The following is a 142,694-nucleotide window of genomic DNA, read 5'->3' as shown; positions in this document are numbered from 1 at the left end:
AACTGTAACAGTTAGAAATTGTTAAAAGTTCAGTTACTTTTAAAATAATTCTTCATTTTAACAGTAAATATATACATGAACTGTACGGTGAACGGTCAGGAGTTTATCTAGTTGACGTCAGTGACTTCAGTAGGGCCAGTTATCCACAATAGGGGCACTTATTAGAATAGGGGTGCTTATAAGAATGGGGACGCGAATAAGAATGGGGGCGCTTATTGGAATAGGGGCGCTTAATTACAAAAACACATTCGAAGGGGGGCGCTTATTGGAAGGAGGGCGCTAAATCGAATCATTACGGTACACAATGTGGTTAAGTCTGACTTGTAATTTGGTTAAAACGGTGTAGACAGGGGTAACCATAAGTTTTAAAAGTACTGCACATCCCATTTGTATCTTTCACTTGATGTAATTATTTTGTTGCAGAATTGTTCAATTTTGTATTTTTTTCACCTGTTTATAACCATCAGGTTGCTCCACACCAGAGCTTGGCATGGCAAAAGGCGCTATTCCTGACAGTGACATCACAGCGTCGTCGGCATTGAATGCTGATTCATCAGCTTTTCATGCAAGACTAGGAAACACTAAAGCATGGATTCCCAGTTCAAATGATAAAAATCCATGGATTCAAGTGAATCTAAAGTATACAAGAAATATCACTGCCGTTGCTACACAAGGCTTTCAGGGTTCTTTTATTAGATGGTATTATCTGAGCTATGGTGACGATGGAAGAAACTGGAAGAATTATACTGTTCAAGGAACTATAAAGGTACTTTTAAAAAGTAGCACTGTAACCAGGGAAAGAAAGAAAGTAAAAGTTACATTCTGTACATGGCTTGCTGTACAGTAAAAACCCGCGTATAAGAACCTAGAGGTTTTTTCAAGTTAGCCTAAACAGGTTCTTATATAAATGGTACTTACTGTAGTGTAAAATTAGGCTCACTAGGTTCTTAACTTTTGTTCAAGAAATAAAGTAGAATTTTTAAATGATCTGCTCTTTAATGTCCAATAACAGTATTCTTGGAGGCTTCGGTAAGCAAAATACTACTATTTTAATCTGATTCTGTTAAAATTAAAACTATACTGTAACCTTCACTATAATTCCCAATAAATCGTGTAACTTTGCTGTAACTATAATGTGTACAGACTGTGTTAAAAATATATTTTTGAGAAGATTTTTTAATTCTATATTTTTGAGAAGATTATTTTTTCTTTTTGAACATAAGAACCTGTTTTAGAATTTTAGCCTAAAATGGTTCTTATGTGAAGGGTGCTTAAAAATGAAATTTTAGCCTAACAGGTTCTTAAATGTTAGGTTCTTATACACGGGTTTTTACTGTATCTACAATGCAATACTATCAGTAAATTTAACCTAAACAGGTTCTTACATATTAAATGATTCATTTCTTAAAGCAAATTTAGACTACCAAGGTTCTTAAAATAGGTTCTTATATTTTCATATGAATTTCATTTATTTAATAAATGTGTTATAAATATCATATATTTAAATATAATCAGATAATGATCTTAATTCAGCAGTTTCTACCTAACTCCACTGATAGGAACCTAACTTAAAATTTTAGCCTTTAGTTAATAAGTTCTCAGTTATGTGGAGGGCGGGACTTAAAATGAAAATTTTAGCCTAACAGTTTCTTAAAACCCTGGTTCTTATACACAAGGTTTAACTGTATTCTGTTAAGTAAGACCTAGTGTACATACGTGTATCTGAGACAGAGTACAATTTATTTACCATTTACCTTATTGTTACCTATTTTCGCGGGAACTTAATTTCGCAAAAATGGAATGGGCATAATTTGCTGGACTTATTTATTTTTTTATGATTTGGCCAAAAAAAAAAATGTTCAAAACATAAAAATACTAAGTAAACAATAAAAAACATTAAAAATGAATTTTCACAGGTATTTTACGTAGTTTAAGCGATGTTTTGAGAGTCGTGTAAAATAAGTCCTGCAAAAACAAGAAACAATAACTTTTAAAAAGGTATTTCAGAGAGGTTACACACAAAACGAAAACAAACAAAAAAATTATTAGATCTAGCAGATGACTACCAGACATTTGCTCCCAGATCTTACAGACTAGCACTAGGAATTGCTTCAAATTTGGTAGCCATAATCAGCACCAAGACTACGTTCATTAGACCATAATTATAATATACTATGCAGTGTACATGTAATATGTACATTGACCAGCATCTTCAGAAAGGTTTTGCTCTGACATGCATGTCATATCTAACCTTTCTAACTGTGAACTGTGTGTATTGAAATCTGAAATGTATGTATTGAACTGTACAATGCCTTTAAAATAGATCTATTAATAATTATAATTAAAATTTGTTAATTTTTCTGTAGAAGTTCGAAGCCAATGTTGATGATACCGGTTCCAAGACAGTTGTGTTCAACCCTTCAGTCAAAGCGCAGTACATAAGGTTGCACACTACAAACTGCTCTAACCAGTGTGCGCTCCAATTTGAACTTTATGGCTGTAATTTAACTACAGGTAGGACAAGGGATGCATGTACATGAATGATGAAGTATTATTTTTCGGTTCATTTGCAGCTGATGACATATTTTTGGATGGCAGCTAATGAAGATTGTAGATCAGTATTTACTATTACAGTATATACCACAAATTTGCAATAATAGTTAAATTTAAGAGATTTTTTTCATACAACAGCGATCGTAATAGTGTGACACCCAACAAAATTTTTTTACAAGTGTGTGCTCTTGTAATATTATTATTTGTTTGACGAACATGCCTCCCTGCAAAGTTGAATATGATGAAATAGATTATAGAATTACACTGTACTTGTTACATCGTATTTTTCGCAGTGAAAACATAAAATATTACAAGGAGGCACTTGTAAAAGTGTTTGTTGTGTTGTCTAGGTCTTTTAGACTTTAATAATGGTATTTTAAAATAATAATTATATATTTCACTCAAAATACATTTTTTAATGATTTTTTTGTTAGGCTTGCCTGGTCAACCATCTATACCCACTGCAGATTCAATTTCAACGCATGAAATTACCATATCATGGACTGCACCCAGTAAAGTTGGTGACGGAATCACAGGATACAATGTTCAGTGGCAAGTTGTTGGAAAATTAACAAAAGATCAAAAAGTGGTAACAGGGAGCACATCAGCAAGACTTGTTGTAACACCATACACTGAGTACGATATCCAAGTGAGGGCCTACAATGGGAAAGGAGATGGCCCTTGGTCTGCGCCACTGAAAGTGAGGTCTAAAGAATCTGGTAAGTGATGATCACACTAATGACTGAGAAGGAGACAATCTACATACATGTACATGTATGTGTACATCTTAAAATTATGTAGCTGGTCCAGGAGAAGTCTTGGCTCAAGGTCACTGTTGTTGTAGATGCTATGTGACTACATGTACAGTATTGTGAAAAAGTAATGCAAACGAATTTCGACGAAATTCGCGCTTTTCGTGGCTTTTCGAGGAAATTTCGCTTGAAACGAAATCTCTTCGACAATTCACGACATTTCACCGAATTTTCGCGACGTCTATTGTTTCGATTTGCGTGAACTTTCGCGCAGTTTTCCGCTGTGTGCGGTAATTTGTCGCGAACTTTCGTGCGATAATTCGTGAACTTTCGCGCGAAGTTTCGAGTCTTTTCGAGCAAAGTTCGAAATGATGTAAATGTGAATCTTCCCTCTCAATCGTTCTCTTGTGCCGGCCTGAAACACAGAAAAAGCGTGTTTACAGATATAAATTCTTAATTACATCGTAAAATTGTTCTTTAAACTTACCTCGTTAGTGCACGAAGAAAACGTAAATTGGACTTCTTCCCAAATGACAAAAACATTGAAGTTTCATGACGAAAAGTTCACATTCGCGAGAAAAACTACCGAGAACGATATGAATGTCGTGTAAAAACACACAATGTTTCCCACTGTAGTGCTTGTCCCCGCGCGAAATTGTGTTTATTGCTACCATAGCAACGCCTCGCGTATTAGAAACAGAAACAGATTCCTCATTCATTCGCCTTCAAGCGCACGAATAGTGAACTTGTAATCATGCCGAAAGTATCAGATTATACGAGAACTCGAATCGAGGTCCTTGAGAAGCAAGGTCTCCCGTCAGTTGCAATTTTAAGATCTTTAAATTTGGCATGCATTTGCGAGCAAAACAAAGATATCTTTCGTGTATGTTACATGACCATCCGACCAAACGATCCCGTAGCGGAGTCTGCACGTAGAAAAGCGAACTATTGTTGAGAGTCTAGCGAAATTTATTGTCTCACCTAGCGAAATTTCGCGAATTATCGGTGAGGCAGCGAAAGTTCTAAAAAAAAACGTTCTTTGTTCCAGCGAAAGTTCGCGCGAAATGTCGCGGAGTTCGCAACAAATTTTTTTCGCGAACTTTCGCACGAAAGTTCGGGAGAACAAAGAACGAAATTCGTGCATTTCGTTTGCATTACTTTTTCACAATACTGTATGGGAGCTGGTGTGGTGGTCTAATGACTGGACTTGGAATTAATAGAACCGTTTGGGTTCTATCCATGGCTGGGGTCATTGTGTTGGGGTCTCTCCACCCAGGTGTACATACAATGTATTAAGTGGGTACCCGTGAATTAAATGCTGGGTCTGGGTAACCCTGGGATCGACTAGCATCCCATCCAGGCGGAGTAGAAATGTTCCTACATGTAGTTGCTTCATGCTTCCAAGATAACCTCCTGCCTGATGGGCTACTAGGCTCAAACACAGACTAAGCCTTTACCCATGTTATGTGACTGTACTAAAATTGTGAGTGCTATGAGTTCACCACAGAGTGTAATACACCTGTCCATGTAAACATTGGCACTAAAGTATAAACCAACACCTCTCTCCTCACTTTGCTCTCTCAGGGCCAAATCAAAACAATCAAACAAACAAAAACTTAGCTTGCTCTTTGAACAAGTACATGTAGCCATCAAAATTTTTCTTGTCCATGGTACTTGTATAATTGCCTTAGTTTACTTTCAATAGGCAGATGACTGTGTCTGGACCCTTTCTTGTTAGACAAGTGTGAATGAAAAGTTACATTCTACTTGCCCACCAGGAAAAGCTGCTCGTCATTGATGGCTGGGCAGGACTTTTTCCGAGCCCAGCTGTTCCAACATGTAGTCTTTTATAAAAAAACAGTAATAAAGAAGTTCATGGACATTGCTATGAATTTCAGAGGCTCAAGAAACTGGCAAGGTTGCAAAGGAGGGTGAACCATTCTTTTTGTAAGATGGAGCAAAGGGGTGGAATGGGTGCTAAAAAAGGCAAAATAATGGGGAAATTTCTGGAGATGGGTTATTAACCTTACATTTTCTAGTTATAAAAATTAATGTTTTATAATTTGTAAAATAACAGCTGTTCATGTTTGTTTTTTTTTCATAGTTCCTTCTGCTGCTCCTGGAAACTTCAAATTGGATTCCAGCTCCTCTCTTTCATTGGATGTATCGTGGGATGCCATTCCTGCCGAGCAACAGCAAGGAGTTCTTTTGGGTTACCATGTTTACTACAAGATACAAGGAAATGCGACAGAGCTTAAAAAAAGTGTTGAGCCAAAGCAGTTGACGTACAAACTAACAGGACTTGAATATAAAAATTATGTTGTCAGAGTTGCCGGATTCACTGCTGTTGGGGATGGTAAATCCACTGCACCGGAGACAAAAATTCCCAACGAGGGAGGTTAGGGGACTGATTTGTGTTGATTAGAATAAATTTATTTAAATTTAATTAATTACTTTTGTTTCTTTTTCTGTAATTGTTGTTGTTGTTTTAATACCATCATGATGGTATACATGCAGTGTACATGTACATGTACATGTGTACATGTATGTTGATGAAAAAGACTGACTTTAAAATTATGAAATAATTAGGCCTGTAAATAATGTATTCTGCTTTATACTTACTAGACTTTAAATTTATCTACATGTAGGTAAATTTATTATTAATTGAAATAACATTGTAAGAATGTAATAAATGCAAAGCCATGAGATGTCTATAATGTTAGTTTCTAGTGAATAACATGTATTAATAGTTATTAACACTACTCACACCATGTACTGTAATGCATGTGACCAACCCTCCAAGTGGACTTTTCTCTGCAGTGGCCATTTGGTAACTACCTATTTATGTTTAGTTGTTAGTGGAAAATTTTAGTTACCAAAATATATATTAATCTGTAAATCCAGGTGGAAAAAAAGTATGAATGAAACCAAATTTCACCCAGAATTTTCTTAAAAACATATCAAAAGAAACAAAATTTGATAGGATCAGTCACAAAACCCAGAAATGTTGCGGTACTGGTCCCAAGTAGGGTTCTAACTGCAGAACAACTGATTTTTCAAAGTGAATAACTGGAGCAGTCTTCTTGTCGTCGCTGGCCTGGCCACTTGCTCTACAATTTAGTCACCAGTTCCAAAATTCCAGTCGCCATGGCGACTAAAATGGTCGCAACTTGGAGGGTTGGTAACGGATGGAGGCATACACTGTATGTAGTAACGTGGAATCCCAAAAAGTGGTCCACCTAGCATTTTAATCATCTAAATCATGTACACTTACTGTTAATACAATATTTGCTGCAGCTCCAACCCCTCCCAGAAACTTGAAGCTTACTGTGGAGACATCCAAGGCAATTAGGGCCTCTTGGCAAGTGCCTCTAAAGTTCAATGGCATTTTCAGACGTTATGTGGTAATGTATGGCGAATCAAGAGACAAACTGGATCAACGGTTTTATCCAACAAGTACATCTTATTTACTGCATCCCCTGGAAGAATATACAGAATATTTTGTCCAAGTCTATGCAGAAACAGCTGTTTCAGGAGCTGCCTCTAATATTGAACAGGCCACGACTTTAGAGGATGGTAAGCTGTTATTAATTTTTGTTGTATTTTTTTGTTATTTTGATCAGTTTATTGAATTGTTTCAGACCACCAGCCCAGGTTACTGTTAAAGCTGATTTCCAGTCCGTACGGCGCAGACTCGGGATTTGTTTTTGTTTTTGTTTTGAAATCGTTAAAACGTTACACTTCGGTAGTAGCATACATGAAGTGTTTTAGTCCGCCATTAATTTCCGATGAGCTAAAATGTTGGTTTGAAAAAGCTTTGAGATTCTCCTACTCCTTATTATTGTTTTGTCAAGGATATCTGGTGCTAATAATGAAGAAAAAGGTAAGTTTGTCACAGAATTTTCTAAGCTTTCTTAGTAAACATTCCTTCGTGTGAGACTCACATAAACATTGCAAGCGGAGATTGCGCAGTACGGACTGGAGTTCATCTTTAAGGTTACTTTATTTAGGGAATGGAGGGGGTGGTGGTGGGGGGGGGGGAGGATTATAAATAATTATCTTTTCATGTAGTACACGTATTTCGTTTCCTTGTGTGCACATCTTCGCTGACTTATCAAATTGAACCTATATTTAATGCTTGTCTTTTTTTGTGATTGACTAAAACAAAGCTCCCAGCTCTTCTCCTGCCATAAATAAACAAGAAACAAAAGCAGAAGACGCTCACACGATACTAGTCAAGTGGCATGAAATAAACAAGAAGGATCAAAACGGTATCATCCTGGGATACTATGTGTATTACAACGAGAAAGACGACCTTGACACTAAAAGCCAACAGGCAACTGCAACAAACACCATCATCCGTGGATTAAAACCATATAAAGATTACTGCATCAAAGTGAAAGGCTACACAAGTGTTGGAGCATCGCCCGAAGAAAAATGTTTCTTTGTTACAACCTTAGAGTCAGGTATGTCATTACAAAAAAGGACTATTCTAGAGTTCTCACTCGACTTTGTTTAAAACTAGACCTGGTACAGTTTTCATTTTTCTTTTTTTTTGTGAGTAAAACTGATTGTCATATTAAACGTTTTTGCACCAAAAAGAGGCAAAGGGTAACTTGGAGAAGCCAATTGTTTTGTTCTTGAAAGGAAAATCTTACATGATAATAATTTACTAAAAATACATTGCACTTTTTGCAATTGAAAGAGAAGTGGTGTCTCGCTCTTGCTTTCAACTATTTTGGTTTGTAATGGAAAGTAAACAAAATCTTAATGTGTTATTTACTGTTAATGCTGTTTTCTACATGTATACTTGTACGTTAGACAATGTGACTGTTGATATGTATAAGCAGTTTTAATCACGGTAATGTTTGCTTGTTCCTGTTTTCTTCAACTTTGGAAGTTGTCCAATGTAAGAACGCAGAAAACACGAAATCTCAAACATTCTCTTTATTTAAAGTGTAATACATTTTTCAACAATTCAATGTTTTAGTTTAGCTCCTTTAAGCTCTTGCAATCTGCTGGCAACATGCATGCTCAGTTTGTTTACAGTAATATCAAGCTCATTGCCTTTGGTGTTGTTTTAGGCCCAAGTCATCCACGGAATGTCGAAGTTCGAGCCACTTCTTCAGTTTCAATTCATGTGAAGTGGAAAGAACCAGAACGTCCAAATGGAAATATAAAAGAATATATCATTTCCTTTGGAACAAGCAAGGACTACCAGCCAAACGAGAGAACAGTGACAGCAGGGACCAGGGAACGTGTTTTAGATGGTTTGAACAAGTTCACCACTTACTTCATCAAAGTCAGGGGCAAAACTTCAGAGATAGGAAATGCTTCCCAAATTTTAAATGCAACAACGTATGAGGACAGTAAGTACCGTATAGCAGCTAAACACAGCGTATTATCCGATTAGCTGCCTCACTAACAATCTCCCTCACTGCAGTATGTTCGATAGCAACAAGACTTATTGTGTAGTAGAAGAGTACACTGTTTAGAAAATCTTGATTTTATTTCCGTGGCCTAAGACCATGCGATGGTGTTCTTGTAACAAGTAAACTTTATCACATTTATGCAATACCCTTATACAACCCACCATTTTTAAACCATATACATAATTCCCCTCCAAATAAACCGGCCAAATAATCCTTTTAAACATACCTGTTCAGTTTTTTTACAGTATCTTTTCACTCCGAAGTTGACTCTTCCTAAGAACTAGCATTATTAGTAAGCGGGATTTTATTAGCGTCGTGTTTTAAGTCTAATCCGAGCATACATTTTTATATAATTCAACGTTACTACTAACTTTTGTTATACTGGTAGTCCATATTTGACGCGCACAGTGTTCCTTCTACTTATTTTACAACAGGTCCCGGACCTCCCGTGCAATTCACTGGACAAGTCATATCGGATATGGATATACATCTGTCCTGGAAAGATCCTCTTAATTCGAACGGGATTGTAAGGTTTTACTACATCAGGATTTATGACACCAAAACAGGCCAACAAGTGCAAAATATTGTGAACAAGACTGCAATCAAATCGGATCGTCCACAGTGGCAACTGATTTCCAACCTGAAGCCTTTTACAAATTACACCTTTACAGTACAGGCTGTCACAATCAAACCTGGAGAGATGGCTAACGTCACTGCAAGGACTGATGAAGGAGGTAAAAAGCTTTCTTTACCATTTTATCAAGTGTAACATTATGTCCTTAAGTTGTCACGGTTGCCACAATTTGTATGTTGACCCACTCAATCAAGTTGTAGAATCATAGAATGTTCGTGTTTAAGAGCGAGATTAGCTCGCATTGTAGCTAAAAAGAACTTTTAAAAGTGTTCTAAAAATATAGTGGGCCAAGAAAGAGCGTATATTTTTTTTCGACCATAATTTGTTTCTGTGATATATACTAGTTATGCAACGCTTTCGAGTGGTATACTATGGAATATCCCACGAGTCACTTGTATTTTCTCGGTATACACACAAGCCTTTAGGCGAGTATGTATACGAAGAAAATACAAGTGACAAGTGGGATATTCCATAGTATACCACGAGAAAGTGTTGTGTAACTATTTTATACCATGCCATAGAAAATACGCTTACTAAATTTCATCGAGAATAAGATCGCAGCCACGATGGGAAGGTTGGTTGAATACCATCGAATATACAACGGCTTTCCTATATTCTGATTGGCTGTATTTTCTATGGCATGGTATAAATAAAATTTTGAAGACGTTCGCCTCGTTTTCCAATACTTATGGAGGTAGCGCGTGGTTTCCGTTACTGGCAGGTGAGGCATGCTGTTCTTTGTATGACGAAGCAAAAAGATAACCGCAAAGCATTTTAAGTCCAAATGAATTTGCGATCTTTATGATTTTGAGATCTAATAAGGGCGGTGTTATCCTATAGGAACTCTGTCAAATTAAACTTAGTTTTCACCAAAACCTTCATTACATTAACGTTCCTTTCGTACAAATCTATTTCGCTTGTTATATTTCAAATGGCAAGTTCGTCAGCCTATGAATCATTCTGTATGTTTGTAGTCCCCAGTCAGCCAAGAGATGTCACGGCTACGCTTGTAAATGACGCCATAGTTGTAACTTGGAAAGAACCTGAAGATCGCAATGGAATACTATCGAGTTACAAGGTGAGTTCAAGCGCAAAAAGCTTTACTCTTTAACCACTATTTATCAACGCAACAATTTTCCATAATTCGTTGGGGTCCCTTTGTTAATGTGTCGAGCCGTCATGTTTTATCTTTGGCGGTCTTTATCTTCGTTTATCTTCGAGCTGCACTTAAGGCCCTTCATTTCTAGACCTCTGAGTCTGTATGCTATTAAATTTTGAATTTCTACTACAACAGGTGTACTGTGAGGGCAGACGAGACTTCAACAGTTCATTCAAAGTTGAAACTCAGGTGGTAGAAGGTGTAAGCTCTCGCCGCACTGTTATTAAAAAGGGAGTTTTGAAGCCCGGTACAAAATACAGTGTGTATGTCAAGGCAACTACAGTCAGGGGAGATGGCGCTCGGAGTAGTCCTGTTGTAGTACAAACACCATCACAAGGTATGTGCGAAAAGCTGTTCAACTATGTAATGTACAGTCAACTCTCTCTTAACGGACACGTCTAGACAGGCATCTGGTGTTGGTCAAAAAAAAAAAAAAAGGGGGGGGGGGGGGGGGGAGAAAAAGAAAATAAAAATAATTTAATATTTCTATTACTGCCACCTTGCTGTTCTACTTTCAGCTCATTTTACTGTAACACCTCTCTAAAACGGACATCCATTCAATAATAACTGTTTCTTGTTTACATTTTGATTTCAGCGCCACCTCCACCCCTCCCTCCCCGGGTTGTTAAAGATGACGTCACGCCAACAACAATTACTATTTCCCTGACACCATCTTCAGATAGCAATGGAAAAATCATGTAAGTCTGCAGGAAAAGGGTCTAATTTAATTAATTATTCTTTTAAAAAGGACGCAGGCTCCCAAAGTATGGGGGTTTAATTTCCCCCCCCCTGTTAAAAAAAAAAAAAAAAAAAAAAAATTTTTTTTTTTAAAAAAAAAAAAAAAAAAAAAAAAAAAAAAAAAAAGAAAAAAAACACAAACTAACAATAAAAAAAAAAAAAAAAAACGCGAGACGACTGAAAATCATCTTTAAGTACTTTATACTAGCAAAAGGACTCTCCATTTTCAAGGCTTTGTTGTCTTGAAAGTGTCTGTGTAGGCATTGGCATATTTGTTTGCATTGGCATAATTGTTTGGAATATTAGTTTAACAAACTTGTTCGGTTCCGTAATCAGTTCTGTACGTTATTAGCGTATCTTGTGTATAAAGAAAACTTCAGCACTGTCATCATCAATCTGTTGGCTCGATCCGAGGAGTCTGACTGTTTTAAAAGCGCGCAACTGTTGACTGGGAAATGGAAATCTCTGTAAACTGTATATCAAAACTGCACGTTGATTTCTTCCCTTCACAAGTGTAGCAAGTGAAACGTACATCTAGTCCACTGCTGCAAGTCAAATTTCTGCAGCAAAGCACTAAAGTTTTTAGTTGAGAAATGACTCATTCCACAAAGGTTTCTTCGTTGCATTCTAGTTTGAAAAAAAAAAAAAAAACGGAATTCCTAACATAAAGGGTCTTCAACAACTGACATGCCAACCTCAGTTCAGGAAAGAATTGTTTTGTTATCGTTCATGTTGTTAACGTCGTTATCGTTTCCATATTTCCAGTTTCCATCAAGTTATAGTAGAACTGGTCGGAAAAGTAAGCAAACGGGAGGTAGTGTCTCTTCCAGATGACATCTTTGGCTACAAGGAAGCTCAAGCAAATGGCGACCGTTTCTACATCGCAGCTCAATTCGACAGAGGTAAACTTCCCGATGAGTTCATTCTAGGAAATGGAAAGACTTATGGCGGTTATGAGAATGCCCCGTTGGAGCCAGAGACGGAATACAAGGCGTACTTAAGAGGAGTAACGGAACATAATGGGGTAAGCTTGCATAATACCATGGTTATAACCAGAATTACTGTATGTCAATGCACGATAAACAAGAAGGTATATTGTAAGCTCGAAAGTGAAATGAGAACGATAGTAAATAGTAAAGATGGTAAATTTTGAGCTCGGTGATAAATGATAAAGATGTACTTTTTAACAATGGCACGAGCATGGGACAAAGACAAATTCTGAGTCCCCGGCGAGAATCGAACCCATGGCCTCTCAGATACCGGTTGGGCGCTCTATTTACTACACACTTGATGAATTCGACATTGCTGATCCTAATAGTTTGCAGGACGCGTGTCACTTATCAACCGAGTAAAATGGCCCAGCTCACCACGCGTCTCTCGTAGCTCAGTTGGTTAGAGCGCCCAACCGGTATCTGGGAAGCGGGTTCGATTCCCATCGGGGACTCAGGATTTTTTTTTTGTCCCATATGCTCGTGTCATTGTTGAAAAATACATGTTGATTAATGAGAAAGATGTATTACGTATGCATTGTTCGTCATGTTACGAGCGTGGGACAAAAAAAAATCCCAGGCTGCCCAGACGTGACAATGATCCGTGACAATAATTATTGCATTATGTTTTGAAAGAGAATGTATGAGAATGTTTCAAAAATCGCTCTAAATTCAACTTGCATTTAAGGATTCGAATAAAAGTAGCTTACCTTACCCTGCACTTTTGATGTCTCTGAGGTGGCTGAGTCGTTCTAAACCATTTAGACGATTTAAACTTTCCCAGGATTGCTTTCCAGTAAAAAGAAACGGAAGACTTGCGTCCTGGTCGTTCAACCGTTCGCTCTCGAAGCTCCATAAATTCCACATAAAATGCTCAAAGCTCGCCAAAATTGCCTCACAGCAGCTGTCGATAATTCTTCTTTCTATTTGCTTCTCCTTGGATTCCAAGGTTTATCTTATCCGCCCGAAAAACGCTCCTTTTAGCTTTCCATTTCTGCTTTGTCTTGATCCGTTACGAGTGTTCTTGTCCACGGAATTAAAAATCACTGGCTTAGTGACCGCTCGATCGTGACAAAGTAGCTCTCGACCGTAGGGAGGCACAGGTCAATTTGCTCTATGCAAAGTGAACCGTGGCAGGGTCTCTAGTACGGTTTTATATTAACTTGTGTGACAGAATATCAAGCCCTTCGTTGAAGTCGCAATATTTTATTATACATTGTATAAACTGCAGTTGTTTATTGGGCGGATAAAATTACGATATATTTTTTTTACCTGTGCTTGATATCACCAATCACGTGCTGACAAGTTTGTCCTGTTTCAATAGTGAATGAGCCAATTTTTTTCGATATTAAGTCGAAACATCTTCGGATCTTCGCGGCAATCTTTGGAAATTTCCGGAAAAGCTCTGAAATGTTCAGAAACATTCGTATGACTTTCGGAGAACATTTGTCTCCAAAAATCTTTGGAAATCTTCGGAAAGCTTCGGAAAATCGTCAAAAACCTCGTTGTTAGTGGGTTTATGAAATAAACAGAATAATACATGGTTGCTTGGAGATATGAAATTTATCTTCTCGTGTTCAAATCGATATCTCACTCGAAGATAAATGTCATATCTCTGCGCAACCATGTATTATTCTCTATTCAACTTGTAATTTTCACTGATATATTTAGTTTTGATGTTCTTTTTTTTTTTTCATTTACACAGAAATGGCTTTTAGGGGAGCCAGCCGCCATCAGCTTGCCGCCTACCGGTAAAATATACAGATATTTTTTCCCCGTACATTCTTATCTGTACATTTTTTCTCCCATGCATGGGTAAATATACCTTATATTAACGCGTGTTAAAATTTGATTGTTGTCTGTGAATGCTTTGTGATCTTGTTCGTCAAGTACGCCAGTAAAAACCATCGGGACAATGTTTCTTCCAAAGCAGTTAAGCTCCCATGCAGCTCACTGGGCAGCCTTAACTACTGAACAACTCTGAATTTAGGAAAGAGGGTTGAATGTTGTCTGCATGCTTTGTGATCTTGTTCGTCAAGTACGTCAGCAAAAACCATTGGACCAATATTCTTTCAAAGCAGAAGCTTACATGTAGCTTATTGAGCAGCGTTTACTACTGGACAACTCTAAATCTGGGAAACAGGGTTGAAATAACCGATTTGGGGTGTCTTGTAACCTTAAATGGATCATGCATCTGCCTGCCACTATTGCAAGCATTGCGCTCGTTCGTTGCCAGTTAGGTATGTGATACCAAAGATACATGTACATAAACGTTCGTTTGCAAAAGTGTTGTATTTACTATTTTATTTTCACCTTTCAGGAGAGGAGCCAACTCCAAAAAATCAGGACAACATTGTCGGTGTAGTGGCTGGCATTTTGGGAGCACTGATTCTTATTGTGATCATCATCATAGCTGTTCTTCTTTATAAAAGGTAATTGACATTAATATATTTGATAATAATAATTACATCGATAATTATGTCCAATTTTTAGTGGGCAAGGACTGATTATTTAAAAAAGGGGAAATCCAATGGATGAGAAAGATATCGTGCAATCTGTATTTATTTTACCGTTCATAACAGAAAGAAAAACAAAAACGCAAAAAAAGGCCATCTTTAATTTGATTGCATATCGGAAAAATTTCGTGTTGTTGCTGTTGCCGTTTTTTTTTTTTAATTAATAATGCAGAACATAACTTACAAAACAGTACTTACATTAATTACCGTACATTACCTAATAGTGATGCCGTTGTTGCCAACACTGAATTTCACACCCTTTTTTAGCAACTGTGCATGATCTCCTAAGAAACCTGTAAAAAAGATCTTAATCAGTTACAGTTGTTCTCTCCGGTGGCAAAACGAGCTTTTTGTTTTCTCGTTTTCCATTACAGGTCCAACAGACCACCGAATGCAAATCTCGATGTGGAGAATCAGAAAAGGAAGAGACGAGAATTTGAGCTAAAACGGTCCAGTAAGTAACAAGCGTAGTCATTTGTGTTTAAGCAAATCATTTACGAACAGTCCATGGTTCAAATTGACAACTTCTTGTCCTTGTTTCAGGCGTTAGAAAGAAGCTGCTTGCTGCTCCAGGTGAAGTCACCAATGATGCTGACCATCCTCCCATACCAGTGGAACAGTTTGGGAAACATGTAACGAAAATGCACAAGTCTGATGACCGTGGATTCATGATTGAATACAATGTAATTATAGTATTTCGTCTTAACGCTCCTCTATGACGCTTCTCCTCGGACTTGCTCCTGCTCCTGCTCCTGTTCCCCCTGCCACCTCCCCTTCGCATCCCCCCCCTCCAAAAAAAAAAAAACCCCCAAAAAAAAATATAATTTTTGCTCCTCCTTCTCGTTCTTCTTGTTTTTCTTCTTTATTCGTTGATGTTCTCAAACAGTTTGTTCTCTTTTTCTCAGAAACTGGACAGTGGTCAAGAGTATGCCAGTGACGCCGCACTGTTGCAAGAAAACAAAGCAAAGAACAGATATGGCAACATTATTGCATGTAAGAAAATCTCCAACATGTCTAACCCTATTCCAATATGACTGCCCAGAGGGGGTGGGGAAAGGGGGCGAGGGCGGCGATTAGTTTGCGTTGATGCGATCTATACTCAAAGGGGTAGGCTGTTTTTTGTTGTCTTTTTTTTTTTTTTATAGTGGGAAATCTTGTTATAAGTCATCGGTTGATCTTCCCAGTGTAAATTAATTTAGCGTCATATTACACCTTATCACTCCCAGCAGTGCCCAGTTTTAATTTCACTAAATAAATTAACTGACTTAAGAGATTGACTCTTGGAATTTGGGTAAACGGTTTAGGAGAAGCAAAAATTAAGAACACAATTGCAGTGGTCATGACGTGGTCTAGTAGTTACTGTACTTCAACTGTCGGCCTTGTTTGTAACCGTTATTTTTTTATTGTTATTATTTTGTACAGATGACCATTCACGGGTCGTACTGTCCCCGATCGATGGTATGGACGGCTCAGACTACATTAACGCCACAAGGGTTGATGTGAGTCATAGCTGTGTCATTGAAATGCTAATTCTTGTATTTATGTTACATAATAAGTACACTGTAATCATGGACTTACAATGTAAGGGAAACGAAAACTGCTTTAGGAAATCTGGAGGTTAGAGAATTCAGTGGTAAAATTACATAGAAGCACTATCCAAGGGAAAGGAAAATTGGTTCGACAACTCGGAAGTTTTGAAAAACCGAGGGTTCCTGGAAATTGGGATTCTCTAACTGTAATCAAACTGCATTTTAAATGCAGATTGATTAAAAGTATTTGTGATCCGTAAAGTAATAATAGATGACGGTATTTGTTTTCTAGTTTAATTTTGATTGTCTTTGCTATTTCTAGGGATACAACAAACCCAACGCTTACATCGCAAGTCAAGGTATGTTTCAATGCACTGTTTGGTAATAAATGCACAAGAATTAGTTGAAATGATGTTGTTCAAGAATTTCTGGTCACTCACTCACTCATGCCCATTACGCCTAGTGGCTGTGGGCGCCGTGCTCCCTCCCTCTGGCGGTCACTTCCATTACTTGTGCCCTCCCGGTCTTCCCCTCTCCTTTATTTCCTTCTCCCGTCCGTCCCTGTGATCTTTGGGCGCCTCTCTTTTGTTTCCCTTCTGGTGCTTACAGCAAAATCCGTGTCTCACTCCCCCTCCCCTCCCCCCCCCCCACCCCCCCCCCCCCATCTTCTCCTCCCCTCTCCCCACCCCTTCTGTGCGCCAAACCATCGTTTGGACTAATGTTTGGACTAATTGGACTTTGTTAAACAATTTCCTTTTTTGACCGATAGGACCAGTTCCTCCGACCTTTGACGATTTTTGGAGGATGGTTTGGGAACAGCAGTCGGCTTCGATTGTTATGTTGACAAATCTACAGGAGAGACATAAGGTATAGAGTGCATTAATTTAATAAACAAAGATAAAAAAAATATATATATGGAGGTACAACGGATATTAAATATCCAAGTGAATCAGTCTTCCCTGATCAAGAATCATGCCATCAAAATCCTGTTCAAACTAGTCTGAGATATATATTTTTATAACTGTGTTGAAATCATCCATAAAGAGAACACCGCTTGAATCGTGTTTATTAGCTACGAGAACGTTTTAAAAATCTTAGCTTTTTCCCTTCCATAGCACTGAAACTGGTTGCCTCTCATCTTCGAAATATGTCTTGTTGCTTATAATTATGAATGTTTGCCGAAAGCGATCTTCTCAAAATAGCAGCTGACATCCTATTAGGGTCTGTCAGGTGTCTTTACTACTGGTTACATAGTGTGGATGATAGACTGTCCACAAGTCCCCTTTTTTGCAGTGCAGACTTAGAAATCGATCGGTGAGTTCGACTGGCCGCCATCTTGGTCCCTGATCAGAGCGAAAACTGGGGAGAGTACAAAAAGCCCCCGATCGATCTCTACGATTTCACGGAAAAATAGGGGACTGAGAACATGGTTTAAGAGGGGATGGCACCACCATGTAGTCCTCCCGATGAGAGATCTCCACAAAAGAGATTTCACTGCAATTCAAAGAAAAATCATGGTTTAGCGGAAGCTTACTTGATAGTAAGAGAGCATTTTGTTCATGTTTACTTACATTTATCTTCGTTGACAATGTTATATTCTTAGCTGAAATGCCACAAGTACTGGCCTGATGAGACGCATGACTATGGAGACATATCTGTGATGCTTGTGAAGTCAGAGCACTATTCGGATTACAAAATAAGAACATTTAATGTTAAGCGGGTTAGTAGCATTTTTAATTATTTCCACAGTAAATTTTCACTACACTGATTCTTTCTCTAAGTAGAGAAAGTTTATGTCGTGCTTTTGTGGTTTTGTTCCATTGAAGAATTAAGGCAACAAGAAAATCATTAATCTTGACCAACAAATTTTATTTTTTTATTAGGAAAGTGAAAAGGAGGAGAGAGAAGTGAAACAGTTTCATTTCACCGTGTGGCCTGATCATGGCGTTCCTGAATATCCCACTGCCTTACTGGCCTTCAGAAGACGAATCAGAGCTTATAACCCGGCTGATGCTGGACCGCTTGTTGTGCACTGCAGGTCTGATATTGATTTTTTTTATTTTGGGTACACCACATCGTAATGGCGTTGTTGCTTACGATATGTTTGTTTCTTTATTTGTTTGCTTCGTTTGTTTTTCTTTGTCTGAAGTGGGCGATGCTAGAAACTCATGGTGATCGCATTCCTTTGCAGGCTAAAAAAATAACAATAAAATTAAAACGTTTTACTCATCTAACCTACACTGCACCAGTCCGAATATTGATTGTCAAGCACATAATAAAAAGTGGGATGGAGCCTTTCTCGTTAACTTCACTCATGTCAAGTGCTTCATGCAGGTGTTTGCCTCCTACATAGGGCAGAATTTGCGGACAACCGTTAATTATTCACAATAATTGCGAAGCGGCAAATTTGAATGCGAGAGCGCTCACAATTAGAGAAGAAAGAACTAAAATTGGTCAAGTAGCGTTGATAAAACTTGCTTTACTTCTTTATAGAAGTCGAAATCTTACAACCTACGCACGGCTTTTTGAAGAAGAATGATATACCTACAATTTAAGCCCTAAAATGAAGAGCATTTTAAAAGCAAGTGGAAGGAATATTGCTTTGAACTTGAAAATACAGCAAAATTGGAAATACAGTAACTCGAGCCTTATTCTGTTAACTTTCCATTTTCAGTGCTGGGGTTGGTAGAACTGGTACATTCATGGTCATTGATAGCATGCTGGACAGGATAAAGGCGGAGAGTACAATCGATATTTATAACTTTGTGGCTTACCTGAGAACTCGACGAACGGCCATGGTTCAAACAGAGGTGCGTAGTGAAGTAATATATCAAACACGAAAGGCAGTGTTTCATCGGGATATCCAAACACCGAGAAGAGAGTTGAAAATACGGGCGTTAAGATGACTAACGATAATGAAAAATGGAAGTGGACTACAATCTTATAAGTATAGCTACACCTCCTGGTTTGGCAAAGTACGTGCACAAACCAGGAGGCAATATGTAGCTCGATTATTAGCTTCCTACAAAGGAATGAGTTAAAAATCTTTTAAAAGTATGCCAGAACTTTAAGTTGATCTGCCTGGCTTATACGTTTGGTTTCTTTCTATTAGGAGCAATACACCTTCTGTCACGATGCCATATTAGAATCTGTACAGTGTGGCAATACACAGATATACGCTCATGACTTGAGAATCACGCTATCTCGTATGAGTGACGTCGCGAAAGACGCTAAAGTGACGCGCTTTGAGTCTGAGTTCAAGGTAAGCACTTCATGTTTGAAGGTGTCGATGTGTCCAGATAAAATCTGCGTATGGAAGCCTGCACTTCATGATCATTTGCTCATGCTCCGTACAAACCCCTCACAATCTAGAGGTTACAGTTGGTGACCAAAGTACAAAAATTCAAACCAGAAAGCAACATTCTGGTACATCGAGATGACTAGTGTCAGGTTATTTAAAACACTTGTTTTCTCTCATGTTTCAGACACTTAACAAAGTCAGTCCAGTACTTCACAAAGGACACTGTGTCGTCGCCTCCTATCCAGAGAACAAAGAGAAAAACAGATCGCAAGAAATTCTAGCACGTATGTAATTGCCAGTTGTGCATATAAGTGTAAAAATAAAGGTACTTTTTTATTGACAGTTGCTATATTAGAGCACTGCAACAGTTAACAAGCGTCTATGGCTGCGGATGGCAAGGATGGAAATGGATTACAATTTGAAAGATTGAGGCTAAACTTCCGCGTCTTCAAAATCTACATTTGTAGCCGTAGTTTGATTTCTATCCGCAAATTATGGTCATATCTTCCTTGAGATGCTCAATGTCTTTCACGGGTTAAGTTGCCTACCACTTATTTAATTTCAGAACAGTCTAGATGTAAAATCTGCAAAATATCGTCACTTAGCTTTAAGCTTGTAACTAAATGTGAAAAATGTCATTATCACCTGTACGTTCAATTGCTAACTGTGCGTTTCATTTCGCAGCTGACTGTTACCGAGTAATTCTTACTGCAATTGACGACAACGAGTCCACGTCCTACATAAATGCCGTTCACATTTCGGTGAGTTATGGTTTGGAAGATCTGCCCAGATAAATGAACTAACAGCTAAGTCGTGCTGTTCTTTGCTAAAACTGCAACATGTTAGCCAGTGGAAATAGATGTGGATTTTCGAGCGCCTTGTCCTAGCATTGTGGACTGCACTGTTACATGAATTGTCCTAGAATTGATTTCTGTCGTCCTGGGAGAAGTGCCTCAAGTTGTGAGAGTTAAAAAAAGTTATCAGTTTGCGATAAGAGTGCTCGTAAGCTACGCCATTCACTATCTCAAATTTACCTTTTTCTCTCTCTTTTTTTTTTTTTTTTTCATTTCAGGGTTACAAACAGCAACATGCCTTTATTGTAACGCAACACCCGCTGACACCCACCGTGACAGACTTTTGGCGCATGCTTTGTGAGCAAGAGTGTTCCTGTGTTGTGTTGTTTGATTCAAACGAGGAAGAAGGGGTAAAACAGATTATGTCACTTTGAAGAGCTACATATATATTACGCTAGGGAAACACTTGTGCTACGAATTCTTTCTGAATTTCTACCGCATTGGTCTCTAAGATGTCTGGGATTGTCATTTGGGGAGACATCAAGATGGTCTCTGTTTTAAGCAAAGTGACTGTTGTTTTTTTTATTATTATTTATATATTTGTTTTGACCTTTTATGCTGTTGTTGTTCTTGTTGTTGCTGCTGCTGCTGTTGCTGCTGTTGTTGTTGTTTTAAGACATTACGGATGCGAAGACGGAAAATTCACCAAAAAAAAAAGCATTTTGCGGTGGCCATTTGTGCGCGGGACATCAAAGTTCTCGTTTCGAAAAGTACCTATTTTAACCTAACTTACGCTTCATATATGAGCAGGGGGGGGGGGGGGGGGGGGGTTTTCAATTGAGTGTCGTAAAACCAACCTCTTCAACCAAAGTAATTACTCCGGCCCCCCCCCAATCACAAAGGACACAGGCAATCCAGTGAACCAATCAAAACTCGAAGCCAAATACATGTAGCTGTCACGAAGCGCGGGAAAACGTGCGCGAGGGAGTCACGATTGGTTTTGGTTTTAGTTCTGATTGGCTGAGAAAGTGGCGCGAGATATTTAAACCAATCACTATGCGTAGTAATGCAAAACCAAAGCAAATGCGAATCACTTTCGACACTCAAGTGAAAATCGCTCTATGATGATCTAGGGCTAACCCCCCCCCCCCCCCCCCCCCAAAACACCCCCCCCCCCCCCCCCCCCTACCCATAAAAAATAACCTCCCTAAAGTATTTTTATGACGTGCAGGATTTCCCACTCTTCTGGCCTGGATGTGACACGGAGACCTACGACGACATGATAACAGTCCAGCGGTTAACTGTCAATAGCAGCAGTGTGGATAACTTGAAGGCGAATTACGACCAATCAGAGATCACGGAGAAGACCTTTAGAGCCACTGATCTACGGGTGAGTAAAGCGTGCATACCAGTATGGAAAATACTGTTCGTATCGGGTCGTATTGATGTTCCAGTTGACTATCTAATGGTGTTGCAGTGGCGTGCTGTTGTTATTTAGCTTCTTGCTGACTACATTTTGCTCACAAAACTCAGTTCTCTGTCCTAAGTGCTGCCCAAGTGTTCAAGCAGAAAAAAGCTTTCGTTTTAAGTTGTCTGTTGCTGTTCATTGTTTGAAATTTACTGAACTAGCTTTCACGTTTTACCTTTGAACGAGTCTCAAGCGCTCAGAAGCGGTATTTGGCTAGCTGCATGAAGGTAATGTCAGTAAACCCAATACCAACCCTAATAGCCTGTTAAACCATTCTTTTTCTTTTACTTACATTCTTTTCTTATCTTTACTTTCTTTTGTAACAATTCTAGACGCCTGAGAAGAGCCTGCGGGTTAAGATGTTCCAGTACAGCGGCTGGATGAATGAGAATGATGCCCCCAAGGGATCTGGTCTTATTACTTTAATCGCCAAAGTAGAGAAATGGCAACAACATTCCGGGAATGGGCCTATCACTGTTATTTGCAGGTAAGTAGTAGCGCATGTCTGCTTTTGTCTTTTTCAAAACTCCATCGCCGTACCCGGGGTCTTCGTTCCCCTTGACTAGCGGTCGAGAAACGAGCGACCGTGGAAAGTTCCGATTTGAAGTCCGAAAATATTGGACTTCCGGTTGAACTGCGCATGCTTAGCTTTCAAAAGCATGACCAACGAACTTTTTGGTGTTTTCTTCCGGCTATTTTTATTGTTTTCAAAACCAATCAAAGTCGATCCTGTTACGGAACTTTCGAGAGGCGCTCGTTTCGTAAAGCGTGCGCAGTGAGGAACGAAGACTTGCGCAGGCTCTCTATTCGGGGGCAACGTGAATATTGAACTCTTCTAGCGCCGATGACGCGATCCCGCGAGTGCCGAAGGCGCGAGTCGGCAATGAAGTGAGTCGCGGGAGCGAAGGGGGGCGGGAAGCTCGCTTCGCTCGTCGCTCCTCTTCGGCACTCGCGGGATCCCGCCTTCCGCGCTCGAAGAGTTCAATTCACGTTGCCCCCAAATAGAGAGCCTGCTCGCTGGCTAGTCAAAACTCTACCAGCACTTAGCTTGCGCAAAGCTCATTAAGTACATCCGCTTGTTGTCGGCTAGTAAAGATTACTTGAGGTGGTAAGCGTTTACACTAGTGCTTACTGTTGGTGCTACGTCACAATTTTTCTTATAATTTATTTCAACCTTCTTATAATTTTTTTCAGCCTTTATTAAAGCCCATTTACTTGCTTTTCTCCTCCGCTGATTCCTTGCCTTTAATACATTTGTGTGTGTTTCTCTTCGTTTCAGTGACGGTCTCGGTCGCAGTGGAACATTTTGTGCGTTGTACTCGGTGCTGGAACGTCTGAAGATCGAACAAGTCATTGACGTGTTCCAGGCGATCAAAGCCATGAGAATTCCTCGACCTGGACTGGTTAAGACAGCAGTAAGTTAGCCCCTTAGATGGAAATAAAAATTCTCCTTATCTTTCCCCATATATGTCTTTAAATACTAGTGCAGGGAATTTGGCACTGAATCAGTACAATAATTAAAACCGCTAACGATTTTATTGTTTATTTGTAGGCGGAATATAAATTCATCCATTACGCCATCCAAGATTACTTATCAGCCTTTGATGACTACGCGAATTTCAAGCCTTGAAAGACAGTCCGTGATCAGCTCATAACAGAGGAGAATAGACTGAACGAAGATACACGAGAATGCTCCAGGTCCCTGCTGCTGAAATACTAGCATAAAATAGCTACCTATAATAGCTCTCAGTATCACGAAGAGCTTGGTAGGGCTAAAATAATGACCAGAGTTTTCCTTACAAGAAGCAAGTAATTAGCAATGAACTTAACCATTATTAAGTCTGGCCTCGGTTGTTCAAAGGGTAGATAACACTACCCATCGCATATCACTATCTGTGGATGCGCGTAGTCACACTATCCACTGGATAGTGATTTAGAGCAGTTTTCAATTGAGTGTCGTAAAACCAAAACCAAAGTAATTACTCTGGCCAATCACAAAGGACACAGACAATCCAGTGAACCAATCAAAACTCGAAGCAAATACATGTAGCCGGCACGAAGCGCGGGAAAACATGCGCGAGCGAGTCACGATTGGTTTTGGTTTAAGTTCTGATTGGCTGAGAAAGTGGCGCGAGATTTTTAAGCCAATCACTAAGCGTAGAAATGCAAAACCAAAGTAAACGCAATTAACTTTTGACACTCAAGTGAAAACCGCTCTATGGTGGATAGCGTCATTCACTCTTTGAATAACCGGGGCCTGTTTTTTTACGCTCTCGCGCAAAAGCTCCACTATTAATGGCGTGAAATTTCGCCATTTTATCCGTAGTTCGCATTGCGAACCAATCGTAGTTGTTTTATAATTGTACAGAGAGTACTAATAGAATATGATAGAATAATATAAGATACGATTAGAGCATCGACCGACAGAAGTGAATTTCTATGGAAATGCAATTACCGTTGAATTGAATTGTAATTTGAAATTGATTTATTTTATGATTTTCTCGAATGATTCACTCAAAGTGATTTTACGTAAAATGATTTTTTTGATAAAATGTACATTAGAACTTCTTAACTGGCCGTCTGTAGACAAAGCCTTTTTTATTACCTCCCGTTTACTATTGCGTGCTCAATGCAGTAATGTGGCGGGAATGCCCAGAGATTGCTAGGTTTGTTGTACAACCCTGGTCACAAATTGCGACAGGTTTTTATTAATGGTTTTACAAAGATCAGTAAATCATGGTAGTTGAGCAGTTTTCAATTCAGTGTCGTAAAACCAAAACCAAAGTAATTACTCTGGCCAATTACAAAGGGCACAGACAATCCAGTGAACCAATCAAAACTCGAAGCAAATACATGTAGCCGGCACAAAGCGCGGGAAAACGTGCGCGAGTGACTCACGATTGGGTTTCAGTGGTTTAAGTTCTGACTGGTCGAAAATGTGGTGCGAGATTGTTAAGCCAATCAATCAATCAATCAATCAATCAATCCAGTGAACCAATCAAAACTCGAAGCAAATACATGTAGCCGGCAAAACGCGGGAAAACGTGCGCGAGCGACTCACGATTGGTTTTCAGTGGTTTTAGTTCTGACTGGTCAAACATATGGTGCAAGTGAAAACCGCTCTAATATTGGCGTGAAAACGTAAAACAGTAAGGTAAAGAATTGAAAGACATTATTTGTATTGGGTGAGGTTTTGTTCATCAACATGACGTTCAGAACGGTTGTAAACAAGCATGTTAAGAATTGAATAACTGTTTAGCAGTAAAATTAAATGAATTGTATATTTAGTAACTTAATGGTAACTAATCTCTAGAACGATAGGTTTAATTATATATATTCTTTAGATTTTTTATAAAGAATTTTATTTAGTACTATAAAATATTTAACTTTTGATTGTTGGCGGTTTGCTTTATAAAGGCTAGCTTTCACAAAGTCCCATTAAGTATATCGTTAGAAATTTCTCACGCGCGTTGACTAACATTTGATTAAAGGTATAGCAGAAGTATGCTTCCACTTTCAAGGATGTGATAATTAACTCTGCCAGAGTTTTGGCTACGTGCAGTAAAGTAACCGACAGAAGTTTATGCCAACGCTTATTTGAAAACTAGCCTTTAGTTGTGATTTTTTTTTTAAATGTAATTAGATAGATCTAATATTGAATTACAGTACCGTAAAATTCCGGTTAGGACCCCCCCCCCCTAAAAGCCCCCCCTCCCCTGGTTGTAGGCCCATCTACCTGGAAACAATAAATTATGATACATCCGGTTATAAGCCCCCCCCCCCCCCCTGATATGAGCCCCCTCTGCTGGATGACAGCGCTGAACAGGGCTAAATGTTGCTTTAAAAAACGTATTTCGATTAACACTGCCGTGGCTCGTTTCGAAACTTTTTTCCGCTAATAAGGCCCCCTGGATATAAGCCCCTCCGTTTATAAGCCCATCAAAAAACCCTTACGAAGTTGTAATAAGCCCAGGGCTAATAACCGGAATTTTACGGTATACCAAAAACATAGATGTGTAAATTGAATAAAAACCTCGAGGCTCAGAGGGTTTTTCAATTATTTTAATTATTTTTTCTCTCATTACGAAAGTGCGAAGAGTGAATTTATATAATAACAGTAAACCATGCCCATAGTTTTATAATTTATTTGTTGTACTTTGCATTAATCATAACTAAGTAAAAGAAACGCCTTTGTTCTAATTTATCCCGAAAAACGACTGCAGTAATCAAGATAGATGTACGTATTTAAACGCGTCACTATCAAAGTATGTATTTTTGAGTTTTTACTATCGCAATAAAAGACAAACCTTTTTTAAACGCATGGTGAAAAATATTATGGAGCTATATTATTATGTGAATGACTGTTTTTGTTTGTTTGTTTATTTAGGAAATAAAGTGTGCCCTTAAAATAATCATATTGAGCATTGAGCAGAGACGCTCTTTCACTCTTGCTCCCAAGCATCATGTTCCTCCCGTTTCACTCTTCTTTCGTTATTCCACTCCTCCTTGCAACATCAGATTTGTCACTGAGTAATTTGGTCAAAATCCCCCCGTCCCCTTCCCCCACGAAAGAAAGGAAAGGGGAAAGGATATGTATTATGTGCCTCCATTTAGCGTGCAAAATCTGACGCATGGAACGTAGAAACAACGACCTTGTGAGTAGGGGAGTTGATAAAAGGCACATTTGCTACGAAAGAAACCTTTAAGCAGCTTGATTTATAATCCTAACTTAAACCGTCATGATACTGTGCCACGTTAAAAAATTTGCTTGTTAGAGGTTTAAAATACGTAGCATACGAACTTGACAAAAAACTGGCACTCATGTCTCAGTAGTAAGCCAAGCATTTATTTAAGCAAAGACCACACTTTCCATGGGTAACCGTTAAGAAAAAAAAAAAAAAAAAACAAACAAAAAAAAAAAAAAAAAAAAAATTTAATATTTTTTTTTTTCTCTTTAAAAATTCTACCCAAAAACCAAAAAAAAAAAAAAAAAAAAAATTAATAAACTGTAAAAAACCCCCGCGACCTTAACCAGCGCAATAAACCCACGCGGGATGTTGGGAGAACACGAGAAAATCGACTGAAGGAAGAGCTTCGATGGGTGTAAAAATGGCGCCCGCTTAGATCATATCAACTAGAAAAACCATAACACATATGATTAACTGTAGTGTCTTAAAAGTAAGATCGTATGAAGCAGTCGAAACAATGATTACCAGCTCAGGGCTGTGTACCTTTTGAGAAGTGTTGGTCGAGATCGAACTCGAAACCTTAGGCGTATATTTGCCTTTTTAGACCGCCTTGCCGTTTGTTAAACAGCGGAAATTTTCCACCGAACAAGAAGGAAGAAAAACATGCACTATGAGTTCCAAGTTAACAACACATTTTTTTTTTCGTCTTAAATGTTTTCAAAAAGCAATCCAGCGTAGCTCGATTCAGATTCACGCAAAATCGGACCACAGTGAGCCAACAAAGTTTTTTTAATTGTGGACTTCTCAAAAAAATCTTATACTGTATTTATTCACAAGCGCCGTGCCATAATCTTGGTGTGCTTGATTCTGATGGTACATTTTTCCCGCCTCTCAATTCAATTGTTCGTACTAATGTCGTTACATTAAAAATGAAAAAAAAAAGATATTACGAAAAGTAAACATTGTTGACTTTAAACACTACGCAGGAAAAAAAAATGAACCGAAATTGATTTTGAATTTTATTTGATTTTGTAAAATAAAATATTAAAATTCAACTGTTTAGCTGATCGATTTAGCACATTGAAGTTAACAGTTTCTTAAGAAACGGCAAATTTCCTTTTGTTAAATATCAAACCCTTTTAGTCGCGACAGCCGCTTTGAAAAGAGCCGCCAACTTGCGGTGCTTTGGAAAAATTAAAAGCAAATACAGCCGTTGCGAATGTTTGAGGACGAATTAGAATTGTGTGAGTTCGTTTGCGTAATTCTCGTATCTGGGATGCATTTTATCGCTATAACAGTGTTCAAGGAGTGGAAGATATCGATCTATACCTGGTTTATTAAGGAAAGGGTTTGAAAACTTGTCGCTATGTCGTTTCAAGCCGGAAATAATTCGCTGTCTCACCAACAACAGCCAGAAGGGGCCACTCTTCAACAGCATTCATGGCAAATGATTCCTCTTCCGTCGGCAATCCTTTTCACTTGCCTAGCGCCGTTTACAGCTCTCGGAAACGGCTTTTTGCTACTCATCTTTTACAAAAACTCTTCAACACTTCTCCGCACTCCTTCGAACTTCTTCATCTTTAGTATGGCATGGGCAAACTTTCTTACCGGCTTTGTTCTTCAGCCGCTGCTGGCTTACCGATATTACTCTCTCTACCTAAACAATGAACTTCTAATTGCACTCCGTAAAGTAATGTCAGCGTTTTCCATCGTCACAATGAACGCTTCGATTTTTAGCGTGTGCGCATTCTCGTGGGACAGTTTTCTAGCCTTGACGCGGCCCATAAAACACAGAAAGTGTGTGACTGTAAGAAGAGCTAAAGTGGCCATTGCTTGTGTGTGGATCTATCAAATTGTATTTGCCTCCTTGTTGTTCACGAACATCCCACTACCTTTGGTTCATCAAATAGATCTGCATTTGAACACGACTCTTATCTCTGTCCTCTTGCTTCTGTGTTACGTTTGCTTGTATAAAGCATTTAAGCAACGCGAGCGGAAGAGAGTAAGGTCGTTCAACAGCCCCAGGCCACAGTCGAGCTTCAGGACGAGTAAAATGAGCACCAAGATGGAGAAGCGAATGCGTATGATAATCTTCTTATTCACCTTGGTGACGACCATTCCCATTCTGCCAGTCACTGTAGTGTGGTACGTCACGTGGTATTGCAGCGAATGCCAGCAGAACCAGCAACTGGTGCTGGCTGAAAAAGTGCTGAATCAGCTTGTTTTTGTCAAGTTTGTTCTTGATCCCTTTGTTTATGCTTGGCGTTTGGAAAGATATCGGAAAGCCTTGAAGAAAATGATATGTTGTACTAGCTGATAAAAAAAAACCACGCAACAAAGAAACAAACAAACCAAAAAATGGCCAAAGATGTCTTCTCGGCAGGGTTGTGCTCTTTATTAAAATGTTCACTTGGTCACTGCTATTTAGAAATATTAATTTTCTTCATCGCAAAAATCGTTATTTATTTGGAGTTCTAGTTTTTGATTTGTTTTCCAGTCCCCTTTTTTAGTTTATAAACCATCAATCAAGTTTGTCATAAACGCAAAGGGAAAATCTTTATTATAAATACACACTGACTGTACGCAAAACTCGTTAATCCATTTTGACAATGCCTGATGTGGTAATAGGAAGTAAGGCGCACAAATGTCATTTTCGGTTCTCCATCTCTGCTACATTGCATGGTAAAGTTTTACACAAACCCGTCAATGTTGTCACCAAAGTGAATGCGTTTATTGATTGCATATATTATAAATATTTAATTTGTTAATCACTCAATGGAGTCATATACGTGATGATAATCTCTTAAATAAAAAAATTAAAAAAAAAAAAAAAAAAAAAAAAAAGGGGGGGTTTGGAAACCCAAATAAAAAAAAAAATATTTTTTATTTTTTTTTTTTTTTTTTTCTTTTTTTTTTTTTTTTTTTTTGAAGAAATAAAAAAAACCACAAAATATTTTTCCACCTATACAAAAACCCCGAAATTTTTCAAAAAAAATCCCCTGCACGTCGTATTTTCAACTCTCTTCTCGGTGTTTGGATATCCCGATGAAACACTGCCTCTCGTGTTTGATATATTACATATTCTTTAAAGGACTATAAAGTGTGCTCTTAAATATCATAACAGTTACTCAAGATCCCTTTCCACCGCCTCCCACTCCACCAACTGAACTTCAACGAACTTGGAAAAGAATTGGCAATGAACGAATCCAGTCAATCCAAGGTGAAAATATCAAAACAGTGTAAACAACAGATGGAAGTATTAGAGATGTTTCGCATAACTCCACTACCTCCGCAAACTAACTACTGTTGTTGGAAACACTTACTAAATATGAAAACTGCAAATTAAACAATGAAAGACCGTTTGTTGTCATCCGTTCAACAGCTCAGACAATGTGAATTGTCGATGAACAGAATGAATGAAAATTCAAACAATCTTCATGACTATGACACTCTGAATGACACCGATCATATTTTGTATTCTGCACAGTCTTTTCAGTCTGATGAATACGGCTTCGGGATTAAGCCTAGAATTTCACCTTTACTTTTCTTGAGTATACTGTGCTACCTGTTTTTACTTTTACGTTAAGATGAAGTATAGACAATTATTTATCATTAAACAGTACGACATGTAGTCTACATGTCGCTGGGCCAAAAATGTTCAAAGTTTTACAACGACGGGCTGAAACCATTGGGGATGGCCCGGTATGTGTTCTTCATTAAAATGAACATTTAGTCCCATAGAAATAATTTTCTATTTTTCCTGCCATGGAACATGGCCGCCATGCAACAAAATTTCGCACCAGAATCAAATTTGCATCATTAGAAGGTGTTTGTAGTGGAGTTATGCGAAACATCTCTAATGAGGTCTGCTTCGAGGAAATTGGCCCATACTGCCGTAGCTTACCCTGGTTTCTATAGCATTAAGCGACTAGGAAATTTTTACTCCCCCTGGATGGGATGCTAGTCCATCGCAGAGCTCACCCCAGTATTAATTCGACGGTACTCGTTTTTGCTAGTTGTGCACCGTAAGGTTTTGCTGAACGATTTTTTCCATGACCAGGTTTTTTCCTTTTTTTCTTTAGGACACAACAACCAATAAATCCGGTCGTACAAACAAACACCTTTTATTCACACCAACCCTGTGTAAAGAATAATAGACAGTTTCAAATTACATTTACTAATAATAATAATAATAAAAGCTTTATTTAAACTGGAAAGAAATCTATCGCATATAAAAAATGCTGGTCTTAACAGATGTCCAGTAATAATCTAGATAAAATACAATACATTATTACCTAATCTACTAATTATCAACATGCATTGGTATAAGACTGAGCATTATGATTCTAGTCAATTCTCGAGTTAAAGAGTGTAGTTTAGAAGATAGTTTAGGTTTTCAGCTATAGGTAGCGAGTCCAGTCACCCCAGCATGCACATTTCCGTGCATTTGTGCGTATACAGTGATAAGAAAGGCTTGTGTTGTTGGTAGCCACTGCACTAGACTACAAGCAGTCCCTATTCTTTCGCAGAGTCCGTCGAGCTTGAAGCGAAATTTTTTTCGAAGAGTTCGTCGAGCTTATAGCGAAAAAAAAATTTCGCTTTAAGCTCGACGAACTCTTCGGAAAAAAATTTTGCTTCAAGCTCGACAGACTCTTCGAAAAAAATAGGGACTGCGTGTAGTCTACCACTGCACAAGTAAATGTCACTCGTTGTAATGGCACCAAACGGGAAATCTGCTGTACTTGTCTTTTTTAGTGACGATAATACCAACTCGATTTCCGCAGCCAGCTGTTGCTTTCCGCATGGGATATGCCACTTTAGCGTTATTGATCCATGCGTTCCTGTGCAAAAAAAAAAATTCATAATGTCGATTTCGGTATGAGTTCGATTGTCATGATCAAGTTTTTGTAAGCTTAGCTTAATGCTTTGATCTGAGCTAAGTTTTGGCTGGTGGTAAATATGATATACCAAGGTGGCGGAAACCGTGAGAAATAAGAAAAAAATCACAAATTTTGTACTTTTTCTAAGTAGAAATACAGGTAAAAAAAAAGACGAGAACCAGTAAGGAAGGTAAAGATAAGATGTTCAACATGACACGAGCGTGGGACAAAGAAAAATTCTGAGTCCCCGACGGGAATCGAACCCATGGCCTCCCAGATACCGGTTGGGCGCTCTAACCAACTGAGCTACGGGAGACTCGTAGTGAGCTGGGCCATTTTACTAGGTTGATATGTGACATGCGTCCTGCATACTGCTAGGATCAGCAATGTCGAAATCATCCGAAGTTTTGTAGTAAATAATAAAGATGGTAAATTTTAAGCTCGGTAATAAATAATAAAGATAAGATGTTCTACATGACACGAGCATGGGACAAAGAAAAATTCTGAGTCCCCGACGGGGACTGGGTATATGTCGGTATCTGGGAGGCCATGGGTTCGATTCCCGTCGGGGACTCAGAATTTTTCTTTGTCCCATGCTCGTGTCATGTAGAACATCTTATCTTTATCAATTATTACCGAGCTTAAAATTTACCATCTTTATTATTTGCTACAGTAAGGAAGATGTTTGAACTCTCGTTGTTGTTTTTTTGTTGTTGTTGGACCTCGCCCTTCCTTCTTTTGGGGACTTTGTTTTCCGAGCACGTGAACTTGGTAAGTAGCCAATCGCTGCCCGAAATATTGATGTAACAGTTCTTCTCTCGCCTTCTGCTAAATAAAAAAATCACTCTTCGAGTTTAGAGTCTCTGGATCTGACGTTAAAATATGTAAGAATAAATCGTTGTGTTGTGCGGCGGTACCGGTTGTAAATGACTCTTCAATTTCATGAAGTGATTTCTATCAGAAGGGGCCGGAACTATGAGGTAAAAGGTACGGAAAGTGGAAAGGACACCCCCTCCTCCCTGTTCCCTCACCTAGCAAACAACGTCGGTAAACCACTTACATGCAAATACTGAGGTTAGCATTCCATGCTGAGTACAACTGATCATACGACGCCATAGAGGCATCTAGCGGTTTGCACAGTTTCTCTGCTTCGTAGAAGTTGAGCTTTCTTTCTCTAAAGGTCGTGAGTGCCACTCTTTCTTTCATGGTTCCTTTGCCAATTTGTTTCCTATCTAGTGCTCAATCATAAACAAAGAAAAATGTAAATGGTTTCACACAATCGTACGAGTGCTCGATGCAAATACATGCAGAGCGGGATACTATAATTAAAAGATTGAGACTGCACGGACAGCTACTTAAAGTTTCACGCACGAGGCGATCATCAGACTGTGCCGTTAATAGCAGTTGAAAGAAAATTTAAACTACATTCATGGAGGGCGGTTTGAGCGATCTTGCTTTTGATTGGCTGCATAAAACTTGTTTTCGTGCCTGCACTTGGTGATTGGATATCTGAATTAATCACCAAGTGCAGGCACGAAAACAAGTTTTATGCAGCCAATCAAAGCAAGATCGCTCAAACCGCCCTCCATGAATGTAGTTTAAATTTTCTTTCAACTGCTATTGGCTGCGGTCACATCTAGACTGCTAACTATAGTTAGGACGGCGTTAACTATAGTTAGCTATTTTGGTAATGTGACCGCTTCTCTGTTCGCCCTAACTATAGTTAGAAAATTTACGCCTCGCTGATCCAAAACAATACACACTAACTATAGTTATACCCAAGCAAGGTTCATGGGTTGGTCTTAAGTTTGCAAACGAAAAACCAATCAGAATGCGACAATTCTTTTCGCACGTGCGAGATGAACATAAATTTGCAAAACAAAGCGTCAAGGGAAGGAAAACAAGAAAAACAACATGCCAAGAAATTACATATCATCAATGTTAGCAAATATTAAGCTCGAATTCTTCGGTTTCTAGCATCCTTACTTCCTTTTATTCTCTCCACTGGACACAAATAAACAACAAGGGCTGTCATGAACTAATTTAAATACCAAATTATTCCGGCACAACCTAATTAGAACTAACTATAGTTAACTGCATTGGTGTGACCGCAAAGACGACCGAAAGCACTAACTATAGTTAGGTATGACGTCACGTAACTTGAGACTAACTATAGTTAAACTTTAGTTACGTCGTAGATGTGACCGCAGCCATTAACGGCACAGTCTGATGATCGCCTCGTGCGTGAAACTTTAAGTAACTGTCCGTGCAGTCTCAATCTTTTAATTATAGTGTTCAATCATATATGTTATCTTTCAATATCAGTTTGTTGGGCAAAAGACGCAATATTAAAACCAAGGAAAATGACAAATTAGGACGTACTGCTACCATAAACGCCTTCATTTTTCGCAGACTTAACATTAAGATTTTATGGAGAACTTAATGCATATGCCGATCATTCAGTGAGTCAATGTTTCCTTTTTCCTTCAAGGAAATGTGAATGCACCAAACCGCGAAATATTTAAACAAAAGTATATTGTGCCAAAAAAATACCACATGGATTTTTGTTTCGAAATAATTCATACTTATAGTAACTGGCAGAACACTAGCGCACATTCGTCAGGAGTTATGGTCGATGAGGGTTTACACCACGAACATGACATAATCTGTATCGCAACGCAAGGCAAAACAAAACATAAATGAGACTGACGCGCTATAAAATATCAGCTGGTGCATTTGGGGCAAAATTTACGAAAAATTCGTCACCAAGTGAAACAAAGTGATCTTACGAGCTTCCACGCGCTCTGCGTTTCCCCGCTAGCTTCAAGCTCATGAATACGCCGAGAGTATTAAGATGGTTCTCGCCCAACATTCGAGCAGACCTCTTAGCATGGTAACAGTTTAAGTACAGCTAACAAAAACCTGCCAAAAATTTAGCACTCAAGCTGACCCCGCGAGAGAAATATGGATTTGAAATTGTCATATTTCAGTTAAATGGACGTTTCGCGCCAGTTCAAAACAAAATGGCGCGTGTTATAAACCTTTTTGCGAGGTTTGACTTTAATTTTCTCAAAAATGCATTAGTATTTATCTTCGGGGTCACTAAGACAAATAAGTTTCGATAAGATCTTTTAAATAGTATACAAAATGTTGCCGTACTATGAGTAGATTTTTGGTACTTAATTTTCGCACTCGTTGCTCGAATTTTCAGCGGAAACCGTCTTAATTAAAAGGTCCACATTTCCGTCATTTTAGTCTAGTGTAACACTCGCCCCGCACACACACACACATTCATTTGTATTTGATTTGTCCTTAACTGGTCAAACAGTTACTAATATATATATTTTGATTGTTCTTTTTCCTAATATGATCAAAAGTCACGTCACAGCCGTCGAGTAATAAAGAACTATATCCATTTACGGATCAAAATGATTCAACCAGCCGAATTTAACCAAATTCAGGTATCTCTTACCAACAGTGCATTTGTCATCAATGAAGTTCAAGCCAATATTCTTAAGTGGGCATTGGCAGAAGTAAAGTCCGTCAGTTGGTCCAGTAAAGCACTCTTTTCCATGAAGGCATGGTGAAGAAGCACATGGGAGATATCTATAGAAAGACTTGTTACAAAAAAGATGTAAATTAACCCTCGGACGTACAAGCAAACTCATACCCCCAAACTCGTACAAGGGGCATCTAGCAGATGGAACACCTCGGCTCCCCAGAGTTTTCGTTGAATTAAGGCGCAAAGAAAAATTTTTGCACTGAGTAGAAAGCCCGTAGCATACTCTACAAGACGACATTATTTTTGTTGGCTGTGACGTCATTATAGCTGCCATCTTGGATTTCACTATTTTCTTAGAAAGTCCGAAAATAATGGAAATTGATGCAAAATTAAAACCGAATGCTTATGGAATGCCAAAATCATCAAATCGTACAATTCTGTTTCAAAAAACTGGAAAACATAAAGAAAAATGTTAAAAACAACGATCTTTGGCAAGACCTGTTTGTAAATATCATAGGCACATGATTGACATATCATAATTCCCGCAAGTGATGAATAATGAACAGCTAGTGAAAGCTTCAGCATTGTAGAGTAAATCCTCTTTTTAAAATTTCGAAAAAACATACGGGGGAAGGCGGATGGCATCCACCCCCCCCCCCCCCCCCCCGCCATTCTGTACGTCCGAGTGTTAAATTCACGTGCTAGGTGTTAGAGCATATTTTACTTGTACATTTTTATTTTTGACATTTGTGAAGTGTAATCAAATAATTATTAACCAAACCAAACCAAACCAAACCAAAACAAAACAAACCAAACCGAAACGAAACGAACCGAACCGAACCGAACCGAACCGAACCGAACCGATTTAAGGGCGGCTCAATGCAGATAAGCTGGCAGTGAAACTAAGGCGGCAGCCTTTTAACTACATGCACTAGTAACAAGTACTAGTAAGTGCAAGTATTGCTTGACTTACCTCTTCAGTCATGCCGTAATACGTAAACCCTGGCCTGTCTTGGATTTTTTGAGGTTCTATCTTCATTTCAGAGTTGTACAGCTCGCATTTGTATAGGCCTTTCTCTTGAGCACCGCCAAAGTTAAACGAATAGCAGTCCTTGTTGGTAGCGTTAACACAAAGAAACAAGCAATCCCAGACGTCTTGCGTGAGATGGCGCCCAACCAAACTGCCATTGAAGGACTTCCCTTCCAGTTTGTAGAATTTTGCTTCCCGAACGTCATTGGGATGAGGATATATTAGAGACAGACAAAACATGGCAATGCAGAAAGGAAAGTACAGCAAACGACAATTTGTAGTGGGCATTTTCGTCCAATTTTAAAGTTGCGTTGTTTCAGAATAACCTGCAAGATTTAAAAAGTAAGAGAAATAAGTCTGCTGTCGCTCTGAACCCCTTCCAGATACTAGTTCAGATACTAAACATTGAAGACCAATATGCATCTTGAACTTTGTAGTAAGACTTGCCTGGAAGGCGTTTGTTGTTTGTCACGTATATAAGCTGCATTTTCCCCAAGGATAGCCTGAAGGTCGCCTTCGGGTAAATGCAAAGCTTTTGTAAACCAGTTGAGTCCATAACTCACTCTGTAATGTGACACGAAATGAAACACGTTTTTTTTACAAAGGAATTTGGCCTGAATCCCAGTGGAAGCTCGCCGATACGGTCGCCTTTGGGCCAATAAAACGCATTATTTAACTCCATTCTAAGATCGGACGTAACTAAGATAAGTTTAAGGTGCCCCGCGGCTATTTTAGAGGCTGACAGTTCCCTTTTTTATGCGCATCCAGACTACACAAACGAAACCAGATAAGGCGTTTGTGTACATGCTGGATTTTCTCATACTTAAAAATAAAAGAAAAACAATCGGTAGTTTTTTTGTAGTTCGAAAAACAATGAATATCTTAAAAAATACATTTTACGCATCGTAAACATCTTCTGTTTTATTTGCTCATAACTTTTGCTAGGAGTTTCCGATCTTCTTAGAATTTTCAGCATTGTTGTAGCTGGTATTAAGCTTTCAGATAATCAAAACAATCAAAACATAACACAAGCGTTGTTGTAACAACAGTTACTGGCAAAAATATACAAGCATAAATTTTTTAAGCTAAAATCTAACAGTCAACTGTGCAGTAATTTCTACCCAGTCGATTTCGTTGAAACTTGCTCACATGAATTATTGGGTAATTTGAACGTATTGACAGCTTTAAGAAAAAATCCATCTTCGCGTTTAGAAAATATTCGCGTTTTATTAAAAAATAGGTTAATTTAAAAGTGCTAATTTTTCGTGTTCACTGTTTTTGTTTGTTCCAAATTTTAAAGCTTCATAAAATTTGAACATTTGGTTTTTCGACTACCAAAAATCAGAGAAATCGGTTAAGGTTGCCATGCCCAAAAATCGATTTAAAAAATAGCACCTCCGCTCCGGGAAATACCCGCGGGCCACCTTTATAATACTTATCATACTACTATCCATTTTTGTCGGGCAAAAGGCTTTTTCGACAATAAACTTTCGTGAATTATATAATAAATGCGCCGGTTTCTATAAATATATGTTTTTCTTTTCCCTTTTCATTTATTTCGAATATTTCGTAATGGGAATCGGACTGAGATAATAATAATAATAACAACTTTATTAACGTGTCAAATCTGTAGTAGCTGAGGGGAAAAGTCCCCTCTACTAATTGTGGACACCTAACCTGCCTAACTAAAACACGTAATTAATGAGGAGGAACAGAATTAATTCGTAACACAGTTAACTGATGGTTTGCTTTGAATTGCACGACGTGAAATCTGGTCTATTATTAAGTACACCCATGAATAGCAAAACACAGCTTTGAAAATAACACGCAAACTTTTTTGTTTGTTTTGTTTTGTCTATGTTTTTACTGAAAAAAATTAGTATATATTTTTTGATTACAAACCAGAAGCAACAAGTGCAATCCTTGTTCAATTCAGTAACCGATGAAACTATCTTTTTGAACTCTCCTTGTTGCTTGTACTTTGTACTGTGTGTGTTAGGCATGAATAGATTGTGCTAGTAAATTCAGGAAAAGTTGCTGCACAATATACCCAAAAGTTGCTCTAAAGTTGCTCAAATATTAAAAAGTTGCCACCAAAATTTAGAAAAGTTGCTAGCTCTAGAGTCGTTTTGTTTTAGATAAATACTCAAAACGTGTTTGTTTGTTTGTTTGTTTGTTGCCATTTAAACATTTTCATTAAATATTCTTACAATCATTAAAAGAGGCAAAAAAGCCATTGTTATATGAGAAATATAAATACTTTGTTGCAACCAATATACTCTTTAAACTCAACATAACTTCAATAATAAATAAAAATAAGAAAAAAATTAAAATTAAAAAAAAAGATAAAAAAGATAACAATCCTTCGCAATTAAACGACCTTTTATAGTTTGGATCGGTTTTATATCAATCTGTTGCTCAAAAGTTGCCAAGGAAGACAAAAGTTGCCCTAGGTTGCTGATACCACAAAAAAGTTGCTTAAAACGCTAAAAGTTGCTCAAAAGTTGCCAAGCACAATCTATTTATGCCTAGTGTGTGTATGAAGGATCAAAAGGGAGTTTCGAGAAATTTCTGCTGTAATATAAAATTTTCGGTCTCGTAGTCAGGGATATTTATATTTAGGCTAGTTTTGGCAAAAAGGTGGCGCGAGAATCATAGTCAGGGATATCTCGTAGTCAGAGATATTTATATTTTTGGCTAGTTTTGGCAAAAAGGTGGCGCGAGAATCATAGTCAGGGATATCTCGTAGTCAGAGATATTTATATTTTTGGCTAGTTTTGGCAAAAAGGTGGCGCGAGAATCATAGTCAGGGATATCTCGTAGTCAGAGATATTTATATTTTTGGCTAGTTTTGGCAAAAAGGTGGCATGAGAATCATTCAGAGGCAGCGAATGCAATTTTTCGTTATTCTTCAAAGGTGATTTTTCACATTTAAAAACAAGCGAAATCCATTTCGTCTTCGAATTCGATTTCCATACAAGACATACGACGCATACATTTGCTTCAGAGAAACACTCGAGGTTTCTCTAAATTGCATGGAGGTTGAGTGTGCGCTAGTTTTACCAGCAAAGTAACTCAGATAAGGTTTTTTACTGAAAAAGGAGAGTTATCACTTCGGTGAAGTTTGTGTTGACTCAAGGCCTGGCAATACGTGGAAGTATGTTTTCGGAAACATGTTTCCATAATTTTTTCATTGTCTTGCCATGGTTCAATGCTGCGCGAAAATACGGAATGTCTGCGGTGTAGCAGAAGCAAATTTTGCTTCATGGAAACAAAAATTGACGCTGGAAACAATGTTTCCATTATGGCAAAACTGGGGATCATTGGAGAAACATGTGCGCGCTGTGAGTGCTTCTGAAAACTTTTTCGCCAGGCCTTCCACACGTTACTGAATTATTTGCTTCCGTATTCTGGTGTTTATTTACAAACAATTATCAAAAAGAAGAAGAAGAAGAAGAAGAAGAAGAAGAAGAAGAAGAAGAAGTTATCTTACCGTTCTTAGGATGATCGCTCTACCAGTTTCCCTAGCGTTTTAAAACAACTGCCTTTTGAAAATATTTCTCGTAAATATAAATTAATTGCTGTATACGCTATGAATTTCTCTTTTCTGATTGGTTCTCCGCAGGCCTATTTTTTACGTAATTGGAGCGTGATAGTGTTGATGTCTAATTGTTACAGGTGTTCAATTTAAAGGAGTTTATATTTAACACCGGCGTCACCTCCAACTATGCACCTCCATGTCCGCTTTCTTGCTGTTTTCTTATTCATACTTTTTGTTAAACTAATATTTTTTGTAATTAAAAGAGGTCAAGAAATTACTCACACGACACTCGTTGAGTTGAACTCTACTTTGTCTAATTACTAGTACTTATAAAAAGCGTTATTGTACTTGGAATTTTGGCGAGAAACGAAAATGTGATGGCAGCTATATGTCATAAGCTTGCATGTTTGTTAAGAAACAGCGGGTTTTTCAATACATCGCTTGCTTCGAAATGTTGTTTTTATTTACTTATAAAAAGCTTAATTGTTTTTGAAATTTTGGCGAGAAACGAAAATGCGATGGGGTTATATGTCAAAGGCTTGTTTGTTAAGAAACAAGCGGGTTTTTCAATACATGGTTTGCTTCGAAATGTTGTCTATAGCCCAACGTTAATGTTACTTATAGAAGTGCTAATATTCACGCCTTAAGGTTTACATTCAAATTCAAGTCACTTTCTGAGGGAACCATGTAGTTAAGAGAGTTAATGGCAAGCTGCGTGTAACAAATTATTAACCTCTAGGCGAGCGGCATATTTGAGAATTTTTGCCCATGAAAATTCTCTTTTATGGAATTAGTGCATGAACCAAAGTAGAAAAACCCCAAAGTAAACTGCGTATTTTCTGGATTTTTGAAGCGTAGAATTACCACTTTAAAAGGCTTTTTCTCTGGAGTTAGTGTGTAAAACAGAAAAGAAATAAATAAAAGAAACGAAAGAAGATTTACAGATGGCTTGCTTCGGCAAGCGCAACTCGTAGAAACCCCAATCTATTTAACAAATCGACCACATTTTTCATGGTCTACACTTTTATAGACCATAGAAATGACGTCAGAAAATGTTCAAAACGGAAATGTTCAAAACTTTGCAGTGGTTCAAGTGGAACCACTGCAAAGTTTTAGACATTTAATGGCGTCATTTCTATGGTCTATAAGAATGTAGACCATGAAAAAATGTGGTCGATTTGTTTTATACCATAACAAACTCGAACAAGTATTTATCAAAAGCAATGCTTGACCGTGAAGAAACTTTGCCAATTGGACGTAAAGATTCCTGGTGGGGCAAAGTTGCAAATGTAGCTCGTTTGACACGGATCAAGCAATAGTCGAACGCAGGAAGGCAGCAAAGCAGGAAATTAGAAATGCAGGAACGCAGGAACGCAGGAACGCAGGAACGCAGGAACGCAGGAACGCGGAAACGCGGAAACGCAGAAATGCGGAAATGTGGAAACGCAGGAACGTGGAACGCAGGAAACGCAGGAACGCAGGAACGTGGGAACGCAGAAACGCAGGAAAGCGAGAACGCAAGAATAATGATACAATGCAGGAACCAACTCAAGAAAGAAGTTTTTAATAGGTCACATTATTCCATGGTTTACACATTTATAGGCGATAAAAATATCCTTATGAAGGTGTTCGAAGCTAAGTAGAACTACGAAACACATGAAGGTACTTTAACAGAGAACACCACATAAAATGCAAAAATCCTTTTTTTTTTAGTAAAATGGGTTGCGATCTAATTAAAAAAATAGCGAGTGAGTCAGTCAGTCAGCCAGTGAGTGGTTGGGTGGGTGTTTGGTGAGAAAAACTAAATCACTTGTCATGACAATATGCGTATCGATTGGAGAAGATTCCAGTTCTCTAAATTTTGACTACTTTTCTTTGTAGTTAAAACTTCCTCTCAGTAAAAAATAAATAAATAATAGGAAGAGCTCAAGAATCTAGAAACTTCCTTTGTAGTTAAAACTTTCTTTCTATCAACGTTGCTTCAAAACTAATTAAGTGGCAGCTTGCGGCCCTCGGCTTGTATGAGAAAGCTTAATGAAAGTTGCAAAATCGTTTGCGGCAGACTGAGTTTTAATTGTAAAGATTTCGTTTCTTGGAATTATTTGATGTGGCAGTATTTTTTACGTTGGCAAGGTTTTGAATAATAAAATATATATTTGATTTGCATAAAATTGTTGACGGTTTTCATAAATATGCGATGTCATTTATTATATTTGCCAATGTGTTTTCATAATATTCCCCTTTATGGAAACAAATATAATTATTAATCTCTTTGTCTTTCGCTGTATTGTGTCTGGATAAGTTTTGATTTAAGTTTTACTGTCACCCATTTATATAAATACTAGTCTCCTTCTCAGCCGTAAAAATTACGATTTCAAAACATATAGTTGTTAACGCTAACATATTATAATTAAAAAGTATGCCACACTTTTTCTTTGTTGTGAGAGGGGGGGATGGGGGTGGGTATGAGAGGAGAAGGGATGCGTTGTGTGGCATCCCAAAAAAGGCTCATAGGAGACTGTATAAATTCATATCATTTAAATTTATCACCTTCATTTAAATAAAAAAGCAAATGAAACGATATGGAAGCCTGAATGAATTTCCGACTATGAAATTATTAATGTCCCATTTCCGGGGAAACCTGCATGTAATTTTATGATATTTAAAAATATCATACAGGCAGATGTAAACAGCACAAAAAAATGTCATCTCTTTCCCTTTTACAGGTTGTTTCTCATTTTGTAGCACCGAAAAGGACCACCAAATTCACAACCGTACGAAGTAAAAATAGTTAATTTTGGTGTCAAACCTTATCTTGGGTGCATGTCTAGTTTGCAGTTTTTTCTCCATTGAAAAATTTCAGAACATTGTTTTCCGTTGTTTGAATTCAATACATTAATTTTGAACTGTTTTTTTATTTATTTTTAGTCCGCCTTCGTACTCTTCTACTGACGACATTCGCCTAGAGGCAAACATTGAGCAAGCTTATCTCCTGAACAAAGAAACTATTTTACTGGGGGATTTCAACATCGACGCTCTTAATCGGTCAAAATTTGATAAACACCGTCTTAGCAAAGGTTTGAAGACAATGAATTTTAATCAGCTCGTAAATGTTACAACACGACCAATTAGCGGAACCTGTCTGGATCACTTTCTTTCCAATCAGCCTCAAAGGATACAAAATATTATATGTCCTGACATTGGTCTTGCTGATCATTTGCCTTTGTTTGCGGTGAGAAGATACAACAATGCAAATGAGCGTTGTATTCGTAACGCGTCAAAGGGTAGCACCTTTATTCGATATCGTAACATGAAAAGATTTAACGAGGAACAGTTCAAGTTAACTCTTGAGCAGACCCCCTGGGATATTGTCTTTGTTTTTGACGAAATCGACGATATGCTGGAATCTTGGGAGAATTTATTTAATTGTGCGCTTGATCAACACTGTCCGTGGCGAAATAAACGGGTCGCACTTGCCAGCCAAACTCCTTGGATGTCTAACGCCATTATTAATCAGCTGAGGTTGAGGGACACTCTATTAAAAAGATCTAAGCGTTCAAACAATCCTGACGACTGGGCCGAATACAAGAAGGCCAGAAATAAGGCAGTTGGCATGTTAAAGAGTGCTAAACGAAAGTATTATGTCTCTAAACTTGAGAATAATAAAAACAATGCCAAAGAAATGTGGAAAACAATCAAATCAATTTCTGGATCAAACAAACAGTCTAAGCGTGTGAACAAGCTTAAAGCTGATGGGCGAATTTTAGAAGATAATGAACAAATTGCTTCTGAGTTTAATTCTCATTTTACGTCTATTGCGGATCAGCTTAGATCACAACTTCCTCAAATGAATTTTGACATCTCCAAACTTCGCAATTATGTCAGTTCAAGAAAGGATGCTAGCAACACTTTTTCTATCCCTCCTATCACAGAGAGCAAGATTATCGATTGTCTCAAGAATATTTCTTCTAACAAGGCCAGTGGCATTGATAATATCAGTGCGCGGATGTTGAAATTAGCAGCTCCAATAATTGCTCCATCCATTGCTAAATTAATTAATTGTTCATTTGACACATCAGTGTTCCCTCAGCGCTGGAAAACTGCAAAAGTCACTCCGTTATTTAAAGGTGAGGATACAGAAAGCGTAAACAACTATCGTCCGATATCAGTGTTGCCAGTACTTTCCAAGGTAATCGAGAGGCATGTACACGACTCGCTATACGGCTATCTTATGGACAATAACTTGATTTATTCTAAACAGTCTGGTTTTCGCAAGAGTCACAGTACAGAAACGGCGCTTATTGGAATTATCGATGAACTGCTATTCAACCTTGACAATGATCGCGTGAGTGGTATGATTCTAATTGATTACTGCAAGGCCTTTGACATGGTCGATCACTCGATTTTATTGCAAAAACTCCAAGCTTATGGGCTTGACGACAAATCAATAAATTGGTTTCGATCATATCTAAATGAAAGGCTTCAGTTGGTATCTATGGGTAACAAAGAATCCCCTACTGCTTGTGTTCGTCATGGTGTACCTCAGGGCTCAATTCTGGGTCCCTTGCTTTTCATCGCTTTCATTAATGATCTTCCGCTACTCGTGAGCTCTGCTCAGATTGACTTGTATGCAGACGACACAACAGTAACCTCCACCGCTAACTATGGTTCCGTTGATTTCTTACAAAGCTCACTGACTACAGCGATTTCTGAAGTCGACCAATGGGCAACAGCAAATAAACTTCCTCTTAATGAGAGGAAGACAAAAGTGCTTACCGTCACTGGTAAGCGACTTTCAACCAGAATTAGCCAGGACCTTGCTATTGCAGTTAATGGAAAGCAACTTGAAAATGTCCAATGTGCAAAGCTTTTGGGTCTAGAGATCGACCATGAACTAACATTTATCCCTCATGTGGACAAAATATGTATAAAACTGTCGCAGCGGATAGGAATTTTAAAGAGGATCAAATGCTACTTACCTCTAAAACACAGACTACTTTACTATAACACCATGATTAGACCGATTATTGATTACGTGAGCGTGGTTTGGACCAGCTGTGATAAACATACCCTCACACGTGTTCTAAAACTGCAGAAGAGGGCTGCAAGAGTAATTTTAGATGCCGATCGCCAAGCGAACTCTGTCAAACTGTTTAATAGACTTAACTGGATACCATTTACCGAACAGGCTAAACTTAGTAAGTGCTGCATTATATACAAGCGTTTACAGGGGCATGTACCCAGCTATCTGAAAAGCTTACTTAAGCTTACTAGCGAGACTCATTCACGAAATACAAGATATGCCAACTTTAATATTGTTCATCCAGTTATAAAACGATTAACTGAAGGTGGCAGAACTTTTACCGTGACTGCTTGTAAAGAATGGAACAGCCTACCCCTATCTATGCGAAAATTGTCAACAATTAAAGCTTTTAGGAACTCTCTTTGGAAGAGAATTTTTAAAGAACAGCAGTTTTTAAATCATTTTATTCTGTAATTTAGTTACACTTTTACTCTTTTTACCTTTTTAATATTTTATCTCGTATTTCTTGTATTTTTATTCGTAATATTTCATAGATTTTCCATAGTTTTAATATTCGTATTGTTCTGAGTATTTTTATATTTTATTGTAAATAATTATTGAGGGCCACTGGTTTGTTAGTGTTTTTATGCTATTTTAGTGCTACCCTCGTTAAATAAAGACTTTACCTTACCTTACCTTATTTTATTTTTTGTCTACCAAATTGCTAACAATAGTGGAAAAATATTGACTTAAATGAGGGCACTGCCTTATGAATTGCGAGTCTATTTTAAAATTCATTTTTAACCACAATTTTTTTTTTCAAAAAACGTATCCCTACTACGTTTAACTAACACCTAGCTGAGATATTGTTTATCCTTAAATTTCTTCTAACACGTTGTCATGCTAAGATAGATTAAGAATAAAATTCAGAATTAAAGGAAAGTCAGTTTATTAACTGAACGGTGTTTTCCTTGTGCTATAAACCAGGTGCAAAAACAGTAAACTAATGAGGAAATCGCCACAGGGATGAGCTATCATTTAATTTATTCTCTACTGAGTAAAATTCTAGAATATTAAGACACCAAGAATTTACCAGATGTTCAAATTGATCGTTTTGAAGTATTCACCAAAAAGCTATACAGCCGACAGAGCGCTTTCTGTACTGTGGCCTTGAGGTGAGTTTTATTAACTGTATACTTGCATCTCGTATAATCTTAAAGTCACTAAATAAATACCATTTTTTAGCTGTGAATTATGGAATAGATGAGGAGAAATATCCAGAAATGATTCAAGCCTAGGCTTTAAGTTGTGTGCCCGAAAGATAAATCATTGCGTTATATGGACTCTTCATTTTATTATCTCTTACCGAAAACATTTCGCTGCCATTTGGCAACCCTTAACAGTTTTTTTTTTTCGAAGGCATTTGCTGTTGAAGAACAGCGTCCAATATTGTAATTAATCCACAAGCTGGACGAAGGAAGATAAAGTCGTGTCACAACAGTCACAACGACATCTCACCAAAAAGGCGATAAGTCTAGACAACACCGTTAAAATACTCAATGTTAGGTAATCTAAAGTCGTTCTTCTAAGTAAAAAGTCTCCCGATTCGAGGCAATCTTCACTTAATGAAACTTTTTTAACTTATACACACACACTCTCAGCGACATTTCAATGTTTATTAAGTTTTTTTCTTACTTAGTGAATAGAAACTGCCCGTTATTAAAATTAGTTGCTCTCCAGGAGACAGTCTCTTAATCATTTATAACGCTGTATTATTTCCAAAGCAAACAAAAACATTAATTTGCAATTTATCGCCCCCAAAAACCAAGAAAAGCTGAGTTTCTACTAAACTTAAATATAAGCTTGCTCGCAATTTATAAAGTTTAATATAATTTAAGGTGTTTCTCACTCTTGCTGTCTTTTTTTAAAAATCCCACAGCGCTTTGAAATGCTGACAAAATAATTTGATAAAAAACGCGAACTATATAGACACAAAGATGTTCTTGCTTCGTTTAAAAGACTTCATAACTTAATTCACCCGGCAGTCTTTCTGTATAGATTTACATATCAAACATCCGTGAAAGCCGAGCTGGGAAACTCACAGCAGGTGTAGATAGCCTGCATGACCGGCGTAAGGGTAATCTTTTGAGTCACTGACAGCGACGTTTCTTTCTTTGGTGCGTATTATCGGCTTTTAGTCCAAAACACCGATTCATAAATGTTAAAACGAGAACTTTACTTTCGAACGAGTGATAGCGCGCGAAACAAAAGAACATTAACTTCCGGGTACGTAAATTGAAAATAATAATAATAATAATAATAATGATAATAATAATAATAATAATAATAATAATAATAATAATAATAATAATAATAATAATAATAATAATAATAATAAAACAGGAGGCTCCACTCACTAGTGGATCTTAAAGAGATTTTTAATTCTGATCGAGTAAGCGAAACGGTTTCAAAGAAACCGACGTCAAGCGAATTGGGAATACAAATGAGTGTAGAAAATCCGGCCGGGTGGAAGTTAATTTTGTTTTTAAGCTAGTGATCGGGATAAATGACTTAACCAGTGTTAATTTAACTGCACATTATCTACTCTGGCTACAAGCAAAGGTCTGTGAAAGCAGGTTTAAACAAAATTTTCTCCTGGAGAACCCTTATTCTTTCTTGTATTAGATTCAGTTCTGAATCCTAACTCATTCTCCTTGAAAGAACAGTTCATCGATATGGTTGGTCATGAACATAAACGACGCCTTACAATCCAAATACTGATATCAGTAACCGTTGCTCTTCTGGAATGGATTCATGCTATTAATGCGACAACTGCCGATCAAAACCAGAGAGAAGCTATGTTCTACAGTGTAAAATCAGCATCGCTTATCGGCAAAGTAACCATGACCAGGCTAGTAAGGGACGAGGTGGAATGTGCGACTTTGTGCTACCGACAGTATCCACACAACTGCCTTTCATTCAACTTTGGTGGTATTTCTATCGATGACACGCACATCTGCGAACTCAGCAATTCTGAAAGGGCTCTGGAGCCGCAAAGGATGCAGAGGAGGAAAGGGTTTGATTATTATGGCATGCAAAAGGTGGTAAGTGAATTTTTTGAGGAAGGGGAAAGAGTGGGTATAAATTCGAAACACGTGAGGCAGTGTTTTATCACATTTCCAAACACCCTTATTAAATCTTACCCAAATCATCTTCTCAAAACAAAATGATCAGGGATTGAGGTCACTCACTCAGAGTCCCTCCAACCACTGTCGGGGATAGTTAAAGGGTCTGATCATGACTTGCGTTGTGGGGACAAGTATGGTTTATCTTTAGAACTGGCGAATGAAATATATGAGAAAACGAAAAAGGAAAGAAGACCCTGTTTTGAGGATTATGTAAATGTAACCAACACGGATCAGAAGAAATTTTAACCATGTCAACCTGATGATGCAACAAGGACCTGGAGAAATATAAAGGGATATAAAATTACAAACAATACAAATTCAGAATAATAGGAGATTAAACGGATTAAACACTTCTATCCTCGTTCCAGTATCTCTCGAGGTATTTTCCGTGTCTGGCATTTCCATGCGGTAACGGAGGATCGTGTGTGCATGGTCCAGTCCTTGAAACGTTCGCCTGTAGCTGTCTGCTGGAAATAAGGGTGCTGCCTTACATTGACAACAAGTGCAGCGTCGGTAAGTTCCTATTTTGATTTTATTTTCAACCTAAGAAGAGAAAGTTGTTTACATTTTCTCGTCGGGTTGCTTGTGTCGACTTGTGAACGGACACTCCCGCTTTAAATCTGACGTCATCAAGCCTGTTGCCGCGAAAAACATAGATAGTAGTCCTCCCCAAGAGAATATTCTGTTGGTTCTCCCTTATTCATTTAAGAATAAATATCAACGCTAAAAGTACATGACGTTTCGGCCACGACATGTCACCATTATCAAATGCAAATTTTACATGGTACAGAACGATATTTATAGAAAAGCCAAAGTGTGAAACTAAATTACAATAAATGAGGCATGGAAAAAAGAAAAATTTGCATAACTAAGTAAACAGTTTCGCTGGAATGGAGTCCTTTTGAGTGTTCAGGGATGGGGACTCCATTCCAGCGAAACTGTGTACTTAGTTATGCATATTTTTCTGTTTTCCACGCCTCATTTATTGTAATTTGGTTTCACACTTTCTTTTCTATAAATATCGTTCTGTACCATGTAAAATTTGCATTTGATAATGGTGACATACCGTCGCCGAAACGTCATGTACCCACATTCAACAACTAAAATAATATCTTTTTACGCTTTTGTAATTCATAAAGGTAACAAAAATTGAAACTTAGTTTATTTGCTATGTTTCTTTCGACTTCCCCCACGTGAGTTGAGGAACGAAGAGACGGCTGGCATGTTGTGCTATGTTTCTTTGAACTCTCCCGCCAACAAGACCCTTAACCTTTCTTTTTACTTTGCCGATTCTCAATTGTTTACTAGCATAAATAATCCTGGATGCTTTCATAAATTGCTAGTTACGGTACGCAAACAAATAAATGAATTAGAGAACATGTCCAACTTTGTCTATGAAAACCTATCCATAAGTGACGATATTAATTTAAGTGTTTTTTAACTTGTGCTTTATCGATCGCAGATCATTCTCTTATCGGAATGGGCTCTCCAGTGAAAAACGTTTTCTACTCAAAAGTGGGTAAAAAGCAATTGAACTACTATGAGGCTGAGCGTCTTTGTAATATCCTTGGAGCCACTTTGGCTTCCCTTGAGCAGCTGACAGTTGCTTTCGAAGCTGGTCTCTACAGATGCGAGTAAGTCCATAGAGCAGTTTTCATTTGAGTGTCGTAAAACCAAAAACCAAAGTAATCACTCTGACCAATCACAAAAAAGAATCCAGTAAACCAATCAAAACTCGAAGCAAATACATGCAGCTGGCGCGAAGCGCGGGAAAGCATGCATGAGCGAGTCACGATTGGTTTTGGTTTTACTTCTGAGTGGTTGGAAAATGGCGCGAGATTTTTAAACCAATCACTAAGCGTTGTAATGCAAACCAAAGCAATCACAAACTACTTTCGATACTCAAGCGAAAACCGCTCTACTAAAGGAGACCAAGTTATGGCATTTATCTCACCAGACTTAACAGACGTCGACGTTTCTTTGTCGGTTGTCAGAGACACGGGAATCACATTGTTTTAAACCAGAAAGATTCAGAGCTAGTGTTACTTTCAAGAAACCATTATCTGCACAGCTACCTTATCAGTACTATTTGCCTGTATTTTATTGCTTGTTATGCGACTTGTACACTTTCTTCTAGAGAAATGAGGAACAGCTTAGGAACAACCACAACACCAACAACAGCAACTCCGTAATGCCCAAAACGACAACTGCTACAACGACTACGACGTAAAAACAACAACAACAACAAGCTTTAACTAATCCAAAACATCGACGATAGTCATACAAGCGCAAAAAGGGCCTTCTTCTAGTTCTACTTCTTACAGTCATGCTATAATAAAAAAAATATAAAAATAATTCTGTGATCAACCGGCTTCTTTCTTTTAATTTATTTTCAGGTATGCCTGGCTTGTAGATGCTACTGTTCGTTATCCAATGCAAACAGTCAACCCAAACTGCGGAAATATGATCGGAGTCGTAGGATCTGACGCTAAACGGAATAAAGAAACTGGACAATATGACGCATGGTGCTATAAGGGTTAAAAGCACAGTCGTGCAGTTAAAGGGACTGTGTCACAGATTTTAGCCATGGATTTTAAGCATGGGAAATGACCAAAAAATCAGTGAAATACAAAAAAAAAAACGGTTAAAACAATGAAGGAACATTTAAATAACACAGCAAATACAAAAGAAGGTACGGATGTCTAAAAGTGGAGGAGATTCAAACGGATTGGGATATGGGTGTTGAAATACTGTTGGGCTGAACAGTTTTCAAAGTTAATCCTGTTTGCTTGTAACTTTACATTATATCACCCAGGAGACACATTTGGTTGAAATGAAACTGTGGTTTTTGTCTTTTAGATCCATAAAACTAATTTCTTTGCAGTCATTAAGTTTCATAGCGAGTATTTTGCAAAATTTATTATAATAAACTTAACTCAGCCGTGACACAGTCCCTTAAACTTCGTACTTATACCAGTGAGCGCGGTGTCTGACATTTACAGACTGCAGATTGCAGACTTGAAGATTTCCACTCCGGTTGGCCTGAATAGCGCTTCGGTTAACCTAAATACGCGCGGGGATGACCAGCTTGTATAACAAACGATTGCAAGAGATCGCAATTTTCATGTTTAAAGTGAAACATAGATTACTACCTAGCAACGTAGTAGAGCTTTTTCCTAGATCACCCTCGAGCTATAGCTTAAGGAACTCAGATTTTTACGTACCAAGAGTAAGAACTCTCAAGTACGGGAAACATTGCCTTCGTTTCCTTGGGCCATTGATGTGGTCGAAATTAGACAATAGGGACAAAAACGAAACGTCCTTGCAGCGATTCAAGGCGAACATCAGGGGAAGGGACCTCAGTGGACTTTTCGGAGGAGACACATGCAAAGGGTGTCACCTTTGCAACTCTTGAGCCGAAAACACCCTATAAGTATTAAATATAGGTTTGATGTTCCGTATTTTAAAGTAGTATCTTAATTGTAGGAATTAGATGTAAATACAAAGAGTGTTAAAAAAAAATTATAATTTAATGTAAATAGACCAGGATCGTTTTTATACTTATATTATATTTTAATTTAAACAGTGTCCCCGATTAGTAAGCTTAAGGCTAGCTAGAAGACCAGACACTTAAATAAAGTTCTTATTATTATTATTATTATTATTATTATTATTATTATTATTATTATTATTATTATTATTATTATTATTATTATTTGCACTCTGCCCTGGTTGGCATGGTTAGTATAGGTAATCATACGGTTTTTCTCGTTCAATTTGGAATTAATTTGCACGAGTGAGTTTTTCAAAAGAGCTGAAATTGCACGAGCCGCTTCGGCATGATCACTTGACAGCTGTCAATTGATCATGTTAACGTTAGAAAATTTCATGTGTCTTTCAGGAAAACATGATCCAAACTATTTGTGTGTAGTTTGCACTGGTGTTACACTTTTTGCACTGATGTTACAGCTGAACTGTACTGCAATCAGAATCGAGTTATTCTTTCATGTATATTATTAGCATAGTAAATAACACTCCGGTTAGCTCTCAACGATAGTAGTGGTAACACGATATATGCTTTTAGTCTGCAGTCTGCAGTGTGCAAATGTCAGACAACGGTAAAATGCAGGCTGATTTCTTTTAAAGCAGAAGTTGCAAATATTTTGAATTTTTTGAAAGAAACCCTTGCACAAAATATATACACTACAAATAACGTAAAAATAAGCATTTATTGTAGTGATAACCTTGAACTAAGAGAGCAACAATAAGAAACCTAATTTATTCCTTTAAAACATGAATGTCTGATTGTCTGAGTGGAGTTTCTACTAGAAAATAATTAAGTCGTATGACGTTTTCTAAATTTAATATTTCAGATTTAGTAGAAATAAACACACACACTATTAGAAGAAATTCCTTACTCGGGGAATAATTTATCAGTTAGTTGTATGCTTTGAAGAAAATTTGGACATGCAAATAAAACATGCGGTTGTTGTAATGATTGTTGTTGTTAATGAAATCAAAACGAGTGATAATAAAGTAATAAAGACATTAAATTCACCCCCCCCCCCCCCCCCCTTCCCTTTCCAGACCGAGTACATGTAACTACTTCAATAACAATCTTTATTATTCATTCAAAATATTTCTTTGTTTCTGATTGGCTTTCAATTCCCGGCCAAATTTGGAAGACGCTTCTATTATTGGACGAATGACGTAATCAATCGTCCAATAATTGAATAATTATTGGACGATTGACGTCACGCAACAACGGCTTTGTACAGAGCTCAGCCGAAGGCGAAAATGGTCGCTAAATTTCAACATTGCGACGAAAAAATGTCCAAAATATTAGATGATAAAGATAGCAAAAACATCAAAAAAGCTTCGAAGGGAAGTCACATGATTTTTAAAGCTTATCTTCAGGAGAGAAACATCAAAAAACCAGCGCTTCCGGACGAATTGGCCACTGTACATGTTAACGAAAATTCTACGCCAAAGTTAGTAGCCAATTTAATTCATTTTGGGTTTTTGGAGCTCTCGGAAATATTTTGAATGAATAATAAAACAATTATTGAATTCGGCTTTCGTATGATATGAAGAATTTTGCAGATCTCGGAGAGATAACACCCTCCTCGATCTGCATAATTTTTCATATCATACTTAGCCTCATCCAATAATTGCTTAATATACTTATATGTGGCCTAAAATTAAGAAGACAATTTGTCTATACAGCTACAATTTGTGCGCTGCATGTATGCGTTAGAGCTGATAAAATAAGTTTGAAAATAAACTTCTTCCGGATCAGTCAGAAATCTCAAAAGAACGAGGCTTGTGAAGCTGTTTCTTTAAATAGGAGGAACTCCGGGCATGTCACAAGTTCCTCGTGGTTTTTTCCTAGATTTGTAGGGCAATATGACCCTGATTGAAGCGTTTGAGTAGATAAGGATACTTTGGCGACAAGGATAAGGATACTTTGTTCACCACTAAATTTTTCTTCGCGCGCACATACATGTTTTAAGAACATCAAATTTCCGCGGGGCAACTATCAGCCGATAGTTCCTCGACAGAAACACTATTGTTAAAATAGAAAACAGTGGGAGAACCAATCAGATTCTCGGATTTCCAATAGAACACAGCTGAGTTTCTACTAATACAAAATAAACTCTTCCAACCAAAAAATTAAAGTGTGTGAGAAATAACTTTGAAAATGGGGCAAAGATGGCACAAAACGCGGTCTTTGCCTGACATTTGGGAGACTGGACGAGAGCCAAATACCTGCAGTAAACTTATTCCTTGTCACTAATTGCTTTTCCTTTGGTATCTTAGGCATAGAACCGGCTTGTTCACTGAAAATCGCTCTCTCTCTCTCTTCGGCCCAATCAAAACCTATCCCCATGCAATCAGCTTTCTTCAGGCATTGACAAACAAATTGTCTTGATATCTCAAAGTTGCTTTTTGAAAAGATAAAGTAAAGGTTAGACTTTCAATAAAGTCCTTCGTCTCGTTTATTATGGCAAGTCTAACTTGAAGTAAAGGTTTGTTGAATGAGTTTTTGACGATTTCAAAGACTAAGGACGAAGAGGTAATTTTCCTGATGTTTTATATGAAATATTTCAGTTTTTGTCACCTTTGAAACGTAAGTTGTGTAAAAGAACAAATATTCCAAATCTCAGATATGGCTGGTACCTGCTAACGGAAATGCGTCAAGAAAAAAACCTTCTTCTGCTCGAAGACAATAAAACCACAGTCGAATTAATAATGAAAATACATATTCAACTGTATTGTTGTGTTGCAAAAATACCACTTCGAAAAGTTTTCTTTCCTGAAAAGATATATTAATATGATTCTATGCGGCAGTAGAAAGGATTCTATTTACAATTGACACCTGTCTCTCAAATCTTTTAAGCCTCTTTTTTTTTAATTAGATACTTTAATCTAGCGAGCTTTAGTGAGGGTGCAATGAAAGAAGGTAGCCTTCTTCAACACCGACACAAATAATTAAAACTGACAACAAACTTGTTGGAAATATGCTAGCAGAGTTCTTGGTAGAGATGACAAAAAATAATATTCGAACAAAGAATGTAGTACTTGCCGACTTGTGCCCACACATTCGATTGACAAACAATTAAAGAAAAACATCTGGGACTGTGGAATAAGGCATCCCTTTTAATTGTATTTGAAGGAGCGCAAAGCTTGAAGCTTAAACGGTATTTGAGTTTTGTTGTGTTTTTCTTTTCTTTTGAAACAATATGGAATATAAAATAACCGCCTGGCAACTGGCCATCCGTTGTATCGACTACCCTGCCAGGATCTTACGCAATGCAAGTACAGTAAAAAACCCTCGTATATTTTGGGTTCCAGGCTGATGTGTTTCTTCTATATCATTTGCTTGGTGAAAAATCAGCCTGAAGATTTTCTTTAATTAAGGGGGTTTAAAAATTGGCTTAGAAATAATATACTGTATACATTACTGAGAGGTGTTTTATTAAATGAAGCCATGAAACTGGCATGTACTTGACATTAAGAATAAGAATAATAAGAAACATATGGAAACATTTTTTTTACATTTAAAGACATATTGGTTTTTTTCTTTTTGATTTATCAAGCTGACTTAGTTGTTATATATATGGTGCTTTATTGGCTAAATTCAGCCTGAAGGTTCTTAATCCACTTGTTCTTATATGCAGGTGTTTACAATAAATAAATAAATATATTACCTTTATTTTGACAAGGTGAGGGTTAAAGCTTGTGGGATCGTGTTTTCTCAATCGAATTGGTTTTGGAAGTGAGTTAAAGCAAGGGATTAGTAAGTTTTAAATAACTACCATTAAAACTGAAGCCGCCTTTAGCAAGAGTATCATACAGTAGTCGAAGTTCGCGTCCACTGTTGTTTTTCTGTCAACTTTCGAACCAGTGACAACCTGTTAAAATAATGTTTCGCATTTAGAACACAAATGATAAATCTTGCCTTCACTACAGAAATGTTATATTTCAAAGCCATCGTCTTTTTGGCGACCTGGCTTATAGTTTACCCGTTTCATGGTTTGTGTCAACATTTAGTAATGCGAGACAGTACATTCTACAAACTGGAGGCCAAAGCCTTAGCTGGAAATGTGATAGCAACAATTGAAGGTAATGACCACATTGATTGTTCCTTCCTTTGCTTGGAACATGGCCCGTCTGCTTGCCTGTCTTTTAACGTTGGCAGAGACAACAACAACGGTTATTACACCTGTGAGCTAAGCAACTCTGAAAGACATCTGGAGCCACTTGGAATACAGGAGAGGCCAGGTTATGACTACTATGGCATGACCACTGAGGTATGTTTATTTTTTTCCTTTGGTTGTCAACTCCACGATACTGAGAGAAAATCAAAGTCAAATAATGTTGTTCTGCGATGTGGTTGAAGGGAAATATGGCTTGCTACTTAAGTCAGCCTGAGTAGAATCTTCGCCCTAACACTGCTTAAATGCGATAGGTATCTAGTGAGTTTTCCTTTTGAATAAATTGGCGAGTAGGAAAAATGTTGTAATGGAACTTTCTCTAACTGAAATTTAAATGAAACTGGGGCACTACACAGGTGGACGTATCTTTTTTTTTTTCATTTTGGAGTACCTTTTTCCATTCCACACATGCATCAGTACCAGCCTACCAACGAGAAGTATAAGAAAAGAACTGATTTTTTTGTGTCAAAATGTTGCAGCTAATTCTGTAAAATATTCTGCACATAAAAGCATCATTATTTTGTCGACGATTTTGTTTGTTGGCTCAAAATAATAATACGATTATGTTTCACGTATCGAAATGTCACTCAACGGAAACTGCTACTATAGGTAGTCTCAGAATTATTTTTAAAATGTGATAATCTATATTAGGTGGTTTGAATTCATTCTGTGTTGCTGTGTATATCGAACAGAGGTTGCTTGTATATATATATATATATATATATATATATATATTTTTCCATTTATTTATAGCGTATGCACCCTTTTCCACTCTAAAAATCTCTCTCCCCTCATTTCCATCTCCCACTCTCTTCTCTCACAAAACAACTCCTAAATCTTTCCTTCCTCCTCTTCCTCTTCTAACTTATCCTTTCCTGCCTTTGGGCTATTTTCCTCTGCTCTTTTTCCCCCTCTTGCTTTATTTTTCCTTCTCCTCTCCTTCCTCCTCTTCCCGGAGGGCATTCCTTTATTTTTTCCTTCTCTCCTCTCCTTTTTATTTTCCCCTTCTCTTTTCCTTCTCTTCACCCCTCTGTGCTTTCCCGCATCTCTCTTCCATCTCCTCTTCTTCCCTTCCTGCCCTCTCATCTCACAAGCCTTTTGGGAGTTTTCCTTTCGCCTCTGGGGAGAGCCAACACTTCCATCCGTTCATTATCTTGCTTAGGTTGCCTAGCCTTTTATAAGGAGGGCACTGTATACATTTTATTTTTTTTTTTTTTTTTTTTTTTTTTTTTTTTTTTTTTTTTTTTTTTTTTTTAAATATAAAAGCTTTTCGCCTTCTGGTTTATTAAGATATTTTGGATTTGTCCCGTATTGCACTGGTTGAATGCTGAAAATAATTTGGGAAATAATAGAAAAAATCGAAAAAAACGTCTCGTGCTCCGGGGGGGGCGGCTGGGGCTCGCACGGGCGGGGGGTGGGGGGGCGGGGGGCGGGCGGGCGCTCGCGGGGCGGGGGGGGCACTCGCCTCTGCTCTCGCCGCCCTCCCTCTTTGCCTCTCCTCCCGCGCCTCTCCTCCGGCTCCCCCGGGGGGCGGCCGGGTTGCTCTCCCTCCCCTCGCCGTGCGGCCTCCTCCCTCTCTCACTTCTTCACTTCTAAGGGGTGTGTTGTGCTATCCGTTTTCCTTCCTTTTTTGTGCGGTGGTGGGGGCTTCCCGCTCCGCGTTGGCAAAAATTCTCGTGAGAATTCTGTGCGTGCTGGGTTGTGGGGGAACGATTGGCCGGCATTACAGTTTTCTACCTTTCAATTATATTTCCTCACTGTTGTTTTTTTTGTTTTGTAGTTCCTTTTATTTTATTTTTTATTTTTTTTTATTTTATTTTATTTTATTTTATTTTTTTTCGCTTTTTGTTTTCTTTTTTCTATTATATGTATATTTGTCCATCATATTTTATATTTTTTTAGTAGATTTGGGCTGCTGTAAATAAATTGTTTCCTTTTTTATTTTTTGACATTATAATGGGGGCGGGCGTAAGTTACAGTCTTGACTGGAGTTGGTTAGACCGTAAAATATTATATATATATATATATATATATATATATATATATATATATATATATATATATATATATATATATATATATATATATATATATATAATATATATACTGGCTGAATGATTTGTTGTTGTTGTTTTTTTTTTCCAAGCTAGTTACCCTCCTTGTAAGCCCAGTAGGGTTTGTCAAGAGCCGCTGCTCCTTGTAATATATTTGAATTAGATTACTGTAAACAATGATCTAATGGGATAAACATACATCGATTGATTGATTGATTTTCAGCGTTCTGCCATTTCCCTTATTATTTTTTCTAACAATTAAAATATGTTTCTTTTTTTTTTAATTCACAGTCTCTATTCCGCCTTCTGCCATGTACAAGTAGTCCGTGTTATTATGGAGGAACTTGTATTCATGGTCCACGGTTGGGTGAATTTTCCTGTCAGTGCGGCATCGAAGTTTCAGTCTTACCATTCATCGACGATGTTTGCAATGTTGGTAAGCATATTGATGTCCAGTCTTTAAAATAATACAATAATCGAAAAGGACCAGAAAAAGTATTCCAATCTTTATATCATACACGGGCCTAACAATATATACGTATTACAGTGAGAACACGAAAAAGGGTGAACACTTTCATTATATACTTTGAAAAAAAGGAAGTAGAGGAAACAGTTGACAAATTATTCACGAAAAAAAACCTGCTGGTTCCATCTCTGTTCATGGGTTTATATTTCTTGCAGTTTGGACTATTATTCGATAGTTTTCTGCAGAAATGTTTATATACAACATAGAGGAAAGTGAGGGGAAAAATATGGGGGGGGGGAAATTTAAAAATTAAAAAAATAAAAAAAAAAAAAAAAAAAATAGAGGGCTTAACGGGATTCGAACCCGTGACCTCCGCGTTACCGGTGCGATGCTCTACCAACTGAGCTATTGAAGCCACACATTGGGAGCGAGGTGTTCAAAGTGTTCACGGTTTTTTGGTTCACACTGTTAATATAACGACGTCACATGACAATAATCCTACTTCATTATCTCTCACTGGAAGCTACTGGAGATAGAGCAAATAAAAAAATGCCGGAATTTGATTGACTGCCGAAAAGATAAGTTTTAAACGTATCTTCGTCAGGTTGCATTGTCAAAATCCAACATTGAAGTTTATAAAACTTTGAGATAAGCGGCTCGTTTGAAGGGATTAAGGTATTCTCTTTACCATTTCTGCCGGGAATTTTTTCTCGATATTTTTATTTTCATAGTGATTATCCTGTAGATTGGTATTTGTTAATAATTTTCGCGTCTTTTTCTAGATAGGAATGCCATGACGATTTTTAAACCTGTTGAAGGCGTATTTCATGCTAAAGTTGGCCAATATAAACTAAACTATTATGACGCTAAACGACTTTGTGAAATCCTCGGAGCAGCACTGGCCACATTCAACCAGCTGTATGCAGCCTGGAAGGCGGGTCACCAGCATTGCTCGTATGTTAAACTTAAATTCATGTCGTTTAATGTCTTTCTCCACTTTCTGGGAGAGGCTGGGTCTCAGTATTGGCAGTATGTTAGTCGATTAATTCTTTAGGATAGACAGAAAAAGAAAGGAGGAGGGATGGAGGAAAGAAGAAGAAATTGAAGTCTGTCTGTCTGTCTGTCTGTCTGTCTGTCTACCTACCTACCTACCTACCTACCTACCTACCTACCTACCTACCTACCTACCTACCTATCAACCAACCTATTAACCAAAAAACATGTGTTAAAATGTTAATTATTAATTACAATTGTTATTTTTTATATGGGAGTCCCAGTTCCCACACACGCGGGGTCAGGAACCTGTTTCTTATGGCAATATTTTCATTCTAAAACGATTCGCTTGAGAATCTCTTCTTACTTCTATGTAGGAATGCCTGGCTTGCAGATAGCACTGTCCGCTTTCCAATGCAAGAAGCAAAGTCTGGCTGTGGAAATAAAATTGGCATCGTAGGATCATCAAAACCAATGGCTAAAACCAGAAAGTACAACGCATGGTGTTATAAGGAGTAGCAAGTACTATCAAGTAAAACCGCCTGTGCTCAAACTCTCAACTGAAAAAACTTACTGATGGCGCGCTATTCCATGATGACGATTTTGAGCCACTTCATCTAAAGGAACACAAGACTACGATCAATATTTTTCAGATATATCAGAACCGTTTTCCATTTCTGCGGAATTTGCCTTGGTTTTTATCAGTTCTGCAAAGATCACAATTAAAACGGTTCGCCCCCGGCAACAGACCATCTTCGAGGATAAATATCAGTGCATATTTTCGCGCCAAATGGAAGTTATTGTTTATTAACGTTGATTTGGTTAGCTTTGATTAGTCTCAGTCTGCTTTCCCATGCCATCGAAGAGTCCTGGACGTGGAAATCACATTGGTATAAAATATGTGCTTGGTGCCATTAAGAGAGACAACCTGATGTAGAACCTTGCCTACAGCTGAACATGGCAAACTAGTCCACGATGAAAAATAGGCATCTTGATTTGTTTACTGCTTGGTTCAAATTGCGAACACTGACAAAGAAGACGGACCGCTCTTGGATGTTTAAATGATATGTTATACTGCTGCTCTCAAAACATATTATGTCAACAAAATAGCAATAACCTAATCATAAGTGTGCATCATTATTGTTTAGATCAGCTGATAAAGAGTCGCAGTATTATTTAAGTGCTAGAAAGTAATGAACAATAAACCATGTTTGAGGATGTGACTTTTTTAGAACAAAAAGGTGTGCTATCTGTAGCTGCTTTTTTTACAATAAGAATATCTTCTTAACATTTTTAGGGTTGAATTTGGTTATAATTGTTGCAGTTTAGATTTTAATGTTAAGTTATTAAGTACATAACTATGTTATCAACTTGCTTTATTTTTGTTTTGCTACGAAAGCCACTCACGATGATCGGTTTGCCATCTTGTTTGCTTTGGACGTTTTTAAGTCATAAATGGTTTACATCTACAGTGAAGCAGAGAGCAGGGATGGCGCAGTGATGAGAGCGATCGCCTACCACCAATGTGGCCCGGGTTCGATTTCCGGACTCGGCGTCAATTTACAAAAACCAACACTTCCAAATTCCAATTCGATCGGGAAAAAACGGTCCCACACGCTTATAGCTTTAATCCTTATTGTGTCTAAATAGATTATAAATAGATTATAAAGGCGTAGGTATAGGTAAGTACAAAACACAAATACAACTTTAAGTAAAGTTGAGGTATTGTTGTTATGTTCCGTTCTATTTACAATAACCTTTTTGTAGAAATATAGCATGATAAATTTTGCATTAACTGAAAAACTCGGAAAAAATTCCGAGTACCAGATGGGATTTGAACCCACATAGTCAAGACCCACATTTCACCCTTGCTCGCCACAGAGTCCCAGTAGCTCAGTGGTAGAGCATCCGTCCTAGAACACGGAGGGTCGTGGGTTCAAATCCCATCTGGTACTCGCAATTTTTTTCCGAGTTTTTCAGTTAATGCAACATTTATCATGCTATATTTCTACATAAAGAATAACCTTTTTACATCAATTAAGTTTTACGCTTGTACAAATGTTATATAAGGGACCAACCTTAAGAGACTTGTAAAGACTTTCGCCAGGAAATCCTAGCAAGGCTATGTTTTCCTCTGACGTCAACAGAGGAATGTTGGTTAGCGATTTTTATCTATAGACCTTTTAAGAAATAGAGAATGGCATTGATGGTAGAATCTACTGTAGTTATTGTACAATTCCATGGCCGCCACATTGGTGCCCCAAAGAGCGACACAAACATGGCGGCCACATACTAAACCTACAAAGCTATAAATTTGGACAACATTTTCGGATGTTTTTTTAATACAAACAAAAGGTTTGGGAAACATTGATGAAAACCACCATTATTTAATATTACGATGACAAGCTTAAAAAAATGCGGTTGGATCCAAGCTCTGTGTCCTACTTATCGTCCTTGAATATTTTAACAGAATTAGATCCTTTGGTATCAAGAAACAGCACCGTGTCTATTTCCGCTGGCTAAGTGGAGCTTTTCAAAACTTATCTCCCCGCGTTTTTAGAGCAATCCCCGCTACAGATCCAGGTTTCTGTACACCCGAAAAGCCTATCGTCACGATACTATGGCTTTCGTGGAAAAATCTTGAAGATAATTAAGAAGCATGCTATAGAGTACGAAGTAATTAAAACTGTGAAGTAATATCGTGTGCATCGATACAAGTCGCTTTCGCAATTTTCAGCTATTTCTCATTATGCAGGTGGAATCTTGAAACGCATGGCATTTTTTGGGCGCAATGGTAGTAAGGTTTTATCTTAGTTGTTTTTAAATATATAGAGTGTGTTCGTGGCGGCCATGTTGGCGTAGTGAAGCAATAAAAGATATTTGCATAAAAATGAATTTTTTTCCCAAAGAAAAATCATTCTATTGTTTCAATCCTCCAACATGGCCGCCATGAACACACTCTATACAGTGAATCTCCGATATAACGATATGCCAAGGGAGCAGTAAAATTATATCGTTATATCGAGGAATCGTTATATTAAAACTCCCGTTATAACGATATGGCCGTAAAATAACCGAAAATATCGTTATATCGGGGTAAACCTAGTCAAAGATACTGAAACTAAGATGACAAGGAGAAAAAGGGGGATAAAGTTGATAAAGAGGCTTAGAAAACAGTATCATTTTCGTATATAACCGTACAAAGCTGTTGACAGAAACGTTAGAGATTACTCGATTACTGTAAGGTTATTATGTTAAATTTAGTGTTTTGCTTAAATTGTGACTGAGTACTAATAATATCGTTGTATCGGGAAAGTTTTTCTGTTTGTTCCGTTATATCGGGAATATCGTTATATCGAAGATCGTTTTATCGGGGTTCAGTCCCATACATTTCACTGCAACGTTTGCCGGGATGTAGAATATTAATCGTTATATCGGGAATATCGTTATATCGAGGATCGTTAAACCGGGGCTCCACTGTACTAGTATTTCGGGGATGGATCATTTATTCCATTGCATTTATTTATTGCAGTTTGAATTCAAACGTGTGGTAAGAGAGATCCACCCTGAGTTGACTTTTTGGTAAACAGTACGTTACTTTGCCGGTACAATTAACAATTATTCATCGAATTGGAGGTGAAAAGTGGCGACACTGAGGTGAATAATTGTTTTAGCGGACCAAAACAATACTTTAAGTAACAAAAGCGACACGGGAAGCCATTTTGTTTCTCTTCAGCTGCTCGGAGGTGAATAGCAGAACGCACTATTCACTTGTACAGTATATGCTGAAGATAAAAATAACCTATTGGTCCTTATTATCTATATTCACAAGAGGCTTTTTTTTCAAAATTATTTCGAATTATTGTTAATAATTTTGGTAATTTTTACCGTCTAATTATCTTAATTAAGATTTGTTACTTTTTCATTCCCATGCGTTTTATCGCCATAATTTATCCCTAACAGAAAAGTATCAAACTTTACGCATCTTTAATGAACATGATTCGGCAAAAAATAATTAAGAGAACGAAAAACACAACCTTCCATCAGGGTAAATTGGTTCGGAAGAATTGGTGAAGAAGACATATATACCAGGAATTGTTTCGAACAAAAAATGGTAATATTAATGGATCACCGTTTTAGCTCCAGGGATAAGAAGATAAATATAAAGACAAATAATACCAAACAATTGCATTTAATTTGGCACAAGACGAGGCAAAGTGTGTTTTTGTGCTTTTTAATTATTAATTGTTCCCAAGAAAATGTTTAATGGTAAAAATAATGAAGCTCAACGTAAAAAAATTTGGCTGACTCTGGATTTCCTTCTCTTGATTGATTTTAAAGATTTTGAGTCATCAGTTGCAGGTAAGTGTAGAAAAGTGCCTTGTAGATAGTCATCTATTTATTATCTCTTCAAACAAATCTGGTAATCAAGTTCAAGATACCCTAAGTTTGTATGCACTCGCATTTTGTTATCCAGTTCACCATGGATCAGAATTAAGTTAGGCCAAGTAAAACAAAAAACAAACAAACAAACAAACAAAAAACAAATGTTTCTCGTGCTCGCCTGCTTCATTTTTTGGGCCGCTTCTCTTTTTTAATATTTGTTTTTGGGAAAGTTGGGACGAACAAAAACCAACCGGCGTTTATACGAACTCAGGCCAAAATTTTAAAGCCTCGGCACGCTAGGTCCGTACTTGAGAGGTGAGGATTTATTTTGCAAGTTCGCTTCTGGAGAATTTGACGATGGAGGAAATAAGAAATTCAACAAAAAAGCGCCCGCCCGCTCTCTTTTTTATAGAAATCCGGAGAAGAAACTTTTTTTTTACTTGGCTTTATTTAGTTAAGCTTTGCTTGTTTGAATGTAAAAAAATTAAACTGAAAGGACTAGATTTTTGCAAAATTTAGACATTTGAAAATGGCCAGCAAATTGAGTAAAATATTGAAATAATCACTCAATACAGCGAAAGAACATTTCATTAACACAGCAAATAAGGCACGGATGGACAAACATTCAATAATATTAAAACAGATTAAGATATGAGTGTTTGAAATACTGTTAGGCTGAACAGTTTTCAAAGTAAAATCTCATTTGTTTGAAACTTTTTTTTATTAATACGCCCGGTAAAGATAATTGTTTGTAATGAAGCCATGGTTTTGTCATTTTGGTCTATAGAAGTAATTTCTTCGCTAACGTTACTAAAGGGACAGTGTCACCATCATTTAGGGCTACTTGAAAATGCAATGGAGGTGTTGGTATTAATAAAAGCCACTAACAATGGCCTCACATTGGCCTCACATTGCTAAAATGTACTGTAATTATCATGAAAATTGTTTAAACGTGGTTTGGCTACGGATGGATATGGCAGTAGTGGTCTAAAACTTTGAAAACGTCTGGCAGATGTTTTTAAATTCGACAGTGCCTACTTGAAAAAAATCGCTTATAAACCATTAATTCCATTTATTTACACCTTTTAGAATATAGTATGCCATTCTTTGTTGTCCAAATAGTCGAGTTGGAAGAGGGGGTTCCCATGCACCCATATGATGTATTTTTCTAACTTACATTTTTATGATCCTCAAAAGGTCTAGTAAACGAATTTGTATGTTCCCATTTCCGAATGTTGTCCCAAGGTCTCGTTTTGGTGGCCTACATTTTAACGCTCATGGCGGCCATCTTGGCGGTCATCTTGGATTTTTGAAAAAGTTCTATAATTGACAATCACTTTTGAATTGGACATCAAAAGAGGCAAACAACCTTTATGTCATTAATTTTGCTATATTTAAGGAATTGCTAGGTTCCTGTCTTAAAATAAAGTCCCAGTACCAGGTTTTGATGGCTTTCATGGCGGCCATCTTGGCGGCCATCTTGGATTTTTGACAAAAGACCGTCACTTTCAAACTAAACATCAAACAGAGCTTTTATTTCTACGAAGAAACAATTGACAGTGTTATTTTCAGAGATTTAACTCCCTAATACAATAATAATAGTTTTAACTCGAGATACATGAAAAATGCTGATAATTTAGAGCGCAACCTGATAATTTTATTATAGTGAACACCAAAACGTATAAGAATTCCCGTGATTCTGCCCCTTTAATTGAAAAAAAAAAACGTAGCCGTGACATGGTCCCTTTCAACTAAAAGTTATTGTTTCCTTTGTAGCTAGAGCAAAAGTTCAACATGTTGTCTTTCAAGTCCATCGTGGTTTTCTCGAGTTGCCTCTTCACAGTGTTCCCATTCCTTGGCTTGAGTCAACTTTCAGGCATACACTACAGGACATTTTATAAACTGTCAGACAAGTTATTGGTTGGAAATGTTACAACAACGAGGAAAGTAAAGGATTACTTTGATTGTTCCTTCCTTTGCTTGGAACATGGCCCGTTCGCTTGCTTGTCTTTTAATTTCGGTAACACTGAAGATAACGGTTATTATACCTGTGAGCTGAGCAACTCTGAAAGATATCTGGAGCCTCGTAGTTTACAAGAGCGGCTGAGCTATGATTACTACGGCACGACTACTGAAGTAAGTTGTATTCTCAGTGATCTTAAAATGGAAAATCTATGACTTCTAGTCAAATTGCTACATTTTAGGGTGGCATACCGTAAAATATAATATGGTAAGTCAATCAAATTAATTCGAAATTCTTGTTTCGATATATGTGTTTTGCATATACCAAAAAAAAAAACGTCTGGCAAACGAAAACTGTCTTCTTCGTCGTTCTTGGGTCTTCGGTCCCTGTTTGGCGCATTTCTAAACGTCTGTATAAAGTTTTGCCTCTTTAGCAACATGTCAGTTCCGACGTCGAAATCGAACTCGAGAAAATAATATGCTTTATCGTTCGGCGGAAGAATTAGGAAGCTGTCAAGAACGCCGGGGAAAATTCGTGAATGGCTGTTTTCTTTAAGGCATGGGACACGATACAATATATACCATATATATCATACCGTACCATACGATACCATACCATACCTTACAATTTAACAACCACACATCATCATCATCATCATCATCATCATCATCATCATCATCATTATCATCATCATCATCATCATCATCATCATGATCGATTATTTCACCCAATATTTTTCTTATGGTTAAAATATGTTTATATTCCATAGTCTCTATTCCGCCTTTTGCCATGTGCCAGTAGCCCGTGTAATTATGGAGGAACTTGTATTCATGGTCCGCGGTTGGGTGAATTTTCCTGTCAGTGCGGCATCGAAAGTACAGTCTTACCATTCATCGACGATGTATGCAATGTTGGTAAGTATATATTAATTAAACTGTTTTTTTGTTGCTAAGAGATTTCCATAGACGTTCATTATTATTATAAGGTGGTGCAAACGAAGAAGATGGTAACATATTGACAGAGGTTCCTCGCTCGCCATGTTGTCCTGTACAGACCTTTCATGATACTGTGTTAAATAAACTTTCGAAATATGCTAGCTTGTCAGTTGTCAGTATGCATCATTGCAACCACGATATTTATTTTTGTCAAAAAAAATCTTATAAGAAACGATTTGGAAATACATGATACAAGAAATATAAATGATTAGAACCGATGTTTCGGTGCATCTTGCGCCATTATCAACTTCGCCTTTTCACAACCGCTTTTTTATCACTAATTATGTAACCTTGATAATGGCGCAAGATGCACCGAAACGTCGGTTCTTATCATTTATATTTCTTGTATCAAAAGAAAATCGATGTAGAAAATGACCGGAAGACAATTTTTCTTGATCATTTTTTCTAGGGCATTACATAACCATATTGGTACAGTTTTAAAGGTTTGTTGTAGAACGGATTGAAAATTGAAACTAAATTTTTACGTTCACCATTTATCTATTACAATTAATTGCTGCAGCTCTAATTTTTTTTATTTATAAATTCTTTGCAGACTTTGCAGGCCTGAAAATAGCCAATGCTGCTGTTCAAGGTGTTTTCCAGGCTCGCGGAAATCAAAAGTATGAGTTCAACTATTATGACGCTAAACGGCTCTGCGAAATCTTCCAAGCAACACTGGCAACATACGACCAGCTTTATGCAGCTTGGCAGGCCGGTCTTCAAATGTGCGCGTAAGTTACATTTATCAACAGACACGACTTTAAAATCGTGTTTTTGTACTATTTCCTGTACTTGGGGCTCGACGTATTTCATTTTCAGATCTAATGGGCCTTTTTACGTGGACCAGTCTTGTGGTACAAAAATTACCAGGTTAGATAGCAAACAACGCAATTAGACAGCCAAAGCAAAGAAACACCGTATTGGCAGGTTAAGTTCGCATTTTATTGCGGACGTTTTGTACCACGTGTTCGGTTAATAAAAATGACCTATTCATCTGCAATACGCTTAAGCTCAACTGTTTAAACTGTTTGTAAACACGCATGTACAAGTTTATCTAAAAAAAATGATCTACTTGCAAATCAGTGCAAAATTATTTGCTGCACATTAATTGAACGAAAACTTTGGTTTGGCATCCACTTACACCACCCTCCCCCCCCCCCCCCTTTCCTTCCTTCTTGTACCACGGTGGGAATATGAATTTGCATGTACGTCCAAGGGTTAAATATTGACCGGCAAACTTAACCGGCTTAACGTATGCTTATGCTAGTCAGAAAGGTAAAAACGTCAGAGGTGTGATTAATTATAAATTATTATTATTTATTTTCATGTATGTAGGGTTGGTTGGCTTGCTGATGGCACTGCCCGCTATCCAATGCACGAGAAAAAGCCTGCCTGTGGAAATGTAATTGGTATTGCCGGGTATACTACAAAGAGAGATAAAATAAACAGCAAGTTCAACGCTTGGTGTTACATAGAATAACAAACGGACGATTTTGACGGGGATGTGCCATGTAAAGCAGACACCGTTCTTGACTATAATATTATTAGATAATCACCCACTTTCACGTTTTATTCTACACTTAGTCGCTGCTAAGTTTGCTCAGAAATAACTAGGGGTAAAAATAATAAAAATATTTTAAGCATGCAAGAATCAATACCCCGCCCCCCCGGGAACCCCCCCCCCCCCCCAATTTCTTTTCCTTGCCCTACTTTTAACATTTTTATCGTTTAAACGAAAAACCCCCAAACCAAATTTCCTTTTCCCTTAAGAGTTCGAGTTACCGGGATTCAACTGTATATATATGTGTATTTAAAATTGGAAAAGTTTCGCATCGATTCATCTGTAAATTCGTATACTTCACATGGACTGAGCTCTATATGGACAGGATTCGTCACTGTAAAAGCACCTCAATTTGTAAGTGTGAACACTAACTTGATGTCAATTAGACTAACAATAAAGGTTAACAAGCAAGACAGCGTGTCTTGTTCGGAACTATCGTAGAGAAACGGCCTAAGTAAGGTAGTTAATAGAAGCATTGTCTTTCGTGTGAACTGTTGTTGGGGAGGGAATTCATTCAAACAATTTATCTATTTACTAGAATTAGTTGACATTACACTACCCCCGCTCTTATTCAGTTTTTTTTTTTCGATTTTCTCTTTGTTTTTTTTTTTTGTTTTTTTTGTTTTTTTCAGCACATTCGTTACTACAGTCAACTTTTTCGCTTTATTTTTGGGCTTTTTGCTCTACTAAATTGATTGGAAACCAATTTTCTGTTGAGATGTAGCGGCAATATTTTTATTAGAGCGAATGGTTGGACTTTACCAAATTTCACAATCCGGCCAATGGCCGTGGAGGCAACCAGGATGTGTAACCAGATTTCATAAAGAAAACAATTTAGCTTCAGTCTAATTTCATATCTTGTTACTTACTTATAATAAGAAATTACTGGAGGGATTTTGAGCGAATTCTATTTATTGAGCCAAATTAAGTTTGTGGATCTTTAGGAGACGTTCACTTAAGGTATCACGGAAGGGAAATTTGCGTTTTCGTTCTAAGTCAAATTGTGTGCAAACCATCAATGGTAACCCCAATAAAGTATATATTTTCTGAAAGCTTATTGAATAAAGATTCTAATGAGGGATTTTGTTTGCATCATATAGCCCATAATAAGCAACGTCAGCATTTTGTTTACAATTATGATGTTGCGCAACTTTTGGTTTATTTGAGAACACATTTACATGAGAGCCTAAGTTATGTGGAATTTGATCTACATATATTGCTCTAAAAAACGGTGTCTCATGTTTGTCTTTTCTTTTCCTGCTCCATTAATTTTTTATGAATTTTTAATCTTAAAGAAGCCCTAAAAACGCCATTTTAAAGTTTAAAAATTCATAAAAAATTAATGTAGCAAGAAAAGTGAAAAATCTGAGACACCGTTTTTTAGATTTTTTATTAGTCTTAATTAAGATTATTTGTCACTATTCCATTCGTGTACGTTTTTATCGCCTTAATTTATCCCAAGAAAATGGGCAAACAAAAAATGTGTCAAACTACGCATCTTAAATGAACACTATTCGGGAAAAATAATTAGTGAACGGAAAACGGTCGTTCATTACAGAGCAAGCTGTTTCGGGAAAATTCGTGAAGAAGACCTATATACCAGCAATTACTTTGAGGAAAGAATGGAAATATAAATAGGCCACCATTTAAACTTGAAGGTAAATAAGGCAAACGTATAGAAAACTACATCAAAAATTAATTTTAAGTTAGCACAGAAAGAGGCAAAGGGTGTTTTGTGTGTACTTTTATAATTAATTGTTCCGACGAAAACGAATAACGAAATAATTTATACTTAGGTCAACGTTAAGAAATTTGGCTGACTTTATCCGTTGTCTTCACGTAACCACAATGTGGGTGATTACTTAAGATTTGGTGTCATCAATTGCACTTAAGTATAGACTAGTGCTTTGTGGAGAATGATACCCTAAGTTTGTATACGCTTGCGTTGTCTTATCCAATTTTCCATGGATCCTAATTAACAAAAGCTACACTTTTTCGCTTTTAAACAAATGTCACTCACTCGCTCAGTCCTTATCAAGCCCTTCGGCCTCATGTGTCCAAGGGAACGAAGAGGATTAAGTGAGTGAGTGACACTTGTTTAAATACGAAAGTCAAAGCTAATAGGAACTGTGTCATGGATTGTTTCAAAATTGATACATTTGAGAATGGCCACCAAATTGAGTGAAATATAAAAATAGCCACTCAAAACGGCAAATATAAAGGAAGGAACGGATGGATAAAAAAAAGACTATTTAACTATTACAGCGCCTGGTTGGCATATTTGTTTCTAATAATGCCATGGTTTTGTTTTTAAACTGGCTCATTTGGGGCTGGTTTGGGCCCAGAGTAGGCCTTTTTTCATAGAGGTAATTTCTTCGCTAACGTTATGTTTCAAAGCGAGTATTTGGCTAACCTTAATAAAAAATAATAAGAATAAAAGTAGCCGTGACAAATTACCTTTGAACTAAAAATGCCATGGTTTCCTTTGTAGAGAAAAAAATCAACATGTGGTCTTTTAAGCTCATCACAGTTTTCTCGAGTTTCCTCTTCACCGTGTTCCCATTTCTTGGCTTGAGTCAACATTTACGCATGCAGGACAGGACATTTTACAAACTGTCAAACAAGTCATTGGTTGGAAATGTTACAGCAACGAGGAAAGTAAAGGATTACTTTGACTGTTCCTTCCTTTGCTTGGAACATGGCCCGTTCGCTTGCTTGTCTTTTAATTTCGGTAACACTGATGACAACGGTAATCACATTTGTGAACTAAGCAATTCAGAAAGATATCTGGAGCCTCTTGGAATACAAGAGCAGCCGAGCTATGATTACTACGGCACGACTATTGAAGTAAGTTGTATTCTAAGCATCCTTGAAATGGAAAATCCATGCTTCTAATCATGCAATGTTTTCGAGTGGCATACCGTCAAATATATGGCCTCATTTTTCAGTAGACACACGACCCTCATCCTTCGATGGGACTAGCTTCCCATTCCGTCGTTCTTAGGGGCGATCGCGTTTTACTCTTCCCCACGAACGCCTGCTCAACTTAGACCAACATTCCTTTCCAGAATAGAAATGCTTCTCTATCCTTCTCCTCCCTCCTCCTCGTCTATTCCATTTCATGTATCTTTTTAAACAAATTAAGTATGTTTACATTCCATAGCCTCTTTTCCGTCTTCTGCCATGTACAAGTAGTCCGTGTAATTATGGAGGAACTTGCATTCATGGTCCGCGGTTGGGTGAATTTTCCTGTCTGTGCGGCATCGAAGGTACAGTTTTACCATTCATCGACGATACATGCAATCTTGGTAAGTAAATTTATTATTGAAAGGAAAAAAGTATTATAAGAGGGTTAACAATAATGACAAAAACATCAACAGCAACAAGAAGAAAAACAAAAACAGAAAACGCCAAAGTGTTGCCGAAACGACAACACCAACGAAACAGATAGCAAACTGTTTCCCTTTTTTGCCTTACAGACCCTGCAAATTCTCTGAACCAATTGAACCAGCGCCACCTGAGCCAGTTTTCAAATCATCCAACCAATCTACACAACATAACAGCCAGCTAGAATAATAAGCCACATCGGACCACGTGTAACATCTGCACACAAGTTAAAGTAAATAGGACTTAGAACAAAAAAACAGTTTCAGCTTAAACCCATTTTTTTCGGCAACACACATGTAAAGAACTACGGCATTTAAAAAAGTCTCACTAGCTTTATTTCATAAAATTGTCGACCAATTTATCAATTTTGACAGTCAATACTCTAAAAATACATTATCCATTGCTCTAATTTTGATATTTATTATTTTTAGAAGATATGTTGGAGATTGGACTTAATTTATAAAAAGATTATCGTTGCATAATTTGTCTCAATCTAATCGATGTTTCAGGAGTAGCGAGATTTTTCCTTTTATTTGCTATTTCTTTTCTTTACTTCTTTACAGACTTTTCGAACGTGCTTTTAACCACTCCTGTTCAAGGTGTATTTCAAGTTCAAGTGATTCAGAGTCAAAATCTCAATTATTATGACGCTCAACGAATTTGTGAAATCCACGGAGCAATAATGGCCACATACAACCAGCTGTATGCAGCTTGGGAGGCTGGTCTTCAACGATGCAAGTATGTTACTATTTTTAAAGACATATACGTTATTTGCCGGCCGGGAGGTCCGTATTGGGAAAAACTGTACTCGAGGTCTTGAGTACGGCCCGAGGCCGCAGGCCGAGGGCCGTGCTCAAGACCGAGGGTACAGTTTTTCCCAATACGGACCGACCTAGGCCGGCAAATAACGTTTTTATTTTTTTTCTACTTAAATTTGTTTGGAAAAGAAACCAAGGAAAAATGTGTCGCAAAATCTTTGTTTTTACGCGCGGATTTGATTTGATTTGATTTGAGTCCGACTTGATCGACGAGCAAGAATGAAGAATGCTGTTTGCTATTTAATTCCGAATGAAATAGCTTTACTTAAAATGAACCGTACTCAAAAAAGGTTCAGCATATTTAATTTACATTGCAGAGAATCAAGAAAAGCAAATGAAGTCATAAATAAAGCACAAATATGCCGCAAAACTTAACGCATTTAAATCGATTTCAGTCAGCTTCCCAAACAATTCTCGATAAATTCTCTTGAAAGAATTTTTGCTCACAGGGTGTTAAGGCTATTTCTCTGACTCAAAAATACTCTTTGACTGGAAAGCAGTATTTTAATCTATTCACACTTGTATTTAACAAATTAATAATCTCTGTACTTTTCCCAGCAGAATTTTATTCTGATAAACAGTGTCATACTGAATGAAATGCGTAGTGTCTACGTACGGCACAATATTGTGATAATTAATTTGACCGTTTTTAATCAAAGAATCTCATTTCCTTGAATGATGGCAAACAGTGTTCTGCTTTAGCAAAACTTGACAGATAAACAAGGCAGTTAAACTCATAGATAGAGCCTAAAAACCGCGGTGAAGGTTACCGCAATGGCGTGAAAATCATTGCCAAATGCACAAACAACGCGACGGCAAACTACGAACGGTAAACTACAACTCGATTTTGTTGAGAAAGAAATAAATACTCGCCTTTTGAAGAACTTTGAGGCCTTTAATTCCACTGCTTTTTAGTCCTTTCAAATTTACAACGGTTGGTAAACTCGAATAAACAGCTATTTCGATTTTGGAGAGCAAAACTTTCATGTGCTCGTTCGTCTCGCTGCACACTGATTTCGCGCGGAACTTAATCACCCGTTCCGTTGATTCCCTGCGGCCCGCGTACCGTTGACCGCGGTCAAGATCGGAAAATTCCGCCCGCTCCCGGAACCAATCAGATTGCAGGATTTGGTTCATCTTGCCCGCTCACGCGCTGAGAAAAAAATAAACGAAAAAAACCTTCGTGTAGTTTCGTCTTATTTGTTTGTATTTGGCAATTAATACTTAATATTGATCCTATTTGACCATCGCAGTTTCTGGCAAAGAATAAATTTATATTCAAATTTATTGGGCCTGTTGAGTGAACCTGTCTCATTGTACAAAATCACATTAAATGGCCAACTACCCAGTAGGACACCCGAAACAAAGAAACATCGTGTTCAGTTGTTATAGTTTCGTTGTTTGGAGGCAGTCGCTTCTTTTGACATCCAGCATAGCGGATTATGCGCCATGTGCCCGGTTTATAAAAACGAGCTACACTCTTTTTATTTTATAAGAATCTAGTTTATAAGAATATCGAGGCTGAAATTTGCGAATTTTTAAAAATATTCTAAGAATAAACCCGAGGCTGTTTTAAATTAATGTGTCATTGGAATGCTTCGAAACAAGTCAGTCAGGATTATTGATTAAGCAAACAGAAATAAAAATCAAGCTGTCAAAGGTATAGTAAATAACACCCAAACTCATAACGACACTTTTCTGACAACAATTGTACGGTTTCAGAGTATTTTTTTAACTCTTTTTTTCTCCAATGACGCCGTTGTATTTTAATTTCGCTGGTTCATTATAACGCAAAGGCGTTAATGGTTGCATATATCTTATTACATAAGACGTAATCTACTGGAAAATCAACCATACATGTGTGTTAAGCTATAACACAAGTCTTCATCATACCCTGGCGTGTGCAATGCCCCGAAAGTCGGAAAGTTTGAAATATTACAGCCGTGACTGATTATTCCGCAATGTAACTCATGCTATTTCTTGTTAATGCTTCTTTGGTCACTGAGCACATTTATTTTGGCTTTATTGTTGTTATAGTTTCCTTATTTTTATTAATGAATGTTCTGTAAATAGTGTGTGATAGTGAAAAATATTTGTAAATAGTGTAAAATGATAAAAATAGGTCACCAAGGGTGACATGAGTCTAATGCCGTATGGCATAGTGATACAGATTGCGCGGTTTTCGTAAGCCGGTTAAAATTGGTTAGAGGTTTGTGTTCGGGAGTTTAATTTAAAATGCTTATAGCAAGCTAGGGGCATCGTGGATGATTATGGATGAAAACGAAACAGTCATAAATGTTATATGCTTCACAAAATTTAAAGTATGAACAGGAGTTGATGTTACTTCTTCCGTATTGTCCGTAAAAGCAGAAACGATTAAACAATTGGACAAGATTGCGTGACGATTTGCAAAAAGCATGTTCATTACAACAAGGGTTGAAGAACTTCACATCGTTTTCTTTCAGATTTTTCACCATTTTGATGGTGACTCTTGAAACAGATTTTGCAATAAAAGCACTTGAAATAGTGACTGTTACTCCATTGTACTGTAAGCACTTAGTGACAGATTTTCCTAAAAACGGGTGTAAATGCTCACGTCAATATAATGATGACCTTTTGAACGCTGGAAACTAGGCAATTATTATCGAGCTACCATACACAGGAGCGAAGACTGTTTATCATGATGTACAAATTTCGCGAATCATCACTTCCATATCAATGTAACCATTTTATGATTTTTCTAGCTGTAAGAAGAACTTAAGATCTCTGAGAGTCGTAAAAGCATGAAATTCGATTTCAGTGTATGGCTAAGGCCGGGACAGTGTAATGCTGCAAAGCGGCCAAACAAACGCATTTTGATTTAGTCGCGTAACTTGATTTACATTTATCCATGTACATCTTTTATTTTTGAAGGTTTTTGTTTGCACTGTAAAGAAAAAATTGGTCAAAATTCGAATGACTTAAATACAAAATACGAGGTAAAGTTTTCTATTTTTTAAAACAAAATAAATATTTGGTCGCATTGTGTAAATAAACGCGAGTCGCCGTCGAAATATTTTTTCTCAAAGACGTCTTGCTTTTTAAGCAAGACGAAAACACAAGTGCTTAACTGAACTGAAAACGAAGATTTATTTTCACAAAAAGCTTACAAATGTCTTAACTGGAAAATTATTACGTCCTGTTTAAGTGTTGAATAAACGTGACTTGAGAAAGAACTTTTAATTATGCGTGGGAACACGTGTCGCTGATTGGCTGTTTTTAATTGAAACTAATCGTGCGTGTCCGTACGGAGTCCGTTCTTGCAGCTGATCATTGTTTTCTACATTACAGCGAACGATTATCGATCCCGAACCATTCCCTTGGGATTGCTAACAGCTTTTTTCATATAACAAAGAGTCTAATGCGCATGCGCAAAGCGCACGCAAGCATTAGACTCAAAAATCTAAATCTGAAATCTGTATCTGTTTATCATCACATGAATGTAGGTATGGTTGGCTTGCTGATGGCACTGCCCGCTTTCCAATGCAGGAGGAACATTCTAGCTGTGGAAATAAAATTGGAATTGTGGGAATTCCCACACTGAGAGATAAAAACAACAAAAAGTACGACGCTTGGTGCTACAAGGAGCCAGATCAGGAGTAACAAGCTATCTCAATATGCAAAGATTGCAGAGCATTCCAAGGAGAAACTGTTCTTGACTTTTTTAGATAATCAACCAGTTTTTCTTGGACAGGAAAATCAAACAGGCTACTTTGTGACTGGAAAAAAAAAATAGATTCTCGGTCAGTTAGAACTATTTTAACTTAACTTATTGGTAATAAGCAATTTCCCTATGCTTTCTATAGTGCACTTTTGACCAAGCGGTGGAATCCTGATTTTACGACCCTGTAATGAAAACGAAAATTAATTCTAGAAATTGGGAGTTTGGAAAACGGGGCGGGATGGGGGGGGGGGGGGGGGGGTTAGTATTGCAGTTCTCGGCTGAGTAATAAAAGCAATCTAAGTGAGATTTGAATTGTCGGGAAATCGAGGACTCGAAATATCAAGCTTTCACTGCATTTTACAAATCAGTAAGCCTGGCTTGGATTAACAATGACATTTAACTTGCAATAAGCACCAACACTTAAGACTTATCCACTTAAGATGGCTCGTAATTAGTCATGGCCATCTTTGCTGTTCTATCGCAGCTATATCATTAAGTGTTAAAAACTATTTTAGTACAAACTCGTGTAAGTTTTACAAATGAACAAATCAAGGTCATTTAGACTTTAACATTCCTTGCCATGGCAACGTCATACAGTGCAACCCCGATTTAACGATATGCCAAGGGAGCAGTGAAATTATATCGTTATATCGAGGTATCGTTATATCGGGACTCCCGATATAACGATATGACCGCAAAATAGCCGAAAATATCGTTATATCGGGGTAAAATTAAAATGTACTTTTTTACAGCATATTATTTAATTAAACTTCACTGTAATGAGTATCAAATAATTAAAGTTACAGGAAAATGCAGGAACAAAAGCATTGGCCTTGAAATCCCGGCAACGTATACGTTTGGTCACAAGAAGGAGTCAAAGTTACTAAATTGAGAGAACTATTAAATGAGAAGGAGGATAAAGAGGAATCGTAAACTAAAAGCTGTTAACAAAAACGTCGCAGATTACTGTACTCGATTACTGTTCAATTTTTATTTTATTTTAATTGTGCTGACTGATAGTAATATCGTTATATCGGGGAAGATTTTACGTTCGGTCCGCTAGATTCTCATCGTTATATCGGGAATATCGTTATATCGAAGATCGTTATATCGGGGTTCTGTCCCATACATTTTACTTTAACTTTTGCCGGGACATAGCATATTCATCGTTATACCGGGGATATCGTTTAATCGAGGATCGTTATACAGTAAAAACCCGCGTATACGAACCTAGAAATTAAGAACCTCCTGGCAGAAATTTGCTTCCTTAATACCCCAAAAGGTTCTTATATGTGGGGTTAAACTATTTTATTTATTTAACAAATAAAGAAGCCTAAGCCATGTTTTATACTGTCATAAAACACGACGGGCATTTGAGAACACGAGGGAAATGTAGAAAACATGAGCCGCAGGCAGAAGAAACTATTTAAAAAAAAAAAATTGTTTTTGATTTTTTGAAGCGAAGGAATAGTTCCAACACTGTGGGATGCCATTTGTGATATTAAAACCAAAAAGTTTCGGAACTCAGTAGGTTTTAATATTTCGGCTTTTACTGTTTATGTAAGTAACGGATGAAGACTGCAAAAACAAACGATCCGAATGAACTGCCGAGTGAAACAGCCTGACATGTGCATAAGCACGTGAAAGGTCTGAACACACAGTCTGAGCAGACGAAGGTCGCAAGTGCAGAAAACCATCCATAAGACTGACTGACTAGAGGGTTTACTGACTAGATGGTAAAAAAAAAATCCTAATAGTTATGTTTGTGTAAGAAACAGACGCAATGACTGGCTATGGTGGTTTACTTAGTAGTGATGTGTTGTCCTTATTTAATTTTATCGCTTAGCTAAACTAACATTTTTATTTTAATCAAGGAATTTATAATAGTGAGCTCACTAAAGTTTTTCTTTGGATCGGAGTAGATTGTCATGAAAGCTCAGAAAGTCTGTCATTCTCGTCAGGGGCACAGTGACAGACCCCTTAGAGAGATAATTATTTCGCGAAGAGTAAGCTAGAAAAAAAGGGGGTAAGCGCGCGCGGGAAAACGTTACATTGATCTTTTATCCGTATTGTAACGTATCGATAAACTAAAAGCCTGGCCGCTTTAGCTTTAAACAAAGCATTCCTCACAGAGATAAGTGACGGAAATGAAAATACCTGTTTTTGTTTCATCTAAAAACTATATTCTTTTTAAGATCTCAGCCTCGGGTTTATTCTTAGAATATTCTTAAAAATTCGCAAATTTCAGCCTCGATATTCTTATAAACTAGATTCTTATAAAATAAAAAGAGTGTAGCTCGGGGGAAACGACAGTTGGTTCGAGAAATCTGAAGGCGCGAGAAATCGGCGGTAGAATGAGAAAGAAGTGCCTTCCAAGATAGTCGACATCTGGTTTGAGAGAAAGGGATTTTCGAGAAACCAAAGTTTTGAGAAATCGGGATTCTACTGTATTTTACAACCCTAAGGCTACACCTTGAAGAAAATAATAACGATTTAAGACAGTGTTGGATTACAATATGCTACGGTCACCTGATTTAACAACACTTATTAGCTAAATTGTGTGCATTTTTCAAGGCCCGTAGCTTGTATTACAGCACTCCGTTCTCGAAATCTTGTATAATGTATGTAACTTTTCAAATTTCTGCAACAAGGTTATCGTTGACGACTAACCGTCGTCTGCCATTTACAAAAAGAATTGGATAACGGAAACAGATTGTAAATCAATTTTAAGTTAGCACAGCAAGGGAGAAAGTGTGTTTTGTGTGTGCTAATTCATTGCTCCAAATAAACGTGTAATGAAATATACCACAGTCAATGTTTAAGAGACGGTCGACTTCTTTGTCTGACTATGCAAGATAGGGTAAAGTGTGTACGGATTTCTGGTTCTCACTGTTAACAAAAGGTTCAGAGCAAGAAATTCCTTGAATGTAGGTGAGTCACCCACAAGTTGAAATTCCCACGCGTTCTTTACTTTTGCAAAATTAAAAAAGATAGCGAATTAAGGATACTCAACAGGCGATGCTTTGAATTTGTATTCTAAACTTTGGGGGAAAAGTTGATTTCAGCAGAAAAAACTATCCAGTTCCTATTTGAAAGTAACAACCGATGACAGCTGCAGGCGCGCTGTAAGCCAAGATTGCTTTCACTCTTCGCTATTATGGCAATGATACGGAATAAAACGCTAAAAACCTGAAAAAGAATGAAATTAATGTGAGGATAAAGGATGGCTGCCACAGCCGAAAAAAAAAGTTAATTAATTTCCCACCTAGTCGTGTTCTATCGGACATCCGCGAATCTGATTCGTTCTCTCACTGTTTTCTATTAAAGGGACTATGTCACGGATTTTACCAGATTTTTGAACAGCCAAAATTTATATTTCTGTCGCATAAAACCTAGAAATAATAGTCCATTTTTACTCAAAATTGCTATATTAGAGCTCTGAAACTGTTAACTAGCATTATTAGCTGGGGATTGCCCGGATGGAAACGGATTGCAATTTGAAAACGTTAGGTAAACGTTTTCAATTTGTTTCCGCGCGTCTTCAAGAAATCGATTTTTATAGCCGTAGCTTGATTTCTATCCACAAATTAAGGTTATATCTTTTTTTAGATGTTCAAAGATATTACGGTTTTTTATGGGTTAGGTTGCCTACCACTCATTTCAGAACAGTTTAGACCAAAAATCTGCTGCGAAAACTCCGTGACATAGTCCCTTTAACAATTTAAGGTGGCTCGATCGGATTTTTGAGTGACGATACCTTTCAACTTTGAGCAACTTGTGCACCACCAGACGACGTTCGAATAGTATCCCATGGTGCAATTCTCCGCGCACTTCACGCAATATCGAAGTTATGGCGGATTCCACCGTAAAATAACGCCGCTTTCTCTACGGCACATTTCGTATTTTTTTCCAGTCAAAAGCAAGGAAATTGTATTATTTTGTTGTTTGTCATACCTTCATTGATTTGCAATTGTCCTATGACCGTGGTTTGTTAAAAAACGTCCTTTATTTTGATTATTTTGATTAGCTTTCCTTCACAAAGTGTTCACTGACCCGCGACGAGGTCATAAATATTCACGATTCTTCGGATAATAAGCAGGTTTCTACTAAATATGGGTCTCACGCTAGCATAATGAAGGCCGTATTATTGTACTTGCAAAGAAGTACCCAGAAGTACCCACATCTTAATGACTTTTTCAGCGATCAAAGATGACTGAAATTTCGATCGAAAACCAGCGCCGCGTGCTGCGAATGTGTGATGTTTGTTTCAGGCAACAATCGCTGGGCTCTTTCGTGAGCGCTTTGTCATCATAGCCATTTATATTTACATTCAAAATGACTAATTTCGAAAGTAATTTTATAACTGTACACTTCATATTAGTGAAATGCTTACAACTGGTGAAAAATAACCGTAATAATAAGCTCAAATATGTATTCACAGATTATGTAAACAACGCCGAACGAGCCCGCCGGCTGCGAAGCGGACGGACTAGAGATCGATAGAGATGTAAGAAGAAATGTAAGAAAACCAATTCGGATCAGCACAGGACTTCTTTATTAACACTCCAGCAACAAATAACTCATCTATAGCCGAATTTTTGACTGTCACAGGAACGAGAGCTCTTCGACGTTCGTCCAATTGTTCGATAACACTAACATGTATTTCTCTGTATACTAGCGAAACACAGGTAAATCCCTTCAATGTGACACTGAAATTCTCCTTTGAAACGCAGTAGAATAAGTCGTTTTCCTCGAAAGCAGCAGCTTTTGAATCAAAACTAGTCCTAAAACACGCCATGGCGAACGCTTCTTCTCACTTCGCGAGAGCTGAACAATACTGATTAGGTCACGTACGCGGTGATAATATAAGATGAAACGAAATGCACCATGGGATACTATTCGAACGTCGTCTGGTGCACCACCGTAAACAATCCGACTGAAAATCGATCAATACAGCTGTACTAAAGAAACATGAAAGTTTCGAATGAGATAAGTTTCATCGAAATCGTAGTAACCATAGCAACAGAATGACGTCACCACCCATTTTAAAACATGACCGATTTTCTTCTAATAGAGGGATAATTTTGAAAAAAGGCTTCTAGATCTTGGACTTGACATAGTTTTCTCAAGGTCTGCGAAATTTGAAGAATTTCTATGAGAGCGTTTTCGAGAAAATTTAGAAGGAAGTTTTTAGGTGCTAAAATACAACAAAAATAAAGCAAACTTAAAACAATATTGAGAAAACGTTCACAAGGCCCGATCAAGTAACCTTGGGAGAAAATCTCAGAGAAATCGTTTCATTTTATTTCTTGAAACGTTGGCTTGAATATGAACTGGTATGAAGTTTTATTTCGCTCTTTTATCGAAAAAGGGCCTTCGCTTACTAAAACTATCGCAAAGTAAAAAGCGCTCGATATAATTTTTTTAAACTTTGAAGTCAAAAAGAATAATAAGTATGTAGTGAAATGTCTGACTTTCAAAATAATTGAAACATTTTAAGGCAGTTTATTCAAAGCCTTAATTCAGGTAGACATTGCGCTGTTTTTCACCCTACATAGGATCGCTGCCTCATTATCTGTCTCCGAGTTTTCTATGAGCACAACGTGAACGAGGCGTAGCCGAGTTGACTATCGCTGATAGAAAACATGGGCGAGTTGTCCCATTGTCTTAGTAGAAACTCTAAAGGATTGCAGTCCAAAAAAATAAAATTCTATGTATTTTCAATTAAAGCTAGAAAATGACTCACTGATAGAACGCGATCGCGCACTTAAAAAATCGGGTGTAGAGGTATATCTATGACAAAATTCAATACTCAGTTGTTGAAATAAAATCATCGAAATCATCGAAATCAATCCAAAGTAGAATGGCAACAAGCCGATTTTGCAAATAGCCAGCACACAATCAATATGTGTAAATAAAATTGGTATACTACACATAGACTGAGCTCTTTATGCACATGATTCGCACTGTAAAAGCACCTCAATTTGTAAGTGTGAACACTAACTTGATGTCAATTAAAACTAACAATAAAGGTTAACAAGCAAGACAGCGTGTCTCGTTCTGAGCTACTGTAGAGAAACGGCCTAAGTAAGGTAATTAATGGAAGTTTTGTCTTTCGTGTGAACTGTTATTAGGGGAGGGAATTCAATCAAACAGTTTATCTATTGACTAAAAATAGTTGACAGAACACTGTCTTCGCTGTTTATCAGTTTTTTTTTTTTTCGTTTTCCTTTTTTTTCAGCACATCCGTTTTTACAGTCAATTCTTTCGCTTGATGTTATCTCTACTAAATTGATTGCATGCATGGAAACGATTTTTCTGTTTGGGATGTTAATAAAGTAAACAGTCGCTGGCGGCTCGTGTTTTCTAATCGTTTCTGGCATTCTCTTAGCTTCTTCAAGATGAAACGTGAACATACGATTTAAAACGAACTGTGAAAGTCAAGTGAATAAACAAAACAAAGCAAAATTATGCAAGAAATCTGAAGGATTAATGATAACGTAAATACAATTACGAGGACGCGACTGCAGCAGCTTGTCGTCATTTTGCCGTATTTTGCTGTAACGAGTGATCTCAGCGAGGAAAATCTTTAGCAACAGCAGAAATTACCGTAATTATTCAATTACAGCCATGGGCGCTTATTAAAATTAATATTTGGAACTTCAAAGTAAGCACTTATTCAAGGTTGGCGCTTATTCGAGGCTGGGCGGCTTCTTAAATGTTCACCCTTTCTCGCAAGTAGTAAGTTTATTTTACAGAAAAAAATAATAATGATAATACCAGAACGTGAAGATGTACCAAAACAGAATTTTAACTGTTCCTTTATAGTGTCTGTAGAATACTAAGAAAACTCGGTCTTTGAAGATATGTTCGTACTCGTTCCTAGACAAATATTGTCTTCGTGACTTAGCCAATGAAATGAAGAGAGCCCAACTTAAACGTTAAATATTCTTCACGTGAAAATCTGGATTTCATTTTTTTTCTTCGAGTTAATACTCGCGAACTCTTTTGAAAAATTGCATTTGCCACCACGTTTAATAAACAAAATAGATTTCTTTATTGCTAATTGAGGACAATGTTGTTGACTTTTTGGTAAACGGTGCCAGTACAAAGTTGAAAGTAACGTCTTCCCAATTATCTGTTTTTGCCTGAAGAGGTTTTCATTAAAAAAACTTCGAATGTTTGTTTTGGGAATTTCTAACATTTAATTAGTCTTAATTTAGATTATTTGTCATTATTATATTCGTGTACGTTTTTATCGCCTTAATTTATCCCAAGATAATGGGCTAACAAAAAATGTGTCAAACTACGCATCTTTAATGAACACTATTCGGGAAAAATAATTAGTGAACGGAAAACGGTCGTTCATTACAGAGCAAGCTGTTTCGGGAGAATTGTTGAAGAAGACCTATATACCAGCAATTGCTTCGAGGAAAGAATGGAAATATAAATAGGTTACCGTTTAAAATTGAAGGTAAATAAGATAAACGTAAAGAAAACTACATCAAAAATTAATTTTAAGAAAGCACAGAAAGGGGCAAAGGGTGTTTTGTGTGTACTTTTATAATTAATTGTTCCGACGAAAACGAATAACGAAATAATTTATACTTAGGTCAACGTTAAGAAATTTTGCTGACTTTATCCGTTGTCTTCGCGTATCTGCGATGTGGAAGATTACTTAAGATTTGATGTCATCAATTGCACTAGTGCTTTGTGGAGAATGATACCCTAAGTTTGTATACGCTTGCGTTGTCTTATCCAATTTTCCATGGATCCGAATTAACTAAAGCTACACTTTTTTGCTTTTAAACAAATGTCACTCACTCGCTCAGTCCTTATCAAGCCACTCGGCCTCATGTGTCCAAGGGAACGAAGAGGATTAAGTGAGTGAGTGACACTTGTTTAAATACGAAAGTCAAAGCTAATAGGAACTGTGTGATTGTTTCAAAATTGATACCTTTGAGAATGGCCACCAAATTGAGTGAAATATAAAAATAGCCACTCAAAACAGCAAATATGAAGGAAGGAACGGATGGATAAAAAACTTAAGAAGATTTAAACACAATGCGATATGCGTTTCTGAAATACTGTTAGACTGAACAGTTTTCGAAGTTAATCTTATTTGTTTGTAACTTTTAATTACAGCGCCTGGTTGGCATATTTGCTTCTAATGATGTCATGGTTTTGTCATAAAAGTAACTTTTTGGCTAACGTTATGTTTCAAAGCGAGTATTTGGCAAACCTTAATAAAATAATAATAATAAACGTAGCCATGACACAGTACCTTTGAACTAACAGTTATTGTTTCCTTTGTAGAGTAAAAGTTCAGCATGTTGTTTTTCAAGCCTGTCGCAGTTTTCTCGAGTTTCCTCTTCACAGTGCTCCCATTCCTTGGCTTGAGTCAACACTTACGTATGCATGACAGAGAATTTTACATACTGTCAAACAAGTCCTTGGTTGGAAATGTTACAGCAACGAAGAAAGTAAAGAATTTCTTTGATTGTTCCTTCCTTTGCTTGGAACATGGCCCGTTCGCTTGCCTGTCTTTTAATTTCGGGACCATAGAAGACAACGGTTATCATAATTGTGAACTAAGCAATTCAGAAAGATATCTGGAGCCTCTTAGAATACACGAGCGGCTGAACTATGATTACTACGGCACGACTACTGAAGTAAGTCTAATTCTCGGTATTCTTAACATGGAAAATCCATGCGTCTACTCATGCAATGTTTTCGAGTGGCATACCTTAAAATATCCTATAATAACTTCCATTTCCAGTAGACACATGAGCCATTTTGCGAGCGAGTATGCAAAGAAGCATTAAATATACCAAGTATGGGATATTTACGGTATGCCATGAGATTAAAAAAAAAAAAAACATTGCATAATATTTTATTCCGACTATTTCTAATTCACATAACATGTCAGTATGTACTAGACGGACAAATAACACATTTTGATATGCCAACCGTGTGTCCATGCCCTGGCAACGTCATAATAACAAGCAGGTCTCATCAAAAATCGGCATTTTTAACCTTTTTCTTTATTTTTTCCAGTTTTGTTTTAAACAAAATCGTACGATTTGTTTATTTCTACATTCAATAAGCATTTTAGCTTGATTTTGCATTAATTTCCATTATTTTCTAACTTCGTAAGAAAATTGTAAAATCCAAGATAGTGGATCCAAGATGGCAGCCCTAATGACGTCATATGACGAGACAGCCAGCAAAAATTATTTCACCTTATAGAGTAAGCTTAGGTCTTTCTACTCCCCCAGTACCACGGTGTGGGCATGAATTTGCTTCTACATCCGAGGGTTAAATCGGTTTCTATTCCCCAGACCAGAATTAGTTTTGATTTTGATTTTTTATAGTTGGTGTTATATATTAATATTTTTATCGACTTCATAAAACGTAGATGTAGATGTAGGAGAAAATGGCCCCATTTATATTTCCGCATGTATATGACGTCTTGCAGTCGGCAACTATTTAATGTTTGGCACATTCCTTATTGTCTGCATAAAGTACTTCTCCTTACAATATGTTTCAGCATTCGTGATTAAAACATATTCTTGAAAAATCTCAGTTAGTTGCGTGGAATGGATATACATAGCCCTTCAGTGGAAGATCTTGGACGCCGTAAGGAACACTGCAAAAGCTTCGTGATTTCGACGGGCTTTTTTGCAGGCACGAGATACCATACCATACCATGCCATACCATACCATACCATACCATACCATACCATACCATACCATACCATACCATACCATACCATACCATACCATACCATACCATACCATACATACCATACCATACCATACCATACCATACCATGCCATGCCATGCCATGCCATACCATACCATACCATACCATACCATACCATACCATACCATACCATACCATACCATACCATACCATACCATACAATACCATTCCATACCATACCATACTATACCATACCATGCCATACCATATACCATTCCATACCATACCATACCATACCATTCCATACCATACAATACCATGCCATACCATTCCATACCATACCATACCATACCATACCATACCATACCATACCATACCATTCCATACCATACAATACCATGCCATACCATTCCATACCATACCATACCATACCATACCATACCATTCCATACCATACCATCATCATCATCGTCATCGTCATCAACATCATCATCATCATCATCATCATCATTATCATCATCATCATCATTTTTGCACTTAATATTTTAAAATATGCTTTTATTATAATCTTTTCTCCGCCTTTTGCCTTGTACTTACTCCTTCCACAAAAGCCTGTTCAAACGAGACCACCATTCCTTTCGCATTGTTTTACTCGCCCGACAACCTACCAATCACCATTGAAATGAAGAAGGAAACAGAAATAACCACCATCATCATCATCATCATCATCATCGTAGTCGTCGTCTTCATGTGATAACAGGATTTTGGCCTATTGTAGCCTTTCATAAAAACCTAAAGGAAACTCTCCAATTTGAAGGGAACCGCCATGCTACGGGAAGGCCATGATCTATTGCAGTTATAGAAATATACAGAGACATACAGACAAAATTCACTCCAACATGTACAGTAGACTTTACTTTAAAAAATGCAACCAAACGGGATGTTTGTATAACTGGCGTCCCACCACCGAGGGATCATCATTTATTTCACTTAATATTGTTCTAACAATTAAAATACGTTTTAATTTCAGACTCTTTTCAGCCTAGGCCTCCTGCCATGTGCCAGTAGTCCGTGTAATTATGGAGGAACTTGCATTCAGGGTTCCCGGGTGGGTGAATTTTCCTGTCAGTGCGGTATCGAAGGTACTATCTTGCCATTCATCGACGATGTATGCAATGTTGGTAAGTATATTAACCTTTAGTAAAAAAGAACTGCAATAAACTAGTATAAGCGTTTTCATTCCATTTCAGTTTCCTGTTCCTTCCTCCGGAATCCAGAACTCAAATAATTGCCTATCGTTTAGCCACTTTAAAAAGGGGTATGAAAGGGAATCGAATTTGGTGTGGAACTTATTCATAAGAATAAACTGATTTGTCACAATCACAGGAAAGTGTTTGCATTTAAGTTTTAGTGAGTTTGAAAAAGGTTGGATGAAAAGACACCATACAGTCATCATTTTTGGTCGTACTTTTATTTTTAAATTTAAAAAAAACTCACAAACAGGGGTCCTTATTATGAAAACTGTATTTCTGCAATCACATACCAAACACTACGAGCTTTGTTTCAACTAACAATATTTACATGCAACATTATTTCGATCTTGTCGATTTTTTAGGAAGCCAAATTCTCCTTGTAATTGCTGCTGTTCTTATTTTAATTTATGAATTTCTTTGCAGACTTTGCAGGCCTGAGAATTGTCACTTCTGTTGTTCAAGGTGTCTTTCAGGTTCGCGAAAATCAACAACATGCATTCAACTATTATGACGCTGAACGGCTTTGTGAAATCTTCGAAGCAAGATTGGCAACATACGACCAGCTTTTTGCAGCCTGGCAGGCCGGTCTTCAACAGTGCGCGTATGTTACCTTTATCAACAGACACGACTTTACAATCGTGTGTTTTTGTCTTATTTTCTGTAGTACTACTTGGCCCTCGCAGATCCTGACAAGACTTATTTCATGTTCAGATTGTTTAGATTTTTCGTGTTTGCTGGTTAAGGTCGCGTTGTTTTGAAGCAGTCGCATTCTTTTGCCATCCAGCAGTGACGATATTTTGTACCATGTGATCGGTTTATAAAATTGACCTATTTCAAATGACCTCATCTCTTAAAAATCAACCATACATGAGCCAAAAGCTTAAGGGGGTATGTAACGCAATTTTAAGCAATTTCGGCACTGACTTACTGTTTAACCCTATCCAGACCGGGGGGGGGGGGGCGGAAAGTGCCCGCGCCGACTTTGAACGCTTATAACTTTTTTAATATTCAACCAAACGCTGCCAAACTTTGCGACTTTATCTAAAATTTATCTGGGAATAATTTGGTAGGGTAGGTTGTTGTGTCAGGAACTTGACGTCACCATGGCAACGGCATTTTGACAGGCATGTTTTCCCAAATTTGTAATTTTCGTTTTTCTATAAATGAAAAATAACTTTAAATCAGTTATTTCACCTGTTTACGGGTTTTAAGCACATTTTTATTGGTTTTGAGTATTTTCCAGTAATTTTGGGTGGTTTTCTGACGTTTTGGCAAAATATCGAAAACCAAGATGGCGGATCCAAGATGGCGGCTGTTTTGACATTATGATGTAATTGTCACGTGATGTGACGTCATCGTCCCACGTGACATATGCCAAAAGATAGATTTTGGGACATACTATATATCCTGTAAGTTTCATTGTGATTGCTTAAATATTCTGGAAGTTACGGAGGGGGGGGGGGGCGGAATCCGCCCCCCCCCCCCCGTCTGAAAAGACCAAAAAAAGCCCGGTCTGAATAGGGTTAAGGAATTAACTGAAATATCACAATAACGGCTTAAAACTGTAAAAGAACTCCCAAAAAAAAAAACAGAAAGGCCCAAGGGATGCATGGATGGGCAAGATTCGAGAAGATTAAAACGGATTGCGTTCGGGCAATCTTGAAAAACGACGGCCCGACTTTTTCAAGTTTATCTTAATTTGTATGAAAGTGCCATTTACAATGCTCGAAAATCATCCTCGACTTTTGCTCTGCCAATTTAACGTTTACAGCTCTTAATTAACGAAAATGAAAAAATTACCTGAAAAGCAGTTACCTATTAGCCCCATTAATTAAGCCCAACTGTTTGTACAATTGCGCGAACAATTGTATCACATAAAAACAGTTATCTTCTGGAAAACTAAATTTTGACCGGGGCGCTTGACCGGCGTAAAGCATGATTATGCCAGTCAGTGGAGTAGTAAAGATACAGCTGTGATAAATAATGTTACATTGTGCCATTGGACTTGTGTTTTGCTTATTGTTACATATATGTAGGACTGGCTGGCTTGCTGATGGCACTGCCCGCTTCCCAATGCAGGAGAAAAAGCCTGGTTGTGGAAATATGATTGGTATTGGAGGGTCTACAACACCGAGGGATAAAATCAACGACAGGTTCAATGCTTGGTGTTACGAAGAATAACAAACTGACGATTTAGACGTAGAAGTGCCATGTAAAGCAAGATTTCTTCAATACACAACGACTGCAAAACATTTAATATACACAACAGTAATTTAGAGACCGTTCTTCACTTTATTGGATCATTTATATCCACTTAAAAGTGTGTCAACTTGTGTACTTCGGAGCAAGCATAGGAAAGCAGAAAATTTAATAAATTTAATATAATACAGTAAATGGTAAGATTTTTGAGATACAATATAAGCAACAAACTATATATGGTCATATGTTACTTTTAACTTTCGAAACAAAACGTTATTTTTGACAATATCACACCCCCGGACTGCACTGTTTTGGAAAATTTCCCAACCTAGCTGAGAAAAAACGTGGGATTGTGCCCGAAAAATGCTCGGGGAAGAAGGAGCCTCCGAAGGAAAAGAAAATTGGTTCAAGATATCTCGAGGCTCGAGAAATCGGTGGTAGAATGAAAGAGAAGTGAAATCCAAAGGAGTCGAAATTTGATTTCAGCAATAGGGATTTTCGATTTTCTTGAAGAAAATAATATGGTGATTTTAGAGATGATTGGCTTACAATTTGTTATTGTAAGTTGTTTTGACATAACTTCTATGCTTAACAATGCATATTCTTCAAGGCCTGTAACTTGTATTAAAGCAGTCTCGCTCTGGAAATCTTGTATAATGTATGTAAGTTTTCAAATTTCTGCAACAAGGTTACCGTTGACGGCAAACCTTCGTCTTCCATTTACAATGAATTGAAGTTTATTTATTTCTGGATAACGAAAACAGATTCTAAATTAATTTTAAGTTAGCACAGCAAGGGAGAAAGTGTGTTTTGTGTGTACTTTAATAATTCATTGCTCCAAAGTAAACGTGTAATGAAATATACCACAGTCAACTTTAAGAGAAAGTCGACTTCTTTGTCTCACTTTTACCGTGTATGCACGATTTGGGTGATTCGTTATCAAGATTTGGCCTGGAGACATCAGTTGTACGTAAGTTTGGAATGGCGCTTTGGCGCTTTGGGAGTAATGTACAGTAGAATTCGGATTTCTCGTACCTTCGGTTTCTCGAAAATCCTGTTTCTAAAACAATATTTTTTCCTTGGATAGCACATTTGTGTAATTTTACTCACGATTTCTCGAACTTCCAGATTTCTCGAAATAATTTTCGCACCGTCTGTAGGATAAAGAAATCGAGATTTTACTTTCTTTTAATATCTCTTTATGCAAATCTGAGAATGGGTTTTAGAGACGGCATTTACGCACGCAGAAACTAAAAAAGTAGAAAGTAGAAACGAAAATTGGTTTGAGAAATCAGAATCTTCGAGAAACTGAGTGCACAAATCGTGATTCTACTGTAATGTAAGTAAATAAATCAGTCATTCTACTCATTCTAGAATGCTTCATTGCGCCTTGATCGAGGAGCGTTTAAATGCACTTAATTGTGCAGCCACTGCACTATAACGAATTCCGTTGACCACTGTGGCATGAGAACAAACCGACGGCCAATACTATAAAATTTTCAGTTGCAGGTGCGTCATGAAAGTTTGAAATTCATGCGACGCAATTAAATATTTAGAGCAAAAAACAAAGAAAGAAAAAGAGAGAGAAACAAGAAAACATAAAAAACACACGCACACAAAAACAAAAACAACAAACAATACAAAACAAAACAAAAAAATCCTTGAATGTAGATGATACTCACAACGGTGATATTCCCACGGGTTGTGTTATACTTTAATTAAAAAAGGCAACCAATTCAGGATACTCAACGGGTGATGAATTCAATTGATCTTCATAACTTTACTGAGGAACAAAGTTGATTTCATCCCAAAAGATTTTATATAGCAGTTTGAAAGTAACAACCGATGACTGCTGCAGACTCACTGCAGATCACTATCAACTGCCGATCGCTTTCACGCTACTCTATTATAATGAAAATAAAAGTTATAATGACACCGATAAAAGTGGAACACTGGAAATTTCTAGTACATGAAATATATTGTAAAATCAGGGACGGCAGAGCAATTTTCCAAGTGGGGGGGCTGACTAGTGACTTGAAGTGGGGGGGGGGCTTAAAATACTTTTCTCTTAGTAAGTCTTTATTTTTTCGGAAATTCTAGGGGGGCTAAAGCCCCCCCAGCCCCCCCCCCCCGGCTCCGCCGTGCCTGTAAATACGTTTGCAATTGGATTACAACCATAACGTACAAAAATCTGTGAATATAGACGATTAAGGCGTGGACCTCTCACTTTAGAGATACGTCATCAAGTTTTAGAGACTGTAAGTTTATATCAGCCCACCTTGTTTTTTATCCAATTTACCTTGGTCTTGAATCAACTTAAGCACACTTGTTGAAAAATAATAGAAATTAAAACTAACCTTCTAACTAGAGATTATTGTTTTCCATCGTAGTGTAAAAGTTCAACATGTTGCCTTTCAAGCCCTTCGCAGTTTTCTCGAGTTGCCTCTTTACAGTGTTCCCATTCCTTGGCTTGAGTCAACATTTAGGGATGTTTGACAGGGAATTTTATAGAATGCCAAACAAGTCCTTGGTTGGAAACGTAACAGAAACGAGGAAAGTAAAGGATTACTTTGACTGTTCCTTCCTTTGCTTGGAACATGGCCCGTTCGCTTGCCTGTCTTTTAACTTTGGTAACATTGAAGACAACGGTCATTATACTTGTGAACTTAGCAATTCAGAAAGATATCTGGAGCCTCTTAGAATACAAGAACGGCTGAGCTATGATTACTACGGCACGTCTATTGAAGTAAACTGCATTTTTAGTATTTAGAAAAGAATGGGAAATCCATACTTCTAATCATGCAATCGAGTGGCATATCGTCAAATATGTGGCCTCAATCTTCAGTAGACACACGACCCTAATCCCTCGATCGTAATTAGTTTCCCTTGCTGTCGTTCAGTTACAGGTTCAGTTAGGAACGATATGGCGATCGTGTTTCACTCCTCCCTACAAACGCCTGCTCAAAGTAGACCAACATTCCTTTTTAGAATAGAAATTATACTCTATCCTCCACCTCCTCCTTCTCGTTCTCCTTCTTCTTCTTCTTCTTCTTCTTCTTCTTCTTCTTCTTCTTCTTCTTCTTCTTCTTCTTCTTCTTCTTCTTTTTCTCCTCCTCCTCCTTTTCCTTTTCCTCTTTTCCTCGTCCTCTTCCTCCTCCTCCTCCTCCTCCTCCTCCTCCTCCTCCTCCTCCTCCTCCTCATTTATTACACTTCATTTTTTTTTTAACAAATAAAGTTTGTTCATATTTTGTAGTCTCTTTTTCGCCTTCTGCCATGTTCCAGTAGTCCGTGTAATTATGGAGGAACTTGTATTCATGGTCCACGGTTGGGTGAATTTTCCTGTCAGTGCGGCATTGAAGGTACAGTCTTGCCATTCATCGACGATGTATGCAACGTTGGTAAGTAAATTTATTATTAGAGGGAAATTGACAAAAATCGCTACTGACTACTACTACTACTTTTTCTTTCCCATATCCAGTACTCAACTAATTCTTTATCTAGCTATTTTAAGCAAATCGAAAATAGTAAGTAACTCAACCGACCATAAAAAAAAACTTGGTTTGTCACAGGAAATAGTCTAACTGAGCATCTTCAGAATCGTTAGTTTACTGATAAGTTTGCAGGTGATAAAATGGGGAATGCAATACGAAAGAAAATCAGAAAACGTTAGGGCCGAATCGCACTAGCGAACAAATTTTGTAACAATTGGTAGATTTCATCATTAACGTGTCACTTGTTACAGAAAACAAGTGCGAATGCGTTTCTTGAGTCCATCATTTCAGGAAAACAAAGAAGCAGTTGTCTTTTGATTGGTCCGCGTTGCACGCGCGATACATTTTGTCAATCGCAAAAACAAGTGCGAACGACTTGTTGGACAAGGGCAAATTTTGTCAAAACGATCAAATCGTCAAAGGGGCCGTTGTCCTGCCTCAAGGCAAAACAATCAATGACAAGTCGCATTCCCATGCCCCTCGTAATGCCAGATAGCAATAGTGTACGTTGTTGATTGGCTATTGTGTTTGGCCCAAATTGCACCGAAGAACAACACACACTCAAAAATTGTTGGGATAGTATGCACAGTGATGTGGCTCTCACTATCATAATTCAGCCGCAAAATCTTTCCGCGATAGGCAAAGCATATTTATAAGTGAAGTGTTTCGGGTTAATGTAAGAATGAGAAAAGAAAAAGTTATCTTGAGACGACTCATTATTCTACTGCATGAGAACACGCGTACTTTAAATGCGAATTGTTTTAGAATTTTTTACCGCGTGGTAATGCATATTTGATGTTTGCCCAAGACGGCCGTGCTGAGAAATGTACAGGGATGCTAGAAACACGTGCAAAGATATTGTACTAATAATTTAACCTTTTGTTCTCTTCAAGATATCTCTGACTTGTCGCGACGATTTTGTTTTATCCGCTAGTGCGATTCGGCCCTTACTTTACAAGTACCTATGTTTTTGTAGGATAAAAGAAAACTAATGAAGTCTCACCTCCATGTTGTGTCTCTGCGGCAAATACCCTAGGTTAGAAGATGTTTTGAGCTGCAGAGAGGGAAAGAGAGTTATAATGGGGGTGGGGGAGGTGGTTACCAATAATTACAACAACAACAACAACAAAATTACAACAACAACAGCAAAAATAACAACAGAAAACGCATAGGGGCGGAAACGTTTAACATCTTCACATTGAACATATGAAAAAGTTGACAACTTCACACAATTTGAAACAAAAAGGACTTAAAAATAAAGACAGTTTCAGCTTAAAACCACTTTTTTCGCCTACGCACATGTAAGCAGCAACAAGATTTCAATGAGTCTTGCTAGTTTTATTTCGTAAAAAAAGTCGACCATTTTTGTCGAACATGAAAAATGGCTGATATCCAATAGCCGCTATGCCAATCAAAACTCTGAAAATACATTATCAATTGCTTTAATTTTAAAATTTATCATTTATAGAGGATCTGTTGGATAATGGATTTTGTTCTCTGCATAATCTGTTTCGATCTAATCGATGTTTCAGGAGTAGCGAGATTTTTCCTTTTCTTTTATTTGCCATTGCTTTTCTTTTCATTTCTTTACAGACTTTTCGAACGTGCTTTTAACCACTACTGTTCAAGGTGTATTTCAAGCTCAAGTGACTCAAATACAAGTTCTCAACTATTATGACGCTCAACGAATTTGTGAAATCCACGGAGCAACACTGGCTACATACAACCAGCTGTATGCAGCCTGGGAGGCTGGCCTTCAACTTTGCAAGTATGTTACCATTTTTTTTTTTCAAAATCCATTACCCCCTGATAGTTTTAAGAGATAGAGGATAAATGTGATACCGAGTAAATGCATTGTGCCTATAATACAGGCAACAAATGCAAGGAATCGTTGGTGTAATATTTCGATATTTTTCTTTATCATCTTCAGACTAAGATAACAGACAGGTAGCAAAGGCGTTAATGGTTGCGTATATTTGATTACACAAGACGCTGTCTACTAGGAAATCAACCATGCTCGTTTGATAAGCTTAAAGACAAATCTTGATCATGCTCGGGCGCGTGCTATGCCAAGAAAGTCGGAAATTTTGAAATGTTACAGCCGCAACTGATTGTTTCTCAATGCAACTCATCCTATTTCTTGTTTATGGCTCTTTGGTCACTGAACACATTTTATTTTGGCTTTATTATTGTTATATTTTCCTTATTTTAATTAATGAATTTTCTGTAAATAGTGTGTGATAGTGAAAAATATTTGTAAATAGTAGGAAATAATAAAAATCTGAATTTGAATCGAAATCTGTCTGTTTATCATCACACGAATTTAGGTATGGTTGGCTTGCTGATGGCACTGCCCGCTTTCCAATGCAAGAGGAAAGGTCTGGCTGTGGAAATATGATTGGCATCGTGGGAAATCCCACACTGCGAGATAAAAACAACAAGAAGTACAACGCTTGGTGCTATCGGGAGTAACAAGCTACCTCAATATGCAAAGATTGCAGAGCATTCCAAGGAGACAACAGCAATATAGACACCTGCATATTCTCAGTTCTAGACTTTGTCGGATCATAAACCAGTTTTACTCGAAGGGGAACATCAGACGGGCTACTTTGTGAAGGAAAAATATAATAGTATTGTATTTCGTGTGAACTGTCATTGGATAGATTAATTAATCAATTAATTTATTTAATCGATAATCCATCAATCATCAATCCATCAATCAATCAGTTTATTGTAAATAAGTCTGGCAATACATTAATTTCTGCTTGCTTTATAGTGGGGAAGCTCAGTAATGTTTTTCATCCTAAAAAACACTGTCAGTTTTTAACTTTAATAATAGCCACACCAATTTTTGTGAATAAGATCACAAGTTTGAAGAATAAACTCCGGTTGAAGACAGACTCTGTGTCCTACTTATCTTCTATAAATCCTTTCACAGAGTTAGGATCAGTTACAAACTTCAGTACCAAGAAGCATCTTGTGGTATGTGCCTCTTTCTGCTAGCTAAGTAGTGCTCATTACAGCTTATTTTCCCGCATTTTCAATGCGTTCCTTTCTACACTTCTGGGAGCCGAAAAAGCCTAGCGTCAGGTAACACTCCGAGATCAAAAATCAAAAAGGGAACTTTTCAGTACGATGTAAGGAAGAATTTAATTTAAAACTGTGAAATTCCATTTTGTGTATCATCACAAGTCGCTTTCCAAGTTTTTGCTTGTTTCAGGAGGGGGCAGGGGGGGGGGAGTGCGTTAAGCTCCGACTCATTAGAAACGACGGTATCAAATCAGTTTTATCTTCGGAACAAGCAGGAAATTAAATTAAGCAACGAACCATTTATTACTTTTAACATCCAAACAGAGTTGTACTTACAATGCCCAAACGCTGGCTGTTCTGGCAAATGCCCAATTCTAACTGGGAAAAAAGTGAAAATGTTCCCGAAAAAAACCCTGGGATAGGGGGGTTGGTAAGCGGGCTTAAAATTGACTAACCCATTATTTGCAGTATAATCACGATTTCTAGAGCCTCCAGGGGTAACGATAATCGCTATGAAAAATCTGGAGGCTCGAGAAATCGGTGGTAAAATGAAAGAGAAGCGCAATCCAAGGGATTCGAAATTTAGTTTGAAAAAAGGGATTTTCGAGAAGCGGAGGGTATGAAAAATCGAGATTATAGTGTACTTTACAATCCCAAGGCTGCCATCTTGAAGAAAATTATATTGTGATTTAGTATGCTTTTGTCAGCTGTTTTGACAACACTTAATATTTGCTTAATAGTGCGCATTCTTCAAGGCCTGTTAAACTTGTATTACAACACTCCGTTCTCGAAATATTTAACAATTATCCTGCAAAATCGCGCGGAATATCGCCTGATACTTAGCCGACGAGGCCGTAGGCCGAGTTGGCTAAAATCAGACGATTTCCGCAAGATTGAGCAGGATAATTGTTTTATTATTCAACAAATTGTCAAAGAAACACATTTTGCAGATACAAAAAATGTAATTATGCGCGCTCTACAAGACTTCGGACGAATCGTCGCAACCTACATATATTTAACAATATCCTGCGATCGCGCGGAATATCGCCTGATACTTAGCCGACGAGGCCGTAGGCCGAGTTGGCTAAAATCAGATGATATTCCGCAGATTGAGCAGGATAATTTTTTATTATTCAACAAATTGTCAACGAAACACATTTCGTAGTTTGAAAAACTGTAATTATGCAACGCTTTAAAATTTCGGACGAATTTTCGCAACCTACATATATCGCAGGATATCTTTTGTACGGATGACAGATAACGTTAACATTTTGACCATATATGGGCAGCGCGCGCATCTGTTGAATAATAATGTATAATATATGTAAGTTTTCAAATTTCTGGAATAAGGTAATCGTTGACGACTACTCCTCGTCTGCCAGTTACAAAAAGAATTGAACATTATTTACTTCTGGATAACGAAAACTAGATTCTAAATTAATTTTAAGTTAGCACAGCAAGAGAGAAAGTGTTTTTTGTGTGTGCTTTAATAATTCATTGCTCCAAAGTAAACGTGTATTGAAAAATAACACAGTCAACGTTAGGAGACGGTCGACTTCTTTTGCCTAACTTTTCTCGTTATCTTCGCGTATGCACGATTTGGATGATTCGTTATCAAGACTTGCATTGGAGACATCAGTTCTACGTAAGTTTGGAATGGTGCTTTGTCAAGAGTGATGTACAGTAGAATTCCGCGATTTCTCGAGTCCTAAGTTTCTCGAAATCCAATTTCTCAAGTTAATTAGATTTTGTCCCCCTTAGATAGCACTTTTCTGTAATTTTTCTCACGATTTCTCGTAGAACTTCCCGATTTCTCGAAATAATTTTTGCACCGTCTGTAGGATAAAAAAAAACGACATACTACTTCGTTCTATATCTCTTTAACTAAGCAAGAATGGGCTTTAGACTCGCCTTTAGGCACGCTTAAAGTACAAATGAACATTTCTTTGAGAAGTTGAGATTTTCGAGAAACTGAGGGTACGAAAATTCTGGATTCTACTGTAATTTAAGTATAAATAAATCAAACATTCCACCGATTCTAGAATGCTTCATTGCCACTTGATCGAACAGCGTTTTAATGCACTTATTTGTGCAGCCACTATAACGACTTTCATCTTCCATTCCCAATTTTCGTTGACCACTATGGCTTGAGAACAATCTGACTGGCAATAAATTTCTGGAATCGTCCCTTCGTATATATGTTTCAATCACAAGTGCGACAAGAAAGTTTGGAATCTATGCTACGCGCTATTACAATGAGAACACAGAGACGGTGAACACATTCATTACACTTTGAAAAAGGACGTAAAGGAAAAAGCTAACAAATTATTCACGAGAAATAACCTGCTGGCTCCATCTCTGTCCATTTGTTTATATTTCTTGCAGTTTGAGCTATTATTCGCTGGTTTTCTGCAGCCATTTTTATAGACAAGATAAAGGAAAGTGTTCACATTTTTCTGGTTCACACTGTAAATATAACGACATTTTCCAGTCTGTTCCAAGTCCACTCTAGACATAGTAATACTCCTACTTCATATTTTCTCACTGTAAATAATAAAATATATAATAGGTTTAGAGCAAGAAATTATATGAATGTAGGTAAGACCCACACGATGAAATTCCCACGCACTCTATACTTTAAATTGAAAAAGGTGACCAATTCAGGGTACTCAACGGGTGATGCTTTGAATTTGTCTTCTAAACCTCGGGAGCAAAGTTGATGTCGGCACAAAGGGCTATTCAGTTCCTATTTGAAAGTAACAACCGGTGACATCTGGCGCCGCACTGTAGGGCACTATCAACTGCAGATTGCTTTCACCCTACTCTATTATAACAAAAAAATGCAATCATACGGAATAAAACGCGAAAAAAACTGTAGTGGAATGAAAAACATTTAACCTGGTGGAGTGGTCTGCCACTGCGGAAAAACATAAAATAATTTCCTAAAATATTATACAGAGAATCACAATTTTCAGGGGGAAAATGAAAAAAGGGGAGGGAGAAAAAGGGGGGGGGGGGGGGGAGATTAAAGAAAATAATAACGGGAGGTTCGAAAACTGAAGTTCGAAAAATCTGGATTCTATGTAATTGTCATACATAGTTAATTGCTCGAAAGACAGCGACTGGGAATTTTTGGTACATATAGTTACAACGCAGAAAAACATTTGAAACCGAACAATGCACGTAAATATAAACCTGTGACGAACAGACAAAGGGCCTGGAGCTCACACTTGAGAGATAAGTCATCAAGTTTTAGAGACTGTAAGTTTGTATGCACTCGCCTTGTCTTATATATTGCTTTCTTCATAGAGTAAAAGTTCAGCATGTTGTCTTTCAAGCCTATCGCAGTTTTCTCGAGTTTTCTCTTCACATTGTTCCCATTCCTTGGCTTGAGTCAACATTTAGGTATGCAGGACAGGAAATTTTACAAACTGTCAAACAAGTCCTTGGTTGGAAAAGTTACAACAACGAGGAAAGTAAAGGATTACTTTGATTGCTCCTTCCTTTGCTTGGAACATGGCCCGTTGGCTTGCCTGTCTTTTAACTTTGGTAACACTGAAGAAGACGGTTATTATACTTGTGAACTAAGCAATGCAGAAAGAGCTCTGGAGCCTCTTAGTTTTCAAGAACGGCTGAGCTATGATTACTACGGCACGACTACTGAAGTAAGTTGCAATATTGGTGGTATTCATAAAATGGTAAATTCATACTTCTAATCATGCAATGTTGTCCAGTGGCATACCGTAAACTAGAAATGGCTTCATTTATCATTAGACACACGATCCTCCAGGCGAGTGAGCATACAAACAATTTTCAAGTCATCAGTAGGATTGGCCTCCTATGCGGTCGTTTTAGAGGCGATCGTGTTTCACTTTTCCCCACAAAAGCCTGCTCAACCGAGACAAACATTCCTTAGCCATTATTTTACTCGCCAGGCAACCTACTTACCACTATTGAAAGGAAGGAAGAAACAGAAATAACACTCATCGTCATCATCATCATCATCATCATCCTCATCATCATCATCATCGTCGTCGTCGTCGTCATCATCATCATCATCATCATCATCATCATCATCATCATCATTTAATTTACTTAATATTTTTCTAACAATTTCAATATGTTTTTATTTCAGGCTCTTTTCCGCCTTCTGCCATGTGCCAGTAGTCCGTGTAATTATGGAGGAACTTGTATTCCTGGTCCGCGGTTGGGTGAATTTTCCTGTCAATGTGGTATCGATGGTACAGTCTTGCCATTCATCGACGATATGTGCAATGTTGGTAAGTATATTTATTTTTGGGGGGTAACAAAAGATCACTACTGGCTTCTACGTTTCAGTCTTTTGTCGGAATTATTGAATCTAGTACCCAAATAGTTTCTATATTTTTAGCCACTTTAAGCAAACCGAGCTCAACCGATCATTAAGAACTGCTTGTCACAGGAAACGGTTTAACTTAGCAGTTTAGTTATTTATTAAGATATATTGAGTTAAACAGTTATCATTTGGGGAACAAAAATACGAAAGATTCTTAACATTTACAGCAAACAGCGAGGTTTTACACCTCCCTATAATACGTAGGGAAAAAGAAAACTACTGGAGTCTCATTTTTATGATGTTTTCTCACACGTGATAAAAGCAATACGCGTCAATTGATTGGTTTACATCGGTTTGCAAAACGAAAATTTACTTTGCGGCTTTTCAGTGAGTAAATCTAAGTACGTACATAATAAGAAAAAGTTTGGTACTGCAACACACCTGAGCGCGATCACGAATATTACTCCTTTACTACGTGAACTCCACTGGTTACCAGTGCGCTTTCGCATAGATTTTAAGATTCTTCTTATTACATTCAAGATACTTCATGGTGTAGCGCCTAGCTATCCTAAGGACCTAGTCTCTGTCTTACCGGCCTCACATTATCGACTACGCCGTAACAATAATGGTATATTGTTAGAAAGACCTCGGCTGAAAACGAAAAAGACTTTGGGAGATCGCGCGTTTTTGATAGCTGCCCCATTCTTATGGAACAGTCTTCCTCTGCCAATAAGACAGGAAACATCCATCGAGTCTTTTAAACGTTCTGTCAAAACATATTTATTTAGAAAGGCTTTTAGTTAGATTTGTTATTCATTTGATTTAATATTGTGATTCTTAAAGTTTACTTTTTACTACCTTTCACTATTACTCTGGAAATTCTAATATGTAAATATTGTAATTTTTAGTTCATTTTTATTGTGTAACTTTTTTAATTTAGTTTAATAATAATTATTGTAATGCGCTTTTGAATATTTTTATAGAAAAAGCGCAATATAAGTTTTAAATATTATTATTATTATTGTTATTATTATTATTATTATTATTATTATTATTATTATTATTATTATTATTATTATTATTATTATTATTATTATTATGTGAAGACAGTTTAGCACATCACCGAGAGCGTTCCTCGATATCAAATAACAAATCATAGCGCCCGAGCTTAGGGCTTTCCACAAGTTACTCGGCAATTTTTTGGCAACTTTTCATGTTTCGAGCAACTTTTTCCCCTTCCTTTTTTCCTCTCGAGCAACTTGTTGCAATTTGAGCAAATTCCAGACTGAAGATATCCGAAGATTATCCGAGCGTTGTTCAAAGGCAATACGAACGTTTCCGAAGATTTACGAAGTTTGCGGAAGATTTTCGAGGAACATCTGAAGACATTTCGACTTTCGGCTCATTCTGCAGTAAAACATTACAAAACTCGTCAGCAAACATGACGTCATCGATATCTTAACGATTTTGCTATTTAACAATTTTTTCCCCTTAATATGTTATTTAGATACTTCTTTTGCTGTAAAAATGCATAACCCTGCTTAGGGAACTTTTATTATCAGAAGCAACGTTTTTGGATTTTTGGAGCACTTTTTAAGAAACTTTTTGAGAAATTACGGGCAACTTTTTGGGAAATCTCGAGCAACTTGTGGAAAGCCCTACCCGAGCTACCTCGGTTATCGACCTGACATGTGTCAGCATGTCTCTAGATTCATAGAGTACCGAGCGTAGTTCAACCAAAGGGAAAAGATGGCAAGCATACTAACCTTATTTGTACATGGAAAACGTCAGCTGCTTCAGATCGGCAACCACTGATAAGCAACTCCCTCTACCTTCACAACAAAGCACTAACTGTCTTGTTCCGAGTGTGCCTTGTACCGGCCGATAATCAGATTTCTAGACAGATGTCTGGACAGCAGATCAATCTGGACAACACCAGAACAAGCTAGAATAATCAGCCTCGTCGGAACACGTTAACCAACTGCACATTAAACATTGTGATAACATAGTAAACATTACTCCCGAAGAACCCTGCTTCATTTTACTTCGAAAGAAGGGAGGAGGGGGGAGAAATACTCCTAGTCGCTCCATTCTACTGAAACCGGGATATATAAGCTCTGGCCTGATGGGCCACTAGACTCGAACACAGAATTTACCTTAATATACATGTAAGCGACCACAACATATCCATTAATATTGTTGACTATATTTTGTAAAAGAAAAACTGAAACACGATTTTTGTCGACCATTTTTGTCGGGCATGGAACAATGGCTGATATCCAATGGCTGCTATGCCAATAAAAACTCCTAAATTACATTCTCCATTGCTCTAGTTTTAAAAATTATCATTCTTAGAGGATCTGCTGGAAAACGGATTTTATTTGAAAAGACAATGTAACCTCTTTTGTTTTGTTTTGTTTTGTTTTGTTTTCTTTTTTTCTTTTGCAGACTTTTCGGGTCTGGGAAAAGGCACTCCTGTTCAAGGTGTATTTAATGCTCGGGGGAATAAAATATATGACCTCAACTATTATGACGCTCAACGTCTTTGTGAAATATTCCAAGCAACATTGGCCACCTACAACCAGCTGTATGCAGCCTGGGAGGCTGGTCTACAACAGTGCTCGTATGTAACCTTTTTTACTTCGTTCTCTTTCTTGTAGTCTGCAATCGAATCGTTGATCACAGAGGGTCGAATATGATGTATACAAAAATATCACGAAAATAAACGTCTTAAAGGGCTCAGGGCGGCAAAAAAACACGACACAAGACACATTCAGCATTTCATCTTAACTTTTATCGAATCATTTAGAGTAAACTTTATATTTTGTAGTAAATCGAAGCCGACGTAATGTTTCTCTCTATATATCTTCTATATGCGCCATTGATTTCAACATAACCTTATGTCAACAATTATTAACCACGAACACATAGGGTGGTCTGCCTGTGCATATACAAATATATTGGCCTTTTTGCATGACCTGCGGTCTCGTGGCACATCATAAACCATAATATATAGATTTAGGCAAGCCTAGAAGCGGAGCTCCCCAGTTATTTCCCCTTAATAATTTTAAGACTGTTTTTTATTCATGTAATTTTCTTTATATATGATATGTATCCCTTTTCACCATGAACAACAGCACCAAATAAGAGTTAAAAAAATCGATCAATCAAAAATATCATTAGTAGTCTATGCATAACCTTGGTTCTAAAGATACACTCGCAACTCTCAAAGTTAAACAAGAACAAAGAAAGGGTTGCTCTAGAACATATCCATACCCCCATCATAACTGGTATGTTACAGCTGTACATACATTTATACCATGCCATAGAAAATACAGCCAATCAGAATACAGGAAAGCCGTTGTATATTCGACGGTATTCAACCCAACCTTCCCATCGTGCGCTGCGATTGTATTCTCGACGAAATTTAGTAAGCGTATTTTCTATGGCATGGTATAAAATAATTATACAACACTTTCTCGTGGTATACTATGGAATATCCCACTTGTCAAATACAAGTGACTCGTGGGATATTCCATAGTATACCACTCGAAAGCGTTGCATAACTAGTATGTAGCATACAACTGGAAAGTTTTGCATAGCTTTCCCCCTTCCCCAAATGGGGGCCCTATACGATGGAATGGTAACAATGACACTCTTATTATTGCCTAACACCAAAAATAACAGCTTCCTGCTAGCAAACTGGAGTAAAAGGTACTGGCAAGCAAAATATTGACATTCTGTCATTCTGCCAAATATGGTACCCAAAACGATAACACCTTTTTCCTTTATATGGGTCTCTTTGCCCTTTGCTTAATTACATGTAAACTTAGCAAAAATTCTGGAGAGGCATAAATACTGTTTGTTAGTTCTAAACTCAGATATAGATTGCTTGGCAAAAATTTTACCCTGCCATTTTACCATTTTACCATGCATTAAGAGATTGATGAAATGTGTATCTCATTATCATAATTATTGTTCTTTGCAGTGTGGGCACTGGGAATTAAATGTTTAGGTAGCAGGATGATTTTTTATGTACATGCTTGTACCTTATCTGGCTTTATTTCATTAACTTTAAAATTACACCTGTCTTTATAAATAAATTGTATTCTACACACAGGACATTTGTACATGCAATGAAGAATATAATATAATAATCTGATTGTTCATTTATCTCTTTCTGTGTCTGCAACTCTGTGCAAATTCTGCTACTCATGTTAACCCTGAAAAAGGCAAAAAAACATAAGATTTGTTGATGATCATTGGCATCAAATGAATGTTTATAATTTTAAATTAGCTTAAATTGTCCAGAACACTCTGCAGATGCATAAAAAAGAGATATACTATTTTTCCAATTTTTGCCCGGGCCAGGGACTGTGTTGGGTGATAAGTTCAGAACCAAAAAATCCTTTGACCTAATGAAGGCATAAATAGTGCTATCAATAAGACCTGGAACATGAATGAGCTTTGGTGGGTGTTTTGGGGTCAATCACTGGCTAAAATTCATGATTTCCCTATTAAATGAGGTGTCTTAAGACTCTTTTATTATATGGCTACAATAGTACGCGCGCTCTGATTGGCTGCTGAGCGGGCATTATTTTCTTGTAATGACCGGGCATTATGAAAAATTTTCTCGGCTCGGCGGTTTTTACATGGTTTTTTGAGTTGTGAGTAAAAGCTACTAGCGCAATTGCAAGAACGACAAAAAATACCGACAAAATGTAACTATCTTTTCAACAACTGAAAGAAAAATATTAGCATTCCGATACTTCTTTAGTATGAGCGACGAAGAGAGCCACAGAGAGCGAGAGCGAGTTTCACCTCGGTGTTTTTTAAATATATCAGTTTAGAATAGCGCTAAAAGGCCATATAATAAATAACTTATTAACCTCGTCCGTTCGGTCATTACAGGGCAATCTCAGACCTCGGTCTGAGATTCCCCTGTAATGACCTCACTCTCGGTTAATAAGTAGTATATATTGCTCTCTGACAGGTGCTGTTGAAAGCACTGTGATTAATTCCACAAAAGCTTACATATTCTTTCTTTTCTTAGCGATGTACCGGTAGCTAAGAAAACACTGCGCTGGCTCATCAACAAGCCCAACTGGCTTTTCTGGCCTTAACAGCTCTAAAAGTTTATCAACTTTTTGTTTTCATGTGAAATTTCAGCTGAGTTAAAATTCTATTTCTTTATTCGCCTAGTACCACAACAAGACAATTTATGTTAAGTTAGGGCTTAAGCTTACATGTAGATATTATGGTTAGCTGTTAATAAAAAAAAAATTACAAGTATTCCAGTAATATGTCGGGTCAGGTAGCAGATCTTGTTGGGTTTTTTGCCCTCCTACCCCTCCCCCACCCCCTCTTTTCTTGAACAATGAAAACATTACATTTTGTATGTATATTTACATGTGCTGTTTCATGTAAATTGTGTATATTAAATTCCTCAATAGGAACCACGATTTTGAGGAGACATAAACTTACCAAGCAGTTAAAACACTTATCATATTTCAAACCCCAAAATTTTACACTTAAAAAACAAGTTTCATGCACTAATGTAGATTCACATAAACTAAACTCTGTCACAGAGCATTTAAAGAAATAAAGGTATAAACTGACACTAATGTAATGCTTACCTTTATCATCACATTAACTGCACCCCTTGAATTCCTGTTTTCCCTCGCTAAAAACAAAATGTACACAAATCAAAAACTCATAAAAGGTATGGAAATCCTAATATAGCAAAATTTAGAAATGCAACAGATTTGCTTATTATAGGAAATTAACGCGTCATGAAATTAACGCGAATTTCAAACATTCGCGTTAATTTAAGTCGCGTTAATTTTTGTTAACGGTAATTTCCGCACCGTTAATTAAGTGGAGCATTAATTTCCATGACGTTAATTTCCATTATTTTGGCCCCAATTTCTCCTTTCAGTCCAGACGTTCTTAACTCCAAGGAAAAAGCATTATTTTATCTGCCACTATCATTGATACTGCAAAGAACGCTTAAAGTGGAAAAAGCACCATGAACATTGTTTTCGTTTAAAATTATACGCCTACAAGTGTTGAAATAAATTTGTTCCTGTTGTGTACTACGTCGCGTTAATTTCCTTCATTTTGAAATGTTACCCCATCTGTCGCGTTAATTTCCTTTATTGGGAAGTAATTTTTCCTTCAATTCGCGTTAATTTAAGTCGCGTTAATTTCAAATACCTTAATTAACACAAGCGTTAATTTCCTATAATAAGGTATATGAAATTAATGATAAACTCAAACTGCTTCATACAACCTCCATAAATACCGGTCACTCAACTAACCTAGTAAACCTTGATGTACATTTGAATGTACATGTATTTTAAATTTGCTTTAAATGATATTTTCCTCATTGCAGACAGGCACATTTTAAACTTTTTTTTTATTTCAGGATCGAAAACTAACCTGCTACTCTTGTAGAAAAAATAATTCAGGCAAAAGTATCTGATAGTCACTGCTTTAGGCTGGAAAATTTTGAAAGGATTAAAACATTGTACCAGTCACAACCGTCAAGATAGCAATGCTAATAGCCACAATTCCCCTCTGGTTGTCCGGGGCAAGTGGATTTTCCTGTCAAGCAATTAATTTTTCATGCCTGCTTGCATAATGGGTAAAGGCCCAGGCATGTCATGATTATCTGACTACAAGTTAATTATACAGTCACAAGTTTGCTAATTAATACAGTGTCACATGCACTGTCCTAGGCCAGCAAAATTTGAGAGCTGCTTATCATATATTATAACTGATCAATTTGGTTGTTATAACATAAAAAAGTTCATGATCTTACACATAACAAATTAGAATCTGTGGTTTTTTCTTTATTGTAATTTATAAGAATCCAGGCATAGTCAATCGATAGAAATCGATATCTCAAATCTGTCTCGATACAATCGATATCTATTGATATCAATCACAAGTTGATAATCGGTAATTGATAACAATAGAACTCGCAAAAAAAAAAAAATCGATAGCAATCGACAGTAATCAATAACAATCACTAATCCCAAGGAGCCCCTGGAGGTGTAAATGTATAATTTATTTGTTTTAAGGTGATTCCCTAGTATTGCATTGCGCGTCCTTACTGCGCAGAATTTTACGCCTAATTAGCATGCGCACATAAACAAAATGGCGGCTTTTTTCTATGCGGCTTGGCTCGCGCGAGATAGAAATCATCATTTTCTCGTAAACGAGTTCGGTGACCTATCATTTTTTTCTCTTAGTTCGAAAGTAGCGATCAAGTTCTTTCTATAAAATGAATATAGATCAATTTCTATGGCAGAATAATACATTATCACCGAAAAGGTGCACTTTCAGCAGTACTCGCAAAGGAAATATAAGGAATTACCGGTATATGGTAAATACAAGGTCTTCCTGCTCCTAAACGAATACGGTGACCTCCCTTTTAATTCAAAATTTAACTTCCCTTAAGGTAAACAACCAACTGGCAAAGTTTAGTTGGAAATCTATGAGCAGTTCTATTTCTAGGGAATTACCTTAAAGATATTAGATGGCGTTAGTATTAAGTAAAACAATACAAAGATTGTTATTGATTGCTACGGATTGTTATAGATTATCGGTTTATCGATTGTCTACGCCTGGAAAAATGTGAATAAAATTATCAATTTATTCCCAGAACGGCTGTTATCAGATTATAAATACAAAACTTTCACAAAACATTTTCACTAAAATAAGGAAAACTTAGCAAAGTTCTCAGTAAAAAATAGCATAGGTCATTGAGAAAACTATATTTCGCTAAGGCTGTCAGCTAGCAATGTCCCCTACTGTGTCTGACTCGAACACATTCTTACAAATTTGCAAATACACATGTAAATTTTGATCTTGTACTGTAGTGTAACTGGAAATTTGCTCTTTCCAACGTTTTAAAGTGCTGTGTTCCTCCTACTTCGGTGAATTAATTACAGGATAAACAAATTTATCGCAGTGGAAGCTGTCTGCTTTGAATACAACTCGTGTTTAAGACAAAACGAATTTCAATAAGGTAAAAGGAACATCAATAATAAGCTTAGCTTACCTTGTTTTCGTAACGGGATATAATCTTTGACCGTCTTTGCTTTAAACTCAGCAAGTAGCTTGGAAGATTTACGATAATCTATTAAAAACCACCACACCAGCTCTAATTAATGGCCCTGTTTATTAAAATAATTAACAAACATTTCTGTCTTATCTAATGGCCCATCACATATTATTAGCCTCTTCCATTTATTCACTGTTAGTGACACTTTCTACTTGGTGACGCTTTTCTACTTGGGGATTTTATTGGAATACTAGTAAACTTTTAGTTGATTTATGTTCCATTGAGCGCAACAAACCAAAAAGCCCTGTCCATTGGCCCATGACATAAAGCCATGACACCATCACTTAAAAATTTATGATAGTATTTCTTACTGAACATGTTAAGTACAGTAAGAATTTGTAAGTGTTTCATTTTATGGGCTACAAATTTATTTTTTAAGCCTTGATAAGAATTAAGTAAAGTTATAGCAACATTGCCGTATTAAACTACGATTTTCAGATGCACATTCAACACTGATTGTAAATAACAAAAGTCAATGTATTAGAGTTTGCATACACAGCTGCATGGTATGAATTTGCTCACAAAAATTCCAGCTTTCAGTAAAGGAATTAAGCAATGAGATGAGTAAAGCTGTTTATTTACTCTGATTAAGGACGGTGCCTCCTATTGTTACTGCGCACTTGTTCTGCGCATCACACAATGCATCGATCACACTGGGCGCGCGCGCTTTTGATTAATTTGCTCGCTCAAAATGACGAATTCAACTACGCGACCAAGCGCGCGACTAAAAAGCAAGAAAGATTTCTCTGCGACGAAATCCAGTTTATGGACGTATACTAAGCCAGGAATAGCGGAAACAGCGGAAGAGCAACATATCAGTAACCATTGACCGCTAACCACTGAAAATAGCTCACATTAACAGTTGAAAACAAATCGCTAAGCGCTAAAACGTAGTGCACGCGCGAGATGCAAATGTTTAACTCGCTAGGGAGGGGATAGGAAAAATGTAACAGATCCCAAAAGCGATTTCATAGAGCTTGAAAACAACTCGTATAACTTTTAAAAACGCGTGGTGACCCCTACTTTTTATTTTATAAAATGGAAGTGGCAAGTCTAAAGAGCACATGTTTATTTTTTCACTGAGTGAAAAAAAATTTAGGCCGATTTTCTGGCCGTGCAAGTGAGAGCTGTTAGAGTCAAAAATAGCTCAAACGCAATTATTTTGTTAATAAAAAGGTGAATCACGCAGTTCCGAAGGAATCATTTGTTTGTTATTTTAAAGATTTCTATATTTAATGTTGATTTTGTTCATGTAATACCAATTTCAACTGGAATTTGCAAGGAAATGTTATTTAATTTTACTTTTTTAAAAAAATGTCACGTCAGCACTTTTTTCCAGTTTTCAAACCAAATTATCTCAAAAATTTGCGTGGCTACCCCCAAATTTCTTTTTGAATTTTAATAGCCCTTGGTAACATCTACATTTCTTGCATAGTCATCGGCCGGGCAAAAAATACCTTGTTATTAGTAAGCACCGTCCTTAAATGAACAGTCATTTTACCTCCATCATGAATATCAATAAACTGCATGTACTGAATCTATTTCACTCGGAGTAAACAAAATCTCAGGCGCTTCTTGTACGTAAACTGCCATCACTTTCATTTTCATCTCGAAATTCCAGCAGCTGCTCTCCCAGCACTGTAAAACAAATAATCACATCACAAACATTAAAAAATGGTAATTTTCTTCGAAATGTGTTGATATTCTTTGTGAATTCAGTCGTCCCTCAATGGCCCAATAAATATTTGTTTACAAATCAAATTCTCCTATTTCAGTAAAACTGAATTTTAAGGAATAGTATCTTTCAACAGTAGCCATGTCACAAGCAAATACTTAGTGGCGAAACCAGGGAATAACATAAGCTTTAAGCAAGTAAAATGTGCCGTAAATATAAGCTTACTTTGGATATCAAGTGAGACAAAAGGTAGAGATAATAACAAAAACATTGCAGTCTTGTACTCACCTTCACCAGTACACTGCTCGTTTTGTCTCCGTTCCTTTGTTCTCGGGAACAGTGGATTAATGGACGAAAAAAAGTGGCCGGGTATTCTGAAGTTGCTCCCAACCAAGAACAAAATACAGCTTGTTTTCGCTTGTCTCAGCTTGTCCGAATCGTACGAAAATATTTAGCCGAGCCGACAGTCTGCGGAGCATAAATGCGTACTTCCATTTTCTCACTTCCCCCTTCATGTGAATCTACAGCAAATGACCATGGAAATGTCTTTGCGCCCGCGATTCAATGGCGAAAATTTCTCGGTCAGCGGTCAACTTTAAAAAAACAGTTAACCTCGATGTGGTCAACATTTGAGCCCGCGATATGGTCATGTGATACTGGTCAGCGGAATCCTTGTTTTGACAGCTGTCAATTGACCATAACAAAGACGTTCAATCATGTCAAATATCAAAGATAAAGATAAAAGCAGTCGTTGGGGAATAATAATAGGACATTCTCCTCCCCCGGTCGGGTTGCCTTGTGACACCCCTCCCCCTCCCTGAGAATCTGTTGGCGCGCGCGGAGAGCGTACGCAACCAAATTTTTCTGGCTTCATGGTTTGACAAAAATCATTACCCGCATTACCCATGGTGCTCCGCTGGCGCGCTTCGCGCGCTGCGAGCTCCGCTATTAAATGACGTTTAAGTTGAATTCTGAATTCGTCTGGAGGCAGTCATAGAAAAAGGTTTTTCTTTTTTCACTTCACTATAGGCCACCAGAATTCAACCGCCTTTATTTTTACTTAATTATGTTTCTAGCCAAGTTAAGTCAAGGTTAATAACTCAGCATCCAGAGATTAAGACTACAAAGCAAACATGATCAAGGAATTAACAACTTCACATAATTTGAAGCAAAAATGACTTAAAAATAAAAACAGTTTCAGCTTAACATCACTTTTTTCGGCTACACACATGTAAGCAGCCACATTACATTTTCCATTGCTCCAATTTTAATATTTATCATTTTTAGAGGATCTGTTGGAAAATGGACTTAATTTAAAAACAAATTTTATCTTTTCATAATCTATCTCGATCTAATTAATGTCAGGAGTTTGAGTAGCGAGATTTTTTATTTTATTTGCTACTGCTTTCCTTTTTAGTTCTTTGTAGACTTTTCGAACGTGAAGTTAACCACTACTGTTCAAAGTGTATTTCAAGCTCAAGTGAATCAAAAACAAGATCTCAACTAATATGACCGATAATTTATATTGTTTCGCTTTATTAGCCCATATTTTAAATAAACATTTGGTCACATAGAAGGCCCAAATTTGAAGTTTTTGGGCACTCGCCTCCTCACCGCATGTCCGCCATTTTTTACTTGTTTAGTCTGATCATAGTTAGAAGGCATTACTAACTATGGTCTGATCATGATTGAATCTACCTCATAAGGTAGTTTCAATCATGATCAGACTAATCATGTTTCAGTCCTGATTCGCACAATGCACTGCCTGATGTGAACACTTTTCACAACGAAACATGTTTCATTCGTGATGAGACTAATCATTTTTCGGCCTAGTGTGAACATAGCTTTAAGTCAGCCAGGATTATTAATTTAGCAAACAAAAATTAAAATCAAGCTGTCAAAGGTAAAGGAAATAACACCCAAACTGATAACGACACTTTTTCACAACAAGTGTAGGCTTCAGAGTGTCTTTACTTTAACAAACATTTTGTCTTCAATGGCGCCATTGTATTTTAATTTCCCTGGGTTATTATAACGCAAAGGCGTTAATGGTTGCATATATCTGATTACATTAGACATTATCTACTGGAAAATCGACCATGCATGTGTGATAAGCAAGTCTTGATCATCCTCGGGCGCGTGCAATGCCTAGCCAGTCAGAAGGTTTGAAATGTTACAGCCGCGACTGATTGTTTCTCAATGCAACTTATTCTATTTCTTGTTCATGCTTCTTTGGTCACCGAGCACATTTTATTTAGGCTTTATAATTGTTATGTTTTCCTTATTTTAATTAATGAATTTTCTGCAAATAGTGTGCGATGGTGAAAAATATTTAACAATTATTCGCCGAAGGCGAAGTGATTATTGTTGAACAATCCCCGAGACGAAGTCGAGGGGATTATTCAACAATAATCACTGAGCCTAAGGCGAATAATTGTTTTAGTATAATTTTTAGAGGTGATCATCAAGAACAAGAAAACAAGAAAACAGCAAACACAAGTGTTCGCTTGCATACGGTGTAAACCAGTTTAATTCATCGATTACAATCAGAATTTATTTAGTTAAAGCAATAAAACGGAACAAAACAAACACTATGAGAAAGATAGATGTCCGGTACCTTTGTATGATTGTTGATGACTTCTAAGCGAATGTGGGAATCCTCTCGAAAATGAGTAGCTCCGGTGAGAAGAGAACTCAAAAAGACTTATTATTTTTTTTCAAGAGGGCACGGTAACGAATCCTGCAATCTGATTGGTTATTAGCGCGGGCAAGATTCTCCTATATCTGCCCACGGGCCACGGTAACGCTTTCGTGAGTTTCATTTCGCGGCGAGACGAACGAACCCATGACAGTTTTGCTCTCCAAAATGATTTAAATCGATGTAGTTGCTCACCAACCGTTGTAAATTTGAAAGGGAAAATTAGCAGTGGAATTTAAGGCCTTGAAGTTCTCCAAAAGGCGAGTATTTATTCTCTTTAGTGACAAAATGAAGTTATAGTTTTATGGCCGTGGTTTGCCGATCGTTGCATGTTTGTGCATTCGCACTGATTTTCACGCCATTGCGGTTAACTGCAAGTCGCCGGTTTACAGACTCGATTTATCCTTTCAAACACCTTGCTTCTCTGCTACTTTTCTCCAAAACCGAATACTGCTTATCGCCATTCAAGAAAATGAGATGCTTTATTAAAAAACAGTCAAATTAATTCTCGCAATATTGTGCCGTCACTGTGCAGGCGACCAACTGACTACACATTTCAGCTTCATTCAGTTTCACTTTCGCAAACTTTTTGTCAAAACAGAATACTGTGGGAATCAACACAGAGGTTTTTGACTAGTTAAATACAAATGTAAATAGCTAAGTGCTTTCCAGTCCGAAAAGTAAGTTTAATTAACTAAAGAACTCACAAGCCGAAATGGAGTTAAAAGTGTTTCGCAACTCGCTGATTGCTCTGTTCTACATTGTGCTTTTCTATTATTTCAGATGCTTTTTTTCTTTTTTTTTTTTTCCAGATGAAATTTTCCTTGAGTACTGTTCATTTTAGTGAATTTATTTTGTTTGGCAGTAAGCTCTTATAGCAAACAGATCATTATTTACTCTTGCCGTAGCTCATTTATGGCGATCGACTCAACATTGGATGCGCGCGTATATAAATACAAACACATTTGGCAAGAAAGTCTGTCTTTGTAGGTTTTTTAGGTGTTTTTTAATCAAACACATTAAAGTAGGATAAAAATAAATAAGTTATTTACCGGCTTAGGGTCGGTCCGTATAGTGAAAAACTGTGACCTCGGCCTTGAAAATGCTGCCCTCGGCCTGCGGCCTCGGGCAGCATTTTCAAGACCTCGGTCACAGTTTTTCACTATACGGACCTCCCAGCCGGCAAATAACATATACATGTTTGCTCAATCGATCTGACTGAGTTTTTCATCGATCGCCAAAACCGCCGTGTTTACGATCATTTCGAATGCCTTAAGAACCATCTCTTGAAAATATTTTCGGTCCAAAAGCCTTGGTAGTTAATTTGAAAAATTCCCAGTGTTTAAAATATCCAGGACTTGGACTGGTTTCTTTCAAATCAAAGAAATTTTCATTCCGCAAAAGCGGCAATGTTTACTTGCCTGAATGTCAAAGGTGGCGTGGCTAAGTAACCAAGCCTCGCGCGGGGTGAATATAGCCTCATAAGCCGAGCTTCTTGACCAATCAGAATGCTTCAATTCTTTTAATCACCTCTGAAATTATACTAATTGTAAATAGTAGGAAATAATAAAAAACTGAATCTGTATCTGTTTATTATCACATGTATGTAGGTGGAGTTGGCTTGCCGATGGCACTGCCCGCTTCCCAATGCAGGAGGAAAAAACTGGCTGTGGAAATAAAATTGGCATTGTGGGAAATCCCACACTGAGAGATAAAAACAACAACAAGTACAACGCTTGGTGCTACAGGGAGTAACAAGCTACCTCAATATCCAAAGATTGCAGAGCATTCTAAGGAAAAAAAAAACAGCAATATAGACACTACATATTCTTTGTTCTTGACTTTATCAGATCATTCACCAGTTTTACTCGGAGGGGAACATCAAGACGGGCTACTTTGTGACTGGAAAAAATAAAAGATTCTCGGTGACAACTATGTTTAAACTTGACTTGCCCGATGCTTTCTAACTGCGCATCGAGTAGCTGCATTTTTAATCGGCTCTCTTACATTCTAAGGATTCTAGCCTTAGGAGAACTTTTCTTCAATTTTGCAACTTCAAGGATCTATCACTTAGGGTTCGGACTAATGATATCAGGATAACCTATCCTGTTGTAACCTAAGCTCCCTAAAGGAACGGCGTTCTATCCTGTGCAAGAAACTCTTCAATAACATCATGCTCGATAGTAGCCATAAGTTACATAAGTTCTTGCCCCAGAAAAATGTAAATACCTATAACTTAAGAAGTCAATGTCATTTTCAAGCAAATAAGGCTCGAACCAATCGTTTTAAACATAGCTTTCTTCCCTCTATGCGAATGTTTAATACAGTTATAATAGATTTTAATCGTTTTATCATATAAAGTCTTTTTACATTTTTATTTATCTCTTTGTAAATTTAGTTACAGACTGTTCTGCAGAATTATTAAATAAACTATCTATTGAGACTTTAAATCACCCTTAAAGCTCTTTCAGTCCTTTATCTTTATCCTTTATCAGCTTTCTAGTGTACTTTAATTTTGACCACAACGGTACCGTTGGAATCCCGATTTTACAGCCCTGTAAGGAAAACGATAATTGGCTCGGAAATTGGAAGTTCGAGAAACGGGGTGGGGGTGGGGGTAATATTGCAATTATAAAAGCAATCTGAGAAAGATGTATTTTGATTTGAGTTGACGGAAAATCGAGGACTCAAAAAGTCCGGATTCCACTGTATTTTCTAAATCTGTAACGCCTGGTTTAGACAACCGCGTTACACTTAGGCTTTAGTAGATTGTGCTCCTAAAAGTGGCATATTATGCTACTAGCAGTGCTCAAAATTTTGCAAACTTATGCCAAAATTATGCCAGAATTGCCAAATTATGCTCCTGATTTCCGAAATTATGCTCACAAAATGACGTAGATTCTGTACATAGAGGCGCGCAATAACGACACCAAATTATGATGTTTTTCAAATAAACTGTTGTTGTAAAATTATTTGTGTTTTATGGCAGTTTCTCTTGGCCGTCAGCAGCACAAATTAGCTGCTCGCAACTCTGAACCGTCTGTAAAATGCCTCCAACGACTTAACAATCACACTTGTATACCTAAAACACGCATTGCAAGAACAAACTACCTATATTATTTCTGTAGAAAATACACCATATTTACTGAATTTATGCTCCAAAAAGTGCTAAAAAAATGCCGTGGCGTGCAGTGCTCGTTTCACAAATTATGCTCTTTTGCTCCCATTTTCCAAAAAATTATGCTAGCATAATCCACCAAAGCCTAGTTACACTTGCAATAAACACAAGCACAAGGCTTTATACACAACCTCGGCCCACTTAAGATGGCTCGTAATGAAGCATGCTGGTCTTTGATGGTCTATCGCAGCTATATCAATAGTGTATTTAAACACAATTGATATTTTTTTAAAGAAAATCTTTTAGTACAAACTTGTGCAAGTTTAACAAATGAAAACATCGAAGTCAAAAACTACTTAGTGGAAGATCTTGCTTTTGAAAAGTTTTTATCTATCCGACACATGGTACATTAGACAAAAATATATGAAAAACAAAAATTTTAACCTTCCAGTTTTCAAGTGTTTTTTTTTTTTAGCCTTAAACGGACAAAAAGAAAGCATCTCTGGCCAGATTGGTCGTTACTAAGGCAACGGATTTTCACGTCCCGGCCGGGGACTTTAATTTGTTCATTTGTAAAACATTTAAAAGTTTTATTAAATGTTTAACTTCAACATTATTGGTGTAGCTGCAATATAATGCCAAAGATGAAAATATATAAACCATGCATTTCGGGCAGCTTTATTTAGCATGAATTCCAGACGTCCTGGTGCTCTGGCCGCTTACTAGAACTAGAACTTACCCGAGAGTCGTCTTTTCTCTGGAGTAAGCGACCAGAGGAAGAAACCTGAAATTCAGGCCACCTTTAATTTCATTTTGCCCAACATTGTGCGCCTTGGCTCAGTACCTGTAAGCAAAGTTTGGGTAGGGGGAATTTCAGGGAATTAAGTACCGGCTTGCGTATTTCTTGTTTACGCAACAACGCAAGCTAAAGTGCAAAACACAAGAGATAAAAACAATCACATATTGTTTATGCCAATGATCGCGCTTTCGTTGGCCCGGTCAAACGTACTTTTCCTTTTTACTCTGCTCTTAAGAGAGTGTTATCTGACGTCAACATGTCTGAATTGTTTATTAAATACTAGCGAGACCAACCTCCTGACGTATATAATAAACACAATACCACATGGAACGTGCTCTGTATGGTATTAACGCACTCACTGGTTTGTATCAGCAAACTTACCAGGTGGAAACAAATGGGAAGAAAACGTCGAAGAGGCTAGAGATGTAATATATCAAACACGAGAGGCAGTGTTTCATCGGGATATCCAAACACCGAGAAGAGAGTTGAAAATACGACGCGCAGCGGAGTATTTTTGACGAAATTCGAGGTGTTTGGATAGCCGATGAAACACTGTCTCGAGTGTTTGATATATCTTCTCAATCGAAACAAAAACTACGGAGTAAACGGAGAAATAAAATCGTAAAAATCTATGCTAATTAAGATCGGGTTTCCAAACCACCGTCGCGGTTATAATTTTCTTTGTTTTAACTTGATGAATTATTAATGAGTTTGAGAAATCATCTTTGAAGATGACAAATTAAAGAGATGCTGGCCAGGAACAGTGAAGGATCCCGAAGGACACTAAAAAGGTAACCTTTTGGTGTTTGAATGTTTGGAGTGTGTTAGCAACCGAACGGAATGAACTGCTTCGGAATTCTGAAAAAGAAAACGTCGAGGCACGAGTTCAGGAACGCATTTCTCATGTTTTCAATTGAGCAATAGTAAGTATTTAAAATGAAACAACAGTCAAGGTAAAATTAATGTAACGTTATTAAAGTAAAGTTGTGGATTTGTTTGTAATGCGAGGCTTGTGGATTTGCTACGAGGGGAATATTATCGTAATATTCCCCTAGCTAGGGGGTTATCAACTCTAATATTCCCCTGGTGGAATATTAGAATATCAGCCCCGCTCTCCCCTGTTACAATCAAAGCCGCTCCCAGCTTTTCAGACAGTTGTTAATTAGCGGGGTTTATTCAATATAACCAGCCTGGAAGAACAAAGGAAAACGAGCCATGTGAAAAATAACTTCTCTTAGCGGAAAAGATTTTAAAATTGGAGGCTTTCTGCACCACTGAAACCAGATATTTGTTTAGTTCTGAATCGTGTTGAAGCAAAATGCAAGGTTTAAGTCCATAGCATTTTAAAATTAAATTAAGATTAAAAATAAGTGTATCTATGTGTTCCTTCTACCTTAACCCTATCCAGACCGGGGGGGACGGAAAGTGCCCGCGCCAACTTTGAACCTTAATAACTTTTTTAATATTCAACCAAACGCTGCCAAACTTTGCGACTTTAGCTAAAATTTATCTGGAAATAATTTGGTAGGGTAGGTTGTTGTGTCAGAAACTTAACGTCACCATGGAAACGTCATTGTGACAGGCATATTTTCCCAAATTTGTAATTTTCGTGTTCTATTAATAAAAAATAACTTTAGCAATTATTTTCACCTGTTTACGGGTTTTAAGCACATTTTTATTGGTTTTGAGTATTTTCCAGTAATTTTGGGCGGTTTTCTGATGTTTTGGAAAAATTTCGAAATCCAAGATGGCGGATCCAAGATGGCTGCTGTTTTGACATTATGATGTAATTGTCACGTGATGTGAGATAGATTTTTGATAAAAGATAGATTTTTGGACATACTATATATCCTGTAAGTTTCATTGTGATTGCTTAAATATTCTGGAAGTTACGGAGGGGGGCGGAATCCCCCCCCCCCCCCGGTCTGAAAAGACCAAAAAAAGCCCGATCTGAATAGGGTTAAATTTCAAATGAAGCTTGAGTGTAGCTGGTTTGAAAATCCAGACATCAGGTTTACGAATATACACCCTGTTCATTCGCCTTGATATTCAGGAAAAAAAGAATTAACAGAGTCCTGATCGCAATCAATCAATCAATCAATCAATCAATCAGTCAATCAACCAACCAACCAATCAATCAATCAGTCAATCAATCAATCAATCCATCAATAATCAATCAATCATTTCTTGAATTCCCTTAGTGTAGATCAAAACGGATGTAGAATATGACATATAAAATCAGCGCGGGCAAAAGTAATTAAAAATTGGACACCTGGGTAAAACAAAGCACGGTTCGCATGCAATGTTCACGTATTCATTTCTTCAGGTCTGGATAACAAAAGAAAAAAAAAAATAGATTTGAATTGAAGTTTAAAGTGCATTTCGTTTTTAAATATATCTCTTAAGCTTCTGCTGAGACAAAAATATAGCAAAGGAAATAAAGTGAACTTTTTTTATCACAATTGTAAATTGTAGTTAAATTGCTTTCTTGAAAAATAAAATGTTCTAGTATAATGTAAGCATGTATGCATATATGTGCTAAACATATGATTAAAACGAGGTTTTAATCATTTTTTAAAGAATAAAGGGTCATGTTTGGATTTAACCTGGTTGACATTTAACTACGAAGTAGTTTTAATTTGCTTCCCTTTACATGAACTAGTATTTTTCGTGGAAACCGAAACATGATTCTTCAACTCGAAATCAAATTTAGGTTTTGGTCTTTAGCGATGATAAAATTTACCAATCAGTTATCCATCATGAGCTGCCTTGTTGATAAAATGAACAATTCTCACTCAGCATCACGCACACCTCGCGATAAAGGGTTTTATGTAGTACAGAATAGAACTAAAAGATATAATTTCACTTAACCGAAAATTTGCTATACATTGTTTGGCTTTAATTCACTTCATTCCAACTAGATGAGTGAATTTTGAGCGCACGTGCTCACGAGCGCACGACGGCACAAGCACACTGCCTGCAAAATGACATCGTTGCCCTAAATTAAGGGGAGAATGGAAATCACCAAGCCTTGGCTGGTGTTGTGACAAGATTGGTTACAGAATTGCAAAAAGGAATACCGTAATAAAATTCCGGTTAAAAGCCCTGGGCTTATACAACTTCGTAAGGGGTTTTGTGTGGGCTTATAAGCGGAGGGGCTTATATCCGGGAGGGCTTATAAGCGGAATAAATAAAACGTTTCGAAACAAGCCACGGGCGTGTTGATCGAAATACCGGCGTTTTTAGGTTGAAAACGCATAAGAAACAACATTTAGCCCAGTTCAGTACTGTCATCCGGCAGAGGGCGGCTTATAGCGGAGCTCCACAGCGCCCCGAAGGGCCGCAGAGCGGAGCCCCATACCCACAGAAAATCCACAGAAATAGGAAAACCATGAACTTGAGTTTGCATGCATGGTCATCATAGCTAGCGGCATGGCTCGCGGGCGCGTACGTACGGCGAACGTACGTACGGTGTCGCGCACTTCAGAAATAGATAAACCTTCACCTATTTGTTACTGGGCATCGACGTTATGGTCAATTGACAGCTGTCAATACAAGGTGTCCGCTGACCAGTATCACGTCATCATATCGCGGGCTCAGGTGTTTAACTCATCGAGGTAACGCGTTTTTAGAAAGTTGTCCGCTGATCGAAAAAGTTTTTCTATTGGATTGCGGGCTCATTTACTATTTTTATGCCTATAGTCAGTCAATTTAGATATTTAAATAAAGGGCAAAGTAAATTACCGGAGAGTTCCGCTTTTAGGCTTGGCTATATCTATTTAATATCTGGCATGGGGGGCTTATAATCAGATGTATTTTTTTTTTGTTTCCAGGTAGATGGACCTATAACCGGGGGGGGCTTAAAACCGGAATTTTACGGTATTTTAAAAAAGACTCCCAAAGCCAGAATTCATTCAAACCAGATGGACAATCATTAATTCTGGTTTAAACCAGGAAATAATAAATCATCGTTCGATCGATTAATTTTCTCTTGCTTTTTATTGGTCGATGGGCGACTATATACATTTATTGAACATTAAATTATCGACTTCTATTCTGAAAGCTGCAGATAGTTTAATGAAGGCGGTTAGGTTTCTATTCAGTGTTCAGACGAAATTAATTTTACTCACATTTGAGTGATAGTATATACGTCAGCTACAAATGAATACCTGCAAATAATGCTCTGCTTACGTTCATTAAGGTTTAAAGTGTCAGTTGCTTCAGATAATGTTCTGCTTGTGGGCAGCGCTATGGCTGACAGTGAATAATAAAATAAGTAATTAAAAAAACTAAAACCAAATAGTTGTGAACAATAAATTAAATATTACTTCTTTATTAATTTGTGGCACTTTTCCTTCAAACTACTCCGGAACCAAGTGATCACATTCCAAGTGATCTGCTCGTGAGAGAGCAGCTTCCATTTGAGTGTGATTGACCAATAAGAAAACGAAGAAAATACACGTGACCGGCGTCAAGCGCGGGAAATGAAGTCGCGCTTGGTTTTGGTTTTGCTTCTGATTGGCTGAGAAGGAGGCGTGAGTTTTTAAACCAATCACAGAACACAGCTATGCAAAACGAAAGCACTTCCGAATTACTTTCGACACATTCACTTGAAACTATATCTGCATCTGAAACCGAAACTGCATTCCCAGAATTATATTTGCATCTATATCTACATCTCTATCTGCATCTACATCATTCTGTATCTGTATCAACATCGACACCTGCAACTGTGTCTTCAACTGTAGCTAACAACTGTATCTTTATCTCTCTTGGTATTTCACATGGAGTCACTTCAAATTTTGTAGTATGTACAACGACTTTCCAAAGAAGCCACGACACCATTAGATCGGGTCCACGGGCAGATTTTCACCCGTTGACTGGCCACGAATCAGTGAATGAGCTACAGCTTACGGACTCTGAGGAGGTGCGGACGCTTTCGCTGGTGCATTCTGAAGCCATGGATACGATTGCCCTGGGGGTGGGTACTGTGGCACTGTTTCAGTTCCAGGGTAGGGTGGTGGTGGTTCTGATGGATATGGCAGATATGGGTTTGGTGCAGCTGGTAGGGTTGGATTTGTTGGGGCTGGAACATAACCCACAGGAGGGGGTGGGTAGGGATTTAGTGGCGGTTGATAAGGTGGCTGAACAGGAGCGGGAGGGGGATGATGAATCACTCCTGGCTGAGTTGTATGAGATGCTGTAGTTGTGGTGGTCGACATTGCAACATTGGTACCAGCGGCACCACTGGGCTTCTGCTTCTGCTTAACGACACACGCGACACAGCAAATAATCACAAAAACGACTATCACACCGACAATAATGCCAATAACCAACGCCGAAGAAGCTGAGGACAAAAAAAAAACAAATAGTTAATAAGCAAAGGCTTGTCTAAGCTCACAAAGCTGAAGATTGTTGTTTCATTACTCGTCACATGGTAATACAGTGGGTATCATTATCCACAGTTATTTGTTAGTAAATGTCCTTGTCTAGCTAGCATGCAAGCACACCGTCTTTATTCACGGCTTCACTGCTAACAATGTTTTGTTTTCACATCGACATGGTTTCCAACTCTTGCAAAGAACACAGCGTACACCGCGAGTCACGTGATGCTACAAATTCTGACTATGGCAGGGTACCGACGAGAGTCTCTTCTCTTTACTTAGTCTACCCGTGCGGATATAGAGGGCTATAACAGTGCTAGTATTAAAACGTACATGTGTGCAATAACCTATTCATCTCCCCTGAACTAATGAAAATCACTGAAAACATTACTGGACTAATACAGCCAATCACAAAGAACGCAGACAATCCAGTAAACCAATCAAAACTCAAAGCAAATACATGTAGCCGGCACGAAGCGTGGGAAAACATGCGCGAGCGAGTGATGATTGGTTTTGGTTTTACTTCTGATTGGCTGAGAAAGTGGCACAAGAGTGTTAATTCAATCACTTAGCGTAGTATAAATGCAAAACCAATGCAAATGTGAATTACTTTCGAAACTCAAGTGAAAACTGCACTTTATGATAAGCTTCTTGCACTTACTGGTACTGGGTTTATCCTCTGCTGTGTATGTAGCCTCAAATCCTTCATAATATGGATCAGCCGAATCAGCTCTGAAACGCACCCACATGTAACGATTACTAGAACGAATGTCGTCTGGAATTGCATAACCACAGAATTTCCCTTCACTTTTACTAGTGCTGTGTTTCCCATCTAAAACCTCCACATAATCTGCTGTACAAGTGGATCCAGAGCTCGGCTGCAGGTCAAATCTACCAAAGCTAAGTTTTATAATATTCCCCTCTGGTACAGTGATTAGCCAATCACAGCTCAGATCTGGCGGGTAATAATCTGGCTCCTGTGGACTTTGTAGAGTTCCAAATGAGCCATTTAATTTCAGGTCGTTATTGTAGATGTTCCCCGTGTAACACTTTTCCCTGCTGCCACTGGGAGCTATGGACAAATGTATGTTAACAAATTCAGCTGACTGATCAATTCCTGGCAAAAAGCTTTCAGCTGATGTTTAGCAATAGTTGAATAACAGAAAATAAAAAGAAACTAGCAGGCGAGGTACAAAACAAGTCAGATTTTACTAATCAGAACTACAATTGGATGCAATCTCTTGGAACACCTCCTGTTTTAGCCATCAGAGAAAGGAAAATAAATACAGGAAAGACCATCGCTGCCATGGTCTTTCAATTATAAAATTAAAGTACAATGTTAGGGGGCTTTCATTTATTAGTGCATGGGGGGTGGGGGTACGTTTTTTTGGGAATCTAAATGGGGGGGGGGGTTACAGGAAATTATGGGCAAAAAATAAACAGGGTGAATTACTGGGGAGATGTGACATATTTGCCTACCAAGGAAGGAGGGTTGGGTAATATTTGGAAGCCACTCCAAGCGGTTTTGCCAAACCTCCGCCCCCATGCACAAATAAATGAAAGCCCCCTTATGTAACAAGAAACAATGCTTCTTATTTTCATAACATTGTATGGGGGAAGGGGGATCTCTATTTTGAGAATGAAATTAAAATGAAAAATTACCATCTCACCAAAGAAGAGGCCACCTCAGAGTACATTAATTTTGAAGAATTTTAGAATTTCCTAAGGATTTCTTTTTCTTGGATTAAGGGAAACATTTCTCATAAATTGAAAATTGTTACATCTCCTTCGCACTACAAAATTTATCAAATTACATTTACCTGTAATTAATCACAACTACATGTACATGCATTGTTGCCAATAGGAAGTAAGGTGGCAACAACAAATTAGAAATTTCATGGACCAATGCTGAACTACATTATCAGTAAGGATTATTTTAGGGTAGAATCTTTGATGTTTCCCTGGCAGGAGATGTGTCAAGGGAAGACATGTGTCAACTCAAGTTGAATAAATACAATGGAAATCAGTCTGATTAGTCACTGTGAAAAAAATCTGTGTCCGAGCCAAGTGGCCCATACAGCCAGAGCTTATCCCGGTCTCTCCAGCATTAAGCGACTAAGAGTATTGCATCTCCCCCTTGGATGGGATGCTAGTCCATCGCAGGGTTATCCCTCAGCAGTAATTCGCTGATACCCATTTGTACACCTGGGTGGAGAGAGGCACTATAAGTCAGAGTAAAGTGCCTTACCCAAGAACACAAACCAGTGCCCAGGCCAGAGTTATTGAACCCAGGACATTCCAGCCTACTAACCTCAACACCATGAAAAACAAACAAAAAACATGTTAGGGAAATGGTCAAAACCATTGTACTCAGACAGGAACCACCAGTCTGCAAAGAGACAGGTGGTCTCTTCATGTGCTCCGCCACCTTGAAAGATGGTATCTTGTTTGTATAGCTCCCACTCTATCAGGAGTAGAAACTAAGAAAAAGATTCAATCCTCCTTGTGCCATTTCTCCAGCAAGGCAAGCTACATGCACACCGATTATGAAAGTCTCAACTCAAATTTTTAAGGCCAATAACTTTTTCCATTTGGCTTACCAGACAGGTGGTATCTTACATAGCTCCCCCTACCTCTACACAAGGTGGGTCCTCATTGAGTAGTTATGACCACTTCCCTTAATCGATAATACTTACTGATATCCACAGCTTCAAAACGTGCTTTGAAACCTTTCTTGGTTCTTCCACTCTGTGGCGAGTTAGAATAAAACTTTATCCACATGTACCTCCCAGTGGAATGTTCCGCTGGAAAACCAGGATAGAAGCTTTGGTATCCACAGTAAAAAGCAGTCAGTTTACTTTCCGGCAATAGTCCATTGCCTATCTTCACAATGTCAATCCTGCTGGTGCTTTGTAGATCATCGCAACTGTAAAAAGATGTTTCAAGATCCAGATCTTCAAACGTCAGCTTTACTCCTTTGCCAGCAGGGACAGTGATTGTCCAAATACACCTGACATTGTTTGGATACGGAACAGGGTAATCAGGGCTAAAAAATGTACCAGAAGAACCACTGAGCTCATGGACCGTACTACTTCCATCCCATGGACGACATATTCCAGAGGCTTCTTCTGCAAGTGGAAAAAACGACAAGCATTTATAAAGAGATTAATGCCAGGCGTTAAGCTCAGTCACATGCTTTGAATTAATTAACTATACAGTTGAACCTCTCCTTATGGAAATCTCTGTTATAGAGACACCTCCCTGTTACAAACATTTCACTTGGTTTGAAAGACAACAAAATTCGAACAAACTCTACCTCTGTAATACGGACACCTCCATAACAGGAATGTCCTTCCCTGTCCCTTTTGTGTCTGTACTTAAGAGGTTTGACTGTATTAAGATTAATTTCCTACAGTTATGGGACTACTAATTAAAAAAACATTTCGAACTCCTGAAGTATAAGCATTCGATGACAGCCTTGACCTTGAGACCAACAGCTGTCAAACTATGCTTGCTGTGACAGTTGCATGCTTATTATTTACACCTTTTACAATGAATTAGTCAACAGAGGATACTCTAGCTAGATACCCACTCTGCACACATTGCAGAGCTATGATGCTAGATACACAAATTGCAGAGCTATGATGCTATAACCATGGACATTTTTGGTTGAAACGCTCTTAAAAGCATGAATTTATCACTGTAGTAACTGTTAAATACGTGTCAGTACCCCCTTCCCCATCTCAATGTTGTCAAGTGATAAGATGCTCTCATATGTCAGATGAATGTTTTTTATCAACATTGCATAGGGGTGGGGAGGGGCAAAATGTGTGTGAATAATTATTTTCAAATGCTTGTAGATACACTAGCTCTCTGCACACATTGCAGACCTATGTTGCTAGATACTCTAGCTTTCTGCACACATTGCAGACATATGATGCTAGATACTCTAGCTCTCTGCACACATTGCAGACCTATGATGATAGATACTCTAGCTCTCTGCACACATTGCAGACCTATGATGATAGATACTCTAGAGCTCTCTGCACACATTGCAGACCTATGATGATAGATACTTGCTCTCTGCACACATTGCAGACCTAAGATGCTAGATACTCTAGCTCTGCACACATTGCACAGTTATGATGCTAGATATTCTAGCTCTCTGCATGCATTGCAGAGCTACAATGCTGTATAACAGGGTACCTCTCTATGCACATTGCTGACCTATGATACCAGATACGGCTGCCCCTCGTATCAATTATAGCCTCATCATATGAACCCTTCAACTTAGTATGTTTTTGTCATATTCGAAAAAAAAAAAAAAAGAATTATCTGTTTTTTTTAATAAATTAAATCTTAACTGAATTCCCAACACTAACCGTTTGAAATGACTTCATTAATTTTATCTGTGTAATAAAGACACCTGTTTAAAACAGGCACACAGGTCTAGCCCTTTAGTGTGCATATTATAAGAGGTTTGACTGCATAAGTGATGAAAGTCAGAACAGCGAATGTTCAGCTGAAGTGAATTATAAACAATAATATTATTATAGTACTCCTTCTTTAACGGATGTAAAACTGAAGCTAAATCCTTTGGAAATGTAAGATGAGTCAGTATGGAACTTGACGTACAGGTACTGCCCAGTGGAATAAATAACTTCTGGATGTGTTGTACCACAGTATGACCCAAGGTAGGTTGACACTGAACTGAAACCATCATAAAACTTAAGCACATCTTCACATGGGGAACTCTGTTCCAAACTGAAGTCATTGAATGTTACTTTTACTATATAGCCACCAAAAGAAAGGCTACTGTCGGCTGAAATCAACCATGCACATTCCAAGTAATTGTCATAATTGGAAGGATAGTTGGGGCTTGTGATAGTTGTGATAAAGCTTTTATAGGCAGTAACTGTCTGTCCAGAATACGAACAATCTAGATGGAAAAATAAACAAAAAGGCATTATAATCACCAACCACTAATAAAAAGGCTGTTTTCCAGAAGTGTTAACTATGCACAAATGCCAAAAGGAATTAAAAATAGTGGTAGGTTTCCCACTGCTTAAGTTCATGGTGAACAGCAGTCCTGATAGGAGAAGAAAACATGAATTCATATGTTGTGGTTTAATATTTTTCTTTGGTTTAATTTTTTTCAAACCAGTTCGATTTTTACTTTCTTATTTTCAGATTATGATAATGAACATGAGACATTGGAAAACAAAAATCAAATTTGGATTGAAAGACTTTAAACCAAATATAAAATTACACTACAACAAATACATTCACACTGCCTCCTTCTAATGAGCTGAAACAGTCACTGTACAAGCATGTGAACTTTGATCAAGCAAGGGTGAACTACCACTACCCATTATACAACCTGTACCTTTCGATATTGTCACATACACTCTAATGCCTAAAGCTGCAGCAACGCCCACCCCCCCCCCCACTCCCACAGGGATATATGTCGGGGAATATAGGGGTATTGCATTGATATTCAAAGGGATACAGAGAAACGCATCATAAGAATGCAAGGGGAATTTATAAGTATGTACTTTAATCCCCATAGCAAATATTAAATTCATACTAAGTAATGAGTGATTTATTTAAAACAAACAAAAAGATGAAAACAAACAGTTTTAGAGGATTATAAATTAGAAATATGTCGTAAAAGCCATAAAATATACATTGTAAATTATTACAACAAACACTTACTACTGATCTGAGCAAATGAAGTTCTTGCTGCACAGGAAACCAAAATTAGACCTGAAACACAGAAGTTAAATGATAATTTTGCTGTTAAACGTTTCATATATTATATAACTTTACAACTGTTTTAATTTACTATTCTTGGTGTTACTTTCCACCCGTGCTGTAAATTTACTAAGCATGCCATTGAAGGGAAATTGTACGAAACAAATGCATTTTATATGGTACAGTAAACCCTGACTTATAACAGAGTACACCTTCTGTACCACAATTTGTTGCCATATATAAATAAATGATAATAGAGAAAGTCTGTAGCAACGGGTGTTATATATTCTGTAATTTGTATCTGTCAGTACGTCAACCCCTGTCCGTATAACAGGGTGTTCGTAAAATATGAAGTGTCCCCAAGGCGAGAGTTGACTGTAATTTTATCAGAAACTTAAGACTGCAGATATAGCCAGAAGGATATCAATCATCTCTTAAAGCCATTCTCCTGTCAAAATTAACTACCAGAGTATGGCGCAGCATGGCACGGCACGGCACGGCACGGCACGGCACGGCACAGCACAGTACAGGTTAATCCTGTGAAGCCCTGACCTGTTTTTAGGCTTCTTTAACCCAACCAGTGGGCTAAAGGTGAAGATTGTATCATGGCTTGCTTACACAAGTGCTGTGAATGGTTGTGTACATAATTTTGCACATATGTGTAACACACACTTATGTCACTTATGCCACTGCATTGTATTTTGTTGGCTTTATTTCATCGCCTTAATTTCCTTCATTTTGAAATATTCCCCCCTCTTTCGCGTTAATTTCCTTTATTGGGACGTAATTTTTCCTTCAATTCATTAATTAAAGTCATGTTAGTTTCAAATACCTTAATTAACACAAGCATTTGTTTCCTATATTAAGGTAACAGGGTGAATATAAATTTTGCACCTGTTCCAATCTTCCCACAAGACTAGTAGAACCTCTGGGTTCAAATTACAAAACTACCATTAATGAGTTCACGACTGTAGATATAATAAAGCCTGATCATGAAGTGTTTCATACAGATGTACCTTAAGTGTTATTTAGCAATTCATAGCATCCGAATGCAACTTAAATAATAATACGTAAGTTATACAATCATATAAAATGCAGAAATTTGCGTGAAAAAGATTTGCAAGAACATATTAATATCAAAATTAAACTTGCATATATACCTGCAAAACATATTTTTTGCAATTTTTAGCCACTAAAAAATATAATATCCTTTGTACTTTTCACACAACTTTCAAAATAGCTTACAAGATTTATGAACTAAAAGAAAGAGCTTTATCCAAAAAAAACACTCTAGCAGACTGGTGTCATTCGCGGGCAATCATATCTGCCGGCATGCCCAAAGGTCTGCATTAGAAAAAGAAATCGAAATGCTCGCTGCAAAAACTATTTTGAAAGACTTTCAGAATAACTCAGCATCAATATTAACGTACTTATACCCAATTTTCCCGCCCTTAGTTAGTAACTTTACTTTTTCACTGTTAACCATTCAAGCTTACTGTGAAAATTAAGCTTAATTTCCAAATATGCAATTGTGTATTTTATTTGTCGATTTCGGTTTCAATTCGATTCGATCGCAGCTAGCAGGAAAGTCGCACCGCGTCACTCAGATAAACAAACTTTTATCAACTCTGAACATAGAAAAATGGTTAACTTACCTACGATGCCTGATGTAAGTGCCATGGTTTAATAGTTGGAAAATCGACGTCGAAACATATTTATTGTTCCAGTCTGTGTTCGGGCGAGGACAAAGGAATAATTATTATCGTCACCAGAGCCCATCGTCTCTCTTCACCGGAGGGAAAAAAGGACTGGGGAGAAAGGCGACTCTGGTTTCGGGCCATTCTCGCTGCGCGCTTTTAAATTTGCATATATTCTACGTGAAAAAAAAAACAACAACAACAAGTGCGAAGGCGTAAAGACAGGACTTTGAAGGATAATAGGTATCTGGTCAGGGGGTATCAAAGTAATTCCTCTGGCCAATCATAAAGGACACAGACAATCCAGTCAGCCAATCAATGATAGAAGCAAACTGTCGAAGGCGCGAAGCGCGGGAAAACGTGGTTTACTTCTGATTGTTTTTAAACTGGTCACTTAGAGTTAAGGATGGGCCAATACAGGTTTTTCAAAACGATACAATATCGATACGATATTTGCCTTTTTTCTCGATATCGATATCGATATTATGACGTCATTTCCGTCCTGACGTCATTGGTATGTCACGTGTTTTGTCTAAGAATTCAAAAGACAGCCCCGGCATTATAGATATAAGCCACAAATGTTGATTTTTGGTCTTTTTGTTTCACTGTAGTCCACACATGGCATCAACAATGTGTGGACATCAGTCAGGCAAGGAAAATCAAATATTGAAAGAAAACAATATTTGCTTCAGCAAATGCATTTTTAACCTCAGGTGCTGACCAGGAGACCGCAGGCTCAGGTCACGTGTGCAGTATCGAAACCGTATCGAAAGTGTGATTTTTTTCGAAAGTATCGATACTTTTCAAAATTGTCAAAATATCGATGTATCGATATTTGGTATCGAGTATCGGCCCATCCTTACTTAGAGTAGTACAGTTCGACACTCAAGTGAAAACCGCTCTAACGTTGCTAAACCACTCACAGCAGAGACGATTATTTTTTCAACAACCCATTGGTAGGAACATTGTCGCCAATCGACGATTGGTATCAGTTGAAAAGTTGATTTTCATGGAGTTTTGCAGTTTCTAGATCAAGGTTTTATTGAAAAGTAGAGTTGCCGAAAACGTTCACTGATTCAGTTGTCCCTATTTCTATAATTTTTACTGGTTTCTTGTAACAACACTGTAATAACCAAGATGTGATTACTTTGGCCTTGGTGACATCAGTCTTAGTCTCAGGGGGAGCAGGGATGGCGCAGTGGTGAGAGCGCTCGCCTCCCACCAAGTGGTCCGGGTTCGATTCCGGCCCGGTACCATATGTGGGTTGAGTTTGTTGTTGGTTCTCGTCCTTGCTCCGAGGATTTCTCCGGGTTCTCCGGTTTTCCTCCCTCCACAAAAACCAACACTTCTAAATTCCAATTCGATCGGGAATCCGAGGGCCACAGGTTTGTCAGTCGAAGACTGTTACGTGCAACCCTCGAAAAACAAAGTTGATTTATTTTATTTAATAAAAGAAAACAACAAAGTGAAAACAATAAATAAATTATTTAATTTATTATCTTTAAATATCGCTAAACGTCACTTTTTCTTTAGGCCAGATACCTTTTTCGTTTTCAGAGTTCACAGAACCATGCCGGAAAACTGGTCGTGAGAACGGGTGGCAATAACGAACCTAGTTCTCCAACATATAATAAGGCTTTTCAGTATTCAACACGTTGCCTTCATGGTCATTTATAAGGCATTGTACGCGGGGGAATATTATTAAAAAGAGTTTCTTTCACTTTGCATTTGAAAAGATTCCCCTCATTAATTAGCCTCCATTGCAAGCTGGTTTCAGTCCAATACCGATAATAAGCGAACAATTTTATGGTCTATTACCCTTGCGAACCCTCCACCCTGGGTACCAGAGGATTTTTTCTCGCGCAGGGGGACTGACACCGGAAACCGCGCAAGAAAAATCTCTGGCACCCAGGGTACCTTGCAAAAATCTTGCAAAAATATCGTCTGCCACGTTGGCTGAAGCCCGAGCCAGCGGCCACACGCCGGAGCTACCCGGTTTTTAGCATTAGGCTAATTACCGCGCAATCCCCCCCCCCCCCAAAAAAAAAAAAACCCAACGCAGGATAAAATTCACGTATATACAATAAAACTGCCGAATAAGTTAGATCTTGGAGACTGAATATATACAATAAAATCAGTTTTAAAAATGTTTTTAAACAACCTCGGGAACACTTTTCAACGACATATGTTACCGTTCTAATCTACCTCCTATTTAATAGTTTTATATATCTGCAATAATAAATAAATTAATAAATAAATAAATAAATTAATTAATTAATTAATAGATAAATAAATAAATAAATAAATAAATAAACAAATAAATAAATAACAGTAATTGATATAATTGATTGGCCGAGTGGTTTAGGGCACTGGTGTTGTAAACCGGCGGTCCCGGATTCAAACCCTCCACCCTGCTACTAGCCGAATCTGCTCTCTGTCATCATCCCGAGTTCAAATCCTCGGTCACGCTTTCACATAGCCAACTGATCTGCCTCCTGCTAGATGGGATTTTTAACTGTTAAAATAAGTAGGTTTTCAAATTGCAATCCGTTTCCATCCGCGCCATCCGCAGTCAATAATACAAGTTAACAGTTTCAGCGCTCTAATATAGCAATTTGTAATAAAAATGGACTATTATTTTTTGGTTTCATGCGACAAAAATATAAATTTTGGCTGTTCAAAAATCTGTTAAAATCCGTTACATAGTCCCTTTAAGAAGTAGGCACGAAGTATCACATAAATAACTCATTACTGCTAACGAGAGTTATTTTCCAGATTCTCTGAACAAATTCTTTGACAGAAGAAACAGTTTCTAGTGTATCGTTCGATGAACTCCAGGAATTTACATGGATGTTTTCTAAATGTATCGAGTCCATACTTAAAAGTGTGTTTATGTATATCGACGTCTACATTTTCACATTTTCATCTATATGATAATATCTACATCTAAACATGTTATTCATACTTCGTGTTTTTTGTAACAATCTTCTTATTTTAAAATAAGATGTTAAAACATGCTCTGTATTGCATTATGACTTCACAGAGAAGCTCTGACACCATTCTTTTTTTTTTTATTATTTATTTATTTTTTTTTAATTTATTTGCAACACACACACAAAAAAAGCTTATTTACAAATCAATTGATACAGGTACTTACATCACTTACAGAAAAAAAGGCTACTTACAAAAAGATAACTTAAACTACTTACTTACACTACTTACATTACTAAAATACAAATATAATTGTTGAGTAGAAGAAGAAAACTAACACTATACTTACACTTAGTCTATAGAGAAAAAAAAGAAGAACAAGGGAAAAAAATTATAATCACACGATGCGAGAAATACAAGAAGTGTCTAATTATGATTTCCGTCAAAATAATTATAAAATATTAACTCTACTGTTGAAAAACAGGGAGAAGCTCTTTCCATTTTTCGCTATGATTTTTTAGGTTTTTGTTTTGTTTAGCTATGGCAAGTTCTAAATTGTACGTTATTTTTATCCTGGCTTTCAATAATGAAAGAGATGGCTTTATATTGAGGTTTCGACATTGAAAAATTACTTGCTTACATAAGATGATGATATAATTTAGTAAAGGAAGATTTTTTCTAAAAAACCCAAATGTTATATTAAAAGCATTTAAATTATTAACGTCAGTAAGGTAGTTTTGAAGCCATTCCTTTACTGAAATCCAAAAGCCAGATGTAATTTCACAGTGAATGAATAAATGCTCAAGGGATTCCTCAGATTCACCACAAAACGTGCACGAGAAGGAAGGAACTAGACCCATTTTATAAAGGGCTTTATTAGTGAACACAATTCTGTGTAATAACTTATACTGGAATTCTCTAGTTTTGGAATAAACAGTTACACTCCTAGGAAGGTTATAAATATCTTGCCACGGCAAATCAGTTGTTGGAAATAATTCTTCGTATTTACGTTTTGATGTCGGAGCAGCCTCTATCTTCTTCACAAGATCCCAATATAGCACCTTCGAAGTCGTCGGGAAAACAACGTCTTTGGAATCGTTTGTGTCGGCGCGAATTATTTGTAATTGTTGTTTTAAAATAGCTTTCCATTCCAACGGGATAGTGTCAAAAATACTCATAAGAAGGAAGTGTTCAGCCATTGTTACATTTTTGTTCTGTAATGCGTCCCAAGTCTTAAGTTTACCTGTGTCATTTAACAAGTCACGTAATTTGATTATACCTTTCTTGACTATTTTATTTCTAAACAGCGGTTTTCCGGCTATACAAATGAACTTGTTGTTCCAAATGAATTCATCTAACACGTTCGCAGGAGTGGAAATGAGCTTTTCCTTGTAATTTGCCCACTCATTCAGACATTCTCTATAGAACTTTGGAAATGACTTTGGAAGATATTTCACATCGTAATTGCAATTCAGCAAGAAGGAGCCTCCAAGATCGAAAAGGTAATTATCCAGGAACACCTTCCAGGTGCTGTCATAGCTCTCCGAATATTTTTTCATGCACATAATTCTTTGTGTTTTAATGAGTGTCTCTATATGGGGCATTCGCAATCCCCCATTTTTAAAGTCACTGATCAGAGTTTTGCGCTTTATTTTATCTCTTCCAGATTTCCATACAAACTTAAAAAGAACGGAGTTTATCTCTTTGATAATTTCTTTTGTAAGGGGAATTTGAGAGGCTCGGAACATAAACTTTGGAATTGCGAAGGTCTTGATGATTTGAATTCTTCCAAGTAAAGTTAAATTTCTCCATTGCCATGTAGTCAAAGATTTTTTTATGGAGTTAATAATTTTTTCAAAATTGAGTTCTTGGAATTTTTGCCAGTCGTAGGTGAAATATATACCTAAAATCTTTATTGGCTTGTTGACCTTGTCTGTTCCAAGGTCTAGATCTTCAGGGTAGTTATGTAGGCGCCAAGCCAATATGCCTCCGTTTTCTCTTCGTTTAGTTTCAACCCAGAAACAAATCCAAATTTATTTATAACTTCCTTTAATGAAAAGAAGGATCTCGTGTTTTTTACGAAAGTAGTAAGATCATCGGCGAAAACAGTTAGTTTTACTTCTTCATTGCCCACTTTAATACCTTCGATTTCTTTGTTTTGGCGTATTGCAATATTAAGAACTTCAAGCGCGATAATAAAAAGGTAAGGCGACAAAGGGTCACCTTGTCGCACCCCACGTTTAATTTCAAAAAGATCCGATGCAAAGCCATTGTTCATTACACAGCTCGAGATATCAGAATAAAGAACCTTGACCCACACAGCACGAAATGGAAAATTTATGGAGCATTACAAATTACGTAAAGTTCCGTAAAGCTGAAGAGATTGCTTTACGGAGTTGTTATAAAGACGCGTAAAGTTGCGTAATTTGCAAATGCCGTAAAGTTCCGTAAAGGTAACTTAAATCCAACATAAAGATCACCTTTACGTCAGCCTGCGTAAATTGCCTTAAAGGAAGTTTAAAGTTCATGTTTTTAATCAGCTGCCCTTTGATCCCCTGTGAACTGCAAGACCCAATCAGTTTGAATTTTTGACTATGAATATGCCCCACTCTCTCGACCAGCAAATTAAAGCTATAATATATCTGATAAAACAAGTCGTCTTACATGATCAACCTCTCACTAACCAGCACAAGGCAGTACTGGGAATATTTTCCTGAGGTAGAAACACAATTAATAAGATAGTATTCTCCACTTGGAGAAACAAGCTTCAGGAATCTATAAAAAACTCCGTTGACTTCAATTTTCGAACACCAAAGGATCTTTGGTCATAGACTTGAAAAAAAGGGGTTTTTAAGAATGACTTTCTCTGTTCATTTCATAACTCACAGTATTTATTTCTCTAAAATTTATTTTACAACCTAAGGTCATGGGCAGTTTAAGAATACGAAATTTATACTTTCTCCATGGTACAACATTCATTCCAAAACAAATGTAAGTAGGCACTTGTAAAAAGGGAAAGTGTGACTGTAACTCCATACAAGTTACATAGAGTGTACACATTATTGATCAAAAAACTCCAAAATGTAGTCCTGACCCCAAAAAGATAAAAGTTATAAAACTGAAATCCAAATGTAAGGAAACAATTTTTATTCGGATAAAAAGCTGTTTGTTGTGTCTAAAGGTCGGGACACACTAGGCAACAAGTCGCTGCAACACGTCGCAGCGACAAGTAGCTGCGACTATCGCCTTGTGTGACTTGATGCATTCTTGCAACAATCCATTAACAGAATTTTGTCGCTGCCATGCATCGCACGAATTCAACCCAGTTTGAATTCCTATGACGCATAGCAGCTTTGCGACAAAATATAAATTAACCAATGAGAGAGCAACAAACAATTGCCTTGTCGCAGGGACTTCTTTTGTTGTAGTATGCACAGAGCGACTTGTCCCAGAGACCTGTTGCTGCGACGTGTCGCCTAGTGTGTCCTGATCTTATAACTGTAGGTACAACGGTACATGTGGAAAGAAATTGTGGTTTCAGGAAATATCCATACCCACCAAAAGGTTACTTGAAATTGCTGAAAGGTGGGGACAGAAGAGAGGTTTGATGGTCAAAAGCTAAAACTTGGATACCTTGAAACTAAGCCATCCTCCGGGCTGCAAATAACAGTCGGTCATCAGAAATTGGATTACCAAAATTTGCTCATGCATGATCGACAAAATCTGAATTGTGGTCAGACATGATGTCTGGACAATTTTTGATCATAAATCATAAGTGATAACCTGTAAGTGGTAAAATTCAATTCTTTTTGTTTTTAGTTGTGTCCGACCACAATTTTGTTTTGTACGACCAAGATGGTGTCTTAGTCACTACTATTTTCAATGTTTTGACCGGTCAAAAACGACATGCGACTGAGCTTAAAATCAGTTTGGCCGGTCAACATGACCGGCAACTATCTAAAAATTATTAATAACTTAGCAGTGGTTTTACACAGTTATTCAAATTAAAGTTTCTGCCAGAGTCCATGGCAAGTTCTGTGGATGATAATGAATCAGACAGTACACAGTTCTTCTTTCTGTTACACTTTGTACTGAGTCAGCAGATTGTTCGTTGAATTGGACTGACAATAAGCTTCTCAACTCCATCCATTTTCACAGACGAAGAAGCAAACTTGCAGTAACATCGCTGCACCGGCATGAAGTTTGCTGGTCCTGGTTGATTGAAACTTTGCAGCCTCCATACCTCAACAGGTCGACGGTAAAGCTCCTTCTGGGAGTCTTCTCTGTACCACTGAATACAAGCAAACACATGCTTCTTGTATTCGTCTCCAATTTTTATACAGTTAACAAATAAGAACTTTACAAAGCCAGGCCTGATTGCTGCTGAAGGATTAATCTTCCCATTGTTTCCTGCCCATGAAGCCATGACTTTTGCTGATCGCAATGACCGGCACTCCAACTTTGAACCAATTTTTTCTCCTGCAAGATGAACAGAAACATACCGCCTCGATACTTCGCTAACCATGTTGACCTCGATGTGCTTCTCAGGATACATCGCTTGATATGTTTCTACCAGTAACTGATGATCATCTGCATCAAGGTGCATGAGCTTATAGGCACTTGGCAGGATTATTGATGAAATTTCAGACCAATTGATACTTCCTAGGCTTGCACTGGTTGCAATACTGAGCAACATGGATGATCCAACAGGCATACTTTCTACTGATAAAGAGTCACGGTACTTGTTGAAGAAAGTACTAAAATGTTCACTAAAATCCTCAGGAAGGGCAACATTGGATACAAATTGTTCAGATAGGAACTTTCTCATCAGTTGAATTTCAATAGATCTATTGTTTGTGACAGTACTTCCAAGGACTCCATTGAAGCGCTCGAAGGCAAAGCACCAGAAGCTATAAACTGGGCCATAATCTTCAATACACTCCTTAAGATGGCAGTGAAGGTGCATATTTATTCTCACATAATCCTTTCCATAAAGAGCCTCAAACTGGCGGCAGAATTTTAACAGAAGCATGTCAGCTTTGGTCAAATCGGCATGGGAGAGTGTCGGGACTGTGAGCAGGCGGCATGCCATGACGAATGTATGCCAACAGTTCAGGTGTTCCTCTGGCAACAGGCCATGAAGTGCATAGACTGAATAAATGAGAGTCCAGTTCTTCCACTGGGATGCCTTGTACCGCCCATGATTTGAAGAAATCTTGTGTGGTAATCTACCCACCCCAGTTCCTACATCAAGGCTTTGAATCCTCTCTTCAATAACTTTGAGTTTGGCCTTTGTCAAAAGGTCTTTGTCCAACCATAGCTGAAACATCATCTTAGCAGTTCCAAGGAACAAATTGTGCATAGGGTCAATGACAGTGAAACGTATGGCGTCAAAGTATTCCAGTTCAAGAAGGACACTATAGTAACAGCCATATTGAGTGGCAAGCTTCTCATGTGTTGTCTTGTTAACTGCTTTCCGTACCATTTCAGCGTATCTTCTATGCAAATTGTTACAACGCTTTGGCCAGTTCTCTCGGTCAAATCCTGAGAAGTCCCTGCCAGTTTTAACCGATCCAGGAAAGGGTTTAAAACACTTTGAGCAGCCACGTATCGCAGAGTGGCCTTTAAAGCCACACAGTTTCCTGGCAGCTGGAATGTCAGATGCCGCCAACAAAATTGCAGCTCGGTAAAGTAGAGGTATACAGCTTATGTTGCTTTCAAGACGCATTCCTTCCCATAGTGCTTTCATTTCCTTTACCAGTGGTCTAAGGAAGGGATTAATGCTCTTAGGCATAGTTTCCATGTCCGGAATAACACCGACGAGAATCACATTTTCCCATTTAAAGCGTTCCTCTCTTGGCAAGTTCATTAACACCAAGTAAATGACTCCAACGGACACATCGCTCCTTCTTGTATACGGCTGAAACCAATCTACATTTAGGGCAAAAGCTAGACTCCTGGGAGCATTCAGAAAATCCTCTCCATTGTATCTCAAAAAGTCCTTCCAGACCTGTCCATCATAAACATCGCCGTAGAAACCGTCATTCACCCCTCTTTGACGCCACTGCTCACATTTCTCTGCAAAGTTTGGTCTCTTTAGCATTGCTTCAACTTGATTTATAACACTGTTAAAGCAGTAGACTTTATATGGATAGAAATGTTCTTTTCCACCAGACAAAACCACTCTTTGAGCCAGCTTAGCTCCACATTCTATTGCCCCTTTTCCTTTCTTGAATGCTTTGTGGGTGCAACTTTTTGCAACAATTCTTACACCAATGCGCTGTGTGCAGTCTCCAGGATCATACAGAGATGAACATTTGGGGCAGACGACATATTTCACAAAATCATCACGATCAAGTTTCACTAGTTGACGCAGAACATACAGTGAAGTAGGGAACATGCTGCAAAATCTCACAAGGTAATCACATTGACATGTGACTCCAAGTAAGTGTAAAAATTGAAACATGAATCATAGAAGCCATTCAAGACCATTGTCGCTAATTTTACAATTGGCCTGCCAGAGAAGTATGAAGAGAACAAACCACTGCAGCAATGATGTCAGCTTGTTAGTGATAGAAAACCCTTCATTTGGCTCTGGAAGGGGCTCTTTGTTGTCAATGTCTCTCAATATGTCATCAGGCAAATCTTCCCAAAACTCAGGTTCTTCTTGTTCATCCTCCTTATCTTCCTGCAAAATTTACATTATATTAGTTTTCACGCCATCAGTTCCGTAAGGTTTCAAATGAGACATGTACATCTACATGTATAATAATTTTCACATGCAAACTTTTTCGTTCAATCACTTGCATGTAACACTGGTGGTCATAGAACTACTGTACATTGCACAAAATTAATAAGAAAACATGCAGTGAATTTCTTTTACCGATAATTTTGTTTAATTTATGCAGCTCAATTAAATGTGAGAACAGCTGATCATATTATATGTAACAAGAGCTCTTTATAGAGCTTAAAACTGCGCTGGTCACGTGACCACTTTAGGGGAGCCATGTCGGGGGGAACAAAAAATGTACCACCCCCCATCCTCTTTACCTGCGTCGTACAATGTTACGACTGAAAAAAGGAAATGGTAAGAAAACACCTTGTGTGATATTTCATGGTTGACTTGTTCCATCCGTAATTTAATATTTTTCTTCTATGCTAATGCTGGCCAAATTTAATTCCCACGATCCTGATCCGTGAAACCAAAATTTTTTTTTTAAAATAAGCATCCAGTGTTGTATTGAATTCCCGTTTAAAGATTGAATAACTCGCTCCAAAAATGAAATATTGGAGCAAATAATTAAATCAAATTTGAGAAGAAGACTAGAGCTGTTTTTTGCTGAATGGGAATTCCCCGGGAAACTAATTAACCAATGACGTAAACCTTGCGAGTCAGGGCATGTTTGTCTCAGTGGTTTTCCTTCAGATTTCAGAAATCCTCTAGATGACACAGCTCCAAAAATACAGGACTTGTTTAGTTTCCATTTGTAGCAGATTTAAAGCTTTCAGAGCATTGCGTGACTCTTGCCGATCGCCATCAGTTCCTATGAAAGTGAAACTTGCCAATGCCAGCACATTCCAGGACACAAACGTAATGTAAATAAATGTAAATTCTTGCCCGCTAACTCATATTTTTCTTTCAAAGCATGAAATTTTAGTATTTTCTTTGATTCAAACGCTTCAAAAAACTTCACACTGTATTTTTTTTTTAAAGACCAAAGGATTCGCAAAGATTTGAAAGGGACCTGATAATAGCTTTGAAAAATTATGTGACGCGAGGTCTAGCCGATTGAAAGTGAAACTTGTCATGTCAGCACATTCTTTTAAACCAACGTAACGGTATTTATTCACAGATTCTTGCCCGCTGAATCATATTTCTCTTTGAAAGCGTAGAAATTTAGCATTTTCCATGAGTCAAACGCTTCAAAATCGAATATTGCACACTAAACATTCTTTGTAAAGACAAAAAAGAGAACATTTTTCCATTTGTTACTGATTTGTAGCTTCTAAACATCGCGTGACTTCAAGCTTGACCGAGTGGAGGTCAGAGCTGAGCAAGAACTGCGCAGCGCAGTTAATTAACAATTACTATCCTGCAAAATCATGAAATATTGTCAGATACTTAGCCAATGATCGGCAAAGCTGCCACCCATGCTGGCTAAAATTAGACGATATTCAGAAAGAGTGAAGAGATAAAATATTTCTATTTTATCATTCAAAAAAATATACAATGACACACATTTCTTGGGTTTAAACTATATACCTGGCACGAAATTGGATAGAAAATTTTGGTGGAGTTTTTTCTGTATCTCGACTAGCTCGACTTCCTTTACATTAAGTTATTCTGTACGTTATTAGTCCTCTTTTAGTAACATTCCGGTTGATCTGTAAGTACTCAACTATACTCGATTCACTCTCAACCACAATAAAGTCTATTAGACCATCAAAACTCTTCTCATTATCTTGATTGAACCCTACCACATGATGAAAGGTTTTCTCAACTCTACGCAACTACTAACATCACATCTTTACTCTTATCATCTCGAGTAAACTTTCTACTCTTATCTCTCAAGTCAAATATACCACATAACAACTTTTCTCGTCTCGACTCAACTCTACTACACCATTACAACTTTTTTCAACTCGACGCAATACGTGAATACCCAACTGTTGTATCCTACTCAGCTGGACACCACTTGAATCTGCTTTACTATTATGTACTCTACTCCCGCATCTACGTACATGTACGCTACTTGACTGAACTCATCTCTACTAGATTACACTCTGTTCTACTCTACTCTACTAACAATAATCTAGTCGTCTCTACTTTACGATTGTCGATTGGACTGGTCTCTACTCTGAACACTTCTTTATTCGTCTCCGCCACGCTACTGTACGTTTATATAAGCTTATGTGACTGTTCTCGTCTCTATTCCACTCGACTCAACTGTACTCTACTGTACTGTACTCTACTTTGCTCTACTCTACTATACTTGATTCGAGTCTACTATACTATTACGCTACTCTACTCCACTCTACTCTACTCTAGTATAATATACTTTATTCGAGTCTACTCTTCTGGACGCTGCTCTACTCGACTCAACTCCACTCTGCTATATTTGATTCGAGTTTACTCTACTGTAGGCTACTCGACTCAACTAAACTCGACTCGACTCTACTGGACTCGACTGACTTGAATCACCTCTACTCGACTCTACTCTACTCCACTTGTCTTAACTCTACTCTTCTCGACTGTACTCTACTCGACTCGACTCAACTCGACTCGACTACGGCCCTACGTTTTCATTCTAAACTTTACGATTTACAGCACTACGTTTTAATTCTTAACTGTACACTTCTAGGGCCCTGCGTTTTCATTCCAAACTTTACGCTTTTACGGCTCTACCTTTTCATTCTTAACTTTACACTTCTACGGCCCTACGTTTTCATTCTTGACTTTACACTTCTACGGCTCTACGTTTTCAATCATTCTAAACTTTACACTTCTACGGCCCTACGTTTTCATTCTAAACTTTACACTTCTACGGCCCTACGTTTTCATTCTAAACTTGACACTTCTAAAGCCCTAAGTTTTCATTTTAAACTTTACGCATTTATGGCCCTACGTTTTCATTCTTAACTTTACACTTCTACGGCCCTACGTCTTCATTCTAGACTTAACACTTCTAAAGCCCTAAGTTTTCATTCTAAACTTTACGCATTTATGGCCCTACGTTTTCATTCTAAACTTGACACTTTTAAAGCCCTAAGTTTTCATTCTAAACTTTACACTTCTACGGCCCTACGTTTTCATTCTAAACTTTACACTTCTACGGCCCTACGTTTTCATTCTAAACTTGACACTTCTAAAGCCCTAAGTTTTCATTCTAAACTTTACGCATTTATGGCCCTACATTTTCATTCTAAACTTTACACTTCTACGGCCCTACGTCTTCATTCTAGACTTAACACTTCTAAAGCCCTAAGTTTTCATTCTAAACTTTACACTTCTACGGCCCTACGTTTTCATTCTAAACTTTACACTTTTAAAGCCCTAAGTTTTCATTCTAAACTTTACGCATTTACGAGGATCCTGAAGGGGTAAAATGGGAACTGGGATTTGCCTATTTTTACTGGGATTTGCACATGTTTTTACTGGGAAAATGGGATTTGGGTCACTGGGACTGGGATTCACAACCAGAAAATGGGAATGGGAAGCACGTCAGTACACGAAAAAAACATATATTTCAGGCTCATTAATATACCTCAAGGCATAGTTAAAATGTTGAAAACTCTGAAACGAAACCAACGCCTGCACGCAAGTGTCTTTCAAGTAGCGGTCAATTTTCCTGTCAGTGATTTAGTTACTCAGCGGAACAGCTATGACTGAGCATGCTCAAACTAGCGTAATCCAATATGAGCGAAACACATCCTCGTACCCAGGGTCGTCATTCCCTTTGAACAGCGATCTGGAAACGAGCGAGCCTGGAAGGTTCTGATTGGAAGTCCAACAATATCGGACTTCCGGTTGAATTGCGCATGCTTAGCTTTAAAAACCATGACTCAACGATCTTCTTGGTGTTTACTTACGGCCATTTTATTGTTTTTAAAACCAATCAAAATCAATCTTGCAACCGAGCTTTTGAGAGTCGCTCGTGACATCAAGATTGCGCAGAATGGAACGAAGACTCGAGGTACGAGATTGGACGAAACATGTGACGGCAATTCCTCTACTAACCTAGTAACACACA

The 142,694-nt window shown here is 37.6% G+C and overlaps 11 protein-coding genes, 2 long non-coding RNA genes and 1 other non-coding gene across 17 annotated transcripts in view; 8 read left to right on the top strand and 6 right to left on the bottom strand.

Annotated features, from left to right (window-relative positions):
* LOC144654275 (receptor-type tyrosine-protein phosphatase delta-like) overlaps positions 1-23,745 on the top strand; it is a 30,332-nt gene extending 6,587 nt beyond the window's left edge. For 2 of the 3 annotated variants that reach the window (XM_078514363.1, XM_078514364.1), the window contains 31 exons: positions 468-766; positions 2,367-2,514; positions 2,988-3,272; positions 5,410-5,703; positions 6,603-6,881; positions 7,475-7,771; positions 8,390-8,674; positions 9,172-9,471; positions 10,346-10,449; positions 10,666-10,867; positions 11,126-11,228; positions 12,034-12,292; positions 13,963-14,008; positions 14,578-14,689; positions 15,148-15,227; positions 15,317-15,456; positions 15,679-15,766; positions 16,196-16,272; positions 16,625-16,661; positions 17,072-17,169; positions 17,906-18,022; positions 18,186-18,340; positions 18,977-19,112; positions 19,415-19,564; positions 19,788-19,887; positions 20,288-20,364; positions 20,676-20,807; positions 21,629-21,787; positions 22,198-22,352; positions 23,145-23,280; positions 23,418-23,745. In XM_078514363.1, coding sequence (XP_078370489.1) covers positions 468-766; positions 2,367-2,514; positions 2,988-3,272; positions 5,410-5,703; positions 6,603-6,881; positions 7,475-7,771; positions 8,390-8,674; positions 9,172-9,471; positions 10,346-10,449; positions 10,666-10,867; positions 11,126-11,228; positions 12,034-12,292; positions 13,963-14,008; positions 14,578-14,689; positions 15,148-15,227; positions 15,317-15,456; positions 15,679-15,766; positions 16,196-16,272; positions 16,625-16,661; positions 17,072-17,169; positions 17,906-18,022; positions 18,186-18,340; positions 18,977-19,112; positions 19,415-19,564; positions 19,788-19,887; positions 20,288-20,364; positions 20,676-20,807; positions 21,629-21,787; positions 22,198-22,352; positions 23,145-23,280; positions 23,418-23,495 — 4,928 coding nt within the window. In that variant the 3' untranslated portion in view covers positions 23,496-23,745. Of the gene's footprint in view, positions 1-461; positions 767-2,366; positions 2,515-2,987; positions 3,273-5,409; positions 5,704-6,602; positions 6,882-7,474; positions 7,772-8,389; positions 8,675-9,171; positions 9,472-10,345; positions 10,450-10,665; positions 10,868-11,125; positions 11,229-12,033; positions 12,293-13,962; positions 14,009-14,577; positions 14,690-15,147; positions 15,228-15,316; positions 15,457-15,678; positions 15,767-16,195; positions 16,273-16,624; positions 16,662-17,071; positions 17,170-17,905; positions 18,023-18,185; positions 18,341-18,976; positions 19,113-19,414; positions 19,565-19,787; positions 19,888-20,287; positions 20,365-20,675; positions 20,808-21,628; positions 21,788-22,197; positions 22,353-23,144; positions 23,281-23,417 lie in introns of all 3 variants that reach the window. The other variant, XM_078514365.1, reaches the window with a different exon arrangement.
* Positions 23,746-25,931: 2,186 nt separating this feature from the next.
* LOC144654499 (uncharacterized) lies at positions 25,932-26,745 on the bottom strand. The gene is made up of 2 exons (XR_013570921.1): positions 26,620-26,745; positions 25,932-26,575 (listed from the first exon to the last, which is right to left on the bottom strand). It is a non-coding gene; the product is annotated as an uncharacterized LOC144654499 (long non-coding RNA).
* Positions 26,746-27,804: 1,059 nt separating this feature from the next.
* Positions 27,805-29,341, top strand: LOC144654394 (adrenocorticotropic hormone receptor-like). Its single transcript, XM_078514536.1, has one exon. It carries the CDS (start codon positions 27,920-27,922, stop codon positions 28,868-28,870), a length of 951 nt encoding a protein of 316 aa, XP_078370662.1. The 5' UTR covers positions 27,805-27,919; the 3' UTR covers positions 28,871-29,341.
* A 1,650-nt stretch (positions 29,342-30,991) lies between these two features.
* LOC144654416 (uncharacterized) lies at positions 30,992-39,627 on the bottom strand. The gene is made up of 5 exons (XM_078514564.1): positions 39,459-39,627; positions 35,909-36,291; positions 34,906-35,050; positions 32,494-32,665; positions 30,992-31,394 (listed from the first exon to the last, which is right to left on the bottom strand). Exons 2-5 carry the CDS (start codon positions 36,251-36,253, stop codon positions 31,256-31,258), a joined length of 801 nt encoding a protein of 266 aa, XP_078370690.1. The 5' UTR covers positions 36,254-36,291; positions 39,459-39,627; the 3' UTR covers positions 30,992-31,255.
* Positions 39,628-47,248: 7,621 nt separating this feature from the next.
* LOC144654408 (uncharacterized) lies at positions 47,249-50,896 on the top strand. Its single transcript, XM_078514552.1, has 4 exons — positions 47,249-47,633; positions 48,086-48,230; positions 49,180-49,351; positions 50,114-50,896. Exons 1-4 carry the CDS (start codon positions 47,265-47,267, stop codon positions 50,256-50,258), a joined length of 831 nt encoding a protein of 276 aa, XP_078370678.1. The 5' UTR covers positions 47,249-47,264; the 3' UTR covers positions 50,259-50,896.
* A 4,377-nt stretch (positions 50,897-55,273) lies between these two features.
* On the top strand, positions 55,274-67,819 carry LOC144654128 (aggrecan core protein-like). The gene is made up of 8 exons (XM_078514227.1): positions 55,274-55,531; positions 57,781-57,925; positions 58,738-58,909; positions 59,326-59,463; positions 65,224-65,470; positions 66,067-66,211; positions 66,846-67,023; positions 67,628-67,819. Exons 1-8 carry the CDS (start codon positions 55,274-55,276, stop codon positions 67,770-67,772), a joined length of 1,428 nt encoding a protein of 475 aa, XP_078370353.1. The 3' UTR covers positions 67,773-67,819.
* Positions 60,831-60,903, top strand: Trnal-uag (transfer RNA leucine (anticodon UAG)). Its single transcript has one exon. It is a non-coding gene; the product is annotated as a tRNA-Leu (tRNA).
* A 16,272-nt stretch (positions 67,820-84,091) lies between the features above and the next one.
* LOC144654127 (uncharacterized) lies at positions 84,092-88,902 on the top strand. The gene is made up of 4 exons (XM_078514225.1): positions 84,092-84,433; positions 86,499-86,649; positions 87,145-87,322; positions 88,758-88,902. Exons 1-4 carry the CDS (start codon positions 84,092-84,094, stop codon positions 88,900-88,902), a joined length of 816 nt encoding a protein of 271 aa, XP_078370351.1.
* LOC144654414 (uncharacterized) lies at positions 87,200-95,259 on the top strand. Of its 2 annotated transcripts, XM_078514561.1 has the most exons (6): positions 87,200-87,322; positions 88,758-89,890; positions 91,311-91,666; positions 92,174-92,318; positions 94,005-94,179; positions 94,739-95,259. In XM_078514561.1, the coding sequence occupies exons 3-6, from the start codon at positions 91,325-91,327 to the stop codon at positions 94,881-94,883; spliced, it is 807 nt and encodes a 268-aa protein (XP_078370687.1). In that variant the 5' UTR covers positions 87,200-87,322; positions 88,758-89,890; positions 91,311-91,324; the 3' UTR covers positions 94,884-95,259. The 2 variants fall into 2 exon arrangements, with proteins under 2 accessions (XP_078370687.1, XP_078370688.1); XM_078514562.1 differs by lacking the exon at positions 87,200-87,322 and having other exon boundaries at positions 88,630-89,890.
* Positions 95,260-96,990: 1,731 nt separating this feature from the next.
* On the top strand, positions 96,991-102,416 carry LOC144654126 (uncharacterized). The gene is made up of 4 exons (XM_078514224.1): positions 96,991-97,086; positions 98,751-99,106; positions 99,577-99,721; positions 102,205-102,416. Exons 2-4 carry the CDS (start codon positions 98,765-98,767, stop codon positions 102,414-102,416), a joined length of 699 nt encoding a protein of 232 aa, XP_078370350.1. The 5' UTR covers positions 96,991-97,086; positions 98,751-98,764.
* Positions 102,417-102,767: 351 nt separating this feature from the next.
* Positions 102,768-109,467, bottom strand: LOC144654494 (uncharacterized). The gene is made up of 5 exons (XR_013570916.1): positions 109,389-109,467; positions 107,825-107,902; positions 105,393-105,439; positions 103,324-103,979; positions 102,768-103,057 (listed from the first exon to the last, which is right to left on the bottom strand). It is a non-coding gene; the product is annotated as an uncharacterized LOC144654494 (long non-coding RNA).
* A 10,690-nt stretch (positions 109,468-120,157) lies between these two features.
* LOC144654125 (procollagen C-endopeptidase enhancer 2-like) lies at positions 120,158-125,363 on the bottom strand. The gene is made up of 4 exons (XM_078514223.1): positions 125,282-125,363; positions 124,258-124,689; positions 122,223-122,633; positions 120,158-121,524 (listed from the first exon to the last, which is right to left on the bottom strand). Exons 1-4 carry the CDS (start codon positions 125,361-125,363, stop codon positions 121,088-121,090), a joined length of 1,362 nt encoding a protein of 453 aa, XP_078370349.1. The 3' UTR covers positions 120,158-121,087.
* A 748-nt stretch (positions 125,364-126,111) lies between these two features.
* Positions 126,112-129,095, bottom strand: LOC144654123 (tolloid-like protein 2). Its single transcript, XM_078514222.1, has 3 exons — positions 128,971-129,095; positions 127,277-127,327; positions 126,112-126,500 (listed from the first exon to the last, which is right to left on the bottom strand). Exons 1-3 carry the CDS (start codon positions 128,993-128,995, stop codon positions 126,112-126,114), a joined length of 465 nt encoding a protein of 154 aa, XP_078370348.1. The 5' UTR covers positions 128,996-129,095.
* Positions 129,096-135,075: 5,980 nt separating this feature from the next.
* On the bottom strand, positions 135,076-138,683 carry LOC144654316 (uncharacterized). Its single transcript, XM_078514421.1, has one exon. It carries the CDS (start codon positions 138,407-138,409, stop codon positions 136,040-136,042), a length of 2,370 nt encoding a protein of 789 aa, XP_078370547.1. The 5' UTR covers positions 138,410-138,683; the 3' UTR covers positions 135,076-136,039.
* Between the last annotated feature and the right edge of the window lie 4,011 nt (positions 138,684-142,694).

The sequence above is a fragment of the Oculina patagonica genome, chromosome 5, assembly GCF_052425735.1.
Source record: "Oculina patagonica isolate OP01 chromosome 5, crgOcupat, whole genome shotgun sequence".
NCBI classification, from domain to species: Eukaryota; Metazoa; Cnidaria; class Anthozoa; order Scleractinia; family Oculinidae; genus Oculina; species Oculina patagonica.
The sequence above is the reverse complement of the archived record's forward strand: the minus strand, read 5'-3'. Positions and strand labels throughout refer to the sequence as shown.

Coding starts and splice junctions, on each gene's coding strand:
- LOC144654123 (XM_078514222.1), bottom strand. CDS start 128,995: ATGGCACTTACATCAGGCATCGTAG. Junction 127,328..128,970: donor ACTTACATCAGGCATCGTAG/GTAAGTTAACCA, acceptor TCTGTGTTTCAG/GTCTAATTTTGGTTTCCTGT. Junction 126,501..127,276: donor TTCATTTGCTCAGATCAGTA/GTAAGTGTTTGT, acceptor TTTTCCATCTAG/ATTGTTCGTATTCTGGACAG.
- LOC144654316 (XM_078514421.1), bottom strand. CDS start 138,409: ATGTTTCAATTTTTACACTTACTTGGAGTCACATGTCAATGTGATTAC.
- LOC144654126 (XM_078514224.1), top strand. CDS start 98,765: ATGTTGTCTTTCAAGCCTATCGCAGTTTTCTCGAGTTTTCTCTTCACA. Junction 99,107..99,576: donor ACTACGGCACGACTACTGAA/GTAAGTTGCAAT, acceptor TTTTTATTTCAG/GCTCTTTTCCGCCTTCTGCC. Junction 99,722..102,204: donor CGACGATATGTGCAATGTTG/GTAAGTATATTT, acceptor TTTCTTTTGCAG/ACTTTTCGGGTCTGGGAAAA.
- LOC144654394 (XM_078514536.1), top strand. CDS start 27,920: ATGTCGTTTCAAGCCGGAAATAATTCGCTGTCTCACCAACAACAGCCA.
- LOC144654127 (XM_078514225.1), top strand. CDS start 84,092: ATGTTGTTTTTCAAGCCTGTCGCAGTTTTCTCGAGTTTCCTCTTCACA. Junction 86,650..87,144: donor CGACGATGTATGCAATGTTG/GTAAGTATATTA, acceptor ATTTCTTTGCAG/ACTTTGCAGGCCTGAGAATT. Junction 87,323..88,757: donor GCCGGTCTTCAACAGTGCGC/GTATGTTACCTT, acceptor ACATATATGTAG/GACTGGCTGGCTTGCTGATG.
- LOC144654414 (XM_078514561.1), top strand. CDS start 91,325: ATGTTGCCTTTCAAGCCCTTCGCAGTTTTCTCGAGTTGCCTCTTTACA. Junction 91,667..92,173: donor ACTACGGCACGTCTATTGAA/GTAAACTGCATT, acceptor CATATTTTGTAG/TCTCTTTTTCGCCTTCTGCC. Junction 94,180..94,738: donor GCTGGCCTTCAACTTTGCAA/GTATGTTACCAT, acceptor ACACGAATTTAG/GTATGGTTGGCTTGCTGATG.
- LOC144654408 (XM_078514552.1), top strand. CDS start 47,265: ATGGTTGGTCATGAACATAAACGACGCCTTACAATCCAAATACTGATA. Junction 47,634..48,085: donor ATTATGGCATGCAAAAGGTG/GTAAGTGAATTT, acceptor TCCTCGTTCCAG/TATCTCTCGAGGTATTTTCC. Junction 49,352..50,113: donor GCTGGTCTCTACAGATGCGA/GTAAGTCCATAG, acceptor ATTTATTTTCAG/GTATGCCTGGCTTGTAGATG.
- LOC144654125 (XM_078514223.1), bottom strand. CDS start 125,363: ATGTTGATAAAAAACATTCATCTGACATATGAGAGCATCTTATCACTT. Junction 124,690..125,281: donor GGGGAAGGGGGTACTGACAC/GTATTTAACAGT, acceptor TTCCACTTGCAG/AAGAAGCCTCTGGAATATGT. Junction 121,525..122,222: donor AGAGGATAAACCCAGTACCA/GTAAGTGCAAGA, acceptor TTTTGTCCTCAG/CTTCTTCGGCGTTGGTTATT.
- LOC144654128 (XM_078514227.1), top strand. CDS start 55,274: ATGCGAGACAGTACATTCTACAAACTGGAGGCCAAAGCCTTAGCTGGA. Junction 55,532..57,780: donor ACTATGGCATGACCACTGAG/GTATGTTTATTT, acceptor TTTAATTCACAG/TCTCTATTCCGCCTTCTGCC. Junction 67,024..67,627: donor GCCGGTCTTCAAATGTGCGC/GTAAGTTACATT, acceptor TCATGTATGTAG/GGTTGGTTGGCTTGCTGATG.
- LOC144654416 (XM_078514564.1), bottom strand. CDS start 36,253: ATGCCCACTACAAATTGTCGTTTGCTGTACTTTCCTTTCTGCATTGCC. Junction 35,051..35,908: donor ATTACGGCATGACTGAAGAG/GTAAGTCAAGCA, acceptor TTTTGTAACAAG/TCTTTCTATAGATATCTCCC. Junction 32,666..34,905: donor TGATGACAAATGCACTGTTG/GTAAGAGATACC, acceptor ATTGAGCACTAG/ATAGGAAACAAATTGGCAAA.